The 144,179-nt window shown below is 43.0% G+C and overlaps 1 protein-coding gene across 3 annotated transcripts; it reads right to left on the bottom strand.

Moving 5' to 3' along the window:
- Positions 1 to 27,681: 27,681 nt before the first annotated feature.
- On the bottom strand, positions 27,682 to 107,259 carry BASP1 (brain abundant membrane attached signal protein 1). Of its 3 annotated transcripts, none has more exons than XM_044294566.1 (2): positions 107,107 to 107,259; positions 27,682 to 29,272 (listed from the first exon to the last, which is right to left on the bottom strand). In XM_044294566.1, the coding sequence occupies exon 2, from the start codon at positions 29,260 to 29,262 to the stop codon at positions 28,549 to 28,551; it is 714 nt and encodes a 237-aa protein (XP_044150501.1). In that variant the 5' UTR covers positions 29,263 to 29,272; positions 107,107 to 107,259; the 3' UTR covers positions 27,682 to 28,548. The 3 variants fall into 3 exon arrangements, with proteins under 3 accessions (XP_044150501.1, XP_044150502.1, XP_044150503.1); XM_044294567.1 differs by lacking the exon at positions 107,107 to 107,259 and adding an exon at positions 75,739 to 75,860; XM_044294568.1 differs by lacking the exon at positions 107,107 to 107,259 and adding an exon at positions 39,270 to 39,408.
- Positions 107,260 to 144,179: the final 36,920 nt, after the last annotated feature.

Genomic DNA, 144,179 nt, shown 5'->3' with positions numbered 1-144,179 from the left:
ACCTGTTTGGCGTGAAAACAGGTTGGTGCTGCTATCAGCAAGGGCTCTTTGAGGCAGAATTGACGCATGGTGTGAATTACCACCAACACCACAAGGTGACTTTTTGTTTGAATATGACTACTTGTTTTGTCACTTGCTAAAGTGTGAATAAAACACTGAATTCTTTGATCCAAAGAACTTGTTGTTGCCTCTATAATGCGTCCGCTAATCCTGTCTACCAAAGCGAGTCCCCACAATTGGTGGAGGATGCGGGCAAGAGCAGTGAGACTGGCGTGAACGCCGATATTTTTTGGTTTCTGCATTTTTCAGGCACGGTTGTATTAGAACCGGTGCCCCACGACAAAATAGTGGCTGTTGTGAATGCCCTCATGGAGGCTAATCTGCAGCAGCAAGAGACAAACCTGCAGCAACGCGAGGTTAATAAGCAGCACCAGAAGACTAACCAGTTGCTTCTACAACACGTGATGGCTTTGCAGACAGCAGGAGCAACCCCAAGCATCCACAATGCTCGGAAAGAATCCTACCTGGCGATGTACGAGAGAGTGGCCATCAGGGAAAATCTACCCCGTGACCAGTGGGCTGAGGTCGTCGTTCCATTCCTGGCATCCGATTCCCAGCGTGTGTATTTCAACTTGCGGGACGATCAAGTGGCCGACTACCAAAAAGTAAAGGGTGAGATTTTGGAAAGACTGGAGGTGAATGTGTTGGTCCAGGCTCAGCAGGTACATCAGTGGGGGTTTAAGCCGGCTGAGTCTGTGAGGACCCAGTATTTTGACTTATTCCTCCTCTTGCAAAAGTGACTACATCCTGATGTGCTGTGTCCCCCTGCTATGCTGGATAGACTATTAGCCAATATGTTCTGAAGGGCTTTGCCATACCCTCTCCAGCACTGGATCGGTCAGGTGTCTCCTGGCAATGCCCTTGAGATGGTGGACCTGGTGGAACGCTATGAAGTTACCAAGAATCTGAAGGAGGGTTCTGTTGGGAGGGGGTCGGCAAACCCCAGAAATCTCCACCCCAGGCCCGGAGATTTGAGCTGATAAAACCTGCTTGGGATGTACCCATGGCGGACCTAGCTCCGATACTCTGTTGGCGGTGTCAGGAGCCTGGCCATGTAAGGGCTGGCTGCCCTTATCGGGTTGAGCCCATAGACACTAACTATGGCTACCGTCAGATGCTATATGCCAGGAGGCTGTGTGCAACAGGTACCCCAGAGTCTCTAGATCACTTGTGCCAGGTGGAAGTGGGAGACACTTCGGCGGAGGCTCTGCTGGACTCAGGGAGTCTGGTGACCCTAGTAAGGGCTACCCTGCTGCAGTCCACTGAGTATACTGGCTGGAAAGTGATGTGATGGTGATGTGCATCCTTGGAGACTTAAAAGACTACCCCACCTCGCTGGTGTCTCTAACCACAGTGGCCGGTAGATGGACCCACAAGGTGGCTGTCACCACAAATCTACATTATGAACTCATAATAGGGAGAGACTTCCTGGGCATCCCGGCACTGTGGCATACAATGAGAGTGACTGATACCCATGAGACAGGGGTAACCCTAGCAGAGTGGCCCGGCTCAGTGGTGAGACCAGAACCCTGGGAACCTGAGACCAAAGAGCCAGTGGTAGGTGTGACCGCCACTTCAGTGGAAGAGGGGGAGATAACCCCGCTAAGTGTGATGGCGGGAGACGTGGAGGACTTGCCGCCCGATCCTGAATTGGCAGACCTCAATGTCTCAGGGGATAATTTTGGTACCGCCCAACGTCGGGACCCAACCTATTCTGCGCCTGGGAAAATGTATTAATAGTTGATGGTGAACCACAACAACCTGGGGCAGAGTCACTGTTTCCCCGTTTTGTTAATCAGGATATGTTGTAAAACCAACTATGGGGAGAGCGTACAGTTGATGGTCCCCAAGGCCTAACACAAGCTTGTGTTAGATCTAGCCCATAAACACGTTCTCGGCGGTCACCTGGGGCTGCAAAAAACTCAGGATCGTATTCTACAGCAGTTTTAGGCTACTTTCACACTTGCGTTCAGAGCGGATCCGTCTGAGACGGATCCGCTCATATAATGCAGGCGGTGGATCCGTTCAGAACGGATCCGTCTGCATTATATTGTAAAAAAAATTCTAAGTGTCAAAGTAGCCTCAGACGGATCCGTCCAGACTTTACATTGAAAGTCAATGGGGGACGGATCCGTTTGAAAATTGAGCCATAGTGTGTCATATTCAAACGGATCCGTCCCCATTGACTTACATTGTAAGTCTGGACGGATCCGCTTGCCTCCGCACGGCCAGACGGGCACCCGAACGCTGCCAGACTGGCTGAACGCTGCCAGACTGATGCATTCTGAGCGGATCCGCGTCCACTCAGAATGCATTAGGGCTGGACGGATGCGTTCGGGGCCGCTTGTGAGCCCCTTCAAACGGAGCTCACAAGCGGACACCCAAACGCTAGTGTGAAAGTAGCCTTACTGGCCCAGTATATTCAAAGAAGTGGAAGAGATTTGTAAGTCTTGCCCGACCTGCCAGATAACTAGCCCCTAGCCACATTTCCGTAGTCCCCTAGTATCTCTCCTGATTATCGAACTACCGTTTGACCGAATAGATTTGGACCTCATAGGCCCAGTACCGAAGTCCACCAGAGGGCATCAACACATCTTAGTCATTCTAGACTACACCGCTCGGTACCCGGAAGCGGTGCCACTGCGACATACCTTGGCCAAACTCATAGCTAAGGAGTTAATGGAGATGTTTTCCCGAGTAGGACTATCTACAGAGGTTCTGACCGACCAAGAGACTCCTTTTATGTCCAAGGTGATGAGGGAACTCTGTAAGTTGCTGCACATAAAACAACTACGGACGTCCGTTTACCATCCGCAAATAGACGGTCTGGTAGAACGGTTTAACCAAACATAAAAAAATATGTTGAAAAAGGTAGTGTCTAAAGATGGGAAGGACTGGGACCTCCTTCTGTCCTATCTCATGTTCACAGTGCGAGAGGTACCCCAGGCCTCTACTGGGTTCTCGCCCTTTGAACTGCTATATGGCAGACACCCTCGTGGTCTCTTGGATGTGGCCAAAGAGGCATGTGAACAACAACCCACTCCACATAAAAGTGTCATTGAGTACGTTACCCAGATGCAAGATCGGATAGAGACAGTGTTGCCTCTTGTTAGGGAGCATATGGAGGCAGCACCGCGAGCCCAGAGTCCGGTCTATAATTGTCAGGCTCGGGACCGGATCTTTATCCCGGGTGATCGGGTTTTGGTTCTGGTGCCGACCGTGGACAGTAAGTTCCTGGCTAGGTGGCAGGGGCCCTACGATGCACTCGAGAAAATTGGATCTGTAAACTACAAGGTACACCAGCCAGGGCGGCGAAAGCCGGAGCAGGTTTACCATGTGAATTTACTCAAACCATGGAAAGATAGGGAAACCTGTACAGAAGACAACCCGTGACCGGATTTTCTAGAAGAGGTACCATCCCCTCTGTCTGATGCAAGAGACGTGGCTGTCACAGTAAAAATAGCTGACACCCTCTCCTCTAAACAGACTGAGGAGTCAAAAAGTGAGTGGGCCAGTCCTATAGCATTGATACCAAAGCCGGACAGGATGTTGCGGTTTTGTAACGACTTTTGAAAACTTAACGAGGTTTCCAAATTCGATGCGTATCCTATGCCCCGGGTGGATGAGCTCAGTATTTTTCTGTTTTGGACCTCATGAAAGGGTACTGGCAGGTGCTCTTAATGGAGGCTGCCAAATAGAAAACTGCCTGCATCACGCCTAAGGGACTGTATCAATATAAGATCTTACCCTTTAGTCTGCATGGCGCCCCCGCAACTTTTTAGCGACTAATGGACATTGTGCTTCATCCACATCGTCGGTATGCTTCAGCTTACCTGGACGATATTGTCATCCACAGTACCGACTTGGAAAGTTACCTACCGAAAGTGCAGGCTGTAGTGGACTCCCTTCTGGAAAGCTGGCCTAACCGCTAACCAAAAAAATGTGCGATAGGGTTAGAAGAGACTAAGTACCTGGAGTTTGTCATTGGGCGCAGAGTCATCAAACCCCAAGTGAACAAAATAGAGGTGATACGGAATTTGGCCCTGACCTGTCACCACTAGGCAAATAAAGTCATTCCTGGGAATGGTGGGCTATTACATGAGGTTTGTTCCCAACTTTGCTACTCTAGCTGCACCCTTCACAGGACTCTTGAAGGGACACAAGTCAATGATGGTTCGCTGGGATGATTGGGCGGAAGAGGCTTTCTCTGCTTTGAAGTCGGCCCTGTGCGGGTCCCCGGTTTTGGTGACGCCCAACATCAAGGGAGTTTATAGTACAGACCGATGCCTCCGAAGTAGGCCTCAGTGCTGTACTGTCTCAGGAAGTCAACAGAGAGGAGCATCCCGTTGTCTTCCTCAGCCATAAGCTCACCCCAGACCTGGTATAGTATAGTAGAGAGAGAGTGCCTGGCTATCAAGTGGGCACTAGAATCTCTCCGCTATTATTTATTGGAGAGAAAATTCTGCCTGGTGACTGACCACTCCCCTCTAAAGTGGATGAGCCAGGCCAAGGACATAAATGCCCGGGTCACCCGATGGATTCTCTTCCTACAAATCTTTAAGTTTTCGGTGGAACATAGGGCAGGCCGGTTACATGGAAATGTGGATGCCCTGTCCGGGTACACTGTCTGGCGTGTGTTTACCTCCTCAGGGTTGAACAGGGGGGGAGGGATATGTGACACAGTGAGAGGTTTGGTCTGGGAAAACAGGTATTTTCCTCCCAGCATTTGCTGCTGGGCTGATTTACAGCCAGATGAGGTAAAAAACCGGACAGGATTTTAAATGCCGGTCCGGGTTTTGGCAGCACCTGGCTGTCCTTAAATAGGCAGCTGGGCTCAGAAGCCATGTCTCTGTTTTGGGATCTGGAAGCTTTGTGTCTGAATTAAGGCTTTCTACCTGTTTGGCATGAAAACAGGTTGGCGCTGCTATCAGTAAGGACTCTTTGAGGCAGAATTGCTGCATGGTGTGAATTACCACAACACTACAAGGTGACTATTTGTTTGAATATGACTGCTTGTTTTGTCACTTGCCTAAAGTGTGAATACAACACTGAATTCTTTGATCGAAAGAACTTGTTGTTGCCTCTATACTGCATCCACTAATCCTATACATCCACAGTATATATAGTGGTGCTGCAGGCCCAGCAGCTAGTACATATATACAGTACATCTATAGATATGGATCCAAAAAGTGAGCATGGCAACAGTCTGGCGATAATCCTAAACAAAGGATAGGTAATACACAATCCGCTGTAAGGCAGATAATCAGTACAAGGGATACACTTTGCGAATATCAATATTGTGTTGACTGCCACACTATAGTTCTATTGTCTCTGAAAGGACGCTCTTCAGTGCGTCCTTTTAGAGACGATAGAACTATATTCCACTTTACTCCTAAACACATCTCAGCTGAGCCTGCTTGTTTCTGAATAAGAGAGGGTAGAAAGCAACTAGCAGACACTCTTGCTAGCAGATTATCTCCCCTGTGAACAAAAGGATCAAGAATGTTGAAATTCAACAGCCTAATCTTTCTCTTCCTCAACATCTAGGTGGAGATTTGGGTCAGCCATTCCTACCGAAAATGGCAGGTTGGACTGAAATTCATCTGATGTGTTCTGCCAGCTTTCATCAAAAATTGCCTTGCTTAGCTGACTTGCCTTGGGGAGTATGCTTTGTTGTGCTATTTATCATTAGGGAGACCAAAAATATTCATGATGAGTATTGTATGCCATACAATTCAAAGAATGGGGGCACATCCAACAATAAAAAAGGAAGAGTGCCGGCTCACGGTATGCAAGGCATAATGAAACAAAAAAAAGGGGAAAAGAATACCGAAACAGGAGCCGCACATCTAAAATATAATAAATTTATTCGAGAAAACAGACACAAAACAAGAGTTAAAATCGTTGTATACAACAAATCAAGGCCATGTGAACTATGTATCAGCACATGCCATCCTGACTCACCACAAATACATAGACAAACCCCCACATCCATAAGCATATAACATTATAAAGTGCATGTAATCCATCAACAATGAATAAGGCTCAAATACTTATCATAAAAATGGCATGATGGGGGGCAAGCGTGGTGGTCAGGAAAAAAGCCCAACGCGTATCCCCAGACTTGCTGGCTTCCTCAGGAGTGCTCATAAGCATCGGCAAACATATCTTTTTTACTGCAGAGGAGAAATCTCGTCTTGCAGCGCCGCATACACCGACTTTTATGTAATGTGACAGCAGCACAATGCTTCTGTCAGAATGCACATCAGTGCTGCAGCTGGTCGATCGGTTGGTCCACCTAGAAGGTAATAAAAACAAAACAAAAAAGAAAAAACCAGGCCGCAACGCAATAAATTTATTAACATGAACTTTATAATAACTTTTGATCAGAACATTAAATTTTATGAACTTTGGAAACAGAACATTAACTTTTTTGCTTACCGGTGATTTCTTTTTTTTTTTTTTATAGGGCAAACCTCTCCTTCCCCATGGGACAATGTGCAAAGCGCAAATCGCCCAGGGATGTGGCGAAGTACATTATGCACTTTGTCCCAGGTGAAAGGAGAGGTTTGCAGCAGCTCTGTGTGAATGGGCCCTAATAGCCCTGTGTGCCTGTCCTGTGAGATGCAATCCCTATGCTAAGTGTACCTGTGTGTGGTACTTCCGGAAACAATCCCCTAAGCATAGGGCAGGGTGGTCAGGGCAGTCAGGACAGAAATAGCGGGTGTCACGCCTTATTCCACTCATGCTACAGACACAACATTTTTTTCGGGGTGGCAGTTGGTTTGAGGTACCAGCAACGACACTGGGGAAATGTCGCTCGTGTAGACGGCTCACTACACTGGTGGTTGGGGCCACGGAACCTCCTGGATACAGGAGGTTTTCGATGATCTCTTCCTGAAATTTGAGGAAGGATCTTGTTCTCCCAGCCTTACTGTAGAGAACAAAATTATTATACACAGCCAATTGAATCAAATATGCAGACACCTTCTTATACCAGCGTCTGGTTCTGCGGGAAAGTAAATAGGGAGCCAACATCTGGTCATTGAAGTCCACCCCTCCCATGAGCGAATCATAGTCGTGGACACAGAGGGGCTCTTCAATGACACTGGTTGCTCTTCAATTTGGATTGTCGTGTCTGCGTGAATGGAGGAGAGCATGTAAACGTCACGCTTGTCTCTCCATTTCACCGCAAGCAGTTCATGGTTACACAAGGCAGCCCTCTCCCCCCCTTGCAAGACGGGTGGTAACGAGCCGTTGGGGGAAGCCTGGCGACTAGGTCGTGCGGTGCCACAGCAGACAATCTGTTCTAGGAACAAATGCCTGAAGAGGGGCACACTTGTGTAGAAATTGTCCACATAAAGATGGTACCCCTTGCCAAATAAGGGTGACACCAAGTCCCAGACTGTCTTCTCACTGCTCCACAGGTAGTCAGGGCAACCGACCGGCTCCAGGGTCTTTATAGATACGAAAATTTGATAGGGTATAGCCTCATAGATACGAAATTTGTGGGTATAGCCTGTGGCCCTTTCACAGAGCTTATACAATTTGACCCCATACCGGGCGCACTTGCTTGGGATGTATTGTTTGAAGCCAAGGCGCCCGGTAAAATGTATAAGGGACTCTTCTACGCAGATGTTTTGCTCAGGGGTATACAAATCTTCAAATTTGGTGAATTCCGAACCAGTACAATTAATTTGCTCATTCTTAGTATATGGTTTTAATATTTTCCTTTTATTATCCAGGCCCGTTTTGAGCTTCAGAAATTGCATTTAAAAAAGAACGCGTGGCTGTACCCTCATGACTAACCTTCCACAATACTTTATATTTGAAAGGTCCTACCTGTCAAATAGGATGGAATTTGAGTGGTCGACAATGCCTACAGATTTGTTTTGATACGGCCACTGGTACAGAACAGTAAATTCTGATAAGCAGCAATACTGTCTCCTGAAGAACAGTTATTTGTTACAGTCTTGTTCCTACAATATGTAGGTCAGTAAGCAGCATCTGTTTAACCAGTGAACTTCGATAAAATATTGTCTTTCTGAAATATCCACTGAGTATTGTTGACCGAGCATGTTCGGCCGAACGCCAGTTCGGCTCGAGCATCTCGATGCTGGGCACATGGCGGTATTCAGCCGAATGCAATGCTCGAGTCTTCTCCCCCACATTTGTTGGCTGCTACACAGCCAATCAACGTGCACGTGAGTACAGCCCTTCACAGTAATGCCATAGCCATGTCGGTTACTGGCATTACAGTGATTGGCTGGACGGAACGCGTCATCGGGTGCTATATAGAACGGGATGACACATGTTTGGCTCAGTGTTAGTCAGGAAGAGCTGTGCTAAAGAAGGGAAAGATGGGCCTCTTTCACACGGGCGTTGTGGGAAAAGGTGTGGGTGCATTGCGGGAACATGCGCGAGTGCAAAACATTGTAATGCGTTTTGCACGCGCGTGAGAAAAATCGGCATGTTTGGTACCCAAAGCCGAACTTCTTCACAGAAGTTCAGGTTTGGGATCCGTGTTCTGTAGATTGTATTATTTCCCCTTATAACATGGTAATAAGAGAAAATAATAGCATTCTGAATGCAGAATGAATAGTACAATAGCGCTGGAAGGGTTAAAAAAAAAAAAAAAAATTTAACTCACCTTAATCCACTTGCTCACGCAGCCGGCATCTCTTCTGTCTCCTTCTTTGCTGATTGCAGTCAAAGGGCCTGTGGTGACGTCACTCCGGTCATCATATGGTCCGTCACATGAACTTTTACCATTGTGATGGATCATGTGATGACCGGAGTGACGTCAACACAGGTCCTTTGACTGCAATCAGCAAAGAAAGAGACAGAAAAGATGCCGGCTGCGCGAGCAAGTGGATTAAGGTGAGTTAAATTTTTTTTATATTTTTTTTAACCCCTCCAGCGCTATTGTACTATGCATTCTGTATTCAGAATGCTATTATTTTGCCTTATAACCATGTTATAAGGGAAAATAATAAAATGATCGGGTCTCCATTCCGATCGTCTCCTAGCAACAGTGCGTGAAAATCGCACCTCATCCGCACTTGCTTGCGGATGCTTGCGATTTACACGCAGCCCCATTCACTTCTATGGGGCCTGCGTTGCGTGGAAAACGCACAATATAGAACATGCTGCGATTTTCACGCAATGCACAAGGCCGCTGCAGACAGCGACATTATCTGAGCTACATCTCCTGTGTAACGTGTACGCATCTCAAAAATAACTGTGACATCCATTGTACTTTTTCCGTAGATGGTGTCCGCTGCGAACAGTGACATTGCCTGGGGTACATCTCCTGTGTAACGTTTCCACATCCCAAATACCTGTGACATTCCCTGTAAGTTTATATTAGCTGCTGCTGACATCAGTGACATTATCTGCGGTATTTCTCCTGTGTAATGTTTCCACATACCAAATACCTGTGACATTCCCGGAAATTTTTTTAGCTGCTGTTGACATCAGCGACATTATCTGCGGTATATCTCCTGTGTGACGTTTCCACATCCCAAATACCTTTTTTAACTTTTTTGCTCATACACTTATAAATCCAATGCTACTGTACGTGTAACATACTATCAAGCATATATAACATTTAATATGAAGAAGGCGAGCAGTAAGGGACAGGGAAGTGGCAGTGATGCTGATGGTGCATGCAGAGGCCGTGACCCTGGGCGCGTTGAAACTGTGCCTGCTGACAGAGCACAAGAAAAACAATCATGCACGTTACCTAGCTTTATGTCCCAGTTTGCAGGGTGGCGCAGGACAATGCTCTCGAAGTCAGACCAGTGCGACCAGGTGGTTTGTTGGATTGCAGCAGATAATGCTTCCAGTCGGTTAAGCACCACCCTGTCTTCCACGAAGTCCAGTCTCAGTAGCCAAGAGTCTAGTCAACACAATGCTCACCCTGATCCTCCTTCCTCCCACCATGGAGAGTCTTGCCAAACAAGTGATCGTACACTCGGCTATTCCGAGAAGCTCTTTTCAGCGCCATTCCTTCATTTGGGCCTCTCGAAAAAAAAACTTGAAGAGAGACATGAGATCTTGTGCCCTGATTCCCAAACTCTTGAGCTTCCACAGTCACAAGAAGATGACAGTGGGGAACAGCAATTAGTGTTTCACGAGGTGGATGATGATGATGAGACACAGTTGCCAATAAGTCAACGGCAATTAATATCTCAAGAGGTTGATGATGAGGATGAGACACAGTTGTCAATAACTAAAGTTGTTGTTAGGTCAACAAGTCAGGTGAATGAGCAGAGTGAGGAAGTGGAAGAGGAGGTGGTGGACGATAAAGTCATTGACCCAACCTGGGAAGGTGGCAAGCTGAGCTATGACAGCAGTACCCCTGCTACAATGAGAACTTCTCATCTCTCATTCCTGTGGTGGAGAGGACAAGCAAAATGGTGCAATACCAGAAGGTACTTGTGGAAAAATTGCTACAAAAATTTCCAGCTGACAACGCTGGCGGCAGAGTACTTAGTTCCTTGGGCAACCGAGGAGGGGAGATGAGGGGAACACACAGCAGTTCCAACAGAGGCAGGGCAACACTCTCCAAAACCTGGTACAGTTTCATGACACCCCACCAGCACCCTCACCCTGATGCGCGGCCTAGTGTCACAAGGGAAACATTTTGGAAGATGGTGAAGGAGTACGTAGCAGACCGTGACAGCATCCTCAATGAGCCCTATGTGCCTTACAACTACTGGGTGTCCAAGCTGGACACGTGGCATGAACTGGCACTTTATGCCTTGGAGGTGCTGGCCTGCCCTGCCACCAGCGTTTGATCAGAGCGGGTATTTAGTGCTGCTGGGGGCATAATAACTGATAAGCGCATCCGTCTGTCAACTGAAAATTCTGACAGGTTGACGCTTATAAAAATGAACAAGGCCTGGATTGCCCTTAACTTCTCTACTCCACCAGAGGAAAGCAGCTGAACATAAAGGCACCTTAAATATGTTTTTTATAATGTACTGAATACACTGTATTCCCATGCACTCCTTCCACCACATAAAAGGGTATATGGTTCAATCTTCCTTTTCTCAGCCTCCTCCTCTGCCCTCGCTCCTAATGTTGTCATGTTGTTGTGCTCACCAGCAGGCCCTTGTATATAATGTTTTTGAGGGTCAGCTCACCAGCAGGCTCTCACCCATAATTTTTTCAATGGTTAGCTAAGCAGCAGGCACGCACCCATAATTTTTTCAATGGTTAGCTAAGCAGCAGGCACTCGCCAATAATTTTTTCGATACTCAGATCAGCAGCAGGCACTCGCCCATAATGTTTTAGAGAGTCAGCTCTGCAGCAGACGCTCACCCCTAATGTTTTAGATGGTCAGCTCAGCAGCAGGCCATCGTCCGTAATGTTTTAGAGGGTCACCAGCAAGCCCTTGCTGCTAATGTTTTTGAGGGTCACCAACAGGCCATCAATCATAATTTTTCAAGGGTGTATGATGCCCTCCTTTATGTGTAATAAAGGGTGTATTGGAGTGCCGGTTCCTTGTAATTTTTGGCAGCCCTTTCACTTAGTGCATAGGCTTTATGAGTGGCATAGGCTTTATGAGTGTAGGAATCCCACTACCTGAACAATTGTACCACATTGTGAATGAGGCCCTCCTTTATGTGATATACAGGTTGTATCGGAGTGCCTCTTCCTTGTAATTTTTGGCAGCACTTGCACTTTATTTACAAGTAAATATACAGGAAAGGACGTTTCCTAACAATTTTTCCTCTAAAATCGATTTTAGCTTTGGGTTTGTGCGTATTATTGTCAGTCTGAAAAAGTGGCGTACTACTCGGACAACATCGTTCCCAGCAGCGACCTCGGATTCCAAGATGCATCCAGACATCATCCCCATGCTGTTCCTGAACCATTTCGGTGGTGTTTCTATTAATTTCTGACCTTTTCCTATGAACCAGACACCCTCCCCTCTTCAGAGCAGGGGGTACCAGGTTTAATGCTTGGGTTCTCCCATTGACTTCCATTGTGCTTGGGTGCTCGGCAGATGAGCATTGCGAGGTGTTCGAACTGAACACCCAAGTACTTTGGTGCTCGATCAACACTTTTGCTGAGCACTCCCAGTGACCTCAGAACAATCACATTGTATATAGCCAGAATTTAAGTAAATAATAGAGCAATGATATGATGGATTCCACATACCTACCCACCAGAATGAAGAATAAACATTTGATAACTCGATGGGATTGTTAAACATGTCTCGTGGTGAGTCAGTGGGGTATGAGGTGTGCCAATGCAAGTATTTGGACTTTCATTTAGATTTTATGTTGACTGTTTCTCCAGCTTCACATTCTGGAAACAAACAATCCCCTGATGGCAGCCACTTCTAGGGGATTACCAGTGAGTCATGCTGTGTGATGTGATAACGCTGCATAAATTTCTTTTACACTGCAAATAAGCAAAAGAGCTCTATGATAACATGGATGAAATTGTGGATTTAACCCTTTTGTCATGACCAGCAATGCAAGGGTGCTACAAGAATTTTCTGTCTAAGTTGCATTTCTCTTTTATGTTGGCCAAATGTAAAATAATATTTAAAAGAATGTTTCTCTTTACTGGTAAAACCAGTTTCTCTCTTCTCATGCAGATTTATTATATGTTGTAGATTTTCTACATCATAAGAAGCACAAGAGAAAACTAAGCAGTTGTCCACAAAACCTATAAGATTAAAGTACTTTTAAAGCCCTTTCTAAAATGCATAATCAGGTTGCTGTCAACTCTTTTACATTTAAAGGAAATGTGTCACCAAAAATTGTATCTGCCATTTAATACCAGATAGCAACGCATATCCTTTTTTTTAAATCTGATTTTATTTTCTGATTACAGATTTTCTTATTTGTTTTTTTTTAACATGATTATGGGGGCAGTCTTCTTGCCTGAGCTGTTCTTAACAACAGCATTTAAAAATCATTTTAGAAAATTGCTTTACGGCAGCCCATGGTCCATAGACACAATGGTCTGGAGCTGACCTCCTTGAATTCTATGGGAGAGTTTTCTAGGTATGTTCTGTGACCTGTACAGAGGTCATTGCACAAGGAAAGAATAGATGTGGCGACCGAGCCACAGGGTTGTAGTGGTTGAGTGAGTAAGTGTACTAGTGATCAGATGCCTAGGATAGTAGTAGTACTCACACACAGTTCAGTTGTCTTCTTGGGCGGCGTGCAGTAGATGGGAAGACAGCACGAAATCCTCCGGGGCACTCTCTATGGCAGGGAACACCAACCAGATGGTGGTTGAGGTGTCCTTGATGGTAATGGGTGTTTAAGGTGCTTTGGTAGCTGGGCCCCTGTGCTTGTGATGCCAGCACCGTAAGGTGCAATCAAGAGATGGGGCAGAAGAATGAGGAATGAGTAGTTAAACCAAACAGGAACTTTACTTGTCAGATGTAGTAAGGCATCTAATATCATCACTTTGCATACAGATGGCATAAAGTGCAAAGCTGCAAATCCAAATTAGCAAGCTCCTTATGGTGAATTGTAGAGGTTAACTCCAGCTCACTTTAATAAAGGTAATGTTCTTCCTTGTATTTGGTTCCTGATCTTGCTTTTATCTCTCAACCTATCAGTAGTAGATCAGATCCTCTGTAAAGAAGTATTCTGACCGATCGCCTTTCTGTCCTTGGTTAAGGTGGGGCAGCTTGAAGCTTAGAATCTCTCCACCTGATGCAAAGGTGACTAAATCCTGATAAACTGCAATTATCTTCCTTTGCCTATATTCTTTAGTTCAATGATCCAATAACCCCAGGGCGATCTCCCTCACGGCAGACAAACACTCTGCTTCATTATTTGAACAGGTTGTGGTGTTCAGAGTAATAATCCACTTGATACCCTAGAAGATTAATCTACAGTGTAGCATCATACAGTCCCAATCTTGGACTCAATGGTTGAGGCAAATTTGTTCCCCTGGGCTAGGCCCAGGAGGACAGAGACAAGCCTGTCTCTTCTCCTTCCTCCTAACTCCTCCACTCAACTCAACTCTTCATCTCTATCTCGCTTCCTGTGTCTGCACTATATAAGTGGTGTGATAGAGACCTCTAGTGGTGAAAGTATGTAGTACATGTTACCAGCCTGTAATATGGATTCAGCAGCATAGACAAAGAAATAGTTCAAAATAACATCATAATACACAACAATTTGGAGTGGACCATACACACATATGTGGGACACTACATACATATGCTTTGACATTCACCTGTTGTGAATGGGGGATCCTGTCTTATCTGTACACAAAGGTGTTATCTCCTTATCATTACATCATTACAGGCAGGTTTAGAATAATATATATCTGCAGTAAAGTGATCTGTACAGACCAAGAAGTGGCACCAATTATTAGGCCTAGTGGCCAGTGCAAAAACTGCAAGAATTATGTTTTTTGTTTAAATATAGATATTTCAATGTCAAAATAAAAATAGCATTACCAAAAATTCTTAAAAAATATGTTAAACATAAAAATCCGATTTAAACAAAAGGTCCTTTTCGGATAACACATTCCCTTTAAGTTGCATCAGATTTGATTTTTTTATTTTTTTTCATGATATTTGGGGTTTGGCTGCTTTTGGTGACATGCTTTTTGGGTGCTGTTTTATAGCTAACTCCAGGTGTTATCTGGAAGTCTATGGGAACTTTGAAAAGCAGTAGTTAGTAGAAAAAGGACGAGCATTTGATCATGCAGACATATGCACTTTTTCCATCGTGGTGTTTTTACAAATGTGGTGCATTTTCTTGTGTTCATGGTGTTTTCTTTTTTAAGATTTGAAATACTGCAGCTTGTCGTAGCAGTGGTGTTATTAGGTGTTTTCCAATGCCTTTGCTGTGGGGAAAAAAGTTAAATTTTACATTTCGGCCACACACATTTGACCCAGAAAATTTTAAACAGTGTATTGTATAATCAGTTTGTTTTTGGGGCCTTTTTTTTTTTTTTCATTTGTGCTGCTCTTTTTGCTCCAAAACAGTATGCTCTTGGTATGGCGCTTCTTCCAGCATTTTCCATAAGACTTTTCTATAGAAGGAAAAAAAAGCCTGTAAAATGTGCATGTCAAAAATTTATGAGAAATAAAAGACAAAAAATGTCTAGCCATTTTTATAGGCCACACGATAGAAGCTTTACAAGACAGCACACAAGACACCAAGGTCTAGATTTACTAATGTATCTGTACCAAATATATGTCTAATAAAAGTGGTGCAAAATGGCATAAATTGGCACAATTTGGTACATCTAGGTTCTAGATTCTACACATTTCCAACATGGTCAAGAAGAAAGCAGGCAGACTTTCATGGGAAATGAGGAGTGGAAATTCTGGCAATAAAAATTTGACTCAAAGTAAGCCAACCAATAGTTGGTACAGAGTCAGAGAAAAGTGTCTATCCTTGCACCACATTGATCATCCAGCCTGAGCCCCTGGTGCATGTCTAGGCATCCTGTCTACGCTTATGCTATCTTTACAGTTAGTAAATCTTTGGTAAAAGTCAGTGGGGGAAGGGTTTGATGTTCATGATCCAATTGGATATCTGCTCTATCAACCTTCGATGTTCTTTTCTGGCCTACCATGATAATCGCGGTTAGTGGCAAATCTGGGTTCCACCCCGGAGAGGGGGCGCGAGAAAGAGAGACCACATCCAAGGGAGATCAATGGATGAAATTTAATTGTGATCGAGCTGAAATGTGGGAGAAGCTATTAAAACGGAAGAATTGAAGGAAAGGAAGGGGCGCGTTGCAATTACCTACTCCCGACGATAAATAACAATACAGGACTCTTAAGATGCCCTGTTATTGGAATGATTAATAAAAAAATTATAGGGAATGTCACTGGGGTATTTTGGATTTGGAAACATTAGCCAAGAGAGGCCCTGCTGCCGCTTTGTTGACTCTAGATAACTTCTGCCTGATCACACGTCCCTGTGACGTCCACCATCCATTTGGATATCTTCTCTATCAACTTTCGATGTTCTTTTCTGAGCCTACCATGTTGATCACGGTTATCAGCGAATCAGGATTCTACGCCGGAGAGGGAGCGTGAAAAAGGGAGACCTCATTCAAGGGAGGTCAATGGCTGCAATGGGATGAAGTGGAAATGTGGGACAAGTTATTAAAGCAGAAGGATCTAATGAAAGGGTCAATTAAAGACTAATTTTAGAAATTTAAGTCCCTGTCACCTATGCAGAGCAGGGGTGTTTCATCGCCAGAAATGGATTAATGTCACCTGACAATGGAACAGATTATTTTTTTTTAATTTCAGTCCCTGTCACCTATGCAGAGCAGGGGTTTATTCATGGCAAAAATTTTCAAATGTCACCCAAGAATGCAACAGAAATATTTGTGAAATTTATTAACCTGTCTACTAGGTAGAGCAGGGGTCTATCACAGCCAAAAATTGTTGAATGTCATACAAAAATATAACAGACAAATTAATGAAATTTATTAAGCTGTCAACTAGGTAGAGCAGGGGTATATCACAGCCAAAAATTGGTGAATTTTACTCGAAAATGTACCAGACAAATTAGTGATTTTCTTTTTTACCTGTCTACTAGGTATAACATGGGTATATCACACCAAAAAATTGGTGAATTTCACCCGAAAATGTAACAGACAAATTAGTGAAATGACATAAAATAAAATACGTACAAATAAAAAATATAAAAACTTGATTTATGAGGTGGAGGTCCATATGGAGTAGGAGTTTGAGGAGGCAATGGGCGTAGCAGTGTAGGTGGAAGCAGCGGTGGAGGAGGACGAGGTAACCAACACTGTTTTTTGGTTTAATTTTTTAATTTTTTTTAAATTAGGGTACACTCCAAAAGAGTGTGAAATATCTAAAATACAAGAATGAGCAATTGCGCTGTAGTATAACAATGGCTGGTTAAGGCAAGTATACATGTCTATTCTGCACAAGTTACAGACAAGTCCTGTGGGATCCATGCCTGGTTTATTATAATCCATGTTGGTGAAATGCTTCCTCCTTCTAAGACATTCCATATCAGCTGTTGGTGCTGGTTGTTGTGACTTGCTGATAAAGCTTTTCCACATTTCGGCCATACTAACCCTGCCTTCTGAGGTGCTGGCGGTGCCCCAGCTGCGTTGGCGACCTCTTCCTCCTCTGCCTTCGCCTTGTGCTTCCACTGTGCCCCCGCTGTCAGGTGGGAATGCCACCAGCAGCGTGTCTACCAGCGTGCGTTTGTACTTGCACATCTTACAAACACACTCCAGTGAGGGAATTAAGGACGGTATGTTGTCCTTGTAATGGGGATCCAGCAGCGTGGCCACCCAGTAATCAGCACAAGTTAGAATGTGGGCAACTCGGCGGTCGTTGCGGAGATACTGCAGCATGTAATCGCTCATGTGTGCCAGGCTGCCCAGAGGCGACAAAATACTGTCCTCTGTGGGAGGTGTATCATCTGTGCCCTCTGTATCCCCCCAGCCACGCACCAGTGATGGCCATGAGCTGGTCTGGGTGCCACCCTGCTGTGAACATGGTTCCTCCTCCTCCATCTGCTCCACCTCATCATCTTCCAGAACTGTGCCCTGGCTGGACAATTGTGTACCTGGCGTTTGTAGGTGCAGGAACCCACCCTCGGAGCCACTTGTGAATGACTGTCTGGAAACCCTATGAAATGATCCCTCTTCCTCCTCCTCCTGTGCCACATCCTCTTCCATCATCGCCAGCAGCGTTTTTTCAAGGAGGCATAGAAGTAGGATAATAACGCTAAGAACGGCATTATCGGCACTGGCCATGTTGGTGGAGTACTTGAAACAAGGAACACAGGTCTCGCATGGAGGCCCAGTCATTGGTGGTGAAGTGGTGCTGTTCAGCAGAGTGATTCACCCGTGCATGCTGCAGCTGAAACTCCACTATCACCTGCTGCTGCTCGCACAGTCTTGCCAGCATGTGCAAGGTGGAGTTCCACCTTGTGGGCACATCACATATGAGGCGATGAGCGGGAAGGCCGTAGGTACGCTGCAGCTCTGACAGCAGCAGCAGGGTGAGGACGCCGAAAGTGCCCACAGACGGCCCGCACTTTATGCATATTAGGGTAATTTTTAAGGAATCTCTGCACCACCAAATTCAGCACAAGCGCCCGGCAAGGGATGTGCGTCAAACCAGCTAGTCCCAGAGCTGCTACGAGATTTTGCCCATTATCACACAACACCAGACCGAGCTTGAGGCTCACTGGCACCAACCACTCATTGGTCTGTTGTTCAAGGCCCATCCACAGCTCCTGCGGGGTGTGGGGTTTGTCCTCAAAACAGATAAATTTTAAAACCGCCTGCTGTCATTTTTCCCCTGGCTGTGCTGAAGTTGGTGGTGAAGATGTGACGCTGACCAGATGCAGAGCTGTTGGAGGAAGCGGAGTAGCAGGAGGATGCAACAGGAGGCAAACTGAAGCCCTGCAATCCTAGGTGGTGGAAGGACATGCGCCAAACTGCTATCCACCTCAGGCCCAGCCGCCACTGCATTTACCCAGTGTTCTGTTAGGGAGATATAACGTCCCTGACCGTGCTTACTGGTCCACATATCCATAGTGAGGTGCACCTTGCCACAGATGGCGTGGCGCAGTGCACACCAGATTTTGTCCCCCACTTTGTTTTGCAGGGAAGGGATGGCACGCCTGGAAAAGTAGTGGCGGTTAGGCATGACGTACTGTGGGACAGCCACCGCCTTAAGGCTTTTAAAGCTCTCCCTCTCCACCAGACGGAATGACAGCATTTCAAAGGCCAATAATTTTGAAATGCTGGCATTCAGGGCCAGGGATCGTGGGTGGGTAGGGGGGTACTTCCTCTTCAGCTCCAGTGTTTGGGAGATGGAGAGCTGAACCCTTCCGTGGGATATTGTGGAGATGCTTGGTGACCCAGGTGGTGGTGTTGCTGGCAGATCCTCTGTTTGCGGGGTGGCAGATGGCACTGTCACTCCAGAGGTGGATGAAGAGGTCGAGACTGCAACAGAAGAGGAAGCAGGAGGAGCCAGAGACCCTTCTTGGTTTTTGAGGGGTCTACTCCACTGCAGCTCGTGCTTTGCACTTAGATGCTAGGTCATGCAGGTTGTGCTCAGGTTGAGAACGTTTATGCCTTGCTTCAGGCTCTGATTGCACAGCATGCAATCCACTCGTGTCTTGTCATCAGCACATTGTCTGAAGAACTGCCACACCAGGGAACTTCTTGGAGCTGGCTTTGGTGTGCTCGGTCCCTTGCTGCAGTGGGCAGTAGCAGGTGTACTGTCTAGGGAACGGCTGCTCCACTTTTGCACCCTGCTCCCTCTTCTGCTGTGCTGGTGGCTCTGTGCGACCACCGGCTCTTCCTCCGAACTACACAGGTCACTCGCATGACCTTGATTCCATGTGGGGTCGAGGACCTCATCGTCCTCCACATCATCTTCCACCCAGTCTTTACCCCTTGCCCTCCTTGTCGGTCTGCACACTTACAAAAGCCCTATCAGTTGGCACCTGTGTTTCGTCATCATCCGCGACATGCTGCGATAGTCCTCCCATGTACTCACCTTGAAATATAAGTGGTTCGGCTCCTGTGCACTCAATCTCTTCCACTTCTGGGGCAGGGCTAGGTGGATAGCCCTGGGAAATCCTGCTAACAGAGTCATCAAAAACAAAAAGCAGAAGAGACTGCTGCATGACATGGGGCTCAGCCTGCTTGGCTGATTTGCAAGAAGGTGAGGTGAAAGACTGATGGACATCGGCTGCAGGTGCCAACTCTGATCTTTCAGCAGGGGACTGAGTGGGAGATAATGTGAAGGAACTGGAGGAACTGTCAGCAACCCAATCTACTATTGCCTGTACTTGTTCTGGCCTCACCATTCGTGGAGCCGCATTAGGCCCGACCAAATACCGCTGAAGGTTCTATCGCCTACTCGCACCTGAGGAAGGTGTTTCACTTGTGCGTGTAGCTGGCACAGATTGACCATGTCCTCTCCCTGCAACAGGAGCTCTACCAGCAGCACCACGACTGGGGCCACGTCCCTTATTTGACGCTCTTATATTTCTAAAATTTAGGATCTTGCCCAAAATGGGTGTTTTTTTAATAGCAGAATAGAACAACAGTATGTAAAGGGTGTATCTCACAATGACATATGCAGCAAAAATTTGCCCTAAATGGGTGTTTTTCTAATAGCAGAATAGACCAACAGTATCTAAAGGGTGTATCTCACAAGTAAAGAGGCAGACTAGGCCGCAATTAAAGATTTTTGCCCAAAAAGGGTGTTTTTTAAAACCCAGAAAATTATAGCTGTATTTCTAGCTTAAATTGCACACTGACTAATGCGGCAGAGGCCTAAGATGAAGGTTATTGCCAAAAATTGGTGTTTTTTCAAAGCCAGAAATTTATTGAAGTATTCAAAGCTTGTTTTTAACAATCACAGATGCAGCAAAGGCTGCAATATTACCGTATTTTTCGCCCTATAAGATGCACCGGCCCATAAGACGCACCTAGGTTTTTAAGGAGGAAAAAAATAAAATAAAATTTGAACCAAAAGGTGTGCCTAATGGTGTTATGTGGGATCTGGGGATGGCACTGTTATGGGGGGGTCGGTGGATGGCATTGTTATGGGGGTCTGTGGATGGCACGGTTATGGGGATCTGTGGATGGCACTGTTATGGGGATCTGTGGATGGCACTGTTATGGGGGGGTCGGTGGATGGCATTGTTATGGGGATCTGTGGATGGCACTGTTATGGGGATCTGTGGATGGCACTGTTATGGGGATCTGTGGATGGCACTGTTATGGGGATCTGTGGATGGCACTGTTATGGGGATCTGTGGATGGCACTGTTATGGGGATCTGTGGATGGCACTGTTATGGGGATCTGTGGATGGCACTGTTATGGGGGACTGTGGATGGCACTGTTATGGGGATCTGTGGATGGCACTGTTATGGGGATCTGTGGATGGCACGGTTATGGGGATCTGTGGATGGCACGGTTATGGGGGGCACTGTGGATGGCACTGTTATTGGGGACTGTGGATGGCACTGTTATTGGGGACTGTGGATGGCACTGTTATGGGGGGCACTGTGGATGGCACTGTTATGGGGGGCACTGTGGATGGCACTGTTATGGGGGGCACTGTGGATGGCACTGTTATGGGGGGCACTGTGGATGGCACTGTTATGGGGGATCTGTTGATGACACATAAATAGCATTTTACGCTATGTGTCATCCACAGACCCCCATAACAGTGCCATCCACAAATCCCCATAACAGTGCTATCCATAGAATGACCCCCAATAGGGAGGAGGGGCCGGCGTCTAGCTCTGTAATTACAGCGGGCCCGGTGCAGTCACTGTATTCTGCTACACCGGGCCCGCTCACTGTAGGAATCCTAACAGCAGACAATGCTGTATGCTGATTAAGGTACCGTAACAGTAGTCTTTTATGCAGCCTGTACTTACGATACTAACTTTCAGGCAGGCAGCAGGCAGGAGGCTGAGCTGGCGGGCGGGCGCTGAAAACGTAACTCACTATGTCACGCGCCGGCTCTCCCTTCTTCATTCATAAAGTGGGCGGAGCCGGCGCGTGACATAGTGAGTTACGTTGTCAGCGCCCTCCCGCCAGCTCAGCCTCCTGCCTGCTGGCTGCCGGAAAGTTAGTATCGTAAGTACAGGCTGCATAAAAGACTACTGTTAGCATTGCCTGCAGTTAGGATTCCTACAGTGAGCGGGCCCAGTGTAGCAGAATACAGTGACTGCACCGGGCCCGCTGTAGTTACAGAGCTGGATGCCGGCCCCTCCTCCCTCATCCATGCCTACTAATACACCCGCCACCGCGCTGCGCAGCATGCGGTCGGCGGTATACAAACTGAAGTATTCGCCACATAAGACTCACTGCCTCCCCCCCCCCCCCCAATTTTGGGGGGGAAAAAGTGCGTCTTATAGGGCGAAAAATACGGTAAGTATTTTGCCCCAAAAGGGTGTTTTTTTTACTAACAGAATATGGCAGCAGTATATAACGCTTGAATTTCACACGTGCTGATGCAGCAAGGGCTGTAAAATCGCATATTTTGCCCAAAATGTATAGCTGTATTTCTAGCTTAAATTGCACACTGACTAATGCTGCAAAGGCACCAGATGTAGGATATTGCCAAAAAAAAGGGTGTTTTTTTAAAACCAGATTATTATTGCAGTATTTCAAGCTTGGATTTGAATGTCTCAAAAGCACATATGCAGTACTGGTGCACTGAGCTTGCATAAAATGTCCGCAGCCGCCCACCTAACTAACAGACGGATTTAAGTTTTTTTCTCTATCACTGGGCTCAGGGCAGGGTAAAAAGATTGTGCACTGCACCCACACAACAAAATCTATGTAGATCGCTGAGTTCAATTGGAGTTCTGATTAAAGATTCTGTCCTATTCTCTCCTTCACAGCAGCAGCATCATCCTCTCACTACACTAAGCACAGCAGAGTGACGTGCAGCGCTACGTGACTCCAGCTTATGTAGAGGCTGGGTCATATGCTGCACTGGAGCTCCGTACAGTATTAGAATGTATTGGCTCCGATGAGCCAAAGTTATTGCTTCGCGAAGTCTCAAGACTTTGGGTAATAACTTCATAAATAAATATATTTATTGCAAGTGAGCCAGAAGCTCCTGCTCCGTACAGTATTGGAATAAAGTTTTTGGCGAATCGACTTCGGATGTTCTCATCCAAAGTAGATTTGCTCATCCCTAGTTATGACCACCCTGCAATCCATCAGTGGTGGTCGTTCTTGTACACTATCGAAAAAAGTGCCGGCCTCTCTGGTTGCCAGGACCAGGGAACACACATACTGTAGGCTAGTGCTTTTTCCTATAGTATACAGGGTTGCTATTTGTGGAAATGACACAACCCCTTTAAAGGGAATCGGTCACCTGCTTTTACCATTTTAAGCTGTCACCATCGCTATATTATGATATTAGCATATCATAAAAAGCGCTTTTATATCAAAAGGACAAAACGAAATAAAGTAAAAAGATTTTACTGGAAACAAGGTACTTTAGTGAACATAGCGATGGTGACTGCTTAAAATGGTAAAACCAGATGACAGATTCCCTTTAAGCCACTTTCACATGGTCATTATTTGTAAGTCAAAACCACAGAAGAGGTACACATCGTCCCATTATGCTATATATCCGTAGGTTCCAATCCTGGTTTTAGACTCCAAATGCTGACTGAGTGAAAGTAGCCATAATGTAATTTGCTATTTGCTAACTGCACACGGGTGCAGGCTGTGATGACAAAATTTCCATGTGGATTTCTGGCAATTCTGCACCAAAAACCAGGTGTTACTTGTACTTTTTGGTGTGCATTTGATTCAATTTTACTACAGATTTAACCCTTGCATTGAAAAGGGTGAAATCATTTACAAATGTTGCAGATTTCAAAATTCGCACGGCAGATCAATTTCTGCAAGGAAAAAAACAAAAAAAAACAAATGTACATGAGAATTTGTGAAATTTCCTACACTTTGCTGCTACCATATTAAACTGCAGCTTTTTCGCACAAAAGTTTGCGCAGAAAAACTGTGTAATCCTCATTGTGTGCAAGTAGCCTTAAGGTGGCCATACACATTAGTTGGTTGATGGCCAGTGAACGATTGTTGCGCAGACACAGCCATACACATTTTAGTCTTTATTGATCATTACAGTTGTTCACACTGCCCATACATGTTAAATAAAACGGAGTGAGGGTCAAAAGACCTTTCTGGGGATGTTCTTTCAATGAAAGTTATTTCGTCCACGATCAGTTTTCTTTTGACCAAAGGATATTTCGTCGAATTAAATCAGACAAAAATTTAAATTTCAAACACAGCTGACTTAGAAGATGGGCTTTCATTGATCGGCTAGAACGATCGTTCATAGTTAAATATCACAGACAAAGGATTATTTTGGTTTAAATAGTTTTTCTGATCAACTTCTACATACAATTGAAATGTGAATGGGCACAGTGTACATACAAGCCACAACCTCTGCCTGGTAACAAAATGTAGTGCTTTTCCAGTTTGTTTCTGGTTAACACATACTGTAGGTTGTTATGTACCATCCCAATAAATTTGAATATCATCAAAAAGTGATTTTATTTCAGTAAATCAGTTTAAAAAGTGAAACTCATTTTAGATAGATTCATTACACACAGAGTGAACTATTTCAAGCATTTATTTCTTTATGTTGATGATTTAATGAAAACCCCAAAAGGTAGTATCTCAGAAAATTAGAATATTGGGAAAATGTTGTAGACTCGTGTCACACTCTAATCAGCTAATAAACTATAAAGGTTTCCTCAGCCTTTAAATGGTCCCTCAGTCTGGTTCAGTAGGCTACCCTATCATGGGAAGACTGCTGACTTGACAGTTGTCAAGTCAGAGTACGGTATCCAATCATATTAATGGAATGTTGAGTATAAGAAAAAAGTGTGGTAGAAAACAAGCAACGGAGATAACTGCAGCCTTGAAAGGATTTTCAAGAAAAGGCCATTTAAGAATTCGGGGAGATTCAAAAGTCTGTGAGATTCGGGGGAGATTCAATTTGGCTGGAGTCAGTGCTTCAAGAGCCACCACATACAGGTTTATGCCTTGTGTCAAGCCTCTCATGAGCCAAACACATCAGAAGCAATTTATCTGGGCTAAGGAGAAAAAGCACTGGACTGTTGCTCAGTGGTGGTCCAAAGTCCTGTTTTCAGATGAAAGGGAAATCAAGGTCCCAGAGTCTGGAGTAAGCATGGAGAAGCACACAATCCCAGTTGCTTGAGGTCCAGTTTTAAAGTTTCCAGTCAGTGATGGTTTGGAGAGCCATGTCATCTGCTGGTGTTGGCTCACTGTGTTATATAAAGTCCAAAGTCAGCACAGCCATCTACCAGGTAATTTTAGAGCACTTCATGCTTCCTTCTGCTGACAAGCTTTATGGCAATGCTGATTTTCCAGCAAGACTTGGCATCTGCCCAAACCGCCAAAAGTACCGATACTTGGTTTAATAATACCTGATGCTTGTTTGGCCTGCAAACTTGCCTGATCTAAACCCCATAAAGAATCTATTGTCAAGGGTAAGATGAGAAACACCAGACCCAAAAATGCAGACGAGCTGAAGGCAACTATCAAAGCAACCTGGGCTTCGAGAATACCTCAGCAGTTCCACAGGCTGATCACTTCCATGCCACACCACACCACCTTTGCAGTAATTCATGCAAAAAGAGCCCCAACCAAGTATTGAGTACATATACTTTTCAGTAGGCAGTTTCTGTATTAAAAACATTTTTAAAAAATTGGTCTTATACATATTCTAATTTTCTGAGATATTGACTTTTGGGCTTTTATTAGCTGTAAGCCATAATTATCAACATTAAAAGAAACACTTGTGGGCAACGAATCTATAGAATATACGAGTCTCACTTTTTGGATAGAATAACTGAAATTAAACTTTTGATAATTTATTGAAATGCACTTTGTAGTATTAGTGATTGTTGCTTCACTATAGGTTTGTACATGTAATGAGTGGGCTCCACATATAAGCTTCTTTATAAAATTATGGTGCTCCAGATTTGACTATCCAGCTGTACAGAAGGGCTGGAGAGCTCGGTCCTATTGTCTAAGGAGATTTTCAATTGTATTTCTGCATTGGCCCCACTTACCACCAATGTGACTAGCCCTGATTGTTTTAGATTTCTTTGCTGGGGCCGTTTTAAGCTCCCAATCTGACCCTGTACATCACATATGCTTCACAAAGTTTGCAGCATTTTTTTCTACTGTTCTCTTGGTGTGCATCAGAGAACAAAATCACAAAGAACCATGGGGCACATTTATTAAGACCGGCGTCTTAATAAGCCCCTGCACTGGCAGTGGATCGCCAAAGTTATGTAGAGGCACTGGCCTCCTAGCTGTCTTACATTTAGACCATTTCTACGCTTATACCAAGAGTAGAAAATGGTGAATGAGAGGGGCCTGCCAACCCACCCCCTTTCCCCACCCACATGACGGACACTTTTTTTAGACCTGGTGTGAGCAGGGAAGATGTCACAGATTCTACCACAACATGGCGTGCGACAGAATCTGTGCCAGATATACGGCACAAAAGTGGCGTATATCTGTTCATAAATGACCACCCATATGTATTCAAACTGTTACTCGTAACCGGATTACTCCTTACTGGTTGTAGTGATCAGACTAGAGCATATCAAAGGAAATTACATTTTCTGTTTGGGTATTTATAGGCAATAACATGCACACTTAAGGCCACTATACATTAGGCTATTGTCAGCCACACCCACCATTTTAGGCAGGATTGGCCAGCAATCTGATGTGTATGAAAAGCTGTCAGGATTTTAACTCCTAATCCTTTTATGCTCCCAGGAGTTAGGCCACCAGAGTGATCTGGCAGCAGCTTTCTCCAATCCCCCCTTTAAAAAGCACGCTTGTCCAAGCCAAGTGTGCACTTCTATGGTGGAGTCATGAGAAATAGCTCTCAGTCAATTAAGCATTTGGCCAACAGCAATTGAAGGTGTAGCTTTAGGGTGCATTCACACAACCTTATTTTCAGTCTGCGTCTGTTCCACGTTTGCGGATCCCACGTGGACCTATTCATTTCTGTGGGGCCTCAAAATGTGGACAGCACACAGATTTATTTCTGTATCCATCCAGCTGAGCTGTAAATTACAGAACATGTCCTATTCTTTTCCGTTTTGAGGGTACGCATAGGCCTTTTTTTTCTATAGAGCCAGTGAAAAGTGCGGGATGCATGTGGACCACATTCGGATTTTGCAGATCCGCAGTTTACGGACCGCAAAACAGGTTGTGTGAATGCACCATTAGTCTACATTACTGTTAATGCTTTGTTATTGCTGTTGTATCTGTGACCTCATCAAGAATGTAAAAGAGTTATGGTACCAACTGTCAAGCACCAAGACTACCAGATTAGACACCTGGGCACATGCACTTAATGCCTGAATCTAGAGGTGTCAGTAGTGCATCAATTCTTGGAAGCATCGCGCAGATCTGGCAGGCTGTTCCGGCATAGAGCAACCTGACGGATTTCGCCGATATCGGCATTGCCAGACTCTATAGTTCACCACCAGATCCCCATTGACTGTAATGAGTTCTGGAAAGAGGACGGTTCACCGTTAGAATAAATGCCAGGTTTGGGCCAGACAAAAACTGTTGAACACAACGGTTTGTGGACAAGCCAACATTTGTGCCGGATCAGCTTGCCAGAGGTGTAAACACAGCCTAAGAATAATAAAGGGGGTTCATTTATTATGAGATATACACCAATTTTTGGCGTATATCTGTCGTAGATTCGGTCTCAAAAGGGGGTTTGCGGACAAATCTGCGACTTTTCCCCACTCACGCCAGGTCTAAAAAATTACTTTAAAAAAAATATATAAAAAAGGGTGTGTGGGCGGGCAATCTAATTTATTATTTTCTACGTCTGTTTTAGGCATAGAGAATTATCTAAATGTATGCCAGCAAGGGAGCTGTAGCGGACGGCACTTATACATTACTTCAACACATCAACAGCCAGCACACGGGGTTAAGACCAGAGTCTAAAACACTGGTCTTAATAAATGACCCCATAAGTCTCTTAATTTTAATAAGGAAACAAAAAAGGTGAAAAAAAATAACTACTAAACTTGTGTTTCTTAATTGTTTTACTTTTATTACTGTTGCACCATTTATACAATTACATATATTTTCAATGCATCCATTTTACATCTTCCGTTGCTTTTATTTTTTTTATTTTTTTTTCATAATTTTGCAATTTTTTTTTTTACATTTTCTTTAGTTACGGTACTTCGCTTTCCAATGAGTGTTGTGTTGGTGTCTGTGACATAGAATGGAAGAAAAACTGGAACTGCAAATCAACGCAGACTTTTTTTTATTATTCCACTGACCAATAAACAGAACTACAGGTGCACCCAACCACAGACATGCATTAATTCATCATGAAAAATCTAGGTAGACTAAGTAGAATGAGGATGTTGTTACTTCCAAAATATCTGGAGAGGAATAAGAGACAGCTAGAGTAGGTTCTGTTGGAAACGTTTGGCCGTTATTCACTGCATTAAAAAAATTTACTGAAAATGAACGCTAAATCCTAAAAAGATTTGATTGCCTTGGCACAAGCCCTACGGGCAAATTCAAAAAACATTTCTCCTGCAATCTTATTGCAGAAGGGAAAATAAAAAGTCATAACTGAATGTGGACTTTCCTTTTTGTAGCTGCTGCTCAGATGTAAAAAATAAAGTGTTCACAAACATCTATATCTAAATCTTACTTAATTTACTTATTGATTGACAGAGTTGGTGGAATGTGCATTTGTACATTTTCTCCCTCACAAAAATACTATTTGGATTTTTATATCATTTTTGGGCATTACATGTACGGTACTTATTTGAAATCTAAACCAAGTTTGTTAGTATAGCTGAAAAAAATATAATCAAAAACAAACAAAACATCATCGCAGGTTGTTTTAAGTGGTTATTTCAAACAGGCTGTCCATCTTACTCTTGAACTGCTACGGTTTGATCAGAATTAGCTGCTGGGGTTTCAGTAGCTTTAACTTCATCAGCTGGTCCTGCAGGCTCAGAGGCCTTAGTAGAAGAACTAGTTGCTTCAGGTTCTGGAGACTTCACGGAAGATGGAGCAGGCTCACTGCTAGGTTTTGAGTCTGAAGCTGGAGCGGTCTCAGTTTTGGCCTCTGGTGCGGAGGGAGCCTCAGTCTTTTTGGCTTCCCCATCCTCTTTGCTCTTGTCATCTACTTTACTTGGTGCTGGTGTTTCTGAAGGCTGGGAAGCTTTTGCTTCAGCGGTAGGTTCAGAGGCTTTAGTGCCTTCACTATTGGCAGCTGGAGCAGGAGATGCAACAGTTGGTTCCTCTTGCTTGGATACAGGTCGTTCAGCATTCTGAGGTTCCACCTTGGCATCAGAGCAAGCCTCTGTCTTCTCAGATTCTGTTTTTTGTACTGCATCCTTATTTGTTTTTTCCGTCTCTGCTTCTTTGTCCTCAGTTTTGTTTTCAGCATCCTGCGGTTCCTTGTCATTTTTCTCTTCTTTAATTTCTTTTGCATCAGCATTTTCTACAGGTTGAGTCTCCTCGTTAGTTTTAGTTGCCCCTTCTTCCTCTGTGTTTGCTCCATCTGCCTTTTTGTCCTTATCTTTTGATTTGTCGTCATTTACATTGTATCCCTTCTTCTTCTTGCTCAACTTTCCTCCCATGATTTAAGCCCTGGAATCAAAGAAAACAAATAGGTTACTGATGTATTCAGGAGAGGCATAATATTATTATTATTATTATTATTATTATTAATAACTATTTGGGGGTGGGGGGACACAAAAACAAGAATAATCAATGCATAATATACATTCTTTGTGTTTTCACACTAGAATCAATGAGTTGGTGTTATGTAGTGTGTTGTATAGTGTAATGTTTATCTAATTGACACAATGTCCTAAATCTAGAGAAAAGAATGCTTAAACTGTGCAAAAAGTACTAGACATATGAGGTTAGATCAATAAAAGTCACTAAGCTGCTGGTAATTCATGTTTTATATTTATCTACTGTAGTAATAACAGGAGGATGGATTTTGCAATGTAAGCTGGTGTTTACAAAAAGGCAAATCATTACATAAAGTGCATTTGCCTTGATATCAAGCTGAAAATTTAACCCTGATCAAACAATAAAGACTAAATATAGGGCTCCAAATGGAATATTTATGCAGTCAATTACAAGGCATAGTAAACTGGCTGATTTTGGCCTTCACACTTCAACTCTCCCAATGCGAGTGTTGATTATTGGGCCCAGAAGAAAATTAAAGTCAAGGTTATGCAATGTTAGCTTTACCCAAGTTCATCATTTATCTCCAAAACTAAATACTGCAAACTCAAACATATCATAGATATAAAAAGGAAAAAACATCAAAAGTCATCTCACTAAATATGTAAAAGTGTCCTCATTCTGCCACACAAAAACACTAAAGCAATCTTCGACAAAATCCAGGGCTGACTAACTGTCACATTAAATACGCAACTAAAGACAATTTTTTAATGTCGAGTGACAGGTAGGTTCAAGCATTATAAACCTGATTCGCTACGTCAAGGGTTATTCTTGCATAATAACAGAATCCAACAAAATGAAGTAACATGTTCTCCAGTATTTAATAGCCTGCATACTCAGGAAGTAAAAGTATAATCTGTATATTATAAAAGGTTATGATTTATATAGTGAGCAAAATCAATTTATTGTAGTGGAAACTTTTAAGAGAGATGCCATGTTTTAGTGCAAAGTCTGGTTTAAAGGAGTAGTCCGATTGTTTGAAGTTATCCCCTGTGGATAGAGGATAACCATTAAATCGGTGGGGGTCCTACCAATGGAAACCCCACCAATCACGAGAAAGGGAACCCCATACTCTCTGTAGCCCCCTGAAATGAACAGAGCGGCCGTTCACACATACACGTGGCCACTTCATTCATTTCAATGGGCGTTCCGGAGATAACCAAGCTCTGTACTCAGCTATCTCTAGAATTCCCATAGAAATGAATAGAGGCCGGACGCATGCATGTGGATAGGGGATAACTTCAAACAACCGGAATACCCCTTTACGTTTTATAGAGGGGTTGTATAAAATTAGGAAAATGTATGTTTTCTTTTACAAACATCCAGTATAAAAATTGTTTTTCTATTCTCTTAAAACCCCTTTAAGGAACACTGAGTGGAATTCAAAGCTTTAATACTGTTCTATTAGAGGAAAACATTTTCAAAGCTAACAGAAGGTTTCTTTAGCCTGTCACCTGCGTAATTTGGCTGTATTCTTATTATACAGAATGGGTACCAAGCCAAGTCTATACAGCTATTCATACATCTGTATTTCTATACAGTTACTGCATACATCTACATTCTGTATTTTTGTTATTTTATTACATTGCATGCCCCAGCAATCAATCAATTCTTTTTTTTTCAGAAACTGGCAGTAAATGTTCAATATCCTTGCAGTTACAGTGCCTATTCAAATCAATGGGTTGTCTGCATAAGGCAGGATAGGACAGATCCCCCGAGCGAGAAAACCTTTATGTATCTACTCCCTATTCTGGCCAAAATGTGTGGGCCCTTAACAGGATACTTTTTCTCTATTAAGGGCTCATGCACACGAACGTACAGGGAGTGCAGAATTATTAGGCAAATTAGTATTTTGACCACATCATCCTCTTTATGCATGTTGTCTTACTCCAAGCTGTATAGGCTCGAAAGCCTACTACCAATTAAGCATATTAGGTGATGTGCATCTCTGTAATGAGAAGGGGTGTGGTCTAATGACATCAACACCCTATATCAGGTGTGCATAATTATTAGGCAACTTCCTTTCCTTTGGCAAACTGGGTCAAAAGAAGGACTTGACAGGCTCAGAAAAGTCAAAAATAGTGAGATATCTTGCAGAGGGATGCAGCACTCTTAAAATTGCAAAGCTTCTGAAGCGTGATCATTGAACAATCAAGCGTTTCATTCAAAATAGTCAACAGGGTCGCAAGAAGCGTGTGGAAAAACCAAGGCGCAAAATAACTGCCCATGAACTGAGAAAAGTCAAGCGTGCAGCTGCCAAGATGCCACTTGCCACCAGTTTGGCCATATTTCAGAGCTGCAACATCACTGGAGTGCCCAAAAGCACAAGGTGTGCAATACTCAGAGACATGGCCAAGGTAAGAAAGGCTGAAAGACGACCACCACTGAACAAGACACACAAGCTGAAATGTCAAGACTGGGCCAAGAAATATCTCAAGACTGATTTTTCTAAGGTTTTATGGACTGATGAAATGAGAGTGAGTCTTGATGGGCCAGATGGATGGGCCCGTGGCTGGATTGGTAAAGGGCAGAGAGCTCCAGTCCGACTCAGACGCCAGCAAGGTGGAGGTGGAGTACTGGTTTGGGCTGGTATCATCAAAGATGAGCTTGTGGGGCCTTTTCGGGTTGAGGATGGAGTCAAGCTCAACTCCCAGTCCTACTGCCAGTTTCTGGAAGACACCTTCTTCAAGCAGTGGCACAGGAAGAAGTCTGCATCCTTCAAGAAAAACATGATTTTCATGCAGGACAATGCTCCATCACACGCGTCCAAGTACTCCACAGCATGGCTGGCAAGAAAGGGTATAAAAGAAGAAAATCTAATGACATGGCCTCCTTGTTCACCTGATCTGAACCCCATTGAGAACCTGTGGTCCATCATCAAATGTGAGATTTACAAGGAAGGAAAACAGTACACCTCTCTGAACAGTGTCTGGGAGGCTGTGGTTGCTGCTGCACGCAATGTTGATGGTGAACAGATCAAAACACTGACAGAATCCATGGATGGCAGACTTTTGAGTGTCCTTGCAAAGAAAGGTGGCTATATTGGTCACTGATTTGTTTTTGCTTTGTTTTTGAATGTCAGAAATGTATATTTGTGAATGTTGAGATGTTATATTGGTTTCACTGGTAAAAATAAATAATTGAAATGGGTATATATTTGTTTTTTGTTAAGTTGCCTAATAATTATGCACAGTAATAGTCACCTGCACACACAGATATCCCCCTAAAATAGCTAAAACTAAAAACTACTTCCAAAAATATTCAGCTTTGATATTAATGAGTTTTTTGGGTTCATTGAGAACATGGTTGTTGTTCAATAATAAAATTAATCCTCAAAAATACAACTTGCCTAATAATTCTGCACTCCCTGTATTTTCTTTCTGTGTCCGTTCCGTTATTTTGCGGACCGTATACGGAACCATTCATTTCAATGGGTCCAAAAACTGAAGTTACTCCGTGTGCATTTCGTTTCCGTATTTCCATTCTGCACAATAGACCATGTCCTATTATTGTCCGCATTATGGACAAAGATAGTACTGTTCTATGAAGGGCCAGCTGCTCTGTTCCGCAAAATACGGAATGCACACGGATGTCATCCGTGTTTTTTGCGGATAAGTATTTTTGTAGACCACAAAATACATACAGTCGTGTGCATGAGGCCCAACTCTGAATTCCCTAATAGGGTATATAAAAATCCTATATGAAAAAAAATCTGTATTCACTTCCTAGAAGTCAAACCTAGAATATGAATATTATATAATATGGATCCATGTCTTGCAACTGCACAACATTATTACAGATCAATACTTGGAATAAAATACACATGACAAAATAGATAAAAATATGGCTGAAAATTTTTTATAAATGATATATGCCGATTTTATATGTCAATAATATATAACACAGGCTCGGCTCTCTGCAAATGCTGTTACCTCTGCTCTTTGACTAACAGGGTAAGGCGCGATGACGTTTTCAATACCTGGTCCTGTTAAAGGGCATGGCTGTTGCACAGTGAACAGAGCCTCTAGGTGTAAAGGCAATGCCCCCGTTGCTTCTAGAGGCTCACTTGCATATAAAATTTCATTTTGTCTCAGCAATGCGAACACATCTGAACATAGGACAACACAGATGCCTTCAGCTGCCAAGCGCACATGCAACAGGTCCGCCAGTGTCATCGGTACAAATCTGCTGACAGATGTCTTTTAATCTATTACAGTATTTCAACCGGTAAATGCTCATCCTGCAGGACCGGACAAGTCCTCCAGGGTGAGACATTCCCTCCCTTCTAACCAGTCTCCATTGAGAGTTTAGAATCCTAAACAGGAGTTCAGTTTATGAAAACATTTTTTTTTTTTTTTTTTAAGTGGACAATTTAAAAAAATAAATAAAAAAAAAATTATAGTTCCAGAGTCATCTGGGTTCCAACTGTAAATTGTGCATGGGCCTCCTACCTAACTTGTGCTAATAGTACTACTTATCATAATTACCAGTTGCCAACAGTCCTGATTTTGCCAGGAAAGACCCAGATTCTTAGAAAAGGAGAATATTCCACTGCACTTCAAAGGACTTTTCAATGCATTTAAGGCTTAACTGTCGAGCTTCCAGGTCCATGGGCTGGATGGAAGGAGATACCCAATAAAAAAAAAAAAAAAAAAAAAAACACCTGACATTTCAGTCTGAATGACCTTCGGTATACTGTATCTGAGCCCATGATCTGTATATAAGTGAGCCTAATGTAGCATGCCCTAGGATAGCAAGCATCTGTGCCTTGAGGTCTCTTCCATGGATTTTAGTACAATTTTTTATAAGACGGACCTTACAATGCATCATTAAATGTATATAAACTGTGTTCAGAATAGTCTTCAATTATACAAAAATTATAAAAAAAAAAAAAAAAAGTTTAAAAAAGGTACCCTGTCAAGAAATGCAATCTGCAGGTAGCATGTTTAGAGCTGGAGAAGCTGAGCAGTATATATACATATATACATACACACACACACACACACACACACAGTATAGAGATTATATATAATCTCGTCAGTCACTGACAGCTGTACACAAGGATGTGTCATCAGTGATTGTATACATACTTACACAGGGAAAGCTATCAAAGATAGTTGTCAATCACTGATAAGACTGGCCACTTGGATACTGAGTAGTGATGAGCGAAGCGAGCTTTAATGCTGTGCGAAGATCAGTCTCCATACAGCATTAAAATGTATGGTCTCCGGCGAGGCGAAGTCAGTTATAACTTGGTGTTTGATTTTTAAACTGAAAAACCATTTTAAAACTTGGATCTGAACTCTGCTTCGGTTCCGACTGGTACCTCAAAACCAAAGAAGAGTTTGGATCCAAGTTTAAGAATTTCGCCTTGTTGGAGGCCAATCATGTTCATGCTGTATAGAGACATCTCTGTACATCATTAAACCGAAGTTTTGAGCGAATCGACTTCGGATCTAGAAACCGGAGCTCGCTTCGCTCATCCCTAATGCGGAGCTCAGAAAGAGCAGAGATTTAAGCGTATAAATTACAAGTTATACTGAATCTTTTCCCACAAAACTACTGTACATATCAGTCTGCTCTGCTCCTCCTGCAGATTGGACGACATTGTCATCGTAACTGGTTCACAACTATCTGTCAACATGTCCATTGTCAAGTCATTTTACTGTATCCCTTGTTTTAATTATTAGGATGTTATACAGGGTGTACATCTTGAATATGTGAAAGCATTTACAACATGTGCGTTTGGAAAGTGGTGATTGGATGTAATCAACATTGCAACAAATTTAACTCTAGCAGTACCTTAGATTTCCTACAAAAAAAAAAAGATTCTACTAGTTATACACTTATCCCATTTATGCTGTGGAGGAATGTAGTTAATGCAACACTATTTAGTGTAGAAAGATTATTAAATTAAGACTGGACAAAGTCGGTTATAGTATTGACACAAGCATATGACCCGAGTGCATGGTCTTTCCATGTGATTCTGACCTTATGACCACCACTGCATGTTAATGATTATCTACCTCTGAAGTGACTATATTGTGTGATGCCAAAAAAATATATAAAAAGTTGACAACACGCTTGTTACAAATAATGACTAATAATAGGAGGCACGGTGAAACATGTGATTCATGTGATGGATTAGGCCAGGGCAAAGCCATGGCTACTAACTGGCAGCATGATGGCACAATCAGCATTTGTACAAGTAACTGAGAGGCTTGGGTTGTAGGAAGGATCATAATCCCCTATGACACATGACTGAATAATCTCCTCTGGTAGTTCACGGATTTAAAATTAAAAACAAGAATAGTTTTGTTATAGCTTTGACCAGTTAGGCCTCTTTCACATGAGCGAGAATTCCGCATTGGTGCAATGAGTGATGCGGGTGCAATTTAAATGCGTCTGTGTACATGAGCATACACTTTTGCGTTGCGTGAAAATCGTAGCATGTTCTATATTCTGCGATTTTCACGCAACGCTCGCCCTATAGAAGTGAATGGGGCTGTGGATGACGATTTTCACGGATGGTTGCTAAGAGATGTTGCTTGTAAACATTCAGTTTTTTTATCACGCGTGTGCAAAACACAGCAAAAATCGCATTGAACCTGTGTGATAAAAACTGAACTGAATGCGATTGCAAACAAAACTGAATGGCTTTGTTTGCAAAATTGCGCAGTTCTCACTGAACGCATCCGGATACGCTTGTCTGCAAGGGGCCTTACTAGAGATTCCAGTCAAGCCCACACAATAAATATAAGAATACGTTTTAAAGGGGTTCTACACCTTTTTTATTACTGATGATTTATCCTTTGGATCAGCTGAAGGCAGTATACATGAATGATGCAGGGTTGTGCCCAGGCCACATACATAGTCGTGATGTCACTGGCCTGCAGGAAACTGCGAGCGCCGCTGCCTTCCCAAACAGCTGATTGGTGATGGTCCCAGGAGTCGGACCCCTGCCGATCAGATGCTGATTATCCACCCAAAGGATAGGTTATGCTTTGGTAACCAGTGACCATACTGCGTCTTGTGACGCCAAGCAGGCACGAGGAGTGGTATTCGTCACACTGACCTTGAAAGCATAGAACTAGCAGAAATTTAGATCAATAAATGACAAGTTAAAGTGAACCTTTTCCCAACTTAAAACAAAACAAAAGAAACTGTATATGAAACTGCTCAACTTCCTCTGCATGACAGTATGCAAAGTGCAGAATAGAATGAATTGTCAATGTGACAGGTTGTGCCACAAAAAATATTCTACGTTTTTCAACCCAACACCTGACTGGATCTGAATACTTTTCTAATTTCATATAATAAAAAAATTTGTATAGCCACTCAGCTATTCAACAAAATGTATCTGTATAGCGCCACCTGCTGTTTCTTTTTTTTTTTTGCTTACTTCTTGCTCAGGTGGTCGCATGCGCTCAGTTTAAATCTTTCTTCCACCAGCCATATCTTCTGAAGCTGTAGCAGTTACAGGAAAAGTACTACAGCAGAAATGACACGCCCACTGAAAAGGACACGCCCCCTGAGCAGTCAGCCTGAAATAAATCTAGTAGAACAATTGGAGCAATGAATGAGGAGATCTCTGGATCCATGTGACATACAAGGCTGGTTCTCGCTTTGTTATGATGGTATTGTCATGTCCGATATGGTTTTCCGATTTTCATTTTTTTAAATCTATCATGGCATAACCCCTTTAATACATGGCAAATAAACACCATTTAACAATTCGCGCCCATAAACGTACAAAGCAAATGAATGAGATTCTACAAAGCCACACTCACACATGGCAAAACATAAAAAAAAATCTGCAGGAATTTTAGGAAATGCCAAAAACGGAAGCAGAAAAAACACTTAGGGCATGCTTCAGGGTTAAGATTTATAATAAATTCCTTATTTACACAGATGTTTGCTATGGATTTTACCCTTCACAATTTACAGCAACTGCTAACGTATCTATCTGATAGTACTTGTACGAAGGCAGTTGTCACCGTGAACAGGCTTTTCTACTTTGGTTTGCGTGGGTTTGTAAGAAATACATGCAATGGACTCTGCTGATATTTTTAGTAACTATATGGACATTTTAAAAGTTCCAAGTTCAATGAGATGCCCTAGGAAGAGTCTAATTTATGAAGAGGGATGTGCTGAATTTGTCTGTCTTGATAAATCTCCCCTTAAGGCCTCTTGCACACGATCGTTGTGTGCCCGTATTGCGGCCCGCATACGGCGGATCCGCAATACACGGGCACTGGCCCGTGTGCACTCCGCATCATGGATGTGGACCCATACACTTGAATGGGTCCGCAATCATGGAGATGCGGAATGGCAGCATGGATCGGAACTCCACGAAAGCACTACAGAGGGCATCAGTGGTGTTTCTATCCGTGCCTCCGCACCGCAAAAAAATAGAACTTGTTAAAAAAAATTGCGGTGTGGACGGATCACGGACCCATTCAAGTTTAATGGGTCTCGATCCGTTCGGACTGTCGCATGGACATTGCCCGTGCATTGGTGACTGCAGATTGCGGTTCCCAATGCATGGAACGGATGCCCAACGTTAGCATTTCTGGCTATAAACAGTGGTGATGACAATTCAAGCCTAATCAATATTTACTAACAATTTAAGCAAGCCTGTAGATTTTTCAAACCAGCACCTGGATCTGAATAATGTATGCATTAAAAAATATATGGGGACATTTATGAAGACCAGTGTCTTAATCCCTCTGCGCTGCCGGTGTATGCGCTACAGTTATCTAGAGGTGCAGGCCTCTACATAACTTTGGCTCTTGCTGCCGCTGGGCAAACCAGGCCCTTTCACCGACAAGCGGGCTAAAGTCTCAGATTTTGTCGCAAAACCTCTTTGGAACAAAATCTGATACCCAATTACTCCAAAAACTGTCGTAAATCAGATAATAAATGACCGCCATAGTATAGTCACTGAGGTATTCAATACCAAGGTGGATCCACATGCTCAGTTCCTCAGATCTGTCCTTCAACTTCACCAGGCCTATCTACTTTTAGAAGCCGAGACAGTTACAGGGAGAGAGCTGCAGCAGAAAGGACCCCCCCCCCCCCCACCCCCATCACCCACAGATAAAAGATATGCCCCCTGAGCTGTGAGCAGGGCAATTAGAACAATGAATGGGGAGAGCTCTGACCACAGGACTCCTCTCTGCTCCTCCGAGCAGTCCTGACCGTTTACTTCAGCGTAGCTCTTAGAGGTGACAGCGGGGGAACAGAGAACAGACATCAAAAATGGCACTCTGGGCTCATGTAGTACTGCAGATAACAGTCCGGAATAGTCATTCCCTTTAAAGGGCACCTCTACCTTTGGATATATTTTAATGCAATTTCTTTGTATATATTATTTAAACAAAAGTATGGTTACCAACAGAATCCGGTTACAAGTGGGAGAGAACCAGGGCAGTTTGCTATACATGTTGTGTAACTATATTCAGATACAGACAGATAAAGGACGTGAAATGTTAGCTATTGCTCAGACGCGAGGTGCCAGCCCGTCACATGGTTATAGTAACCTCGCTCTGCATGGCTGGTGCTTTACTTCCATAGGTAAAACAATGTGCACTCTAGGCGCATTCAATACCTGTACAGAATGGCGCAGAACAGTGGCCTTATTCATAGCGAAAGTCAGTGAAAATATTTACCAACTCACAAGATTAAGAAGTCAAACATTTCCACCATCTCTATGAATGCAACTTGTCCTAACGCAGCTTAAACAACAAACCAAGTCATGCAAATCCTCATACAAAGGATAATCTCAATGCTGCACAATGATGAAGTCTACGGTATGTAGTGGTATTTGGCAATCTAGTAAAGCTCTGTAACATACATAAGAGGGCAATACGATTTGCCAGCAACTCACCAGATAGTAACAGTTCTGTACTTCAGTTTGTACTAAAACATACATGGACTATCAAGTTCAGTCAGTTGCTTTCGCTCTCTTGCCAAACTCTGTTTATAGATCAACAAACATGTGCTGAAGTGAGCGAGCAATGATTCAGATCATAAGGCAGCGGTGAAAATAATGAAAAACCTCCCAGGGGACATATCACATGGAATGTAAAAACTCTCAGTCTTAAGAGACTAGTAAATAAATACATTTTTAAAAGGGAACCTGCTAGAAAGTCTTCTACCCTATTAGGTTTGCTTTGTACTCTTCTCCCAGAGACAATCTAGACTTTTTAAGCCCTTTAAGCTGGCGGAGGATCTGCCGAACTTATGTAGAGGTGAAGGCTTCTACGTAACTTCGGCGTATCCATCACTGGTCTAAATGCAAAACATCTTTCGAGCTGGTTTACAATTAGACTATTTTATATGCCCAAAATGGACATAGAAAATGAGGAATGAGACGGGCCTACAGAGCCTATCCCCTCCCACGCCACACCCTTTTAGACCTGGCGTGAGTGAGGAAAAGTTGTAGTTTGCGATGCAAATAACCTTTGTGTCACAATCTGTGCCAGAAAAACGCCTAATATAGGTGAATTTCTGGTTAATAAATGAACCCCATAATTTTGTTTTAGCAAAAAAATTAAAAAAAATTAAAAGCCTACTGTCTCACCCACTTTATTATCTGACTTATGTTGGAAAAAGTGGAACAGGTGCTTCATAAATATGCCACTCATTCTCCATGCCATATTTCACAATGTACATACACTAGGCAACTGGCATAAATACACTGATGCATCTCCTGCTTTCCTTTAGGCCGAATGCACACGGTCGTTTTTCACGGCAGTGAGCGGTCCGTGGAACCGCGACCTGGATTCCTGCTGAGAGCAGGAGCGCACGGCGTCATGGGTTGCTATGACGCCGTGCGCTCCCTGCTGCCGCCACAGTACAGTAATACACTGGTATGATCTATTTATTTTAGAACTGGCTGCCTGGAGCCACCACAAGGGGGAGCCCAATGCATGGGAATTATACAGTTAACATTTAATTCAATGGTACCTATAAATAATTTCTTTGCCTGCACTCCCTCTAGTGGTGGCTGCCTGTAAATGCAGTGAATCTATGTCAGGAAAAAGTGAATCAATTTAGTTCAGGGGCCCCATAGCAGTGGAGTGGTCTACCTCCATGGTAAGTATGCCACTATGTATAAGTAAATAATATGTGAACAGCTTTAGACTATTAATTTATTATGAAGAGATTTGCTGTATTTTGAAAAATTGTATGTTGAGGGTTGAGCCAAATTACAAATTCTGCTTTGTTACATCTGGTTAGAAATGGGTTATATAATGGTAACTTGATAAGTCAACGTTATAATATGAAATTCACTATCCTCACTGAGAAAAATTATCACTTCTAGGAATTAGCTTGTGTGGGGATTCGCTAGCGGATGCAGTATAGAGGCAAAGTACACAGTTCTTGAATCAAACAGCGGTGTTTATTCACACATTGGTGTATAACAAAATGCAGATAAGGTGTATCACAAAACGCAGGTGGCTTGGTGTTTGTACACAAACAAGGAAAGTCCATAAACAATAAAAGCCACCTTTTCCCCTGGGTGTTAATTCACACCCTGTTAGCAGTTCAGCCTCATCAAGTCCATAGGCGGCCTGTTCGCCTTTAGAGGGGCCCGAGTCCTCCAGCCCGGCTCAAACCTCAAATCCCAGCACAGCCCTCAGTTCACAGCACACAGATTCTGAGCGCCACTGTCAGAGGGAGGTAAATCCACACACCTGGCAGTACTGGCTGGTTATTATGCCTTTCAAAACCCGGTCTGGAACATGAGGAGTAGTCACCAACCCAGCACTTTGACTACTCCCAGCAACAGCCGTCCCGGATCAACTGTTATAGCCATGCTAAATCTTTGTGTCAATTAGCAATAGCTGCTGCTGACACATAAAATACTGGCTCTTACTTCACCGAGGACAGGGACCTCGGTGACACATACCTTCCATCGAGTGGCGCACCGACAGGGGTGGTCCAGCGGCTCTGGACCCCCTATAGAACAACCAGTAAATATTTTTTTTAAATCCCTCAGAGCGGCACCACCGATCACCACAGGCGGCGTGGCCCTGGTTCTAGTTGCCTGGCGGCGGTGAGGGGCAGTAGGAGATGAGCGCTTCCATTGTGGAAGCACTCATCTCCATATTAATTTGTATCGCCATCCTCAGGACAGCGATACAGATGGCTGTGCTACGGCTGGGCAGGGGAGGGAGAGGCGTCTCCTCTCCCTGTTCTTCTGATAGGCCGCAGGCACTAATGCCTGTGACGTATCAGTGGCCGGCTCAGGCGGCGCGATGACGTCATTATCGTGCGGTCATTATCGTGCATTATCGGGAAGCACACAGCAGGGACACAGGCCGGAAGAGGCCTGCATCGTATCACTGCTGATGAAGGCAAGTGTTTTTTTTTGGGGGGGAGGGCGGGGTTTAGGGGGGGGGAGCTGGCACTATGGGGGCATCTGGCATTTCTTACAGCCCCATTTTTGGGGGGCACTATGGGACCATTTCTTACTGGCACATTATGGGGGGGCACCATGGGTGCATCTGAGGGCTTTTTTTTCTAATTAGCACATTATGGGGGGCACTATAGGGGCATTATTTGGGGGCACTATGGGCAAGTGGGGGCTCTAAAGGGGCATTTTTATTGGCACATCATGAGGGGCACTATGGCATCTGGTGGAACTAAGGGGGCATTTTTTACTGGCACATTATGGGAGAGCGACACTATGGGGCATTATTTGGGGGAACTATGGGGAAGTGGAGTACCATTGGGGCATCTGGTGGCAATAAGAAGAGGCAATTTTTTTATGGCATATTATGGGGGACACTATGGGGAAGGGGGAGAGGAGCAATATGAGGGCATTTACTGGGGCACTATATAGGGTTATTTTATACTGGCGCATTATAAGGAGTATTATTACTACTAGGGGGTATTATGGGGAGTTTTACTACTACTGGAGGGCTATGAGGAAAATGATTACTAGTATGGGTAGTATGGGCACTATAGGGCATTTGCAGAAGGAGGATTCAGAGCTGGGAGAGGACAGCCAAGGGGGGCAGCAGGCCACGGGCGGGTGGCAGTTTGATAAATGATCCCACAAGTTCCTGAAAGGAAACTCAACGGACTCTATTGTAGCCAATGGAATCTGTTCAGTTCTGCTTGCCTCACTTAAGTGATGAATCCAACACTTCCGTTATTTTCGTTGTTCTGCTCCTTTTATGGAGAAGAACAATGGAAATATATAGCAGCAGTGTGAACTCATAAAAGAAAAATGTGTATTCTATGAAAAAATAGTTGCATACAAACCAGTGATCCATAAGCTGTTCTGTGGAAATCAGGACATGGTGGGAGTTGTAGTTTCCCTAAGGTTAGTACACTTACATAAATGTTAATTGTACACTTTTACACAATGCTTAGAATAATAATCGGATAACAAGTCAGATCTTTAAAGAACTAGAAGATATAATCCACGTCTTAGTCAGCTGTTACATTAGTTCACCTACGTTTGCCAGGAAAAAAATAAAATAAAGTTAACCCCTTCCAGACTGCCCAACATACATATATGTTGGGGGGTTGTGGGTCGGGTATTTAAAGATAGTGCCCACTCACAAGCACAGTGGGCGCCATAGCTGCTGGGTGCCTGCTGTATTAAACAGCAGACACCCAGGGGTTAATTTATGTGATCGACGACAACATTGATCACACACATTTAACCCCTCAGATGCCATGTGGAGCTGGATGGTGTGTGCGGCAGCCTCGGTCTTCCTGAATGATCCAAGGCTGCCGCAGCTATGTTCCTATGGAGACCCCGCCTGTGGCATAGCTCCATAGGAACACAGTGAAGTTATCAGAAACTCCAATGCTAATGCGAACTATAAACTACAGGTCGTCCTGCAAGAAATGAGCTCTCACACAACTCCCTAGACATAAAAATAAAAAAAAAGTTATTGAGGTCCTAATATGGCAAAATTCTTTTTTCCAAAGTTTATTTTTTTCACTATAAAAAGCAAGAAAAACTACACAAATCTGGTATCATTGTAGTTGTACTGACCTAAAGAATGAAAGTAAAGATTTTTTTTTTTTTTATAATTGCACCCAATTTGAATTTTTTCCCACTACATTGTATGTAACAGTAAAAGCGTCCATTAGGCCGAATGCACACGGCCGTGAGCGGTCCGTGGAACCGCAGCCTGGATTCCTGCTGAGAGCAGAAGTGCACGGCGTCATTCCCTGCTGCCGCCACAGTACAGTAATACACTGGTATAGATCATACCAGTGTGTTACCGTATTGCGGCGGCAGCAGGGAGCGCGCGGCGTCATAGCAACCAATGACGCCGCGCGCTCATGCTCTCAGGAGTCCAGGCCGCGGTTCCACGTGTGCATTCGGCCTTAGAAAGTACAACTTTTCTGGCAAAAAAACAAGCTCTCATATGGCTTTGTGAATGGGGAAAAAATAAATAAAAATGTATATATATATATATATATATATATATATATATATATATATATATATATATATATATTTATTATATTATATATATATTTATTATGGCTCTGGGAAGGCTGGGGATAAAAAAAACTAAACAAGGGGAAAAGGTCCCGGTCCAGAAGGGGTTAACAGTAGAAGTGATCATTTAAATACGTTGCATTGCCAAGTCTTTCTCTGTTTCTTTGTACGGTATGCTTTATCTTTCAGTCTAGAGATTTTTAGTTCTTCCGTACCATGCCCTGGTTTGGTGTAAAACAATGGGTCATTTTGTTATATATAATAAGCAAGTGAAAGAAAAAAAAACACAAAAAGGTTTGTATGAAACTTGTTAGGCGGCAAGAGAAAAACCAGCAACAAAGCAAAACAAACCTCCAGCATATTAGGGTTGTTGCGATACCAACATTTTGATTCAATTTCAATACTATAAAAAAGTATTGTGATACTCAATACCACGTGAAAAAAAATAAAACACCAAAAAAGCCACGTGCATTCCAAATTTTAAAAAATGACGAATTGCGCAGTTTTTCTATATTTTTTTCTGTTCCAGTGTTCACTGCATAGGAGATTTTTTTAAATATTTTAATAGTTTGGACTTTTCGGATGTGGCGATATGTAATATGTTTATTTTATTTATATATTTTATATGTAAAATTGGGAAGGGGGGTGATTTATACTTAATATTTTGGGGCCCCTTGGGGGCTAGAACCTGGATCTTTTCATCCCTTGTCCTATTCACCCTAATTGAGCTCTATTAGGGTGACTACGACTTCACACTCTCCCTGCTGCCCTGTGCATAGTGCCCTTCAGTAGCGTCCTGGCTGCCATGGTAACCGATCGGAGCCCCAGGATTACACTGCTGGGGCTCCAATCAGAAGCTGCCTCTGCCACCAATGAAGAGGAGGGGAGGGCACTCTGTGGCCACTGCCACAAATAATTTTAATATTGTGGGGGGTGGGCGCACTGCGCCACCAATGATAATTAACCTTTAATACAGTAGGCAGGTGCCAGCAGCAGATCAGCAGCAGTTAACCCCTCAGGTGCTGCGCTGTCAGAGGCAGGGTGCCGACTATGTGATTCTGCTGCCGGCACAACCTCCTGTATTAAAGGTTAAAAAGGACCTTTCATGGGTTCAAACATTGTAAACTATCAGGATATGTAGAGCGGCGCCCAGGAATCTCATTGCACTTATTATTCCTGGGCGCCGCTCCATTCGCCCGCTGTGGGCCCAGGTATATTCTCCCTCTCTGTATGCTAATTGCTAGCATTGGAGCAATAGGGAGGAGACTGCCCTTTTTCTCAATGGACGTTCCTTCTCCCTGGCTGTAGCGCTGTCCAATCAAAGCGCAGAGCGTCACAGCCATGGAAAGGGTGAGTTTTTTTCCCTACATATCCTGATAGTTAGTTTACAATGTTTGGACCCATGGAAGGTCCTCTACTATCATTGGTGGCGCAGTTCGCCCGCCCCTCTCTCTTCTTATTCACAGCAGCGGCGGCGGCACAGGGGGGGTGGAGAGAGTGACTCCTTCTCCCTTGTGCTGCTGAGGAAACATGATGACGCTGACAGCAGTGCACTCCATGTTCTCTGATGCTAGGTACTCTATGTACAGTATATATCTACAATGCCTACCTACCCACCTCTGTGGTGCAAAAAAAATAAAAAAAAAATAAAAAAAAAATATTGGAGACATTGATGGCCTACTGCCTGGAAATGGCGTTAATGAGCAATCAATAGTGGTCACAAGGCTGGATTCCAGAATATTGGACCCAATCCCATCCCACCTCATCCCTAACCTCACCACATTGTTTATCCCAGACCTAACTTATCTCTTCAACCTATCACTAACCTCTGGTGTCTTCCCCTCTGCTTTTAAACATGCTACCATTACGCCCATCCTCAAAAAGCCTTCACTTGACCCATCTGCTTTGTCCAGTTAATCGCCCCATATCACTTCTTCCATTTGCCTCAAAGCTACTTGAGCAACATGTCCATTCTGTCCTCTCACCACTCCTCCTGCTCTTTGACCGCCTACAATCTAGCTTCCGACCCCACCACTCAACTGAGACTGCCCTTACCAAGGTCACCAATGACCTAACAGCCAAAACCAGAAAACATTAATCTGTCCTCCTTCTCCTTGACCTGTCCTCTGCCTTTGACACTGTTGACTACTCCCTTCTGTTACACATTCGCTTATCTCTTGGCATCACTGACCTGACCCTCTCCTGGATCACATCATACCTCACAGAACGGACATTTAGCGCCTCCCACTCTCACACCACCTCCTTGTCTCATTCCCTCTATGTTGGTGTCCCACAAGGCTCTGTCCTAGGAACCCTGCTCTTCTCCATCTACACTTTTGGCCTGGGACAGCTCAGTATTATGTATGTATACCCCTTTTCATATGTACAGCGCTATGGAATGAATGGCGCTTAAATAATACCAACAACATTGATGGCATATTTTAATAGGCCATGAATGTCCCCTATGGTGGAGAAATTCCACCATGTTGGATTTCAGCACGCTCAGTCCTTTGTTTCCACAGAAGCTGCATCTTGCACCTCTCATCACTTAAATAAACATGTTTACGGTGAAGTCAGATGAGTTTGCTGTCAGCTGAATGGTCATATTGTGTGTATGGTCAGCATAAAGTAACTAAATCATAACACATATTAAAAGAGAACCAATCTACAACAATACCTGTGTTAACCCTTAGAGGACCTTGCAATTTTGTATTTTTGTTTCTAACTGCCTTCCCAGAGCCATAACTTTAGCATTTTTCCATTCCCTGTTTTTTTGCAGGGCAAGTTGTACTTTCAAATGACACTATCAAATATTGCATATGATATATTAGGGAGATGGAAAAAAAAAAAGTTTGGGGAAAGCGTTTTAATAGTGAAAACAAAATTACTTTTTTTCTTTTCATCGTCATATTCTGACGCCTATAACTTTTTTGTAGTTATGTGTACGGAGCTGTATGAGGGCTTATTTTTCGTGGGTCGATCTGAACTTTTCTATGATACCATTTTGAATTTTGTGACTTTTTGATCACTTTTTATTATTTTTTGGGGGGGAGAAGTGAGAATTTTTTTTTTTTTAATTGGCCGTATGGATAAATATTGTTAGTATGGGTGTTTTCGGACGCGGTGGTTTGAACTTCTCTATTTTTTGGGGGTCACCCCCCCTAGGTGATTATAACTGGCAATCATTAGCCAATTGTGTTCTGTGATGGGTATATATCCATCACAGAACACACCATTCACTGTATTCCAATACAATGCTGCCACCTGCTGGCCTGTATTGGAATACTCCAATGATCGATATCGGAGCCTACTTGAGGCTCCAAGCCATCATCAGGGTACTAAAGTTTCTCCGATCTCAGCCAGGGAACCACTGCACCTTTGACCACAGTATCTGAGGGGTTAAATGCATGCGATCAGCCTACATTTCTCCCTGGCCTCTGCTGTTTCAACCGGCAGAAAACTGGCAGCGGGTAGCTGGCGCCATCTTTAAAGTGCCAAGGGGTTAAGTGCCCAGTGCAAAATCTTATACCAAAAACCATGGAAGAAGGTGAGCTTTTACATTAGCTATTGTGGATGCTGTGTCATCCATATATAGGTGTTACATGTCAATGTAATCTTGCAAATTATTATAATGAGAACTTAAAAATTATCAGAAGAGTTCCTTAAAATATAGTGAAAATAGGAGAAAAAAATTTAAAAATATATTTAAGATCAAAAAGGGATTTAAAAAGGTGTTGGCCACTTTCTGGCTTCTGGTGATCAACGTGTATGTAAGATAATTATATTGCACTTACTAATATAGCCTTTGTTGATACTTTTCTATATTTCATAAGGTATGCCCCTTGTTGGTGATACCTTGTGACAAAAGCCATTAAAAGCAATTGAAAAAGTCAATTAACATTTTGCCATTGTTTACTTAACGACCCAGGATGAGAATGCTTGTCCTAAATGGCCGGTACTTTGCGCCCCAGGACAAGCATTCTGGTACTGCGGTTGATGGCATCAGCATGTTCTAAATACAACTTTCCACATATTTCAGCAGTATTCCACAGGGTTTATTCTAGCGGTGGCCAAAAACAGCCAAGAAAAGAGATTTCAGACCTAAATTTAGCTATTTAGCCCTGGTCTTACTGTATATGTCTAGTGAAATCATTAAAAAATGCAAACCTTTACAAAAACAGTCATTTCCTGGTGTAGTTAATCATGAGCAAGTCCTTCAAACCCCAGAATGATTCATCTTTTCTCTTTCTTGGGTTATTGGCAAGGCCTAAATAAGGTTGTGCTGTAACCTATGAACAAGTCTAGAAGGATGCAGAGGGAGCGCCAGAGCGCTTCACGTGCATGAAACTGGCCTGTCTGTAGAACTACTGAGAGCATGTACCATACTGATGAAGAGTCAAATGGCAAATTATACATTTTTAAACTGTGTACCAAAGGAATATGGCAAGAGCCATTTTTTTCTATAGGCAAGTTACCATTTAAAAGCAATAAGGCAAACAGCGGGAGATTTATTAAAACTGGGGTAAAGGAAAACTGGCTCAGTTGCCCATAGCAACCAATCAGATTCCACCTTTCATTTTTCAGAAGTCCTTTGGAAAATGAAAGGTAGAATCTGATTGGTTGCGACAGGCAACTAAGCCAGTTCTACTTTACACAAGTTTTGATAAATCTCCCCCAATGCATTGTTAAAATGTTCTAACCAAACGTGACATTCATCCACTAAGCTGATAAGGAGTGCGATATTGTTAGCAGACTAATAAGAACTAGTTATGTGAAATTTAATCTGTAACAGGATGTGAACTTATATAAGTATAGGCCTTTGTCAATGAACGCTCTTCAGTGAGCCAACACATTCAAAGGAGGGCAGAAAACATGTTCTATTGTAAATCATTACTAACACAATGGAGCGATTCATATAGTCTCAAGGCATTAGCAATCAGACATTCCTGGCCAGTCTTCTACTGGACAAGCAAATTTAATTAGTACTTTGGACACATGAAAAGGCCATGGCACAAACAGCAGTGTCCTGGCCTTGGCAACTTCAGAGAGCTTCAGAGGACTGGTCAGGAACGGTTGAGTAGTTCACAACAGAAGTTCAATGGCCAAAATGTTATCATACCATATGGAAAGACAGGAAACGGCACAGCTGAGCTACAGACATAACCCACTTTGTATCATCATGTAACAGACCAAACTAAATGCACAAAACCAAATTATAAAGGTCTGCTCACAAAGGAAAGCAGCCTAAATTATCAAACTGGAGTTGTTCAGGCTTAAAGGGCATTTATGAGCAGATTTGTACCTGCGAAATTGTCTGACCGGTTGCATGTCCACTTGGCAGCTGAAGGCATCTGTGTTGGTCCTATGTTAACAAGTGTCCGCATTGCTGAGAAAAATTATGTTTTAATATATGCAAATGAGCCTCTAGGAGAAATGGGGGAGTCGCCGTTACACCTAGAGGCTCTGCCCTCTTCACTGACAGTGCCAGGAGTGATCCTGTTTACACCGTCTGGACCTGTTAATCAAACTGCAGAGGGCACAGGAGTTACAGAGAAAGCGGAGCCTCATTTCCTTACATTAAAACTTCATTTTTCTCAGTAATGCGGGCACATTGCAAAAAATATTTCTTCTCCCTAATTAACTAGATAATCTAGAGAGAGAGAGAGAGAAGAGAGAGAGAGAGAGAGAGAGAGAGAGAGAGAGAGAGAGAGAGAGAGAGAGAGAGAGAGAGAGAGAGAGAGAGAGAGAGAGAGAGAGAGAGAGAGAGAGAGAGAGAGAGAGAGAGAGAGAGAGAGAGAGAGAGAGAGAGACACATTTGGCACTACCAGTACCCATCTCTATATTATTTGGCTATATAATTGAATATATCACGAAAGACTATATGGCATCTTGACAGAACAAGTATATAACACTGTGTTGAACGGCTTATAGAATATTTTTTATATTGTATTTTTATATAGTTGTGTATTTTTTATCATTTTTGAATTCATTTTAAATATAAATGTCAAATAAAACATCCTGTATTTCCATATAAGAGTGACCAATCCTCCTTTTCTTTACATTGCAAAAATACCTGTGTTAAACAACAGTGGCAGATCAGAAGGTAATCTGCCTTTAACAAATCCACTTTCAGGCCTCATGCACAGGACCGTGGTGTGTTTTGGATGGAGTCTGTGCGCGTTCTGCAATTTGCAGAACGACACGGACAGCCTTTAATATAAATACCTATTCTTGTCCGCAAAAGCACGGGCAAGAATAGGACATGTTATATTTTTTTAGCGGGGCCACAAAACGGAGCAACATTTCTAAAATGTTATCATTTTAAACAATTGTAGGCCTTGTCAAAGATTTTTCATTATCTTGATAACCCCCTTGTTGCAGCTGATGCTGTGGAACAAGAAGCAACTAAAAGACTCAGGGCCCATGGATTATTTTTCAAAGGTTGTCAAAGCAAGAACATCTTTAGGGCTCGTTCACACAAACGTATTTTGCGTTCCATAAACGGGCTGTTTTCTGCGTTCCACATACGGTCTGTATACGGAACCATTCATTTCAATGGCTCCGCAAAAGATGCAGACAGCACTATGTGCTGTCCGCATCCGTTGCTCTGTTCCGTGGCCCCGCAAAAATTATGATTACTGCACTATTCTTGTCCGATTTGTGGACAGGAATAGGTATTTCTATAATAGGCTTCCTGTTCTGAAAATTGTGGAAGGCACACAGACGCCATCCATGTTTTGCGTATCCGCAATTTGCGGACTGCAAAAAAGGCACGGTCCTGTGAATGAGCCCTTAATCTGGCCACATATAACATTTTCTGATTATAACTGGCCAATATTAGGCACCACGCAAGGCTTTAATTCCCTCACAGAAGACACCAGATGATGGCTGCAGGTCAGTATGGAAATATAAAACATCATACAAACAGTGCAGTTTTTCTGTCGCATTTTATTAACTTTTGCTGCAATTTTGGATCAGTGTTGTTTTGGTTCAATACGCAGAATGATTTAGGCCAATTTCACATCTGCGGCCGGCTGTTCCAGCGGAGAATGCTGGGAATTCTCAGCATATTTGCCAGGTAACAGCCAGATCTCATTATAGTCAAGCAGCAATATCCGGCAATACCAGATTCTGAGAACTCTGCCACAGATGTGACACTAGCCTTAGCGAAAATGGGCTTTTCGTGCATTTTCCTATGCATGTAAAGCATATAAAGAAGATGCTTTCCCAAAAAAAGGCTTTAAGGCCCCTTTCACACGGGCGAGTATTCCGCGCGGGTGCGATGCGCGAGTTGAACGCATTGCACCCGCACTGAATACCGACCCATTCATTTCTATGGGGCTGTGCACATGAGCGGTGATTTTCACGCATCACTTATGCGTTACGTGAAAATCGCAGCATGCTCTATTTTGTGCATGAAAATTGCAAGCATCCGCAAGCAAGTGCGGATGCGGTGCGATTTTCACTCATAGTTTCTAGGTGACAGTCTATTCACTGTATTATTTTCCCTTATAACATTGTTATAAGAGAAAATAAATAGCATTCTGAATACAGAATGCATAGTAAAATAGCGCTGGAGGGGTTAAAAAAATAAAATTAACTCACCTTCTCCTCTTGATCACGTTGTTCCCGGTCTCTTCTTTACTTAATGATGAGCTGTGGGCTAAAGGACCTGTGGTGACGTCAGATCACATGCTCCATCACCACGGTGATGGACCATCTGATGGATCATGTGATCTGACGTCACCACAGATCATTTAGCCCACAGCTCATCATTAAGTAAAGAAGAGACCGGGAACTACGCGATCAAGAGGAGAAGGTGAGTTAATTTTTTTTATTATTTTTTTAACCCCTCCAGCACTATTATACTATGCATTCTGTATTCAGAATGCTATTATTTTCCCTTATAACCATGTTATAAGGGAAAATAATACAATCTTCAGAACATCAATCCCAAGCGGGTTTGGGTATCAAACATACGCGACTTTTCTCACACGAGTGCAAAACGCATTACAATGTTTTGCACTCGCGCGTGTTCCCGCAACGCACCCGCCTCTTATCCGGGCCAAAAATATTACACCAGTGTGAAAGAGGCCTAACCCTTTCAGCCCCAGGCGATTTTCTGTTTTTTTGCATTTTCATTTTTCACTCCATGCTTTCCCGAAGCCATAATTTTTGTATTTTTCTGTTTACATAGCTGTATGAGGGCTTGTTTTTGCAGGACAAGTTATATTTTCCAATGGCACCATGTACTATTGCCTACAATGTAGTGGAAAGCTGTAAAAAAAAATAAAAAATTCCATTAAAGGGTCAAATTGGAAAAATAAAATAAAATGCAATTCCGCCATAGTTTTATAAGTTTAGTTTTTAATGTGACATGTTGCCTTCATTCTTTCACTCAGTACGATTACAGCGATACCACATTTATATTATTTTTCTTGTGCTTTAATACTGAAAAGAAAAAAAATGAAAAAAAATAGGAAAAAAAAAATAAAGAAAAAAGAAAGAATTTTTTCTTTGCATTGCCAGATTCTGATCCCCATAACTTTTTTTTATAGTGATGCATATGGACCTGTGTGAGGGCTCATTTTTTTTGCAGGGAAATCTGTTTTATTGATAACATTCTGGAGTGTTACTTTTTTGCTCACTTTTTTTTTTTGAGAGAGGTGAAGTGGCGAAAATATGGTGAATAGGCCAGTTTGATTTTTATTTCCAGTATAACGTTCACCATAGAAAATAAATACATCTATATTTTAATAGTACAGACATTTTAGGACATGGTGATGCTTATTGTTTTTATTATGGGAAAAGGTGGCGATTTTAATTTTTATAGATTATTATTATTTTTTTCCTCTTTTTTTTTAAACATTTTTTAAGCCGCTCTAAGGCCTCTTTCACACAGGCAAGATTTCTGCGCAGGTGCAATGCGTGAGGTGAACGCATTGCACCTGCACTTAATCCGGATCCATTAATTTCTATGGGGCTGTGCACATGAGCAGTGATTTTCACGCTTCATTTGTGCATCGCATGAAAATCGCAGCATGCTCTATATTGTGTGTTTTTCACGGAACACAGGCCCCTTAGAAGTGAAGTTGGCTGTGTGAAAATCGCAAGCATCCGCAAGCAAGTGCGGATGCGGTGCGATTTTCACGCATGGTTGCTAGGAGATGATCGGGACGGGGACCCGATCATTATTATTTTCCCTTATAACATGGTTATAAAGGGAAAATAATAGCATTCTTAATACAGGATGCTTAGTAAAATAGGGATGGAGGGGTTGAAAAAAATATAAATAATAACTTAACTCACCTTATCCACTTGTTCGCGCAGCTCGGCTTCTCTTCTGTCTTCTTCTTTGATGACCAGGAGGAAAAGGACCTGTGGTGACGTCACTGCGCTCATCACATGATCCCGTGATGGACCATGTGATGAGCACAGCGACGTCACCACAGGTCCTTTTCCTCCAGGTCATCAAAGAAGAAAACAGAAGAGAAGCCGGTCTGCGCGAACAAGTGGATGAGGAGAGAGTTAAATTATTATTTATTTTTTAACCCCTCCATCCCTATTTTACTAAGCATTCTGTAACCATTCTTATAACCATGTTATAAAGGAAAATAATAAAATCTACACAACACTTAACCCAAACCCGAACTTCTGTGAAGAAGTCCGGGTTTGGGATTGGGTACCAAACATGCCGATTTTTCTCATGCGCGTGCAAAACGCATTAAAACGCTTTGCACTCGCGCAGAAAAATCACGCATTTTCCCGTGACGCATCCGCATCTTATCTAGTCCTCACACGCGATGCCCGTGTGAAAGAGGCCTAAGGGACCTGCTTGATTGCTTCTGCCTGTCCACTACAATGAAGTATTGCAATGTCAGCAGATTTGCTATGGTTTTTTGGAGCCCTGCCACTTGCAGGCCTCGATAAGAACTACAGCTGTAACAGGCTGGGTTTCTTCTGAGAGACCCAGACTATTACCACAAACAAATGGCTTCCCCAGTCTCAGTTAGGGGAAGCCGTTAGGGCACCATTGAGGCCAGTGCTCCCGGGAAAAGCCGCCTCAGATACCATGGTCACAATTGACCACGGCATCTGAGGGGTTAAACGTCTGTGATCTGTGTCATCGGCGTGCTTAAAACAACAGAAATACAGTGGCTTTAATGGGCGCCTTCTTTAAAGTCAGTACTTTCACCCTACATGTACACTTCTGGTTGGGAGTTAAACTATGAAAAAAAATCCTTAGATTTTTAAAAAAAAATTTTTTTTTAATTCTGGCATTTCTGAAGTCCAAGTCAGAAGCTCATGAAATATTGTTTTTACCTAAAAATGCAATTAAATCAACAAAATTGCCACAAAACGATGTGTGTGAATCCAGCCCAAAAGGGTTTTTCCAGAAATAAAAATTGATGGCCAAGAAATAACAGGGTAAAGAGCAAATGAGGCCTACATTAGGAAAAAAATTAAAAATAAAAAGAAGAGGGAAGGAAAACCAGATGAGCGTTGTGGAGGTAAATGTGCACATAAATCTGTATAGACATACCATTTTTCACTGTTGCTAATAAGACACTATTGTAGTATTAATAAAATTATGGGTTCCACACTTAAAACAAACCTGTCACATTGAACATGATGTCTGAGCTGAAGACAGCAAGTTATAGAGCAGGAGGAGCGGAGCAGATTGATATATAGTTTTATGGGAAAAGATTCAGTAAAATGTGTAATTTATTTAGATCTGTGCTCATTCTGCACATTGAAATCAAGATTGCGGTGTATACAGAGAGAGCCGTCAATCACTGATAGGACCGCCTCCTTGACTTCAGAGCCCAGAATAATCAGGAATTTAAATGACAAGTTTTACTGAATCTTTTCCCACGAAATAATACATCAATCGGCTCAGCTCATCTTGCTCTATAACATGCTTCCGGCAGACTGCACTACTTCTTCATGGCGACAGGCTCCCTTTAAGATATGTACCAATGTTTACTAAGCTTGTCCTCAGATAATATCTCCTAAGCTGCTCTTTATGATCATTGTGTATATTGGTATCATAGAAGCGGCACTGCAAAACAGAAAATCACAAGAGTACTGCTATTCTCCTTGGGAGATGGTTTTGTATAGTGACTTGTTTTAATACACTTGGAGATAAATTGCGGATACAAAAACACAAAACACAATAGAGCAGAAATATATAGAAGCAGTTTGCCTGGTTCTGCAATATTCTCTCTACGTTTTTCTTTTTAGTGGAACCTGAATTATTGCGGAGCCAACCTTTAATACTGAATCAAATGAGAAATGCAGCAGCAGCCTTAAAGGGGTTGTCCGGGTTCAGAGCTGAACCCGGACATACCCTTATTTTCACCCCGGCAGCCCTCCTGAGCCTGGCATCGGAGCATCTCATGCTCCGATGCGCTCCCGTGCCCTGCGCTAGATCGCGCAGGGCACAGGCTCTTGTGTTTACAATAACACACTGCCGGGCGGTAACTTCCGCCCAGCAGTGTGTTCGGTGACGTCACCGGCTCTGAGGGGCGGGCTTTAGCTCTGCCCTAGCCGTTTTACTGGCTAGGGCAGAGCCAAATCCCGCCCATCAGTGCCGGTGACGTCACCGGGGTTCCTGTCAGCCCCATAGAGAGCCCCGGTACGTCACCGGAACTCAGAAAATGCCTTTGCCCTGCGCGATTTAGCGCAGGGCAAAGGAGAGCATCGGAGCATGAACTGCTCCGATGCTCATGTCAGGGGGGCTGCCAGGGGGAAAATGGAGGGCTGTCCAGGTTCAGCTCTGAACCTGGACAACCCCTTTAAAGCTGGCTGTAGACAGAGGTTGGCCAAAATAATCATCACCACAATTCTGGACTATTATCTGGGTAGTAAATAGCACATAAGGAGTCCAGATCACTAGTTTTAAATTTGATCTGGACTCCTTATTAGCAGTACTATTCACGTATTACTGCAGTTAAAGCCTCATTCACACGCCCGTGCTCAAATCCGTGAGCAGGTGGTCAGTGATGCATCCATGAAGCTGTCCGTGAAGGATCCACGTGTCAGTTTTCATGTTTCCGTAACACTGAACAGCTGAAGAATAATTTGGAAATTGCGGAACGGGTGCGGACCAATTCATTCTCTATGGGGCAGGAATGGATGCGGACAGCACAAGAATAGGCAGTTCTATAGGGGTGGATCCGCAATACACTACGGACGTGTGAATGGACCCTAATGTTTAAACAGTAAGTACATTAAAAAATTGGGCTGCACATAACATTTTCAATAGATGGTTCCGCAAAAATGGAACGGATACCAAAAACATACGGATGCCCAGGGCAGGGAGAAGGAACGCCCACTAGAGAAGCTGATGTCTCCTCCCCATTGCTCCGATAGTAATTAGCATATGGAGCAGGAGAGGAGACAGTTACCCTAAGTTCACACCTGAGCGTTTTACAGCGCGTTCCTACGCGCTGTAAAACGTTCAACAAGGAGAAACCAATGATTCTCTATGGGAATGGTTCTCACCTGGGCGTTTTACAGCGCATACGATCGCGCTGTAAAACACCCGACGCTCAAACAAGTTCTTGAGCTTTTTTGGGGCGTTTTGTCGCGCGTTCCCGTACATAGATATTCGGGAACGCGCAACAATATGTGTTCGCCTGTCTCTGTATGCGCGATTGTAAACGCTGGTACAATCGCGCATACAGAGCGCTCCTTTCAGAACGCTCAGGTGTGAACCCAGGGTAATAGGACACTGCGGGAGAACGGAGAGGCGCCCAGGAATAATAGTAAGTGCTGGGACATCGCTGGGTGCCGCTCTGTGTAGGAAAAGTCCCATCATTGGTGGCGCAGTGCGCCCGCCCCTCCTCCACCCCTCTCACTGTTCATTGGGGGCAGTGGCAGCAGCAGCACAGGGGGAGGGAGAGACTGCTTCCTTCTCCCCTGTGCTGCTGAGGGAATATGAGCGGGCTAACAGCAGCGCGCTCATGTTTAGAGATACTAGACTGTGCAGCAGCGCAGCCCAGTATTGAAAAAATGGAAATCCCGATATCGTATCGATACCGGGACAAAAGTATCGATTGGGTGTCGAAATTTCGATACCCGCAACAACCCTAATGTCTATGGTCTCAACTTAAAGGGCTTTTCTTATTTTACAGGATAGGCGATAAACGCATGACTGCTGGAGTCCCACCAATTCCTTGTGATAACGGAGCAGTAGTGTGCATGCAAGATCACCACTCCATTCACTTTCCACGGGACAAAAGGAGAGGAGTGCAACACTTAGTGCCAAAGAAGGCAAGGAACAGTATAACATCTCTAAAAAGAGCTACCAGGTGACAAAACTGATAATGTAAATGTAACTGTATTTTAAGATTAGTAAGGAAGTTTATATGAGGTTTTAAATATTATAAACCATAAAAGGCTAAAAGAGGAGAACAAGCAGTTAAATGAAAAGCGAAGCAATAGACCCAGAGAGCTCAAGTCTAAATCAGCACTTTATAAGCAACCTGAATACACACACAAGGACAAACAAATCAAGGCAAACAATAAAACTTATGTGAGAACTGGGAGGAAGCATAGAACAGAACCTCAAACTAAATAACAGGGACAAGTGTGGGAAAGGCAAGAGAGCAAGCATTGTGGGCATTACAGGAGAGAATGCTGTCTTTACAGCAAACAATATTAATAATAATTTATAAGCCTCCAGGAGATCCTCACTATAAATAATTGACAGTTGCATTGGTCTTCAAGTTTAGACTGGTCAACTTGTCACATAGTGCTAACTGCCGTATAAATTCTGTGTGTGAAAGGCTGCATTTTAATAGCATTGCTTTAGTTCAGACATTTTTAGTTCCAAAAGAAACAGTTAATACATTCTCCATGAATGTCCTCTGATAAAATGCTCTCAGTCTAAGGGCAAGTTTAGATGGGTGTCCAAAAGCAATGCCACACTCCTCCAGAGGTTATCTGTGGTACTGCAGCTTGATACCACTCAGTTCAATGAGCTGAGCAACAATACTAGACACAAATTATAGACCAACGTGGCACTGTTTCTTGAAGAAAGATCATTTTTTTTTCTAATCCCATACAACCACTATAAAAGTCCTTATTTTGGGAGAGACACCTATGCTTCTACTGAACAGAAGTTACAAACCAGTGCTGTATTGACCAGATTCATTAGAGTTACATGGTATCCAGATGTTCTACCTTGGACTATCAAAAATGGATAAAGTATGGCCATCTGAAAGCTTAAAGGGCTAACTAATTAAAGAGGACCTTTCACCGATTATGACATTGTGAACTAAGTATACAGACACGGAGAGCGGCGCCGGGGGATCTCACTGCACTTACTATTATCCCTGGGCGCCGCTCCGTTCTCCCGCTATGCCCTCCGGTATCTCCGGTCCCAAAGTTATAGTAGGCGGAGATTTCAGTCACTAAGTTATGGTAGGCAGAGTCTGCCCTTGTTCTGCTGTAGCGCTGGACAATCGCAGCGCAGAGCTCACAGCCTGGGAGTTTATTTTCTCCCAGGCTGTGAGCTCTGCAATGCGATTGGCCAGTGCTACAGCAGAACAAGTGCAGACTCCTCCTACTATAACTTTGTGACCGGAGAGCATAGCGGGAGAACGGAGCGGCGCCCAGGGATAATAGTAAGTGCAGTGAGATCCCCAGGCGCCGCTCTCCATGTCTGTATATTTAGCTCACAATGTCATAATCGGTGAAAGGTACTCTTGAAGCCATGTGGGTCTGAATGCTGGGACCTCCACCAATCCAAGTAGGGTGGTCCTATGTTCCCATCCGGGTGGAGCAGCAGGTCAAGCATGCACCCTGTTCCTCCATTCATTCTGTCTGAGACTGCCGGAAATAACAGAGTGCAAACTCTTCAAGCTTCCCCTAATGACTAGTTTTACAGTATATCACAGTAGGCTGAAAAAGATGTTACCTAAAATAAACAGTGTAATATAAAAATAAAAGTGAGATAGATCATAGAGTGATGAGAAGGTATAAGAAGACAATGACATAATGACATATGAGGGGGTGCTAAAAGAAACGGGAATCGTCTCCTTGAGGGGGGAGGGTAGTACAGGCTGCTGCTTCTAGGTGAATGTCCAAAGAACCTTGAACCCATGTCAGTATGTCAGCCAACGTTGTTGGGGGAAGGTTGTTTTTGTCGCCGGTTCCTTTTTTTCTTAGTAAGTTGTCCAAGTCCAAAGGAAGCTACCATGGATAAAACACAAGTTTTGGGAAGGTGCTTCATGATTTAAGGAGAAAACATCCAGATTTCTGGAAACCAGGTGACTGGTTCTTCCGTCATTAAAACGCACACTGCTCAGTGTTGAGCCATCCTTGCCTTAGTCTCCATATTCACCCGATCTCGCGCCATACAACATTTTCTTTTTTTTTTTATTTCCTTATAGATTAAGAAAGGCCTTAAGGGAAAACGTTTAGCTGATGTTGACCAGGTGAAACAAAAAACTGCAGAAGTACTAAAAAGGTATCAACGATGAAGAGTAAAAAAAAAAATATATAGGTTTTCAGCAGTGGAAAAACATTTGGACAAATGTATTGCTTCAAATGGAGAATACTTTGAAGGAGACTGAAGTTTTAAAATGTAGAAATAGGACAACTCGAGGAGAGTCCAAAATTTAATAGACTACGCTAATAGGTCCGCTAAACTGGCGCTTCTCATTACCCTGAATGCCGAGAAGGCATTCGACTGGGTCAATTGGTCGTTTGTCTTCTCGGTGCTCGAGAAAATGGGCTTCCCCTGCCAGATGATGAGAGCCATCAGGGCACTATACAAGGATCATTCAGCACGGGTCTTAGCTAATGGGACCCTATCTGACCCTTTCACACTGTCTAACGGCACGAGACAGGGATGTCCTCTTTCCCCACTTATTTTCATTTTATCCATAGGACCTTTAGCCCAAGCTATAGGGAAGGCCCCAGAGATAATGGGCATTCAAATGGGGGGATAGACAACACCGTATCTCATTGTATGAGGATGACATCATACTCTAACTAATCCTGATACGTCATTATCGGCGGTGATGAATAGAATACGCGAGTTTGGTGCCCTGTCATACTATAAGATTAACAAGACTAAATCACAAGTCCTCCCATTGGGCTTACCTACAGACGAGCTAATTCACCTACAGAAAAAGTTTCCCCTAGACTGGAGATCAGATGACATTTTATATTTAGGGATCCGTCTCTGCACCACCCCTCACAACCTCTATAAAGCTAACTTCTCCCATTTAATACCAACACTTCAATCTGAACTTAACAATATAGCGAAAACAGAACTATCGTGGATCGGGCGAATAGCTGCGTTCCAGCAACACATCCTCCCGAAAATGTTACATCTGTTTCGGACCATCCCCATTCTTATCCCAAACTCCTTTAAGCTATCCAATAAAACGCTCGACAATTTTATATGGCAAAAGGGCCCACCAAGAATAGCTGGGGGCATAATGAATAGACACAAGAAGAAAGGTGGTCTTAGTCTACCGAACATCTTTGACTATTATATAGCCTCCAGAATCAACCAATTGCGGGCATGGTGGGCGGGTGACCCATATAGAACAGTCCCAAGCTCCCTCACACAACCTTAAGGCCTTACTATTAGCATACCTCAGTAAGAAATCACCTATCCCGACTCATTCATTTCTTGTCTCTTCTTCACTAGCCATGTGGAAATCATTTGTAGCCAGAGTGGCAAAGAATCAGGTGTCATTCTCACACTTAGCCCCATTAGATTATTTATCTCTGCTAACTCCCGACCTGCATTTGGCATCATGGAAAGAGAGGGGAATACTTTCTGTGGGTGAATTGCTGACAAACTCACTGACTAAACCTTTTGCAGACTTACAACAGTCCTACGGCATTCCGAGTGGAGAAATCTTTAAGTATTTGAGAATCAAACATATCCTGAATGACACTCCTATGTCAATTGGAAACAGGGTTTTACAACTGTTGAAGCATTGGAACCTTCCCAATTCATCCTCTTCAGGAATCAGGGCTATCTATTCCCTTCTAGGAAACAAACTTTCCTTCATCAAAACAGCCCCATTCATAGCCTGGGAGAAAGAACTAGGTCAATCCTACACTCTCATCCAATGGTCTACTGCCATTGGGGTCGCCACGTCTCACCTGCACTGTGCTACCCATTTAGAATCATACATGAAAACGGTGTTGAGATGGTACTTTACTCCTCTCAGACTTAGGCTAATTTACCCGGGGGTTTCCCATACCTGCTGGAGGGGATGTGCCGGAAAGGGGTCCTTGCTTCATATCCTTTGGGATTAAAGTACTATGGTCCCAAATCTTCCAAACAGTTTCTGGTTTGACTAAAGCCCCAATTTTGCCTGATCCTGCTCTCGCCCTGTTGTTTTTAAAGTTAAATGAGATCCCCAGAGAGGCAAGAGTGATAAGCTTACACATTTTTCTAGCTACAAAATTGCGCATAGTGACTTACTGGAAAAGTAGGAGAATACTGTCCCTTTCTGAAATATTAGAAACAGTGGCCACTACTTCGGTATACGAAAAAATGATGGCGTATAAGGAGGCTAGGATACATAAATATGAGATGGAATGGGCCAAATGGGAGATCATACAAGCTCGTTCAGGAAGTCCATTCTGATCTTTGACCCATTCCATTTCATACGGGGTACTCCTCCTGTAGGTCGAATAATTCTTATTTAGGCTCTCTGATAATGACTGGTGCAATGTAAAGTGATTATATTTGTATGCTATGTTGTGACTTACGAATATCCTCACTCTACTCAGATACCCTGTTCCCCTTTCTTCCTCCCCCCCCCCCTCTTTTCGTTCCCTACCCTCCTTTATTCCTTGTTCATGTATCATTTGATTTATGATGTAAAACAGAAATGTATGGCGAAAAATATGCTTCTGTAATGCTTTTTCCTGAATAATAAAAAAAAAAACATTGACAAGTAAAATGTAGAAATAAATAGACTTTTTATTAATGAATGCCTGTGTTTTTTTTGGGTACATACACATGTGCTACATAAAAATCTTATTTTAGGCTTGTAAAGGAAAGCTGAACAAAACTGCTAACAAATTGTGAAACTGACATTAGAGCTTTATTATATAGACGAACCTTGGTTGATCTCCAAAACCGTATTGATATTATTGATTGTGCAACCTTGAGGTGCCATTGAACAAATCGGTCTCCACCCAGGGCATACAGAAACCATCTTTTTTCTCTCAGTACCGAAACATTCATTCACTTTTCTAGAAATATTTTAATTTTATTGAATATACTTTAGCAAATATATAATGACATACTGAGTCCCTACAGGGCCTGTACCAACATTAGAAATTAGTACCTATCCACAGTGTTAGCTCGGTGGGAATTCAACCACTGGCACCCACACCATTAATGAGAATGAGGATCCTGTATCCACTGTACAATGCTACTCCATTCATCTATGAGGGACTGCCACTGTAGGTGGCCATCTCCACAGTCCCACAGAGAATGAAGAAAGTGGTAGAGGTCATGCTCAGACTGACACTCAATTCATATGGGGACACTGGATTCCCATTCCTATAATCAGTGGGGTCCAAGAAGCTCCACCGTTCATACATGCATCCCTTATACTGTGGATAGGGGATACATTTTAAAATTGGCTCTCCCCCTTAAACGCCTCATTCACAATTCAGTGTTTCACGGATGTGTGCTGTACATGTTCTCCACGGACAGCACACACCCCCCCCCCCCCCCCATTAATTTTAATGTGTGTATTCAGACATCAGTGTTTTAGCACGGTCCGTGGGTCAGTGTTTTTAGCATGGATGCATGCTCTATTTTGTCCGTACACGTCCATTATAGTATATGGGTCTGTGAAAACCACGGATGCTATCCGTGTTGCACGGATCCTTAGAAAATTATTTTTCAGCTGTTCAGAGTCAGTGAAACACGGATGCAACACAGACCGCAAAATACAGACACACGGACCCCAACACTGATCCTTCACGGATGCATCACTGACCACGTGCTCACGGATTTGAGCACGAACATGGACGTGTGAATGAGGCTTAAGTCAAAAATAGTGAGTCTATGCTGGATGGTCAAGAAATGTCAAAAAGTAGAAGCTAAGGAATTTTGTTTTGACCTCTATAACTTAAAGGGAACCTGTCACCTGTCACAGAGCTATGGGGACTGGATATTGCGGATGTTGCCATCTAGCAACCCATGGCCTCAGCTCTATACACAAAATCCCGGTGACAGGTTCCCTTTAACTTTTATTCTGCTCATAAAATATACAAGAGACGAGCAGACCTCTTCATCTACAGATGATTAAACTGGGTCAGTACGGTGCCAAAGATACAATATCATATGGGTAGTCAGATAGTGTATGTATATGAAACACTAGGGACCGCCAAGGTGAGTAAGTGGGGAGGGTATACAAGGGGAAAGATACTAGGGAATAACCATCCCTGTCGTTTCCCTTACTAAAGCCTCCGCCTGGGGATGAACCCTAAAGGTGGAATCTCCCTGTACTCATACCTCCCCTGGCTAGCCCTATTGAACCCTCAAAAAAGCTGGGTTTTCCCTCATATCCTAGAGGCGGAGTTTCCCCTCATACTCCAACACGTTTCTCCCTCCTGGGTTCAACAGGGGGTTGTTAAGGGAGGAAGTTGTCCTGGGCCCTTAAAGTAAACCATGTAACACAGAATAAAATCAGTGGTCAACGTTACGGGCCTGTAGTAGCAATGTATCGAGGAGGCATCACATGTGAATCCTACAGTGAGGGAATGGTAAAGTCATATGGTGCCAAATGCGATAAAGGGCAAGCTGCAGGCCCCCGGGGAGGTGCGTATCACTTGGCATGCAGTCCTATGAGCTCCGCAATTTACAGGCAAGTTTGGATGACATGAACTCGCGAATAACAGAGGAAGGGATATATACAGGTCTTTAACATTTTAATCTCTGCACTGTTGATAAATGGATTGCCTGTCCTTTGAGCCCACAGTTCTAGTGGTGGTTAGTCTACTTTCACACTCTCGTTTTGGCTTTCCATTTGCGAGATCCATTCAGGGCTCTCACAAGCGGTCCAAAACGGATCAGTTTGCATTCTAATGCATTCTGAATCGAAAAGGATCCGTTCAGAATGCATCAGTTTGCCTCCGTTCAGTCTCCAATCCGCTTTGGAGACGGACACCAAAACGCTGCTTGCAGCGTTTTGATGTCCGTCTGATGAAACTTAGCCAAACGGATCAGTCGTGGCACACCATGTAAGTCAATGACACAATCTGGCACAATAAAAAAAATGGATCTGTCCTCCATTTACTTTTAATGGTGTTCAAAACGGATCCGTCGTTGCTATGCTAAATATAATACAAACTGATCCGTTGTGAACGGATGCAGACGATTGTATTGTCGAAACACGAGTGTGAAAGTAGCCTAATAGCATTCTTCTCCCTTATAACCATGTTATAAGGGAAAATAATAAAATCTACAGAACACCTAACCCAAACTTCAGTGAAGCATTCCGGGTTCGGGTCTCGGTACCACTTTCAGTTTTTTATCACGCACGTGCAAAACGCATTGCTCCTGCGCTATCAAAACTGACTAAAATTGTGTGCGTACTCGTGCGGGTTTCCCGCAATGCACACGCAACGCATCCGGAGCAAATCCGGGACGCCCGTGTGATAGAGACCTTAGTCCTCACAGGACAAGAGACGTCAAGAATAGGATAGGTGTATGACCCGCTGAACTACAGACAGCTTTTAAAGTTACCACCATTAGGACTGCCAGCGTCTAGGGCAGACAACCCCTTTAAGTTAAAGAGTGGCAACATGAGACATGAGGTCTGTAAGCCCTGGCAGCATTGTGAAATTAAAAGTCCTAACATGTCAGTGCATGTAGCATTTCAGCTCAGAACTATTTACTTCAATGGCACCGAGCTACAACACCAGGCACAAGCCAAGAACAGTGCGATACCGTTTCTGGAAAAAAGTAGATATGTTTTTCTAATGCTGAAGAAAAGCTAGAAGGCAATGGTGGGAGATGTGGAGACACTAACCAACGAGCTTGTGAATGGCTGCAGCTCAGAATCAGTGTTACATAAGTAAAGCAAAGTACGGTATTTGCTAAGTTACTCAACCTATTAAGCAGATCACATCTAGATGTGAACTGTGAAATAGTGTCCAAAGGTGAACCTACGCTTTTAGATTGCCAACAGTCTAAATATTCCATTCACAAAAAGAACCTTCTGTTTTCAGGGATGCAAATGTATTGCACAAAGCTTTTCCCCATTGCTTTGCAGAGTGGGCTCAGAGAAACTGAAGCCTCCTGCTATAATGGATGCATGAATAATGGCAACAAGACATGAACGTCTCTAATCATTTAGTGAAGAAACGTTTGCTTCAATGCCTGGAAAAGAGCCTAAATGTAGCTGTACTCTAACCAGATAGCCATTTCATATAGTGGTACCTGCGGCATTGCAGGCGGTGCACTACCCGCGGTATTGCACTACCCGTGGCATTGCAGGCGGTGGACTACCCGCGGCATTGTAGGCAATGCACTACCCGCTGCATTTTAGGCAATGCACTACCCACGGCATTTTAGGCAATGCACTACCCACGGCTTCGGGGAAGATAATAAACGAGCAGTGGAAAATAAACAATAGCTTGCTGGGGAAAGATTAATAAAGTTTGTATGGTTTTGGAAGTAGAAAAGTTAACGATCTGGCGAAGGTGTTGAAACATCTTTATGTGTTTTCAGCTCAATATACAACACGTACAGATGATACATTCTGAATTACAGATCAAGGATAGTTGCTCCCCAAACACACATCTTGCGCAGATCAGCAGCCTAGCTGGCACGTCCTGCTCCATTTCAGAGCACTCCGACCACGGCACTTACCAGAAAGCATTTTCAACTCATTAAAATGACTTGAACTGTGTCTGAAAATATATGCACCCAACCGAATTGGCAGCCAATGAAATTAAACATGCCAACCTTTTTCATCTCTTCTAGTGGCAAACAACCATCGGCTGACTGCATTTCTACAATGCATTATCAGTAGTATTTGGCATTGTTACATTGTACAAGGCCAAATGTACTATTTGTACGCCTCAAACAGACTGCAGCTGTGAAGACTATATGCTGGGTTTACAGGTTCAGGTTTTTTTTATGCAGAATTTCATGTGAAAACCAAGTGTGGATCATAAAGGACAGATACCATCTCACCTCATTTTAGGATCCACTCCTGGTTTTGGCTTCAAAAACAGCACAGGAAAACCAGGCTTACACGGATCAATTATCAGGCAAATAATGGGGATCAGTGTTTGTATGAACACTCTTTCTCGATAATGTGCCTGTGTGAAAGGCGTCAGCAATCACCCGATGCTTGTTGATCTGGCGATTGTGTCATTCTCCAGGCACCGAAAATCATCTTGCACTGTCTAGACAACGATCCGCCGCGCTGCAACAATGATCTTCTACGAGAACAAGCAATCACTATAGCGATCACTTGTACACCGGAAGGGATTGCTGGATGTAAAAGCAGTCTTCTCCGATGATCTGACATATCGGGAGCGTCTGCTTAATTCCCGATAATCTGCCAGATGATCTGTATGTATAAGGACCCTTAGGCCACTTTCACACAGTATTTCAGTAGGCAGAACTAGGAGTGGAACTTAGAGAAAAAGTATAATGGAAATATCTGTGCCTCCTATGTGTTTTGGCCCCGCTCCTGGTTTTGACTTACAAATACTGACTAAATACTGACTCTTATTCCTACAATGCACTTTAAATAGCCTAGATTAAATGATCCTTTTGTTGTATGCCGACACTCCTATGCAGACTGTGTACAGACAGCAGAAAAGCAAGAATACTGAGAAGAAGATGTACAGGATTACCTGAGATCCCGCGCCAGCAACCTCAGTCAGTCAGCCGGCGCATGTGCACTGCGATGCCCATTCCTTGTATGACATCACAGTAATTAATACGCATGTGCTGGCTAACGGTGCGAAAACACAACAAAGGAGGCGGTCCATCGGTGCATGCGCCGGCCGACGGACTGAGTGCGCAGGAGAAGTTAGTAGATGGGCGGGCAGAGGGAAGGAAGGGGCGGGGGGAAGCGTCGATAAGGCTGAGCTAGCTGGGCACCTACGAGGGTAACGCAGCCCCTGGGCACTTGCGAGCCCTCATTTGCATATGCTACAAAGATGTTTTTTGCCGGTTTTATAAGTCCAGGATTGCTCATAAAGGTAACTGTAAGGCTGCTAGAAAGCTATGGGAAGAGTTACAAAGGTGAAATGTTGACTCATGATCACCACCAGACACTGAGTTTACCCTTTTTAATGGAGGCCTTTACTGCAGCAGTTCTCAGTTGCTGTTTGTGGGTCTGTCTGTCTGACGTTTAGTCTTTTAGTCTTTAACAAGTGAAATGCTCTATTGGGTTCAGATCCGGGGACTGACTTGGCTATTCAATAATAATCCACTTCTTTGCTTTAATAAGCAACCTTGGTTGCTTTGGCTTTATGTTTTGGGCTATTGTCCATCTGTATTATGAAACGCCGACCAATCAGTTTGGCTGGATTTGAGCACATAGTAGGTCTCTAAAAAAAACCAGAATTCATCCGGCTGCTTCTGTCCTGTGTCACATCATCAATAAACACCCGGGACCCAGTGCCACTGGCAGCCATGCATGCCCAAGCCATCACACTGCCTCCGCCGTGTTTTACAGATGATGTGGTATGCTTTGGATCATGAGCTGTACCATGCCTTCGCCATACTTTTTTTTATTTCCAGCATTCGGGTAGAGGTTGATCTTGGTTTCATCTGTCCAAAGAATGTTCTTCCAGAAGTGTGCTGTTTTTTTTTAAGATATTTTTTTTTAGCAAGTCCAATCTAGCCGCCTTATTCTTGAGGCTTATGAGTGACTTGCACCGTGCAGTGAACCCTCTGTATTTACTTTCATGCAGTCTTCTCTTTATGGTAGATTTGGATATTGATACGCCTATATCCTGGAGAGTGTTGTTCACTTGGTGGGCTGTTGTGAAGGGGTTTCTCTTCATCATGGTAATTATTCCGCGATCATCCACCACTGTTGTCTTCCATGGGCGTCCAGGTCTTTTTGCATTGTTGAGCTCACCAGTGCTTTCTTTCTCTCTCAGGATGTACCAAACTGTCGAATTTTGCCACTCCTAATAGTGTAGCAATTTCTCGGATAGTTTTTTTTCTGTTTTTGCAGATGAAGGATGGCTTGTTTCACATGAGAGCTCTTTTGACCGCATGTTTACTTCTCAGCAAAATCTTCAAAATGCGAGCACCACACCTCAAATCAACTCCAGACCTTTTATGTGCTTATTTGAGATTGAAATAATGAAGGAATTGCCCACACCTGCCCATGAAATAGCCTTTGAGCCAATTGTCCAATTACTTTTGGTCTCTTTAAAAACAGTGTGCCACATGTAAAAGGAGCTGAAACTTAAATCCTTCATCCAATTTTTTATGTGGATACCCTCAAATTAAAGCTATATAAACCAACTTGAATATGTTTTAGTAAACAAGATTTGTGTCATTGTCCAAATATATATACACACACACACACGAGAAACTCGAAAAATTTAAATAGCTTGCAAAAGCCCATTTATTTCAGTAATGCAAATTAAAAGGAGTTGCATTAATGCAGCTTAAAATTAGAATTTTCTGAAAAGGTTCAATATTCTAGGCTCAAAGTGTCACACTCTAGCCAGCTAATTAATCCATACCCCCTGAGCAAAGGGTACCTCAAAATTGTGACTGGGGTTTCATAAGCTATAAACCATAATCATCCAAATTATACCAAATAAAGGCTTGAAATATCTCGCTCTGCATGTAATGAGTCTATCTCATATGTTAGTTTCACCTTTTAAGTTGCATTACTGAAATAAATGAACTTTGCACAATATTCAAATTTTTCGAGTTTCACCTGCATATATGGACCTAACTGTAGGATTCCCCTGCATAACAGAAACTGGATGGATCAGTTATGCAGGCCATAGATGGAATGCCTCTAAAGACATTCCGTTCTGCATTCAGTCATAGAATTGTGTTATGGTCCATGGTAACAGAACCCATAACGCAATTCACCTTTTAGGACCAAACGAAGTACAAGCGAATTTAAAATATGAAATACGCTCATCTCTAGTCATAACCCCTGGATACGAGCAGTGTATCATGAAATAAAAAAATGAATTCGGCCAGCAAAGGAGGCACTATAGATAATGACAATACATTAGTAAGTGCCTTGTATTAACTCTCTCTACAAAATGCTATTTGCTGAAGTGAGAATTCCTTTAATTTCTTAAAATCTGCCATACACTGATCAGTAGCGACGTGTCCCCCATGTATCATGTCAAACTAAGTCAGAGCACTACAAATGGCAGTAGGGGACAGTGCTCCAGACTAAAAAAAAATAAAAAATACCTTGTAGCCATTGGCTCCTGAACTGAAAAATTTAGGAGCCAAATTACATTTTTAGTTGCCAAATGGCAATAGTCGATCAAATCGGCGTAGAGTTGTTTCGATACCAAAATTTTGATTCACTTTTGTCACCAAAAAAAAGTATTGCGATACTCAATACCACGCAAAAAAAAAAAAAAGCTGCGTGCATTTCGCATTTTATCAAACGTTCGGCCTATAATGGAACAGTCCTATGCTATTTTTTGGGGTGACAAGGTGACAAAAATGGCGAATCGCATGGTTTTTATTTATTTCTGTTACGGCGCTCACCGCATAGGACATATTTTTAAATAATGTATTAGTTTGGACTTTTCGGACGCAGCGCTATGTAATATGTTTATTTATTTATTTATTGTTTATATATTTTATATGTAAAATTGGGAAGGGGGGGTTTAAACTTAATATTTTAGGGTACTTTCACACTAGCGTTTTTCTTTTCCGGCACTGAGTTCCGGTCACAGGGGCTCTATACCGGAAAAGAACAGATCCGTTTTATCCCTATGCATTCTGAATGGAGAGCAATCCGTTCAGGATGCATCAGGATGTCTTCAGTTCAGTCATTTTGAGTGATCAGGCAAAAGATAAAACCGTAGCATGCTACAGTTTTATCTCCGGCGAAAAAAACTGAAGACTTGCCTGAATGCCGGATCCGGCATTTTTCCCCATTGGAATGTATTAGTGCCAGATCCGGCATTTAAAATACCGGAATGCCGGATCCTTCCGTCCGGGCAGACCAGTAAAAATGTGCAAAAAGATACAAGACGAATCCGTCTGTCCACATGACAAGCGGAGAGATGGATTTGTTCTTGCAATGCATTTGTCTCACAAATGCTTTCAGTCACATCCAGATCGGCGGATCCAGCAGGCAGTTCCAACGACTGAACTGCTTGCCGGATCACACTGCCACAAGTGTGAAAGTAGCCTTAGGGCTGTTTCACAAGAGCGGATGCATTGCGCGGCATCCGCTCCGTGAAAGAGTGCCAAGACCCGATGCAGACTGCAGAGGCACGGAGCACTAACATGATTGATAATGCTCCGTGCCTCTCTGTGACCTCTTTACTACGAAATCACAGTGACAACTGTATCTCACTGTGATTTCATAGTAAAGAGGTTACAGAGAGGCACGGAGCATTATCAGCCATGTTAGTGCTCCGTGCCTCTGCAGTCTGCATCGGGTCTTGGCTGTCATTCACGGAGCGGATGTCACGCACGGCATCCGCTCGTGTGAAACAGCCCTTAGAGTTTGTGTTTTTTTGTTGTTCTTTTTTAACTTACTATTAGCCCCCTTAGGGGCTGGAACCCTTGTCCTAGTCACCCTTAGGCCCCTTTCACATGGGCGAGATTTGTGCTTTTTTCACACAATGCAGGCCCCATAGAGGTCAATGGGGCTGCGTGAAAAATCGCAAGCAAGTGTGGATGCGGTGCGATTTTCATGCATGGTTGCTAGGATGAAAGTCTATTCACTGTGTTGTTTAATGGCGACAAAACTAAAAAGTCTTGTCACCATTTGTAAATTCTAAGTCGCATTGGCGACCATTTTGGTCGCCATCTGGAGCCCTCAGGGAGTGACGGAGCTGAATCCAGCACCAGGGAGCAGGTAAGTACGCTTCCCTTCGCAGGTCCTGCAAGGTTGGGCCTCGTAGAAAGGCCCCAACAACCCCATTTAGTAACCATTTCTTAACGTTACTAAATGCGCCAAAGAATTGTAATCTAATTCTCATGAAATATTATTTTTATCTCTAGGCGTGTCCAAACAAACTGCATGTACACATTCTATCTCCAGGTAGACTTGATTGTATTCTGTAACAACTATACAAGCAAGTAGTGACACAGTAAAATCATATTTGCAAATACTTATCCTGGCATATTCAAAACTGCACTGGGCAATGCAAACACAGGTGAACAGTGCCTGCCTCCCCCCTGCCACCATCGGCTGGAATAAAGCTGAATTTCACTGCCTAAACAGGATTTGAAACGTACGGTATCAACCTTTCAAATACCTTACTGTGAATTTCCACACATGTTGCCAAGGTAGATGTTAAAGGCTGGAAGATGCAAATACAATTACCTTCTGTTCTAGTCAAGCGTTTGTTCTAGGAACATTTCTCAAAAGGAAGACAGAAAATTAAAATATTGTATTCCAAAATGTACCAATCAATTTTCTGCAGTAGAAGTCCAAAAAGATACAAAATGATTTCCAGCATCCAAAGAGCAAATGCTAATAATTAGTGCTCGCATGCTCGCTAGAATACCAGTTCGGCTCGAGCATCGCTATGCTCGGCACATGGCGGTATTTGGTCGAGTACCACATGTGCTTGATCGCAATGCTCGAGTCTCTTTCCCGCACGTTTCGCAGCTGCTAAGCAGCCAATAAACGTGCAGGTAAGTACCGCCATCACTGTAATGCCAGTAGCCATGTTGGCTATATAGCACCCGATGACGTGTGTTCGGCTCATTCTAAGTCAATTTTCTACAAAAATGTTTCATAGACCCAAAAGTCCTTGTAAGAACTATTGTGTGTGACAGCAGCAATATATGTTTGCAGCGCAACCTGCGCAAAATACTGTGTAATAGGCCGCTGCGGACAGTTAAATGAATCGCCCCACATCTCCTGTGTAAATTGTGCGCACCCCTAAAATATCAGCGACATCCAGTGTGCTTTTTTTGTAGACACTGCAAACTGTGACATTACCTGTGGTACCTGTCCTGTACTAAGTTTCCTCATCACAACATTGAAAGTTGATAGGGCAGACATCCGAATGGATCGTCGCCGTCACGTGCGATTGTCCCCAGGTTATCTAGAGTCACCAAAGTGGCAGCAGGCCCTCGCCCAAAATTTTTAGATGGTCAGATCAGCAGGCCCTTGCTCCCAATGTTTTTGAGGGTCACCAACAGGCCATCAATCATACATTTTTCAAGGCCGTGTATGATGCCCTCCTTTATGTGTAACAAAGGGTGTATGGGAGTGTCAGTTCCTTTCACTTTATATACAAAGTAAATATACAGGAAAGAATGTTTCAATTTTTCCTCAAAAATAAATTTTTTCTTAGGTTTTGTGCGAATTTTTGTCAGTTTGTAAAATTGGCGTGACAACATAGTTCCCAGCAGTAACCTGCAAGTACAAAATGCATCTATACATCCTTGCTGTTCCAAAACCATTTTGGTGACGTTTCCTTAAAGGGCTTCTGTCACCCCACTAAAGTGATATTTTTTTTTTGGGCTAGTCAAATTAGTTATATTGCGATATATGACAATATAATTGTGTTACTTACTTTGATCCAGCAGTTTCTGCAAAAAACGAAGTTTTAATATATGTAAATTCGGTCTCTACCAGCAAGTAGGGCGGCTACTTGCTGGTAGCTGCTGCAGAAATCCGCCCCCTCGTCGTGTTGATTGACAGGGCCAGCCGGGATCTCCTCCTCCGGCCAGCCCTGTCGGCATTTCAAAAATCGCGCGCCTGTGTGGATTCGGCGCAGGCGCTCTGAGATGAGGAGGCTCGTCTCCTCAGAACTCCCTCAGTGCGCCTGCGCCGATGACATCACCGAAATAGAAGACGTCATCGGCGCAGGCGCACTGAGGGAGTGCTGAGGAGACGAGCCTCCTCATCTCAGAGCGCCTGCGCCGAATCCACACAGGCGTGCGATTTTTGAAATACTGACAGGGCTGGCCGGAGGAGGAGATCCCAGCTGGCCCTGTCAATCAACACGACGAGGGGGCGGATTTCTGCAGCAGCTACCAGCAAGTAGCCGCCCTACTTGCTGGAAGAGACCGAATTTACATATATTAAAACTTCGTTTTTTGCAGAAACTGCTGGATCAAAGTAAGTAACACAATTATATTGTCATATATCGCAATATAACTAATTTGACTAGCCCAAAAAAAAAAAAAAAAACACTTTAGTGGGGTGACAGAAGCCCTTTAAGTTTATGACATTTTCCCATGAACCAGGCACCCCCCCCCCCCCCTCTTCAGAGCAGGGGGTACCTGGTTTAATGCTCGGGTTCTCCCATTGACTTCCATTATACTCGGGTGTACCCTGGAAAGGTAAAAAGGTGGATTGAAGATCTCTTCAAAATTGCTGTAGTTAAGCTAGCAATTTTTAAAAAATATGTTTCGATTTCAGGGCAATTTCTCTCAAATCCTGCAGTTTTATAACTAAATCGGTGCATTCCTAAACAATGATTTACCCTCCAGCAAAGTCAAGTTATAACCATAGACAAAGTAACAGCTACTCTTTTCTTTATAGAGTAACACGTGACATGTAAGGGTACTTTCACACTAGCGTTTTTCTTTTCCGGCACGAAGTTCAGTAATAGGGGCTCAATAACGGAAACGGGCTGATCAGTTTCAGCCCCATGTATTCTGAAGGAAGACAAATCCGTTCAGGGTGCATCAGGATGTCTTCAGTTCAGTCACTGAACAGCGTTTTGGACTGAGGAAATACCACAACATGCTGCGGTATTGCGGTATTATCTCCGTCCAGAATTCCGGATCACTTGCCGGCATAAATTTACATTGAAATGTATTAGTGCCGGATCCGGCATTAAAAATACTGCAATGCCGGATCTGTCCTTCCAGTCTGCGCATGCGCAGACCGGTAAAGATATGAAACAAATATATATCACTGATCTGTTTCTCCGGATGACATCCGGAGAGACGGATCCGTTCTTGCAATCCATTTGTAAGATGGATCCGCACCCAAATCCCTCTACAAATGCAGTCAGTTTGCATGTAGATTGCCGGATCCAGCAGGCAGTCCCGGCGACGGAACTGCTTGCCGGATCACTCTGCCACAAGTGTGAAAGTAGCCTAACTTGCTTTGAAATCTATTCCAACTTAGCAGCAATTTAGCCAGCCAAATTGGAGCCAAAAATAAGAGTGGATCATAAAAGAATTAAAGGGGTTGTCTGGGTTCAGAGCTGAACCCGGACATAATCCCTTCTTTACCCAGTCAGCCCATATGAGTTGAGCATCTAAGCATTTAATGTTTCCGGTAATGTCACCGGCACGAATGGGTGGTCTTTAGTGCTACCCTAGCCTGTAAAAAAGGCTAAGGCAGCGCTAAACACCAGCCATCAGTGCCAGTGACATCACCGGGATCACTGCTAGGTGGAAGCCTATGCCTTGCAGTGTAATAATGTAAACAAAAAGCCCTTGTCCAGTGCAATGCAGCTCAGGGCAAGGGGGAGCACAGGGGCGTAGTTAAAAGCTCATGGGCCCTGGTGCAAGAGTTCAGATTGGGCCCCTGTCCCTCGGTGCTTGTTGGCAAGGGGCAGAGAAGCACATAGCCTTCCTGCTGCCTGAGGCAAACATTGAAAGGGCACCCCTCGTGCCAAATTCTTAACCTAACCCCTTCCCTCCAGCCAGAGGTGTAAATTGACCAGCATGCACTTTCTATAATGCCAGTGTCTTATGTGGCACAAGGGTCTTTGGGCCCCCTCAGGCTCCTGGGCCGGTAGCGACTGCTACCTCTGCACCCGCTATAGCTACGCCCCTGGGGGAGCATCAGAGCATGAAATGCTCCAATGCTCCACCCAGAGGGGTCAAGAACGGGTTATGTCTGGGTTCAGCTGGACAACCCTTTTAAAGTATAAAGGACAGATGTGACTTTTTTAATTCAAAACCTGCATCAGAAAACCTGAATGTGTGGCCGTACCCTTAAGGGTTGTGTGGCTAACCAATGAAGTGCCCACTGAATTCAATGAACATAGGAATAGGACACTGAACCAATAACAGTGCATTCCTGCGAACACTTGTTCATGATACTCTGGCCAACTAAATATGCCGCCGATCACCCGACAACAAGCAGAATGCTGGTTCATCGGGTGATCCTGTTGTTCATGCAGGCACCACCAATCATTGCTTATGGGCAGCAGATCCTGCAGACCGGAAACAATGATTCTGTATGGGGAATAGGGATCGCTACAACGATCTTCTATTCACCACAGTCCCCTGCGGTCTTGTGATCAGTGAGAGTCCCAGCAGTGGGGCCTTCAACCGTCAAATACAGTTAACCTATTCTGTAGAAGGGTGATACATTTCAGTTATGGGACAATGACTATAAACGGAGTCTCTCACCTTGATTAAGGACTATCATATATGCCGGATAGTGCCCAGATCCCTAACGGATCCCATTAGAGTGATTAGAGATCTGGCGGTGCACAATACAGTGGACGCTGGAACAGATAGTAGTCCTTAATCGAGGTGACATCTGCAACACAGCAATGATTTATCATCAAGTTCTATTTCCATAACTGAAGTGTATCTACTCCGTCACCTGATCAGTACCTGAAAACAAACCAACGCCTGACAGTCATATGGTTCATCTGTGTACAAGAAGATCATCTCCACTAACAATGCAAAGTACATTAGAAAGGTCTTTACGGCTTACCTACAGTACATAATGTTACTTACCGTGATACAAATGCCAAACAGCACTGGTGTAAAGAGGTGTCAATTTTCATGTCTTGAGATTACATTGTTTAGCAGGACTATATAAGCAAGGTTGACTGCCTTCAGGCATGACCAGTCATCATCATCATCATCATCATCATGTGCACCTCTGCTGAGGTGTCAGGTGTATCAGTTACTAACATTCCTAGTGGGAAATATTTTCATATAGCCATGTTGTGCCTCCTATTCCTCCTAGAAATGTATGAATTAACTGCCAGCTGTCTGCAATAAAAGGTCCAAATGGGTGTTACCAGTTGAGAGGGGTGTCCCTGTACATTGTAACAATGGCAGCACTGATAATGTCACCCCCAATGTATACTATTTTAAAGGGGTTGTGTCATCTGAGACATTGGTGGCATATCGCTGGGAATATGCCCCAAAGTCTGATAGGGTGGGTCTCAGAGGTTGGACCTGCACTTATCTCCAGGACAGGGCCCCCCCACCCCAGAAAGTGAAGGAGAGTGCACCATAAACTCCCAGGGAGTTCCGAAAAAAGCTGAGAGCCTGTTTAGCCATTTTCATTAGTCCCATCGAAATGAATAGAGGATGGCCAAGCATGAATGGCTGCTTTACACTCACTTTGGGGGTCCCGTTCTGGAGATAATTGTGGGTCCCACACATGGCGCTGACGGCATACCCTAATGATCAGTACACAAGGATGCTAGTATATTAATATATGGGCAGCTATACTTTCCATGCAGTGAAAACTGATTAGGCAGCTAGATTCTACAGAATGATTTTTCTAACAAGACTGCTGATGGGACTCTTTGTAATACCGCCATTTTCTGTCTGCTGGGCTTTTTTCAGCCCTAGCAGTGTATAGATCAGGCTTTTGCTGTGTTTACTTGCGGGTAATCGCACTCATGGGACATTCCTATAGCTGCTATTTGGAATTCAATATCCCACAGGCATTTAAACAGTTGTGAAGCAAAGGGCATTGGTCTATCTACTCTATATATTAACAGCAAGAAGTGAAGCCCAACAAAAGTGACAGACTCTTCAGAGAAAATTTAAACTTAGTGACCAGTATGACCATTACCCAGCCAGGAACCACTGGTCAGTAATGTATAGGAAGGCTGTCAGGTTCATAGGCTGCGTTGTGCAGGTGGCACAAGGAGTCCAGTCACAGTGCTCCTGGAGAGTCCCATTATTTTTAGATAAAATGCATTGGAAGGTATCACAGGGAATACTTATTCCAAACAAGGTGTTCTGATTGAGCAATATACTATTACATGTAACACTTTTTCTATACAGGATCTTATATACTGTCAGAATTATTTTTATAAAAAGGTATAAATATATTTTTCTTTCACATTTCATTACTGTAATCAAGGTAAGTGGGAGATCATAAAACTATAAAACAGTCTGAATAGCAAATCCAATGCTACCACAAACAAATGCATAACAAATCCCTGCTGATATGACTTCCCTGTACCCAACAAATATAGATCTATGATAACCAAATTGTGCCACAGCAGCTACCTGATAAGGTTTTGTTTGAGTTAAGAATTATATCCAGATATAAGTGCATGGCTGTCTAGACACTACTTCTATTATCTTACCATCATAAATGGTTATAACAGCTCAACCTATACGCTCAACATTGAAACTACAACACCAAGACAGACAAGCCATAAGGTTATGCAAATCAAGGAAGTAGCAGGTGCCACCAAGATCAGCAGATTATCACATTTTCAACCACCTAGCTCCAATCTGTGGCACGTGAAAGGGGCATAAAAGCCAGACTGAAAGCAGTAGATTTTTAGCCACATGAAACCTAAAAAAATAAATAAAAATTGATCAAATCTGTGTGGGATGATTGTGTAATGCCTACTGATTGTTGACGGGCTCGTTCTCACCACTTGCCACAAACTGAGAGGGACAGAATCCTTGAACTGAGAGGCCTTGGTTTATCACTCGAGCAGATCACTACACATCTAAGCCCAGAGCTGTTCAACGCAACATGTCCCAGTGGCTGGAAGAACAACAACAAACTGGAATGACAGCAGGAGGTGTATGGACAGATCATCTGATTAGAAGAATGACGCGTAGTGATCCATCCTGTAATGCAAGAGATACTGGAAGTCACATCCCAATTTGCGTACCAAGATGTGCAAGTTATGATCCATATAGCAATATGTTCTTCAGATTTAGCCTTCAAAAGCTTTTCTGGGAGTGCAAGATCGAAAACCAATCCTCAGAAAGGTCATCCACATCTATCATTAGGTGGGAGTACGGCTCCTGGCACCCTTGCCAATCAGCTGTGAGGTTTTCCTTGGTCACATAGCTATGTGCACCTCAGTCCCATTCAAATGGAACAGACATGGGCTTCAATGCCAAGTACAACCACTATACGGAACTGTGCTTTGAGGATGCCGACACAGATTGGTCATCAATACGGCACGCCTTAAAAGTAGAATACTCCTGCGGTACCTAACCACCGTGTCATCTTACTCCAACATTACAAAATATACCTGACTGAATAAGACCTATACACTTCTATTAATATTCTAATAATAATCACAGCTGGACATACACAACCAAGAACCCTATTTTATATGGCGAGTCCCTAGAGCAGCTGTACAAAATATTACCCTTTTCTTCTGTAGATTATTTTCTTTTTAATGACTTACATTTCTCAGATGTTACAAGTTAACGTTTAATAAAAAAATATTTTATACTGAAAATTTTGTAATGATTTAATATGATGGAAAATGTAGTGGTGTGTGGTCAAGCTGGATGCAAACATTCAACAGCAGAACATCTTTAGAAATTGTTGTGAAATATTAAGAACATGACAGCATCATTAAGGAACTGCCCTGAAATCACTATGCATTCTGCATTCTTATGTTCATATATTAGCATGTGACATGGCAGGGACAAACACAAACAGAACACCCCTGCGCAAGAAAGGCGCATGGAGACCCTCATTTTGTCTCCAACATTCCAATAGTAATTGAGAGCCCAGTACTTACATACAGTTTAACATGGTAGTTAGAAGCTGCTCACTTCTTTTAAGGTGGCAGTGGACTCTACTGAACCTCTGAAGGGATCCAGATCCAAATTACTCCTACAACTCCCACCGCCGTCAATTGTATTTTGTAGCAGATGTCTGAAGCATCTTCTGGCAAACAATTGCAGTCAACCAAATGATCTCCATCCATTTTCCTGCAACACTTTGATTTCAACTTCTTCTACATAAAGCCTTTATATCAGCTTTGTATGATACTCAATATCAACATAGAAGAAGCAGAGGACCAAGCAGAACCAGACCCTGCAATTTATGCTTCTGCTCAGACTAAATAAACCACACACAAGTAATTACACTACATAGATTTGCTATTCTTCCCGACCCCCCCCCCCCCCCCCATATACATGCAAACATGGTTTGGTACATGAGTTGTCAATGGGGAGAAGAAGGTAAGCTGCTGTGCTAACAAATGATTATGTTGAAATCCAATATGGTTTCCTATGACATGGGAGAGTTGGCACACCCCTGTAGACATTAATTGGCCGGCATTAAATATGTATGTGCAACTTAAAAAGGGGTTGTCTGGGAATATATACTTTTCCCGATGCCCAGAGCTTTCCTTTGCTAGGAAAAGTATCATGCTTACCTACTCCACCACTCTGGTCCTACATGCCAGCTCCCACATGTCCATCTTTCAGTCCACAGCTTGTTTCCTTCCTCCCTAGCATGGTCACCTGATCTGCTGAAGCCAACCACTATCTTCAGAGGTGGTGTGTACACAACAGATACATCACTGCTGAAGCCAGTGGTTGGCTGCATCAGAGTAGGTGAACACGCCCATACTGGGCAAGACGTAAACAAGCCGCAGACCAGAAGATGGATACACGATAGCAAGCATGTAGGACCAGAGTTGCAGGGAACCGGTAAGTATGATTCTTTCCCTAGCAGAGGCAGGCTACAAGAATCAGGAAAAGAGTATCTATTCCAGGACATTTTTCATTAAATATTAATGATAGTCCTATGAATGTAGTGTTAACACACACACACACACTTGGTAAGTTATCACATTTAGCCAACGCGTTGTGATTGTGACTTAACTATACTACATCTGTAGCTGGGAGCCAGCATTTACTCTTACTTGTACACAGAATATCTCCATTAAGGTCCATTCACACATCCGCACTTTGGTTCCGGATCCGATCCGTATAATTGTGCGGACCCATTCATTTTCAATGGGGACGGAAAAGATGCAGACAGCACACAGTGTGGTGTCCGCATCCACATTTCCGATCCGCGGCCCCGCAAAAAAAAAAAAAAAAAAATTAGAACATGTCCTATTCTTGTCCGCAGCTGGGGTGGCGGTCCGGTGTTTTCTTGATCGGCAAAACACTGTGGTCGTGTGAATGGACCCTAATCCAAAGAATCAAAGTGTTCACTCTCATGTCAGGCTAAAGCAGTGATGGAGAACCTTTTACAGACCGAGTGCCCAAACTGCAACCCAAAGCCTACTTATTTATCGCAAAATGCCAACACGGCAATTTACCCTGAATACTACAGTCCAGTATAGTGTATCTTCCATGTAATTTACCATTTAGCTATAATAGCCTGTCTACATTCAATGTGCTGCATGTGCTGTTCAGAGTGCGCCCTGCGCTGATGAATGGCAGCAAAAGTCTAAGGCATCTTGGCACGCCTTAGACAATTTCCAGGGTGCGGGTGTCCACAGAGAGCTCTGGGTGCCACCTCTGGGCTAGAGCGACGATAAAGTATTATTTTCAGGAAGCTAAACAGGAGATTTTGCATTACCTGAAATGTTTGAATTTTTTGTGCTCATATTTTACAGTCACAAGCTATTTAAGATTTAACAAGGCTAATCGAATATATATAAAAATATTGAAACAAGGAAGAGATTGCTGTGTAAATTACAGTTGCACCAAAATGTGCAGTCACGGAATGTAGCCACATTTACGAGGTTTGCAAACCATTTCTGGTAAGATAATCAGGTATGCATATCACATCATTACTGTTGCTTAGGCTACCACACTGGAGTTTGAGATAGAGCCAATGAATTGCAAGGCTGAAGAGATTTGTCTTTTCTCCATTTTAGTTCTGAGAATCCCATGACCTTTCATTTAGGACATAATATAACATCATTGTTCCTCTTGGAAATGAACGACAAATTATAACTTGCTTTCGTGCTACTCAAAAGGGATACTTTGCCAAGTACCCACTAACATGTTGGATTTACCGTGGAATGCTGTACAGTGCAGCATTCCACAGTAAAGACAAAACAGCAGTCTGGCGTCAGCAACCATGAAGTCTGCACTGTACCAGGAAATTCTTATAGAGTATGTCCAGTCATTTGTATGTAAATCTGCAGCACAGAAACAATGATTTTGGTGCTGGCTAGTGTTGATCGAGCAAAGTGCTCGAGTAGAACACTTTGGGATGTTCGGATGCTTTACAGAGCACCCGAGCACAATACAAGTCAATGGGAGAACCAAAGCATTAAACCAGGCACCCCCTGCTCTGAAGAGGGGAGGGTGCCGAGTCCCACTGAGGTCTATGAAGAAAATAGCTGTACAGTGGGGGAATCCCCCAGTGCAAGTCCGCACTTAGGAGTTCCTGCTCTGACGCCATATATAGCTATGTCCATATATGGAGTCAGTGCTTGGGGGACACCCAGTGTATTTTAATCTAATTTAGCCTCTATTTCTGAAAAGTTTCTTCTGGGATTTAAACTCACAACCTTCTACATTAGAGGCAAGAACCTTAACCACTCAGCTATAAAGCTGAATGATAACCTGTGTCAGAAAAACCTCATAGTAGTTTGTCATGTAGTAAGTATTCCTATACAGCAGAAGTATCATATTATATTTAACTGCAGGTTAACATGCAGCGCTATAGCGTAGTGGTTAAGGTTCTTGGCTCTAATGTAGAAGATTGCGAGTTCAAATCCTGGCAGAAACATTTCAGAAATAGAGGCTAAATTTAATAATAATAATAATAAATATTTAGTAATTATATATTATAATATATGTAAATATATTATGGCTAAACAGTAGTAGTTTCCCACATATTATGCATTCATATATATCAGGGGGAAAAAAAGCCGGTTTGAGATCTGCATTTATATAAGCAGGCAAATAACACGAGTTTGTGAGCGTTCAAGTTTTTGATTTTTAAGTGTGTGTTTGTTTTAAGTGTGTGACTTCAGATTCAGGGACTTTAGGAGAGGACATCCTTATCACTGCACTATATTGTATTTTTCTCTTCTTCTGTAATCCCCATTTAGCATGTGTTCCATTATTGACAGCGCAGTCCAGTGTACATCTTGTCTAATGTATGCAGTCCTGGAACAGCCGTTTGAGGGTGCACATCTGTTAAAAATGTGAGCAAATTGCCCGTTTGGAATTGCACATAGAGTATCTAACCGGGCGAATTTCAACACTGAGAAGAGTTGACAATTTGGAAAAGAGTTTGCTGCTCACTGAGCAAGCACTCTATGGGGTAGATATGGGGGAGGGTGGTAGCGAGGAGGCTCAGGAAAGTGAGGTAGCTAGCTGGGTAACAGTTAGAAATCAGGGTAGAGGGAAGAGTGCCAAGCAGGCTAGCCCGCATCTGACACACCCCAACACGTTTGCACGGTTGGCAGATGAGGAGGATGTCAGTTCAGGGAGAGCACCGCTGCAGCTGGACACTTCCCCTGCCAGTCAGGGGAATGTCCGCTCCAGTAAGCAGGGGACCAGGAGAGCAGGGCAGGCCAGACAGGTATTAATAGTGGAAGACTCAATTATTAGGGGTACAGATAGGGCAATCTGTCATAAAGACCAGGATTGTCGAACGGTGTGTTGTCTTCCTGGCGCTCGAGTTCGACACATCGTGGATCGGGTTGACAAATTATTGGGAGGGGCTGTTGAAGATCCAGCAGTCATGGTCCATATTGGAACGAATGACGAAGTTAGAGGCCGGTGGAGCATCCTAAATTTAGGTCAAAAGCTTAGGGCAATGTCCTCAAAAGGTAGTATTTTCCCAAATACTACCGGTACCATGAGCCACACAAGAAAGGCAGCAGGAGATTAGAGAGGTTAACAAGTTGCTCAAGAACTGGTGTAGGAAGGAGGGGTTTGGGTTCCTGGAGAACTGGGCTGACTTCTCTGTTGGCTACAGGCTCTATCATAGGGATGGGCTGCACCTCAATGGGGAAGGGGCAGCTGTGTTGGGGGAGAAGATGGCTAGAAGGTTGGAGGAGTGTTTAAACTAGGGGATGGGGGGAGGGTATAGGATGGGAAGATAGTGCAGATAGAGACCGAGGGCAAGGTAATGGGACTGGGGGAGGAATGGATGGAGGTACTAGAAAAGTTTAGAAGGAAAAGTGAGGGTAAAAAAAAATATACATAAACCTCTTAAATGTATGTATACTAATGCCAGAAGCCTGACTAATAAAACTGCAGAACTGGAATTAGTGATGTGCGAGGACGACTATGACCTAGTGGGAATAACTGAGACATGGCTGGAAGATAGCTATGACTGGGTTATAGTCTGTTTAGAAAGGATTGCCAAAACCGGAGAGGAGTCGGGGTCTGCCTTTATGTAAGTCCTGTCTAAAGCCCACAGTCCGAGAAGATATAAATGAGGGACATGAACATGTGGAGTCACTGTGGGTAGAAATACATGGAGTCAAAAAATTACTAATAGGAGTTTACTATAAACCACCTAATATACCAGAATCCATAGAAAATCTAATACTAAACTAGATAGACGAGGTGGCAAATCATAATGAGGTGGTTATTATGGGGGATTTCAACTACCCAGATATAGACTGGGAAACTGAATCTTGTATATCTCATAAAGGAAACAGGTTCTTGGCAATAAGGACCCGACTAGGGGGATGGCCATACTGGACTTAGTATAAACCAATAGACCTGACAGAACAACAGATGTGCAGGTTGGGGGACACCTGGGAAATAGTGACCATAAAGTAATAACCTTCCAATTATCATTCAAAAGAGTGTTTCGTCGGGGAGGAACAAAAATACCAAAACTTCAAAAAAGCTACATTTAAACATATAAACTGTCGGATGAAATGCAGAATGTAAAAAGTAAATTCCCCATTAAAAGTGCCCTGTCTGACCGAGGAAGAAGTACAACAGCAACTTAAAAATATTAAGCTAGACAAATTGCCAGGACCAGATGGCATACACCCCCCGTATCCTAAGAGAGTCTATACTGACAGGGAGTGTTCCACAGGATTGGCGCATAGCAAATGTGGTGCCAATATTCAAAAAGGGTCCAAAAATAGAGCCCGGAAACTACAGGCTGGTAAGGTTAACATCTGTCGTGGGAAAGCTGTTTGAAGGTTTTCTAAGAGATGCTATCTTGGAGCAGTCAATGAAAATAAGCAAATAACGCCATATCAGCATGGCTTTATGAGGGATCAGTCATGTCAAACTAATTTAATCAGTTTCTATGAGGAGGTAAGTTCTAGACTTGACAGAGGTGAATAAATGGATGTCGTGTATCTGGACTTCTCCAAAGCATTTGACATTGTACCACATAAAAGGTTAGTATATGAAATGATAATGCTCGGACTGGGAAAAAATGTCAGTATGTGGGTAAGCAACTGGCTCAATGATAGAAAACAGAGGGTGGTTATTAATGGTACACACTCAGATTGGGTCACTGTCACTAGTGGGTACCTCAGGGGTCAGTATTGGGCCCTATTCTCTTCAATATATTTATTAATGATCTTGTAGAAGTCTTGCACAGTAAAATATACATTTTTGCAGATGACACTAAACTGGGTAAAGTAATTAACATGGAGGAGGACAGTATACTACTACAGATGGATCTGGATAGATTGGAGGCTTGGGCAGAGAAGTGGCAGATGAGGTTTAACAATGACAAATGTAAGGTTATGCAAAAAAGGAAGGAATAATGCAAGTTACCCGTACATACTAAATCGTAAAACACTGGGTAACACTGACATGGAAAAGGACCTTGGAATTTCAGTGAACAGCAAACTAAGCTGTAGAAACCAGTATCAGGCAGCTGCTGCCAAGGCCAATAAGATAATGGGTTGCATCAAAAGGGCATAGATGGCCGTGATGAGAACATAGTCCTACCACTTTACAAATCACTAGTCAGACCACACATGGAGTACTGTGTACAGTTCTGGGATCCTGTGAATAAAGCAGACATAGCAGAGCTGTAACGTAATAACTGGAATGGGGGTACTACAGTACCCTGAAAGATTATAAACATTACGGTTATTTACTTTAGATAAAAGATGACTTAGAGGAGATCTAAAAACTTTGAATAAATATATCAGGGGTCAGTACAGAGATCTCTCCCATCATCTATTTATCCCCAGGACTGTGACAAGGTGACATCCTCTGAGTCTGGAGGAAAGAAGGTTTGTACACAAACATAGAAGAGGATTCTTTACGGTAAGAGCAGTGAGACTATGGAACTATTTGCCTGAGGAGGTGGTGATGGGGAGTTCACTAAAAGAGTTCAAGAAGGGCCTGGATGTATTTAAAAAGTGCAATAATATTACAGGCTATAGCCACTAGAGATGGGTCGTTGATCCAGGGAGTTATACTGATTGCCTGATTGAAGTCGGGAAGGAATTTTTTTCCCCTAAAGTGGGGAAAATTGGCTTCTACCTCCCAGGGAGTATTTTGCCTTTCCCTGGATAAACTTGCAGGATAACAGGCCAAACTGGATGGACAAATGTCTTTTTTCAGCCTTATATACTATGTTACACTCCAAGTATGAAAATATATTTAATTTATAATTTTTTTGTACCGCATATACTCGAGTATAAGCCGACCCGAGTATAAGCCGAGGCCCCTAATTTTACCCCCCAAAAAATGGGAAAAATTATTGACTCGAGTATAAGACTAGGGTGGGAAATGCAGCAGCTACTGGTAAATTTCAAAAATAAAAATAGATACCGTACCAATAAAATTCTATTTTTGGGAAAATACCAGTCCATGCAAATTTTTATGTGAAAATTTGAATGCGATTTTTTTGCGAATTTTCGCAATCAAGAAAGTACCCCTCCCTACTTCATACTTGGCCATGGAGGGGGGGCTGTCCAGGGGCCGTTACTGCCGGTGTAAATCTCGCGGTCCACGTGTCTTGCGAGATTTACACTGGGAGCTTAACAGAGGTGCCGCGCGGACGTGCTGGGAGCTGACCGGAGCAGCTGTAAAAAAGGCAAGTAACAGCTTCTCCGGCTCCCAACACGTCATGGTCTGTATTATGGCAATGTAAGTTGCCATAATACAGACCTAGACTCGAGTATAAGACGAGGGGGCCTTTTGAGCACAAAAATATGTGCCAAAAAACTCGTCTTATACTCAAGTATATACGGTAATTACACATTTATTCATTTTGTGCCATACATTTTTTACAATTACAAAAATTATATAATATATTTAATTTAGCCTCTTTCTGTAATTTTTCTGCCAGGATTTGAACTCTCAACCTTCTACATTAGAGCCAAGAACCTTAACCACTACACTATAGACCTGCATGTTAACCTGCATGCAGTTAAATATAAAATTATACTTCTGCTGTAAATGAATACTTACTATATGACAAACTACTATGAGGTTTTTCTGACACAGTTTATCATTCAGATTAATAGCTGAGTGGTTAAGGTTCTTGACTCAAATGAAGAAGGTTGTGAGTTCAAATCCTGGCAGAAACATTTCAGAAAGAGGCTAAATTTGATTTAAATATACTGACTCAAGCATCTCCCTTGAGCACATGAGGTGTTCGGCTGAGCATTGCGATGCTAGAGTCTAAATGGTGTTCGGCAGAGTATGCTTGATCAACACTAGTGCTGGCCGAAACACACCATCACTCGATGAAGGAACATTTGCTCATTAATTAAATAATTGCTGGCACCTTAACATAGGTCCAAATATCGTGAACAAGCGTTAATACAAATGTTCATCCCCAATAAATGGCCTGATTGTCAGTCTTTAAAGTTTTTTTGTTTTTTTAAGGTCCTTTTACAAGGAATAATGATTTTTTTCAGCGAGTGCCTGCAGCCTGCCCTCTGAAACAGAGGATTTATACATACCATTCCTATCCTCTGCGTTGCCTCGGCTGTCTCCATCTCCCGGTCCCTGTACTCTTTTATTCCGGCAGTGCATGAGCACGGTCGGTCATACACCTCTCCAGCCAGACTGGCTTCAGCAGTCATGTGCTGCTTTTGGCCACATCACTGCTGAAGCCAGTCATTGGCTGGAGCAATGCATGTAACCATGCCCATCAGGGGTGGACAGGGAACTTATAGTGGCCCTGTGAAAAAAAACTAAAAGTAGCCCCCAATATTGTAGCTGGGTCCAAAGTGACAGAAGGTGAAGCACAACAAGTCGGCGCGATCAGTAATATCATAGTGCAAAACACAATACCATTCCACAGAGTCAAATACCACAATGCAGCACAAAATACCTCCCCAGAAGCAGTCCCTCTGCAGAGGCTATCAATAGCTGCCACATTTGGATCTCCTCCAATTGTCTCTAATATACATATGGAGCAGGGGGCTTAGGGTCCACAACGCCAAGCCAGCCCCATCTTCAGCATGCTGTCGGACATCCTCTAATAATGACCCCCATAGTTCCTCCAGTGTCAGTGAAGAGGGCTTGGGTGACACTTTGGGCATCGGTCCACCTAGAAAATTCCCTGTAGGGTCTATGGCCAGTCCGCCCCTGATGTCTATGCACCACTGGAAGAAAACATTTTGTGGACCGGAAGATTGAGACAGCGAGGTTAGTGGAGCAGGCAAGCATGAATCTTCTGTTTCAGTGGAAGGCTGTGGGCACTTGCTGAAAATAAAAATTTTCTTCGAAAAAAACCCTTTAAGATAGAGCCTGAAACTCAAGCATGGAAACCTACCAAGGTGTCTGAATGAAAACAGTTGTTAGAACACGGGAGTTACAATTCTTTGGAGGGAAAAAAAATAAAAAATAAAAGTGGGACCTGTGTAATCCACACTTCAGCTTCTAGCTTATGGGTCTATAAACCCTTAGCACAAAAAGCTGGGGATCACCCAGGTTTTTTTATATTTGTGAAATTAGCATTTATTCAACATCACTACCCAAACTGTCTGTGCTTTTACTGAACCCTGGCTTTAGCGGAGGTGAGAGATCTATAGTTTTTATGTTTTTAGATGTTTTGAGACTTCCTGCATGGGTTCACAGTAGGCTTTCTAGCTATGTTCCAGAAGTTAAATCTGTCTGACTCTGTAAGGCTAGGTGGGGCCTTTCTTTTATAAATGTGCTAGAAACCGCACTTTGCGCACCTAGGCTGTATGGGCACTGTTAATTAATTACAACTTTAAAGGTAATGGGTAATGCCTCTGTTAACCCATATATCATGTCGGAGTATCGGGTGGTCTAATAATGCACTTATTACACCAGAAAACCATATTTTATCATTGTAACAAAACTCCCAATAGTATGAAGATTACGTTTTCTACACATCTATAGTCAATACCTTATTCCAAGCATGTGTCCCACTAAACTTAGCCCAGTAGATGGAGCTGTCTTCTATAGCTGCTTCTGCCCTTCTGTATGGATTCTCCCTCCACTGGTCATTACAAGTAGAGATTAGCAAATTTCACGTTATGAAATTCGTTTACGCTTCATTTGGTGGTAAAAGCAGAATTGCGTTATGGATTCCGTTACCACGGACCATAATGCAATTCTATGACGGAATGCCTTTAGAGGCAGTTATTCATTCCATCATAATAGAAGTCTATGGGCTGCAAAACTGATCCGTTCCGTTTCCGTGATGCAGGGGAGTCCTCTCCTGCATAACGAAAACGGGACAGATCCATTATGCAGCCCATAGACTTCTATTATGACGGAATGAATAACGGAATGCCTCTTCTAAAGGCATTCTGTTATGCATTCCGTCATAGAATTGCGTTATGGTCCGTGGCAACGGAATCCATAGCGCAATTCTTCTTTTACCACCAAACGAAGTGTGAACAAATTTAAAAATATGAAATTCGCTCATCTCTAATTACAAAGCCCCAATTTAAAGAAAATGTGTTACCAAAAATGTTATCTGCTGGTTAAAACTAGATAGTGACACATCTCCTTTTTTCCTAATCTGATTTTAATTTCTGATTACAGATTTTTTTTATTCTGTTTTCTGAATATTATGGGGGCTGCCATCTTGCCATCAGCTCGTTCATAATAGCATTTACAAAGCATAGAAAAAACCGGCTTTAAAATCTGCATTAATATTCTTCTTTACTACGACCCCAATAACAGAGCATCTTAGAAAAACATCTATACCATAGATTTTATTACATTATGACCAGGGCCGTCTTTAATATTGATTGGACCCTGGGCAAAATTTAGTTGGGCCCCCTGGATCCCGCCTTCCCATACCCTAGCATGCAATCACGCCCTCCACCACAACACACACACAAAAAATCCACACATCTGGTAGAGTACAGTGAATGACTGTGAATATTTCCAGTTCTGAAGACTCCAGCGGCTCAGGATCAGTGCTCTGGGCTCAGGCTGGAAGTGGGCACCGCTCTGCAGGAAGGAGACCAGGGCTCGGCTCACCCTAGTATTACAATGCACCCAGCAGCCCACAGTATGCAGTATAGCACCCCACACTATACAGTACCCCACAGTATATAGTAGAGCAGTATAGCAGCCCACAGTATACAGCACCTCACGGTATACAACACCTCACTGTATACAGCACCCCACACTATACACGATACAGCCCCCTACACTATACAGTACAGCAGTATAGCACTCCCCCCCCCCCCCCCCACTATACAGGCCCCCCCCCACACTATACAGGCCCCCCACAGTATACAGCCCACCACACAGTATACAGCCACCACACAGTATACAGCCCACCACACAGTATACAGGCCCCCCCACACCGTATACAGGCCACCCCCCCCCCCCCACAGTATACAGCCCATTACACAATATATAGCCCACCACACAATATACAGCCCACCACACAGTATACAGCCCACCACACAGTATACAGCCCACCACACAGTATACAGCCCACCACTATACAGGATATTAACATAACAGCCCCTGTCACCTTTTTCTGATGTAATCTTTGCACAAAAAAGCTCCACAGTTAACTTCTGCAACACTCAGCAGGACCTGTGATGACCTCATAGCCATGTGACCAGTAATTGCTAGGTTACTGGTCACATGGTAATGATGTCATTAAGGTCCTAGAGCAAAACTCATTAAGGTCCTAGAATTAAGATCATTAACACAGTACGATCATGATGCCTATGTAGCCGACAGCCTGACACCAGGGGCAGTAGCTAGCAGGGCTCAAGAGGCAGCTACCTTGGGCCCCCCAGGAGCAACTGGGCCCAGGGCAGCTGCCCCTTTTGCCCCTTGGTAAAGACGGCCCTGATTATGACTGGGAAAATACAACAGAGAAGGTTACAGGGGTTCTCTGTGCCATTTATAAAAACAGTTCTTTCTAATGCTCCGTGGAAGGAAGATTGTTGGGTTAATACTTAACAGTCTCTCGCCCAGTTGAAACCACCATCCCCACTGCACTTCCACAGACTGCAGGGTCTTCCTTCTGGGTCTTAACTGGATGTGTGCACTTCTTTTCATGTTCAGCTGTATAGTAGTAAATGCATCCGAATGAGAAAAGTAGTGCATGCAACTGGGTGGAAGACCCTGCGCAGAAAGGAATCGGTAAATATTAATCTAATGATTTGATATATAGATAATAAACCGTGCAGATTTCGGAGTGGTTTTTGTGCAGATTTAATTTGAACTTTCTGCATACAAATATAAAAACGTGTGCAGGTAGCCTAATGCTCCTGTAATAACGAATTTGGTGTTTTTAGATGAATTAAGTAAAGGTTACCGTTTTATAAAGGCGACAAGTGCTGGATACAACAATGTTTTCTACAAGGGCTAGAAAAGCAATATCCTCATGTCCAAGCTATTAATGGGATCAAGACAAGTTGTCCCTAGCATCCTTCCATAAGGCAGTAGATGAAAATGTTGACAGGTTAAGAAAATGTCAACTGATGGGAATTACCTTTGAAAGGTGTTGGCCACTTTTTTTCTTATAATTTACAAAAATGCTACAAACAGTAGTAAAGGTGACCATACACCTTCAAAATCCATCTCACTTGAATCCTCCATACACATACAGACAGTTCAGCCGAGCATGTATGCAATTTCAGTGAAGAGACGTAATAAAGCTGCTGACACCTTTGGTGACTGCTTATCTCTTGGGAGAACAAAAGTATTGGGCGTTAAAATTCCAAGCACTTGATCCTTCTCTCCACAATAGATGAGGTCAGGAGCACCCATACACAGAGTGTCAGGTGGTCCTGTTGAAAATTGTTGGGTCGCCAGGACCAGCAATAGTGTAATGTGTAGGAGGGAGTTACTAATGTAGTTTAATAAGCTCATCAGTGCCACTGTCCCTCACGGAGCATTGCTACACTGTTTTGCGCAGTATGCCGGCATCCCCATTTACCAGACCCAGGCACGTGACCAGACCCATTGATCAGTGTGCTTCACTGAATAACACTCTGCACATGTGCTATAAAACCCATACCATGTGCAATGTTTTTCATTGGAGTCAGTGGATGGATAGGTCTGCTCACTAGCCCCTTAAGCTGCCATGTTGGAACTGGAGTGCTGTGTAAAGAGAGATACCAAGATACCTGGCATAAAAGGTGCGGTGTGAGTGGCCAAGTGCTCTCCAGCTGAGATCATGTTGGGAATCAGATGGTCGAGTAAATAGGAAAGCCAACATAGACAAGGGGTGGTGCATCTCAGTGGGGGACAATGCCACTGATTAACTCATGTACATTAGTAAGTTGACCAGCACTTTAGGATGAAGTGCCCAACCCCTTTAAAAGGGTTTTGCCACTTCAGAAAATAGCATTTATTAAGCAGAGAAAGTTTCCATGATTACGACCATCCTGCAGTCCAGGAGCATGGCTGTGCTTGTACACTATAGAAAAAATTACCAGTCCCGGCCACCAGACAGGTTGACATTTTTCCTGTAGTGTGCAAGCACGACCACCACTGATGGATTACAGGGTGGTTGTAACCATGGATACTGTGGATGATGATTAATAACAAACATACATATCTAAATGGCGGGGGGTCATCGACTGGTCAGTGATCATCAGAGCATTAGAGCTGCAGGAATAAATAACATCTAAATGTCTGGTGGGGTAGATGGAGGAGGTTAGATGATCTAACCCAGCCCCCCTTCCCCCATCAGCCCTTGTCCTACCACCCCATCTACCCGTACCCCTGCAAAACTTGCTAGTTTTTATTCTGTCTTGTTGACAGCATTATGTTTATTTATATTAAGATTATGTGGTTATTGTCTTATATGACTTGTTTTTGCAGAGGTTGTGTATTTGTTTACAGCTATAGTTAATCGGTACATTAAACTGTGCATATTTATGTGTGATTACAACAGTAAGTATTTAGTAAAGACTCCACAAGTTGGGGGGGGGGGGGAGGGTGGGGCGCACTTGGGCAGCTCAGCCTCTGTTGGTGGTGGACCTTGTCCCAGCCCTGCACGAATTTTATATGTGTGCTGTCCGCATCCATTCATGATGTAGAGAAAGTTAATACAAAGCACTTACTAATGTATTGCGATTGTCCAGATTGCTTCTTTTGCTGGCTGGATTCATTTTACCACATTATACACTGCTTGTTTCCATGGTTACGACCTGCAATCCATCAGTGGTGGCCGTGCTTGCACTGTACAGGAAAAAATGACAGCCTTTCTGGTGGCTGGGACCATGGGAGTGCTCACATAGGCTAGTGCTTTTTTGTATAGTGTGTAAGCACGACCACCAAGGCTGGACTGCAGGGTGGTCATAACCATGGAAACTTTCTCTGCATAATAAATGCCATTTGCTAAAATGGCAAAACCCCTTTTAGGGGCCATTCAAAACAGATCTATTTCTACTAAATCCAACATACGTACTGATCAATGCAAAATGTTGATTTGTGTAAACTCTTCAGGAAGATTTCTATCTAAACAGAAACAGCTATAGTATAGCACTGATTGGCTCATGTTAAAAAGACTAAAAATAATAATTTCTTTCACAAACCAGACACAATCAAGATTATTTAATGTCAAGTCAGAATTTATTAGACTTGTCTGAAATCTGGAGAACTGCAATGCCTCCAGAACGCCGGATGATGTTAATCACATTGTACTGGTGCTTTGTAATTGGAACAGAATGCAGATTCATTGGAAACGACATGTTCCACACATGGCCTTCTACAGCATTTACCATTCTTGTGGTGAGCCAGGAAGAAAGCCTCACATTTAGCTTATCTTGTTGGCTGACAGTGTCTGCCGCTGAGAAATGTGTGACCTCTACTTTATTATACAATATTGAAATTTAAGAGCACAATTTCATCTAGACAAAAATAACATGTGGGACAAATTCCAAAGTATTTCAAATACATTCCTGGAGTGACTTTATTTAGTCTAAATATTAATCTCAACTGTGCCGTTATTCAGCCAACGGAGAAACGCTAGCCTCTGGACTTTTAGAATTAAAGGGGCAAATTCATCATTCCTCTTACACCTCTTTTTGGAGAAGAAAAGCCAAAAGACCTCCAGATTGTACGCTGCCTTTGACAAGTCTACGAAAAAGGGGACGTGGGGAGGATGGGGCCATCAGCCCGGAAATACTGAATCACATCAACTGTAGCTCCTAGCTGCCATATATTTCATTCCAGAGCTGGAGGAGGCAGGAAATTTATGACGAGGCCTGTGCCTCCTCTGGAAGGACAGCCCTCATCAAGGCCAACATAGCACACGCCGGCCTTGATAAATCAGGGCCAAAGTTTCTTTTACTGGCTACAGCAGGCTTCCTCGGAGTAATGATTTGCATTAATTAATTCAGATCTACTTTTGGGGACTCGTTTAGTCTTCAGGGGACCAAACACCTACGTTTGTACCTTTGCATGATATTTTGTTGATGGCAAAGATACAGTATAAGGGTACTATCACATTTGTAGCAGAGGATTCCGGCAGGCAGTTCTGTCGCATGCATGCAAACTGATGGCATTTGTCAGATGGATCAGGATCCTGATCAGTCTGACAAATGCATTGAAATGCCGCATCTGTCTTTCCGGTGTCATCCGGAAAAAAGAATCCGGAATTAATTTTTTTCACATTTTTTTGCGGTGCGAGTATACGCAGACCGCAATGCCGGATCCATTTTGCCAAAACACTCGGGGCCGGATCCGGCATTAATGCATGTCAATGGGAAAAAAAAATGCCGGATCCGGCATGCCGGCAAGTGTTCCAGAATTTTGGACAGAGATAGAATCCAAAAAGACTGAACTGAAGACATCCTGAACGGATTTCTCTCCATTCAGAATGCATGGGGATAGAAACTGATCAGTTCTTTTCCGGTATTGAGCCCCTATGACGGAACTCCATGCCGGAAAAGAATAATGCTAGTGTGAAAGTACCCTAAATACATATTTCCCTTACCTGCAAATTCTACATTAAATGAGGGGTGTAACCAAGGGGAAGTAGAACCTGTGGGCCCCAAGGTCCTCCTGTCCATATGAGGAGACCAGTACTGTGAATGATGTGTAGTAGTTGGTGGACTAAGTTACAGATTTTGCATTGGGGCCCATGTACTTCAAGTCTCCTAGGTTTCAACACTTCTAGACTAATCAACACTGTAGCATTTCTATTATTTTATAGTTCACTAGGAGCAACCTTCCTTGTTGCCAACAGCCATATAGCAAAAGAAAAAAGTTATGAGACCACATTACAAACATTTTAGATTTTACATTATACAATATTTTGTGCAAATAAGATGGCTAAAGATCATAAAGTACATATCAGCAAGAAGGGAAAAGCAGTAGAAATGAAAGGCCAAGAAGCAGGATTTGGCAGCATAAGAGTTCATTCAGACGGCCATATCAGTTTGTGATCTGCAAATTGCAGGTCCGCAAAACACGGATACAAGCCACGTGCATTCCACATTTTGTAGATCGCAACCTCCTTCTCCTGTGTAGAAATGCCTATTCCTGTCCGGACAAGAATCGGACAAGTTCTATCTTTTTTGCGGGGCCACAGAACGGAAGTACGGATGTGGAGAGCACACAGTGTGTGAATTGCGGAACATATGCGGACAGAAATATACGGTCGTGTGAATGGACCCTAAGGGAGAGAGCAACACATTGGAATTTGCAAATGTATACAGCAAATACCACTGCAGGTCCACACCCCAAATCTTGCAATTTTTATACCCATTAGCATTGCTCTCTGGGCAACATGAATCTTAGGCATAGTAGTCTGCAATGTACTCTCTAATCATACCTACTGGCTGCTCTCTATCCCTCCTTCATGCTTTACCCTGAAGTCATGCCTCTTCACATTGAATGCTGCGTAGTAGCAGAAGCCAAGCACTCACTAGGGGCCGGTGCAGGAAGAGCAAATTTCAGTTTGAATCAAATGCGTAGGAACTAAAAGTAAACTAGCAGTAAAACAACAAAAAGGTGTATTAATTGTCTAATAGCAGTTCATTTGCACACATATACAGAGAGCCATATAGGTCTTGATAAAACGGATCCTAGAATCTTGACAAAACTGCAAAATAATAGAAGCACAACCTGTCAGACTAGAACGCACATAACGTGCAGCCTAAGGGCACCATAAGGGCAGTTTGAGTTGTGAAAAACGTGCCGTGTGGGAGCGTAAATTCCCAATGTGAACTCTGCTCCATTGACCGGAAAACACACAGAGTTATAATGCTGTGTGTCTCTGCCCAACCTCAACTGTAATGTATTGTTCTGATGGCAATGTGTCAGTACTGAAAGACTGAAAAGTGCTAGACGGCTTGAAAAAGAAAATAACTAAATTATTATTATAATATCAACATTAAAATATATTTATAATTTGTTAGGGGATAATTCTAACAAGGGCTGGTTTGGGTGGGTGGCTGATGTGCAGCAGGACGGATGCTCAATAGTGTTCGTGACCTACGCTGGGCACCACCACGTCCATACGGCAGAACGGCACACTCACAAACCAAAGTGAGAAGTTAGGTTGGGATTCTTGTATATATGGGATCCCAGTACCTTGACCACATCAATACACATACGGGGTGTCCCTGTAGGTAATAGAAGGGATCTGCACAAATTAAATCCCCCACAAACCCCCCTCTGCTGAGCTGCAATTATGACCCTGCCTAGTAACACTATTCTAGAGCAAACTTCTCATCAGGAGCACGGAGGGCATTATATGCAGAGGCGCCCAACTAGCAGAGAGGATCGGCGTTCCCTGCTGCCGTATGGACGTGGTGGTGCCCAGCGTAGGTCACAAAAACTATTGAGCATCCGTCCTGCAACACATCAGCCACCCAAACCGGCCCTTGTGTTAGGGGATAATTCTATTTTAATGTTGATATTATTAGTATTATTATTAGAATAATAGTTTTGTCATTTTCTTTTTAAGCCATTCACTTTTGATTAGTGACGGCAAACACCTTTATCAATGACGTATCAGTGAACGAGGTGTCAGTACAAATCATTACATATGATGTTGGGCAGAGACACACAGCATTATAAAGCATTATTAGGGCTCATGCACACAACCGTTGTTTTGCGGTCCGTTTTCACGTATCCGCTGTTCCGTATCAGTTTTTTTTCTCTGATTTAAGTCATCTTCCGTTTCGTTATTCCACAAAACATACGTATGGTTTCCATACGCAATCAGTTTTTTGCGGATCCGAAATGGAAGCAGTAACTTATTAATCACCAAACACATGAGCAATATGGGCCGGGCATAACCTTTAAGAGGCATGTCTAGAATTGTTTCTGCCCTCTCCTGTTTCTATAACTCTTTCTACGCTTGCTGAGTGGGTGGGCTTTTTCTGGTGCGAAGTCAAATCATGCTGTTTACCCTAAGGCCTCTTTCACACTACAGTATTTTGCGTTCCGTATACGGTCCGTTTTTTGCGTTCCGCATACGGTCCGTATACGGAACCATTCATTTCAATGGTTCCGCAAAAAAACGGAATGTGTTCCGTATGCATTCCGTTTCCGTATTTCCGTTTTTCCGTTCCGTTGAAAAGATAGAACATGTCCTATATTTGGCCGAGAATCACAGTCCGTGGCTCCATTCAAGTCAATGGGGCCGCAAAAAAAACGGAACACATACGGAAATGCATCCGTATGTCTTCCGTATCCGTTCCGTTTTTTGCGGAACCATCAATTGAAAATGTTATGCCCAGCCCAATTTTTAATATGAAATTACTGTATACTGTATTTGCCATACGGAAAAACGGAACGGAACAACGGAACGGAAACGGAACCACAACGGAAGCAAAAAACGGAACAACGGATCCGTGAAAAACGGAACGCAAAACACTGAATGCAACATACTGTAGTGTGAAAGAGGCCTAAAACTGAGGGACAGACTGCAGCTGCATACCCCTTATACCCCTCAACCTCTGCAGAGAGATTTCTTGTCGACTAAAGAAAGTTTACAGGGAACCTACAGGCAGGGAATGTGCGTACTACTGCAGCAATGTGAAGGGTCCACTAAATTATTACTACGCTTCATGTACTGCCGATTTATGCAAAAATAAGTGTGGATCCTGTTTAGAAGTCTTCAGTACTACTGTAGACCGACCTGGAGTATAATTGTTTTCTGCTGAATAACACCTTGGTGGAAGAAGGGTGCCTAGTATTTTATGCCTCAAAGGTTTGCCTTTTGGATTTCAATGGTTTTAGAAATGATACTGTAACAACAAATAACAGGGTATTCGATACAGTTCTTTGGCGTAGCATGCTACCTTCTAATTACTCTTACCATGACACAAAGAATTATATAGTAATTGCAAGCTTTCTAAAGAAGAGATCAGGGACCTCGTATACAAGGTCTCCCTGTTCCTGGCAGTCAAAATAAATAAATACATATAATAATTATAATGTCATACATTGATCAAATAAAGGATTTTTTCACAGCATTTGTCCCCATGACTGTATGAAGAAATGTGTCCCATGATATCATGATGTAAATACGTGCAAACTAGAACATTCAAGTGTGATAAATAAAGGACAAATCCCACCACGCCGCTACACCCGCATGTAAAGCTTAGCATGTTCACACGACGGATTCTTACTGCATCAAAATCCAATGCATATCTCGCAGGTTTTCATTTTGAACGGTGCGATCCCATGCTCGGTTTGGCTCCTCTGAACGAAGGTAAACCGTGCGCAGGATTCTGCTGTGGCTTTCCAAGAAGTCAGTGTAGTAACTGCACCAAGGATGGACTTGTCTGGAAAACCGCGCAGAAAAAAAATCCTTGGCCGCATGAACTGCAGTGCGGCCTCCCCTTGAAAACAATGCGAGACAGTTTCAGCGCAGATTTAGTATGGTTTTCTACAGAAACCGTGTGTTTAAAAAAAAAAATAATAATCTAAATAAAAAAAGCTATTTGAACATACTCCAAGAGTGCCTGCACATGTTGAGGATTATTTGCGTGGTGAGAGTAGAGCAAATTTTCATAAGAATCTGTAGAAAGGTGCGGATTTGGGGAGGAAACAGAAAAATCTGCAAGAAAATCAGTGTGTAAAATATTGGGGTAATTTATTGAGACCGGTGTTTTAGACGCCAGTCTTAATAGCCTATGCGCTGGCACATAATGCGCCTAAGTTATGTAGAGGCACGGCCTTTGCGACTAAATCTGCAACAGATATACCGTAAAGTTTGGCGTCTAATAAATGATCTCCTATGTATGTAAAGCCACACCCGTGTGCAGCGAGCCTTACTGACAAAATACATGACATATGTAATACTGCAGTGGCTTTTTCTTGCTTATTTCCAGCGACGGTCTTTTTATTTCTATGGCAACAGTTCTTTCTACAGTAGGTTCTCAATGTTATATATGTATGTGGGTCATAAAGAAAAGCAAGCGTTGCAAAGTTGAAGGCTTCACCATATTTAATACAGCTCTAAAACGTCCATTTGATGGTTGATGAAGACGTGCATACCGGAGCACATTTTCATACAAGGTCTACTGAAGCACTGGCAGCCATTTTGTCTATGAATAAATCATTCATACAGACATTTGTGTCTCTTTTGCATGTTAATGTCAGCACAAGATGTTTTCTTTAGGATACACTACATGACAGCTGGAATTTCTGAAGGCTACGTTTGACATTCTTGTAGAATTGTAGATGTAGGCCAGTGTGAAGTGTGATGACTTGGTGTATACATTAATGTTCAAGAATTAAAAAGGAGCAAAGAACTCTTTAGATATGTAATAAATGAAGGTAGAGAATTTAAGAGCCTGGAACATCATTTAGGGGAGGTACTGGCTTTGTATACAGACTTTGGGGCAATGCTCATCTCCTTAAAAGGGGTTGTCCCATAATTTGTTTTAAAAAAATTCTACTTTTTTCAAACCAGCACCAGGATCTGAATAGCTTTGTAATTGCATATAGTTAAGAATTTTGTATAGAGAGTTATTCACTAGTATCCATCTGTATATCGCCACCTGCTGTCTGCTCTTTTTCTAATTGCCATGTCCTGCTCACTGAGATGGAAGCACATGCCGAGTTTCATCCTTCAGTAAGGCTGGGTTCAGACCTGAGCGTTCGGAAACGAGCGCTCTGTATGCGCGATTGTACGGGCGTTTACAATCGCGCATACAGAGATTGCCGTTCACACATTGTCGCGCGTTCCCGAATTTCTATGTGCGGGAACGCGCGACAAACGCCCAAAAAAAAGCTCAAGCACTTGTTTGAGCGTCGGGCGTTTTACAGCGCGATCGTACGCGCTGTAAAACGCCCAGGTGAGAACCATTCCCATAGGGAATCATTGGTTCTTGCCTGTTGTGCGTTTTACAGCGCGTAGGAACGCGCTGTAAAACGCTCAGGTCTGAACCCAGCCTAAAAAGGACACACCCCTGAGAAAGATCCCACACAGATAAATCTAAAATTGAAATAAATCTAGCAGCACAATTGGACCAATAAATGGGAAGATCTCTGGATACATGTGAGGTATATGGCTGGTTCTAAGTTCGTCATGTACTATATGCTATCCAATTTTTACTTTTACATTAATCCTGAGATAAGGAGAGTCTGTGTCCATGTCAGACAGAATCCTAACACTAACTGTCCGAGTATGGATATCCGCAACCCCTGCTGGCCATCTTTCTGGTCCAACTTCTCCTGCATTCAGAAGTGGACCAACATGCTCCTTATCTTCCCCGATTCCTCAGAGAAGAAGGTGAAGTGGCTCAGACACCATTCATTCCTACTTCTAAATCCATAGAGATATATAGCTATATTTCTCTAAACAGTGGAGATGTATTTATAGAGTTATTACATACCATATGTATCTCTGGGGCTACATGTGAGGAGCTATTTTCTATGCAGGGAAAGAAGGGGTTAACAAGAGCCAATTGTAATGCATCATGTGAGATGCAGGTGCTTGAAGGTCTCATGTGACAAACTGCTGCCTGTCCACAGAAAGGGAAGAAAGTCCTCCAGATATGTAAATAAGAGTTTTTAATTCATGGAATAATCCCCTTTAAAAAAAAAAAAAAAAAAAAAAAAGTCAAATATTGACTCTGTATAAAACAAATGGTCGCTCAAGGCAATATTGATTAGCTCCGGGATGGCCATTGTATGTTGAAACCATTGTAACTTGAGTCTCTATGGAAAACTAATAATTGGTTCCAAAGATCCTAATGCCATCCCATGATAAGATAAAGTGAAAATTGATCAAATTAGTCAGTGATAAAGGAAGTAATTTTTAACCAAAGAGAAGAAACGTATCCAAACAAAGAAAGGATTGAAAAATGTTCCACAGTATTCAATCCAAAGTATTTTCTTCTTCTTGGATTACAGAAAAGTGTGAGCTGCATAACGTGCACATTACTTGTGTAACAAAAGCTGAACATTGTCAGCAACCCTTCTGGGGACCCCACTGTCTTCTTCTAGGCCACAACTGAAGCCAGTGTCAAACGACTGGGCCTTTAATACACAGGAAAGTCTATACCCTACATGGGCTTTAGGCACACCATAAAATGGTCGCTCAGTAACACAGCAAGCCACACTTTATGGAGACGTAGAGTGCCAGGGCTTAAGGCAAAGCTGTTGTTTCCCCCCCCCCCCCCCCAATTTTACACTGACAAAAAGAGAGTAGCAGGGATATTTAGACCAGGATAGTAAAATATTTCATCTTCACTCTGAAATTTAAATATATATTTTTGCTTTACTAGCAACATAGGCAAGAGCCTGTGGTTTAAAAGCCTTAAGATCTGGAAGAAAATTCATGACTAATGTGGTTCATTGAGGTATTTTCACCACAGGATAAGCTGCAAGTAAGATGGTCAGCTGAAATACACAAAAAAAGCAGCCAGAAATCCACTAGGCAAAATGCTGAGAAGTTACATAAATGCTGAGCAATGCGTGCATGCCAAAATGAAGCAGCGGACATACTTTTCTTACAAGTATGCAAATTGTAAATGGCATCTTTTAAACTTTTATAAACATTTCACGTCATGGTCCATGCACATTTTAGCTCATAGAAGGGAAGTATGCAATAGTGTAGCAATCCAATACACTTGGGGAGGTGCCGGTTTTTCTGTACAGGCGACACTTGGGGAGGTGCCAGTTTTTCTGTACAGGCGACACTTGGGGAGGTGCCGATTTTTCTGTACAGGCGACACTTGGGGAGGTGCCGGTTTTTTCTGTACAGGCGACACTTGGGGAGGTGCCGGTTTTTTCTGTACAGGCGACACTTGGGGAGGTGCCGGTTTTTTCTGTACAGGCGACACTTGGGGAGGTGCTGTTTTTTTCTGTTCAGGCGACACTTGGGGAGGTGCTGTTTTTTTCTGTTCAGGCGACACTTGGGGAGGTGCTGTTTTTTTCTGTTCAGGTGACACTTGGGGAGGTGCTGTTTTTTTCTGTTCAGGTGACAATTGGGGAGGTGCTGTTTTTTTCTGTTCAGGTGACATCTGTAGAGAACAACAGGCTTCTGCAGACTGGGTCTGCATAGTCACCTGAAGAAGCAACCCCTGTTAGTAGCTAATCTATAGATTAAAGGAAACCTTATAACTAAGTTGTAGCACTTTTAAACATCTTTCCAAATTGATGGCTTTTGATTCTCAGCAGTGTTGCATACCTGAGAAAATTAAGTAGCAAAAATTCCTGTGCAACCCCATTTATTGGTGATTGGCGTGGATGATGCCTCACACGTTGTCCTCTCTAAACCTAGTTAATGGTTCATTGAATTATTTCCAGAAAAAGCGTCACCCTCATCCAAGTGCAATGGCTGGTATTGCAAGTTTATCCCTATTCAACTAAATGACTACCAACTTATAGTTGGACCAGGAGGCCACATTTTCTAGAAGCATAATGTTCCATAATCCTAATTAAAAGATGCAAAATATCCAAGAGTAATCTTAATAACTTGAGTATGAGGATTCACACGCATGGACATTAGCCCCTTCATGTGCTTGTAAAGTTGCTTCAGCTTAACCCTGCTGAGCAGATCTGGAATGCGTTTTACAATGGCATAGTTTTCTCCTGAATTCCAGCTTCCTCTACGCTACCCGTCATTCAAACTGGAAAAACCTGATCGTCGTAAAGAATACTGAGGTCAGAGAGTACAGACATACATCTTTATCCACCATGTTGGATGTCAGGGATAAATGAAGACTATTGCTCAATGGAGTGATCAAACATGGGCGATTTTCAGAAATGTTCCTAGAATCCTGAACAATTTTGACAAATTGTTCTTCCTAATCTATAGGGGTCTATAGAGGACCATGGGCGTCAATTAATGAGGTTGCACAATGCTGGCTTTCAATTGATGTAAATATTCATGGCACAAGTGGTGTTATAAATGGTGGATTTGCATAGGATTACACGCATGTACAAGTGCTCTGTCATTCCTGTACTATACAGTTGAATGTGAGCATCATGTCCCTTTATGGAAAATAATAAATACATTGTAAAATTAGTAGACAAAACTTGGGGGCAACTGCAATCATAACTGGCAATAAGTTTGTTACATCTCTGTGGAGGAATTTTGGCCAACTCTTCTTTTTAGAACTGTTCAGCCACATTGGAGGGTTTTTGAGCCTGAACGGCTTGCTAAGGTCATACCACAGCATTTCAATAGGATTTAAGTCAAGACTTAGAGACCAGGCCACTCCAAAATCTTCATTTTGTTTTTTTTTAGCAATTCAGAGGTGGACTTGCTAGTGTGCTTCGGATCATTGTCCTGCTGCAGAACCCAAGTACGCTTGATCTTAAACGGGTTCTCCAGGAATTAATGAAAATACTTAAATATCACTGTATTAGAAATATATTCCCTTTAGTACCTTTCATTAGTTAGAATGGTTGGTTTTGTCTAGGGATCAATCATTAGGAGAAATAAAATAGCCGCCGCACTATTAGTGCACACAAAACCTGTCCTAATCACACAGACAAATCTCATTTCTAACTAATGAAAGGTAATTTTGGGAATATATTTATAATAAAGTAATATTTAAGTATTTTCATAACCCCTGGAGGACCCCTTTAAGGTCACAAACTGATGGCTGGACATTCTACTTGAGCATTCTCTGGTAGAAAGCAGAATTTATGATTCCATCAATTACAGCAAGTAGTTACGGTTCTAAAGCAGCCCAAGACCATCAAACTACCAGCATGATATCTGTACAATGTTTTCTGAAATAGTTTTATGCCAGGTTTAACGGGAGGCACACCTTCCAAGAAGTTCCACTATTGCCTTGTCAGTCCACAGCATATTTTCCCAAAAGGTTTGGGGATTAAGTTGTTTTTGGCACATGTGAGCCTGGCCTTTGTGTTCTTTTTGGTCAGTAGTGGTTTTCGCCTTGGAACTCTCCCATGGATACCATTTTTGCCCAGTCTCTTTCTTATTGTTGAGTCATGAACACTGACCTTAACTGAGGCCTGCAGTTCTTTAGATGTTTTTCTGGGTTCTTTTTGTGACCTGTCAATGCACTCTTGGAGTAATTTTCGCAGGCCAGCCACTCCTGGGAAGGTTCACCACTGTTCCATGTTTTCTCCATTTGTGGATAATAGCTCTCACTGCGGTTAGCTGGAGTCCCAAAGCCTTAGAAATGTCTTTTTAACCTTTTCCAGACTGATGGATGTCAATGACTTTCTTTCTCATCTGTTCTTGAATTTCTTCGGATCGGGCATGATGTGTTGCTTTTTGAGATTTTAGCCTGCTTTATGTCAGATAGGTTCTCTTCAAAGGGATTTTCTGAGTTTTTGATACTGATGACCTACCCTCAGGCTAGGTCAGCAGTATCTGATCAGTGGGGGTCCGGCACCTGGGACCTCTGCTGATCACCTGTTTGAGAAGGCAGCGGCACTCACGCAGCGCCATGGCCTTCTCACAGCTTTTCCTAGACCAGTGATGACACATTAATCTGTCACATGGCCGAGGAGTAGCTCAGCCCTGTTCAAGTGAATGGTGCTGAGCGCGATACAAAGCACAGCCACTATACAATGTACAACGCTGTGCTTGGTAAGCTGCGAGAGCACCGCTGCCTTCTCAAAACAGCTGATTGGCAGGGATCAGGGGTGTTGAACCCCCACCGATCAGATACCAATAACCTACCCAGAGGATAGATCATCAGCATAGAAATCCTGGAAAACACATTTAGGGTTCATTCACACGTCCATAGAATGGGTCCACATCCGTTACGCAATTCTGCGGAACGGGTTCAGACCAATTCATTCTCAATGGGGACGGAAAGGATGCAGAAAGCACACATTGTACTGTCCGCATCTGCATTTCCGGTCCGCGGCTCCCGAAAAAAATAGAACATGTCCAATTCTTGTCCGCAATAGCATTTCTATTTAGGTGCAGGCCCGGTGTATTGCGGATCCGCAATACGCAACGGACGTCTGAATAAACCCTTAAGCTAGAAAAGCAATACATTTATAATGCTGCGCGATTTCACGTTATGATCCTGACCAGAAATTTTTCAGAGAAAAGGCAACATGAAACAATAGGCTCTGATTGGTGGCTACAATACAGAATAGCATGGTGCGAATGCTGCCAAAGTTCAGATACCCCTTGCTGTCAGCACAGTGCCAGTCAGCCTTGAGCAATGCGAGACAATCTGGTTACTATGGATATAGCTTTACGAGTTCTTCATTCAGCCATATTACGGCTGGATATTAATCACCAGACACCATCATGGACAGTCCTGACTCTGCCACTAAATATACACTTTACCACAACCATGTCAAGGGTTGTTGGGCGCTATGTTCAGAGCAACCAGTTTGTCTCAGGTCAAACTCCTGGCCAAAAAAAGCATTTACAGAGTGTTTGGGAAAAATGAAATCATATTTGTTTTATACTGGCATATTAAAGGGGTTCTCCGGGATTTACATATTGGTAACCTATCCCAAGGAAGGGGTGCCAGCCGATCAGCTGTCTGATAAAGTCACAGAGCAGCTGACCAAGCACAGCGCCGCACATTGTACAGTGGCTGTGCTTGGTACTGCACCTCAGCCCCATTCTCTTCTATGAGGCTGAGCTGCGCTCAGGCCAAGTGACTGATGAACGTGAAAGCCTAGGAAGAGGCCTAAGTGCTGCCGTAGTGCCACTGATGCATCCATGACATGCCTGTATACTGCATGTGACCACTGCAGCCAATCAGTGGCCTCAGTGGTATATGGCATAAGACTGCAGAGGCCCGCGATTGGCTGCAGTGCTCACCTGCAGTCATGAAGGGGTAAGGATTGGAGTGGCAGAGCTGAAATAGTACATTCACTGGTCCACATCCCCTCTATTTCTATTATTTTAACATTGTCAATGCCGTTTAAAAAAAAATATATACTTTAACAATTCCTTTAAGAAGATTTTGTAAAAATTAAAAGGAGGATAGAGAAGCCTTTTAAGTTGACTACAGAAAAGAAGCTAACTGACAAGTCAGCCAGCACCAGTACGGTCATGTCCAGCGGAGATGGTCACGGATAGAGATGCATGACTGTGTGCAACTATTGTCACGCAAGGTGTTCCACGTCCTCATTCTGATGAAGGAGCCTTATCACTTGTGGCAACCCCATCAACACTTCATGTCCTCTAAGTAGCCGACTGTCAGCCCTCGCCAATTGTCTGTACACATTTCACATACATGACAAGTATGAAAACAAATTCATGTACTGGAACATATATAAAACATCTAAGACAGACAATTATATGTCTAGAAGTTTATAAAACACATCTAAGACAGAGAATTATATGTCTAGTAGTTTATATACACTATGGGGGTTATCTATCAAACTGGTGTCACGTAAAACTGGCTTAGTTGCCCATAGCAACCAATCAGATTCCACCTTTTTTTTTTTTTTGACAGCTCCTTTGGAAAAAGAAAGGAGGAGTCTGATTGGTTGCTATGGGCAACTAAGCCAGTTCTATCAAACACCAGTTTGATAAATGACCCCCATATTACTTGGTGATGCCAGCCTCTAATACACCTGCCTGCTTACTCCAGTGCAGGCAGTGGAATGGTTGTTAGGGAGAGGGATGCAGGGTACCAAGGAGAGCTACTCATGGAAGCTAAGGCAGCTCTCCACGCCCCGCACCTCTGCGCATGCGTGAGTCAAAGACAAAGGAATTGGTAATTACTGTAAAGTCTCATTCATTTGCACTGCAGTATTCGGACCGTCTCCCGGGCGCACAGCTGTCAGTCCCTGCCATTCTCTCTCTCTGATCACTCATTAGATATAGACATTATGAGATATATATATATATATATATATATATACACATTATGAGATAGATATATATATATATATATATATATATATATATCTAATTTATTCATATCATATCATAGGACATGAGCAGGCTATATAGATAGGTATTCAGGGTGTGCTCGCTAGCGCAGGACGAGACATCAGTGGGCTCAGCAATGGCTGCAGCAGCAGACCCGGACAGATGTCATCCAGCTGTTGCATATGCATCCAGCCAAGCGCCCCTCTAACAGGGGTCCAGCCCTCGTCACGTCTCCCATCAGGAGCTCCAAAGCTGGGGTGCAGGATGGCAGGGCACCATTAACCCATCCCTGCCCTGGGCTTGTCACAAGCTAGAAACGCCCAGTTCGGATACCGGAGAAGCCACATAATCCGAGACAAAGAAGACCTGAAAAGAACGGTATTTAGGTCATCCCTCCCTCCAGATGCCCTCACCAGCGAGCCCTGTGGCATCCTCACACGTGCGGTCCTCTCTGGACCGGGCACATCACTGGTTAATAAGACCCATGAGCGGGATGGTGTGCGGCTTACCTTGCTGTATAGCCTGTGCACGTCCTGGGTGACAGAGGGTCGTGCCCTGGGTGCCTGTGTCTCCCTGGCTCGGTGGCTGGCACTGGAGTGATTAGCAGGCGCTGGAGCAATGTCTGTGCTGCCGCTGCCGCTGCCTCTGCATTTCTCCCTCTCCCTCCTCCCCTCCTGCTTCTCCTCCCCCGTCTCCCCCCTTCCCTCCCCCACTCCCTCTCCATAAACCATTGTGGGGCTTCTTCTTTTTTTTTTTTCTTCTAATAAATATTAAAGTGTGTGTGCTGATCATGCTTGCACTCAAATTTAGGAAAGCACCCTACCTCTCCTGAGCTGTATCTGGAGATGGCAGCCTTCCTGCCCAGCACTGGATGTGGGGGTGCCCCCCTGGATGGGACCTCTAGGTATCACTGACTGTATGGGCTCCATATCAGATGGCTGGGGAGCTCCTAATTGCTGGGGTAATTACAGGCAGGTGAGCAGCGGCCACCATGGAGATTGCACCCCTTGGACCAGACTTTTTAGTGGAAGGAATCTTTGGCTGCCATTCCTCCCAGGACATGAACAGGTTCTACAGCTTCATTTTGCACATGGTGGGAGTGCTTGAAGTAATTGTCCCAGTTTATATGGAGGCTGACAATCAGCTCAGTTTGGAGAAGTCTCTGCAGATCTGACTTTTTATTTGTATGTATTTGTTCAAATATTTTTTAAGAAAAATTGAAAATGTTCGGTCAATGAAAATGTTCGGCAGTTTGTCTCCCCCTGCAGGGCATGTTGTGCATCGGTCAGTGAGATAACTGACAGATATCTACTACTTGTGTGATATTTCTTCGGTTTTAGGACCAGCCTGTGGTCATCTAATGTAGTCAGCCTAGGACTGGTGAGTGGCGGTGCCTATGGACCTTTTCAAATGGTTGTTAAAGGTGTGTTCACATGTGGTAGACATTTCTGCACGTTAAGTCTGGTGGACCTGCATGGGGTTGTTTCTGCTGCATGTGTTGATTTTCACCAACCAGATTGTGTGGCACAGAGCTGCTCCGTGTGAACGTACCCTTCTAGCTGTAGAACATGAATACTGCTGAATACCGGGTTTACAGTAGCATGGTCCTAGGAAGTATTGATAAGTGGTAAAGCCTCATTCACACGTCCATGCTCAAATCTGTGAGAAGGTGGTCAGTGATGCAGGCGTCAGTCAGGAGAAATCTGCGCTTGGCATCGATATGATGAAGAACCTACCAGGCCGGGTTTACATGATGCAGTTTCGTCATCTTTGCCTTGGTGTTCAGCAATTATTATGGTCTGCTGCGATTAACACTGCATCATGTGAACCAGTCAAATGCTTTTTGTGAGGCCTCTTGCACACGACCGTATGTATTTTGCGGTCAGCAAAAATTACGGATGACAGCTGGCCCTTCATAGAACAGTACTATCGTTGTCCATTATGCGGACAAGAATAGGACAAGTTCTATCCCTTAGCGGAATGGATACGTTGACGGAATGCACACAGAGTTTTTTTTTTTTGCGGATCCGTTAAAATGAATGGTTCCGTATATGGTCCGTAAAAAAATTAAAAAAAATAACGGAATGAAAATATGTTCGTGTGCAAGAGGCCTGAGGGTAAAGGTTAGTGATGCGTTAGGCCCCTTTCACACAGGTGAGTTTTCCGCGCGGGTTGAACGCATTGCACCTGCACTGAATCCTGACCCATTCATTTCTATGGGGCTGTGCACATGAGCTGTGATTTTCACGCATCACTTGTGCGTTGCGTGAAAATCGCAGCAAGCTCTATATTCTGCGTTTTTCACGTAACGCAGGCCCCATAGAAGTGAATGGAGCCGTGTGAAAATCGCAAGCATCCGCAAGCAAGTGCTGGGGACCCAATCTGTATTATTATTCTGAATACAGAATGCAAAGTAAAATAGGGATGGAGGGGTTCAAAAAAATAAATAAATAACTCCCCGAGTCCACTTGATCGCGTAGTTGCAGATCTGTCTTCTTCTGTAATGTTGAGCTGCCGGCTAAGTACCTGTGGTGACGTCACATCACATGATCCAATCACATGGTCCCTCACCATGGTGACGAGCCATGTGATTGGACCATCTGATGAGCACAGTGACGTCATCAAAGGTCCTATTCCTGTGCACAGCAAAGAAGAAGACAGAAGAGATGCCGGCTGCGCAATCAAGTGGATTAAGGTGAGTTAAATTGTTTTTTATTTTATTTTTAACCCCTCCAGCCCTATTTTACTATGCATTCTGTATCTAGAATGCTATTATTTTCCCTTATAACCATGTTATAAGGGGAAATAATACAATCTACAGAACACTTAACCCAAACCCGAACTTCTTCACAGAAGTTCGGGTTTGGGTTAAGTGTTCTGTAGATTGTATTATTTTCCCTTATAACATGCCGATTTTTCTCACGCGCGTGCGAAACGCATTACAATGTTTTGCTCTCGCGTGGAAAAATCGTGCATGTTCCCGCAACGCACCCGCACCTTTTCCCACAACGCCCGTGTGAAAGAGACCTTAGGCCCCTTGCAGACGAGTGTGTGTCACTCTGCGAGTCCGCTGTGCAGCTCCCGGCCTGAGCTGCCAGGGTCACATGGCATTATATTGATTTATGATGCTATGTAACCCTTACAATTCTGGAATGTATTATATGGCACAATGCTGTTAGTGTCATCTAATACATTCCAGAACTTTGAGGCCCCTTTTGACACAAGTGAGTTTTCCACGGGGGTGCAATGCGTGACGTGAACGCATGGCACCCGCACTGGATCCTCACCCATATATTTCAATGGGTCTGTGTACATGATATCAGTTCTGCGTTGCATGAAAAACGGAGCATGTTTTATATTCTGCGTTTTTCAGGCAGCCCTGGCCCCATAGAAGTGAATGGGTCTTCAGTGAAAAACGCATTGCATCCAGAAGCAGGTGCGGATGCAATGCTTTTTATGCTTTTTTTACTGATGGTTGCTAAGAGATGTTGTTTGTAAACCTTCAGGTTTTTTTATCACGCTCGTGAAAAATGCATCAAAATGCATTGCACCCGCGTGGAAAAAAACTGAACGCGATTGCAGACAAAACTGACTGAACTTGCTTGCAAAATTGTGCGAGTTTGGTGGGTGGGTAGCTGGGTATTTGCACTTTCGTTGAAAGGACTGGGGTACAGACATCTGTACGCTGCACTGGGACATGCATTAAAATGTTTTGCACTTGTGAGGAAAACCATGACGCCCGTGTGAAAGGCCTTATTGCCATTCCCCACCGTTATCTTCTGACTGTGGATGCTCTAGAGTTTGGGAATCGGGGCACAAGATCTTCTCATGTACCTCTTCAAGCGGGCTTGGCGGAATATCCAAGTGTGGAATCACTTGTTTGCCAAGACTCGGTATCATGGATGAGTGTGCTTCTTGTGCTCTGGCAGCAGGCACAGTTTCACCGCGCCCAGGGCCAAGGCCTCTGCGTGCACCATTAGCAGCACGGCCACTTCCCCGTCCCTTACTGCTCGCCTTCTGCATATTAAATGGTATATATGCTTGCAAGTATGTCACACGTACACTAGCGCAGGTTTTGTAAGTGTATGTGCAAATAAAGTACTAAATTCAGATATTTCACAAAGTAATAAAGTCACAGATATTTTTAGGATGCACACACGTTAAATGGGTATAGCGCAAGTAAAGTCGCAGTCACCACCGCCTATTATATTGCCGCCACACACAACAATAGTCCTTAAAATAATTTTTGGGTCTATAACAGTGAGACACAGTGTAGGCCATGCTCAGTCTGGGAAACATGGCCGTGTGTCATCTGCATCTCCCGGGCCAACCACGGCTCCCTTGGCCCGAACTGACTGCACCATAATGATTTATGATGCAGTAAGTTCCTATCTGATGGCTGGTCTATGGTACTGTACTTGCATCATCTTGACATACCCTCAGATAAGCATTGACTGTATGTCACTATGATGGAGTCAGGTCAGGGGGGCCATGGTCAGTCTGGGAGATGCGGATGACACACAGGCCGGGTAAAATAGTATTTCGGTTACCTTCTCACCTGGCAGAAAAATCCTCCAGAAAATACAAAACTGCAGATGTATTGTGTGAATTTTGTTGCAGATTGTTATGCGGATTAAGATGCTTTTTTCTATCCGGATTACGTCAAATCAGTAACACATCATTATTAACACAGAAGAATTATATTCCGCAGCGGACCACAGGGCTTTTTGGGTGTATTTTTACGCCACGTGTAATGGTGTTTTGTTTTTTTGTTTCTTTTGCATTCTCGACACTTTTCTGGCAAAAACATTGTGAGGTCACGTGTTTGCTGAAAACCAATAGCGAATTATAAAACACACTACCAAGTGGGTTGTTGTGTTTGTTTGTTTTTTCTACACTCTTGGTAAATTTTTCTAAATCAGCATTCTCTGTATGGCATTTTTTTTTCAGGTGTTTTTTACCGTTGACATAGAAAAACACCTGCAAAAATGCACTTCATATGTTGCCAAAATAAAACAGTTGAAATTCATAGTGTGTTGTGCTTTTTTTTTTTTTAGTATACATCCAGTTCTTTAGTGTCAGTATTTCACAGATGCTTGTGTAAGAAACCAGCCTGTAATTACACCCACAAATATAAAGATATTGATTGTGGGTTAATGAACATTAATTGTAACATTTTACTCCCACCCCCATTATTTTGCACAGTCTCTTGATCTGTTACTACATTTCCTGTAATGTTATGAAAGGCGATGTTCTCGAAATCTCAGTGTTGGTGAAATCAGCTTGGCTGTTAATGGATAAATGTACAGCTGGGGGGGGGGGTGTCCTTGCAGAATTTGCCACTGGCGGTACTGTTTGGAAAGTGTCAGAGTGTGCAAGGACACATGCCCCCACCGACTAGTAACACCCACCTACCTTTAGCCATAAACTTCTAGTAGAAATAATAGAAGAATGGCACAAGAATGTCCCAAAACTGGCATTTCATGTCGAATACAATTATTTGGTAAAACATACAGGAGTGGTGACGGGTCTTCTTTGATGGCATATGTTTAGTTAACTTACATGTATTAGAATAGCTGCTACATTTCTTCCATTTGTATTGAGGAAGAAGAGACACATCTTGAGCTACTCGTGGATCTTCGTTATATTAATGGTCTAGGAGTCCCAAAGTAGGGGAGATGCTAAGGTTAAAGGGGTTGCATACCCCCCAACTTTTTGGACCGACAAAGAGGGACACTTATGGTTAATAGTGTGAAAGATCCATTTTCCTGCATATCTATACACTAACATGATTTTCATTTACACTAGAGCACAAATTATTTAACTAGAAATTTCAAAAACCCAGATCGCATGCAATAAAGAAATATGATACAAGGCTCTAATATACAGAGATGAGCTAAACCCTTTCTGGATCAATATTGTAGATGTATACATGCACGTCAATACATCAGATTAAAGAGGGACATTTATGGAGCAAAGAGGGACACTTGGGAGCTCTGGGGTTGTGCCACTAATAAAAATATGCCGCCCCAACAGATAGCGCTGTGATATCACTTTTCACAAATACCACCATTTATCAGAACTGCCGCATTCTGAAGTTATTAGCCTATCTTTGCCCCTGTGGAAAATCTGTTTTGATATTCAGTTGCCATAAGTTACAGATCTAGTAGGGTTAACACACAAACTCTTAACTTAAATTTCTCATTTCACCACCATGACGGCATAATGTAGGAGATTGACCCCTGTAGGGGCATGAAAACAGAGAAAGATTAAATTGCCCCGCCCACCACCCACCTCAGTGTTTTCCTGCCCACCACCCACCTCAGTGTTTTCCTGCCCCTAGAGTGGCCAGGACAGAGAAAGGCCTCTCTGCTTGTCAGGAGGTGAAGATGTATCTACATATGATTTTATTTATTCCCTGCAGGATAACTCATTGGGGGCTGCGGGCCTTCCTTGGGTTTATAAATCCCCTGTATCGGTTCCCCTGCTCGCAGGTGGTTGTCTACCAAAGCTGAGCAGGGGGAGTGTGCAGGCCTCGCATATGTAGAGTGGATGCCTGTCCTGGTGCTGCACGAATAATGCGCACCTTCCTTTCCCCTGTTGGGATAAGCAGGTGTAGGCAGGAGATTCCACGTGTTGCGTGCGGGCATCTGACATCACTTTGGGTGGCGTGGTAACGCGGTGGCGTTTTCCCAGAAGTACGATTTCACTGGGGTGATGTCTGCCAGTATAAAGCAGCATGGAAGCCAGGGAGGGTCCTGATCCGAGGTCTGAACATCCTAGAAAGCTTGATGCTCTGGCGCTAGTAAACGTAAGTCCCCCACATGGGGAACCCTCTTCTGAGCAGCACTCAGTTACAAATAGCCTTTTGGGGGTATTATAGACAAATTACTACATATAGGGGTGTGTGTATATAATATATATATTCCTCCAGCTGGGTATATACATTGATTTTTCCTCTCTTGCCAATAGTTATCTAAAGAGCCTCAGAAAAGGCCAAAAAAGAGTTTCAAATGTATCTCATGTCTTAAGAAACTCCCTGAGCAATATACAAAAACATTATGCAAAGAATGCATTTCAAGTATTGTGAGAGAGGAACAACTGTCTATGATGGAGGAATTAAGGGCCCTAATACATGACAAAGTTAAATCCTCTCCGGCTTCATTAAAATAAACCAGCCCAGGTCCTCTTCCCCTTAAAAGGCAAAAAATGGTGGCCCTTTCCTCTTCTGATTCTGAAGAGGTAGTTGATGAGGCAGCGCCTTCTCAGCAATGGGGAGACGATGATCCCCTTTCGGAAGGAGAGATTATTGAGGATGCAAAAAAATTCTATTTTTCCACTTAAGAAATGGGGAATCTCTTAAAAGCGGTTAGAGCCACTATGGGCATTGAGGAGGTACAGAAACCACACTCTATGGCCTCATGCTCATGACAGTTGTTTTTATCGGTCCGCAAAATGTGGTTCCATTGTTCCGTGTCCGTTTTTGTTTCCGTGTGTCTTCCTTTATTTTTGGAGGATCACCAGACATGAAGGAAAGTAAAAAAAAGTCAAGTCAAGTTTGCCATGCAAATGATAGGAAAAAAACTGAAGCAGATGACAATCTTGTGTGCCTCCGCATTTTTTCACGGACCCATTGACTTGAATGGGTACGCAAACCGTTTTCTGTGAAAAAAATAGGACATGTTATTTTTTTTGACAGACTGAAACCACGGACGCGGATGACAAACTGTGCATTAGCCGAGTTTTCAACGGACCCATTGAAAGTCAATGGGTCCGCAGAAAATCACGAACAACGGACACGGAATGAAACAACGATCGTGTGCATGAGGCCTATACAGGAGGAAATGTTTGGAGCTTTAAGAACCAAGTGTTCCAAAGTGTTTCCTATAAATGAAAATATGAGTGGTCTGATCCAGAAAAACATCTTGGTACATCAAGAGAGTTTAAAAATCGACTTTTGTTTGATCCCTCTGAATCTGAAATGTTTGACAATATACATAAAATTGATGTACAGGTGGCTAAGGTAAATAATAAAAAAAACTCCCTTCCATTTGAAGACTTTTCCCAGTTGTAAGAGCCAAAAGAAGGCAGTCTCCTGCGCAAATCTTTGGAAGCTGCCATGTATAGTGTAAAAACTAACATAGCTGCAATATCTGTGGCAAGATCAATGTAATTGTGGCTCAATGAACTTGAAAGCCATAAAAATAAACACCAAGGGAAGAGAAAATTGATTTGTTACCCCCTTCTCAGATCAGCCACCGCTTTCCTGGCTAATGCTTCAGCAGAAACTGTAACATTCTCAGCCAAGGATGCAGCCCTCTCCAATACTGCTAGAAGGCCTTTATGAATGAAGTCATGATCGGGTTATAAAGCCTCAAAAATGAAACTATGTTACATTGCTTTTTCAGGGGAGTATGTCTTTGGTCCGGTTTTGGACAAAATTCAGGAAAAAGCGATGGATAAGAAAAAATAGTTTTTCCTTTCATCCCTATGGGGGTCGGGATAGATCCTATAGAGGCAAAGGAAAAAACAGGGTGGTGGAGCTACCCAAAGGGCGGTCAAGGTAGGGGGTTCCTACGTAATCCCTAAAACAAAACTAGTGATATGCAATGATGCCAGGATTGGGGGAAGACTGAGAGGTTTCTCCTCTCAGTGGAAGGGAATTATATCAAATCCCTGGGCGCTAAACATAATGGAGAAAGGATACAAAATAGAGTTCTCCTCTCTTCCCCCAAACAAATACGTTGTCACATCCCCCTAGTAAAATGTTTGCGAGACAGACTCTGGAAGGGTGTTCTAGAAACTAGGTGCAATTATGCAGGTTTCCCCAGCTCAAGAAAAGGAGGGGTTCTACTCGACTCTTTTTTTTATTTTATTTTTTATGACCAAACCGGACAGATTATTCCGAACGATAATAAATCTAAAGCAACTAAACAAAAATATCCTATACAGGAAATTCAAGATGGAGTCACTGTTATCTACAATCCCTCTAATAAAATAGTGTGCACATTAGCGCACTATCAATTTGAAGGATGCATATTGCCACAATTCGTTTTAATAGCAGACTCAGAAGTTCCTGAGATTTGTTCTAAAAGATCAAAAAGGGAAAATTTGTCACTTCCAGTTTACAGCCCTCCCTTTGGGCATTTCTTCAGCCCCCAGAGTTTTTTCCAAGATCGTAGTAGAAATGGTAGCTCATCTAAGAAAACAAGGTCTAATAATAATACCTTATTTAGACGATTGTTTTTAATTTTGGCAGATTCCAAAAAGCGGATGGAAAACTAACTATACTCCTTTCCAGTCTTCCTAGAATAATTAGGATAGATAGTAAACTTTAAAAAATCCTGTCTTCTTCCTCAGACAAGAATAAGGTTTTTGGGAATAATCCTATACTCGGAGGTACAGTCTTCGTTCCTTCCAGAGGGAAAAGTAACCGGCCTACGAGAAAGGGTGCAGAAATTCCAAAAAACAAGTTCCTGTCCTAACATCGGTCCCCTGGTCCCAGATCCACTTCAGAACGTTTCAATTATGGATACTGAGGAGTTGGGACAGAAGACAGGTGTCCTTGGACCGGAAAGTTCTGATTCCAGAGCATGTAATGTCATCGCTCACATGGTGGACCCTGTCCTCAAATCTCGACAAGAGTGTGGTTTGGCAGAAGACTCAGTTTATCCAAATTCAGACCAACGCGAGCAAATCAGGCTGGGGAGCAAACATAAACAGAATTTTTTCCAGGGTCTTTGGCCAAAAGCCATATCAGAACAATCATCAAATTACAGAGAAGTAAGAGCTATATTGGAGACGATAAAAGTTGCATCAGATTTTATAGAAGGTCATCATATAAAAATACTATCCAATAACGTAACAACAGTATTTGATCTGAGACACCAAGGTGGAACGAGATAGCGGGAGCTGTTAAAGCTGGCAGAGAGGATATTCTCATGGGCCGAAAAAAAACTGTGAAATGCATATCTGCAGTTTACCCAAAAGGCTCCTAGAATCAAGTAGCTGATTTTCTGATCAGGAAAAGCCTGGACCCAGGCGAATGGTCTCTAAAATCAAGAAACATTCAGCCTGATAGAAAAGAGATGGGGCTCTCCAGCTTGAGATCTGTTTGACGCAAAAGTTCAAAGATTCTGCTCCCTAAATCCAAGAGACAACCCTTGGGCAATAGATGCTTTCTCTCAAACTTGGAATTGGACCTTGGCTTACGCGTTCCTTCCATTTCAATCATTCAGGAAAGGCCAAATCTCATCTTAATAACTCCAAAAAGAAGCTGGTTTTCGATTCTCAAAAAACTGTCTATACTGGATCCTTGGCTCCTATCAGAAAGGACATCCTAACACAGGGTCCGTTGATACCCCTGCATCCAGAGTTCCTCAGGCTAACAGCCTGGATCCTGACTCGGAAATGCTAAGACGACAAGGTGATCTCCACACTTAAATCTTGTAGGAAGAAGGTTACATCCGCAATCTACTTAAAAATCTGGAAGAAATTCTGCTCCTGGTGGGGAGAAACAGATCTCAATCAGTCAGTTCCAAATATACAGAAAATCTTGGATTTCCTCCAACAGGGGTTAGACATGGGTCTCCGTTCCTCGACACTGAAAGTGCTTATTGCAGCCCTAAGCGTCTTTTTTTACTCAAATTTGGCCAAACACAGATAGATCAAAAGATTCTGCAGGACAGCTTACCGTTTGAAACCCTTTATTAGACCTAGAATCCCGACCTGGGACTTAAACATAGTCCTACAAGGTCTAACAGGGAGCCCCTTTGAGCCTCTGGGGGAGGCCTCAGTTAAAAATTTTATAGCAATTTCTTCTGCTAGGATACTAGGGGAAATTAAAGCCTTATCTATCAGACATCCCTATTTCACTATTTTTGACAACAGAATTATTTTTAAACCGGATCCGGGTTTCCTTCCAAAAGTTTCCGACTTCCATAGAAACCAGGAGATAGTGCTTCCTTCTCTCTGTAATAGCCCGAAAAATCCAAAAGAAGAGGAATTCCATGCCTAAGATGTCAGGCGTGTGGTACTAAGGTACCTTGAAGTTTCCAAAGGTTTCAGGAAGGTTGACAATCTTCTAGTCCAGTTTGGGGGAAAAATAGAGGCAAAGCTGCCTCTAAGGCCTCCATTGCTAGGTGGATAAAACAGACAATCTGTTATTTTTTTCCGTGTTCAGAATCTTCCATGCCCTGTTAAGATTAAGGCGCATTCCACCAGGGCAGTCTCCTCATCTTATGCAGAAAAAGTGAGTGCATCTTTGGAGCAGATCTGCAAAGCTGCGACCTGGTCCACTGTTCATACCTTCATTAAGCATTGTAGGCTCAACTTGTCAGGATAGTCCGATCTATCCTTTAGTAGGAAGGTCCTCCAAGCCATAGCCCACCCTTAATAGGTAATCTGGTAGGTCTCCTATATTATGCCGTCATGGTGGTGAAATGGGAAAATCAGAATTAGGCTTACTGGTAATTCCTTTTCCATGAATCCACCATGAAGGCACGGATTTCTCACCCTAAAAAAAAAAAAAGAACAATTGTTTCACGGGCACTATAATAATCTGATAAACACTGTGGCGGGTGGGGGCAATTTAATCTTTCTCAGTCTTCCTTCCCCTACAGAGGTCAGGGGTCAATCTCCTATATTATGCCATCATGGTAGATTCATGGAAAATGAATTACTGGTAAGGGTACTTTCACACTAGCAAACTGTATGCAAATGGGAATCAGTTTTTTCCAGATCCTTTAGATGAAATACCTGATCCATCTTATCCAGTATCATCCGGAATAACGTATTTATATTTTTTTTTTAGGTCAAAAGGGAAGGGAAAATAGCTCCTCCTATGTCCAGGCGCATGCGCAGACCAGAAAACCGTATCCAGCAACGCAACAATTTCCAGAACACTTGGTACCAGATCCGGCATTAATACATCTCTATGGAAATTAATTCCGGAGCCAGCAAGTGCGGTAGTGTTCCGGGATTTTAGCCAGAAAAAATACAGCCGCAAGCGATTGTATTTTGTCCGGTCAAATACCGTACAAGGGAGACATCCTGATGCATACTGAATGGAATGCTTTCCATTAAGAATGCATTAGGACAAAACTGATGCGTTTCTTTTTTTTCCGGTATTCAGACCATTTACCGGATTTTAAAACCGGAAAAGAATAACGTTAGTGTGAAAGTACCCTAAGCCTAATTCAGATTTTAAGTCATGGTGTTATCTTGAGACAAAAGCCATTAAAAAGCAATTGAAGGCGTTTGCTTGAGGCCTCTTGCACATGAACGTGCTGTGTTTTGCGGTCCGTAACAGGCGGACAGTTACGGACGAAAAACGGACAAGAATAGGACATGATCTATAATTTTTGCAGGGCCACGGAACGGGCCCCGCTCACTGTACTAATGATATCTACTGTAACTGCAGGCAGGCAATGTTTAACTATAAATATGTTCGATCCAGCAGCCTTTACTTGCGATAATAGCAGGCTGGAGGCAGGGTGGGCGGGCGGGCACTGGCAGTGTAACTTCCTACGTCATGTGCCTGCTCCGCCCACTTTATGAATGAAGCAGGCGCGCATGCACGTGACGTAGGAAGTTAACAGTGCCCACCCGGCCAGCCTCCTGCCTGCTATGATCTAAGTACAGGCTGCACAGTGCAATAGAATACAATGACTGCACTGTGCTGACATTTAAAAACTAGTGTACATGCCAGCCCCCACCCCCTGTATTGGGGGTCATTTACAGTGGCTGACACTGTTATGGGGGGATCTCCGGATGTCAAATAGCATAAGATGATATTTATCTGTCATCCACAGATTCCCCCCCCCCCCCATAGCAGTGCCATGCCATCCACAGACGCCCCATAACAGTGCCATCCGCAGACGCACCCATGACAGTGCCATCCGCAGACGCCCCCATGACAGTGCCATCCGCAGACGCCCCCATGACAGTGCCATCCGCAGACGCCCCCATGACAGTGCCATCCGCAGACGCCCCCATGACAGTGCCATCCGCAGACGCCCCCATGACAGTGCCATCCACAGACGCCCCCATGACAGTGCCATCCACAGACGCCCCCATGACAGTGCCATCCACAGACGCCCCCATGACAGTGCCATCCACAGACGCCCCCATGACAGTGCCATCCACAGACTACCATTAGTTCAAAGCCCACCAAAAGCAGACCTTTTGGTTCAAAATATTTATTTTCTTATTTTCCTCCTCAAAAACCTAGGTGCATCTTATGGGCCGGTGCATCTTATAGGGCGAAAAATACGGTAGTTTAAATAACACGTCTCAGAAAGCATGTCTGTTAACTCTACTACATCTGTATATCCTGCTTTGGAGCCTTGTAATGTGGTGGTGGTGTGGTTAGTGTCACATGTCCTGCTGATGTCAGGACACCTCTCCCTGCCCTAAAGCATGATGGCACAGCAGACACATAACAAGCCAGAAAGTAAGATTCAAGCATGGGGGATAAGAGAAAACTGCAAGTGAGGTAAAATTGGGGGGGGGGGGGGGGGGGGAATATCCAAGGAGGAATGGGAGCTAGTGGTAGCTCTTCAGGTTTTCTAGGCAGTTTGCCAGCAACTTTCTCTATACAAAAAAATGTCATGAAGAAAAAGCTAATAAGTAGAGATGAGCGAATTTTAAAAAAAATTGGAATCGCTGGTTCGACAAATGTTTTTTGAAAAATTTGTTTTGATCCGAATAAGTTCATGGAGAATTACGTTAAAAAAAAACGTCTATTTCCTGGCTGCAGAGAGCCTTTATAGTGGTTAAAACACTGTGCCTTGCAGTAACGCACATAGGGATTGCGCTGGGGTAGTGAAATAATACAACAGTTAGTATGACATGCAGATGACAGGTGTCGCTCTTAGAATCACTGCACAATTCACTTATTTGGGCAGTCACAGGGCCAAAACTGACCAAATAACTCAAGAAGAAGAAGAAGGGAAAAGAAAACCACAAGATTTAAAAGACAAACTAGAAAAAAAAAGTTCTTCATGGATTGACGACCAGTGTCGGGGTGACCACGATGGTAATGCATATGGATCAAGAAATATATGGGGTTATGGCTGGTAACTGGAGGACAGTCCAGCAAACAAGCCAAATCCAGCTCATTCCTACAGTGCAGGTTACACAATTACAGCTGGAAGGTAACTGGTCGGTACTGGCAACACCCGAAAATCTTCATAAATAAGCCTTAGTATGTTCAGGTCTCACAGCCGCTGTAACAGAACGGTAAGAAGCGGTATAACAGTAAGCACTGCAGTCTAAGAACATGGGGGGTCCTGAACATTGTGGACAAGGTCCGAGATGAGTCATCCATGTGTTCAATACTGGATGTTATTGATGGCCAGCTCCGTGATGAATCACAGCACTCGAATTAGGTAGTCCTTACTGAGGAACTTCACAATTTTTCCTTAACAATGCGCTGATGCCACAGATGCCGTCACCTTGATGAGCTGGGTTGCTGATAAGTGGATTCTAAAGTGTCTGAAGAACTGTGAGTAAAGACATTGGAATAAATTGTCCACTTCCTCCAATGTGACCTCGTCCTTTGATTTATGAATATCATTCCATAAAGTCTTGAAGTCCTCTATGTGGATGGCATTACAAATTTCCATGTAAGGTTCGACGGGCACAGAGAAAACAAGCTCTGTGGCCGACACTGATCCAGACACGTCATACCCAGTCCACATCGCTGCTAGCGAAGTAAGGTCCTGAGAACTGATCACCAGCTTACCCAAACAGTCAAAGTTTCTTTGGAACCACATCCCTATGATAGCCGTGTGATCCTTTGAGCCGTTATGCAGGAAGTGTGGGAGGCAAGAAAATGTCTTTGGTAACACCTCCAATGGATCATCCTCTGTGTACGTCCTACAGAACCAACTTGTCCACACAATCCGGTTCTCTGTGCTGGCCTTGGTGAGTGGAGGCTTTGATGAAATCTGTATGAGCACACCCAGTGGATCTCTGTCCTTTTCATTTGAGTCTAGGTAAACAGGAAAATTAGCTTTTAGGTTGAGCTCTGAGCCCACTTCAATGGCAAAGACCCTTCTGCTTCTCGGCAGCTATGTGGGTAGACAAGGGCTTGGAATACTCTTTCAGTCTGGTGTATGAGAAATTATACATCAGTGTCACGCTGTACGGAGTCTATTGTTTTTGAAGGAGCAAAGCAGCCTGTGCGGATCAAGAGTTTCTTCCAAGTGGGTACACTGCAGGATTTTTCTTTTAGACAAGCTTCGCAATGCAGACCGTTGACGTGCAGAGGTCAAGCTTCCGGGAGGATACCTCGGGCTCTGAAAATGATTGCTCCTTCGTGCCAATGACCTACTTCTGGGGGTTAACACCCCATCGGTTGGTGTTTGCATACCCTTGCAATAAATAATGTTCCTGTTCACTGACTGTAAACAGAGATCTTGACAGACAAATGTATTAAACTCTGCCGCCCTCTTTCTAGGCGCTACGTCTCCAGTCCCCTGACCAGCCAGATTTACCAGCATCTGTTCCAGGACATGAAGCAGTGGAGGGACATCGTTCATCCCATAGTCCTGGTGATTGACAAATAACATGGCCTCCTCTAAGGGCCTGAGCAAACGGCAGGTGTCACGCATGAGCTGCCACTGGCTAACAACGAAGTTACATAGGGGACTACTCCTGTCCGCTTAGATCATCAAGAAATCAATTGCCTTTCTCTGTTTATACAGTCGGTCCAACATGTGGAGTGTGGAATTCCAATGGTTGGAAACGTTGCATATCAGCCTAAGTTGGAGGATGCCGTTCTGCCGCTGCGCTGCAGCTCAAGGAAAGTGCTTTGTGGTGTACGAGTGGCTGAAGTGCATGCAAAGTTTCCTGGCCATTTTTAGGATGTCTTACAGATGGGTGGAAGATTCCAAGACCCGCTTGACTACCAGGTTGAACACGTGTGCCATGCAGGGTGCATGGCTCAGCCCTCCCTGACACAGCGCCGACACCATGTTCTTCCCGTTGTCGGTGATCATAGTTCCAATTTTCAGTTGTGGCGGAGAAAGCCAGGATTTGATATCTTGCTGAAGGACATGGAGTAGTTCCTCTCCTGTGTGACTCCGTTCACCCAGGCAAACCAGGTGCAGAACAGCATGAGAGTGATGAGAGGGGTCACAAATGGCTTACATATACTACATGCCTCCAACATAATTCTTGGATCTCTACATGAAAATAATGTATTTTGTGTAAATCACAAGAGGGGCATATTTGGAGACATTGACTTTGCAAGAGATACAGAGCAGCGGAGTTTACTTAGAAATTTAAAATTGTAACACTGCATAATTCAGCCCATACAGGAAAAGAAGGTGTACAGTCACCCATTAATTTTCCCCCAAAAAGTCAATTTCACATAACACATTTCACCACTTTGTAATTCGGCCCATACCACAAAAGGAGGTGTACATTCACCCATACATTTTCCCAAAGAAAGCCTGTATTACATAAAGATTTTCACCACTAAGTAGTTCAGTCCATACTGCACCACTGAATGGCAAGTTGGCCCTTAATTCAGAGGGGTCGCACATGGCTTGCATTCACTACATGCCTTCAACATAATTCTTGGATCTATAAATGAAAATGTACAGTATTTGCTGTAAATCGCGAGAGGGGCATTGCTGGAGACATTGACTTCACAAAAGATACTGAGCAGCAGAGTTCAGCCACCTCTATTTGCTTCCTGCTGTATACTGCTTCTGAATTAAAATTGGGGCAACCAGCTTCAGCTTCCTCTGATGTGTATTCCTACGGAGTCCTTTTGTTATGCCTTTGCACAGGAAGCTTGTTACGCATAATTCTGATGGAACTCCTGATCTTAAGAAACCGGACTTGGACTCCAAAGCAGAGGCTGTCATGTCTTGTGTGCTGAGGAGATCGAATGCAGATGTAGCAGATAAAAACACAGGAATGTTTACAACTTGGTGAAGCTGCTTGATTTAATTGTGAATCGATGTTAATGGCAAAGTCTGCTGGTGTGTTGTCATCAGCGTCTTCATTATGTTTACTGCAGGACCCACAACGACATAATTCAGTCCATACCACAAAAGGAGGTGTACAATCACCCATCAATTTTACCAAAGAAAATATGGTTGAAATAAAAAATGTCACCAATGATAATGGAATTCGGTTCAAACAGAAGAAAGTCTACTATTGGCCATAAATTTTCCCAAAAAAAGGCTGTTTCACATAAACAATTTCACCAATGCGTAATTCAGTCCATACCGCGAAAAGTGCTTCACCACATATAACTGCACTGCTGAACGGCAATTAGTCACCCCAATAAGAATGGTTTGCAGGAATTACAGAGCTATATAATGGCAATTTGGATCCCCAGTCAGTGCAGCAAGGTGTAATCGGATTGTTCCTATTACCCAGGCTGTAATCTCCCCTACTGAACCCTGTTCAACAGAAATGCTGTGGAATGATTCCTCCCTATCCTTTCCCTACACCTTGAATAATCTTTCCCTGCACTTGTAAATCGTTGTTGTTTTTTCAGCACAATAACGTTCCTAGCGCCTGCAGACACCTCTCTCCCTGCATTAAGTACGCTGGTGAATAGCAGAATCTAAGATGGATGCCGTGACATGCTGTGACATGCTGTGACATCACCTGGCTGAATGCTGATTGGCTGCATACATGTCAGTCTGGGTGATCCCGCCTTCCCAGAGTTCCTTTCTCCATGTCCTCACACGTGCAGCAGCCATTTTAGCACGAAGCGCAAAGAAATTTGCATTCGGTGCAAATCGATTTTTTTCCTGAAATTCTGATCGAATTCCACTTTGTCAACTTCGATTCGCTCATCTCTAATAGTAAGACACGTTTGCGGAGATTTATCAAATCTGCTACAAAGGAAAAATGTCTAACAACTGATGAGATTGATCCCTTTATTTTCCAAAGGACTGCTGAAAAATGAAAAAAGGAATCTGTTTGGTTGCTAGTGGCAACGAAGCCAGTTTCAGTTTACCCCAGTTTTGATAATTCTCCTCAACTGTGAAAAAAGGCAGAAAAAAAGTCACATAAAATGCAGCATGCTGTAGCAACTTGTATTTTTGTCAGGCATTTTGCCAACACCTTCTCTATAGTGGAAAAATGCTATGAAGAAAGCACTGGTGGTAAGTGCACTGGGGCAGATTTATGACAACTGTGTAAAACGGTAAAACAAAAACTATTTTGCTGCCTATAGAACCAGTCACAATGCAGTTTTCATTTCTCAAGAGTAGAATATAAAATGAAAATGGTGCTGTAAGTGGTTGCTATGGTTTTTTTGTGTGTAGATTTTCTGTATATGCTAACAGCTATAAATGGTGTGGAATCACACAAACAGTTGATATGCTGCAGATATTAAAGGGGCTTTCTGGGATTTTAATATCGATGACCTAAAAAACCCATGGCGTTTTCTGCCATGGGATAAGAGGAGGATTTTGTCACAGAGCATACCCTAAGGCCCAGGGGCGGGTTGGGACAGGGGGTGGAGGGGGGCAGGGAGGCAATTGCCCCCAGGCCGCCCTAAAGCATGTTTAAAAACGGCCGCTGGGCCGTCTTTAACAAATAATTTTTATTTTTTTATTCCTCAGAGCCGCACCGGTGGTTGAGGGGGGGGGGGCAGTAGGAGATGAGCGCTTCCATTGTGGAGGTGCTATGTAGGAGAGGAGATGTTCCGGCTCCCCCCCCCTGCCATTTGCAGAAGGAGGATTCGGAACTGGGTGAAGACAGTCAAAGGGGGCAGCAGGCCACGGGCGGGTGGCAGATGATGGGGGGAACCACAGGCCTTGAGCAGGATCTGGGGAGGGAGGAGAGCGGAGGAGCTTCCTGGCACACTATGCACGCCGCATTTTTCCATTCCTACAGGGCTTTTAGAAATTGCCAGGCAAAAGAATTGGCGCAGCACGCTACGTGTGCTGAATTTTCAAATATGAAGGGGGCTTTGAAAAATGGGCGGGCAAAAGAATTAGCGCAGCGTGCTACACGTGCCACATTGGGGGGCAGTAAATGCAATGTTCCTGTATAAAAGAAAAGTCTGCAAAATAAAAATGGGCCACTTGACTGGATTTGCCCCCCAGGACTAAGGCTGCCAGCCCTTCCCTGCTAAGGCCTCTTTCACACAGTCAGTATTTGGTCAGTATTTGTAAGCCAAAACCAGGAGTGGGTCCAAAACACAGAAGAAGCACAAATATGTATATTATACCTTTTCTTATACTGACCGTGTGAAAGAGGCCTAAGTGTCTCTCCTGTGGTTAGGATTGATTCCCGGTTTTGGCTTAGAAATACTGACGAAAGTGGCCTAACTCGCATATAGCTTCTGAGCAGTCCGCTGAAAGATTTGGTTCAAAGCAGTTATTGATTTTCTCTAGCAACTGTGATTTCAATTCTCAAAAGAACCTACAAGTTTCACTTAGAAATTGTGTGGCATGAGGAGTCTTTATTCTTTATACCCTTGCAATGACATTCGCCAAAGCAATTCCCTCGACCTTTACCTATTTTCTTTGCTATGTAGCTATTTAACATCAATTCTGTACGTTCTGTAAAATTCTTTTATACGTAATTTCTACTTGTACAATACCGTGTCTATCTCAAAATGCAGCATCTGACCACACAGCTTGGGCCTCTGGTAAGTGACACATGTCATACAGCCGCTCATGCACACAAACGTAGTTTATTTCTGTCCGTTCCGTTTTTTTGTTTTTTTTCGCAGACCGTATGTGGAACCATTCATTTAAAAAAAAAAAATTAAATTACTCAGTTTGCATTACATTTCTACAAAAAAATAGAACATTATCCGCATTACGGACAAGGATAGGACTGTTCTATTAGGGGCCAGCTGTTCCGTTCCGCAAAATACGCAATGCACATGGACGTCATCTGTGTTTTTTGCGGATCCGTGTTTTGTGGACCGCAAAATACATACGGTCTTGTGCATGAGCCCAAAGTGCTCAGCCTGATGCTAGTAAATGTAGCCAAGTTGCCACTGTGTTACACATTTGTCTAACTTTACAACTTTTTCTGCACATTGTTGCATCTTGAACCGCACCTCTTTCTATTAACCCATATATGCTTTTTCGCTAAGCCATTCCCCTCCCTCCCCCTGTAATGAGGTCTTAGCATTTTGATTAGTAAATCCACCCCAAACATTTTTATAATTGCAAAATGTGAAAAAATCATGATATATATTCTTTTGGCCTGAATTGATTAGTTTGGCAAGTAAGAAACAATTAGAGTTTTTGCCTTGAGGTACCCTGTAACTGATGATGTGTATAGTGCATGAGTTGGAAATCAAGCACATATGGAGACCGCTGCATTTACAGTCTGCGATCACCTTCACACTATGAGAACGAGGGATCATTATTGTGATCATTCATCCTCATACAGTTGCATTGGTTCTGGGCAGCAGAATGTTGTTTAGACGGCACGGTCTGATTCCCGAAAACGATCACTGGTGGTGCCTGCATGAATGACAGGATAACCTGATGACTAGGTGATCAGCGGCACATTTAGACGGTAATGAGTGTTCACAGGAATGTTTGTTCCTTATAATCTGCCTGAATATTGAACCGTGTAAATCTACCTTTACTCATGTTAGCTTAACGTGTCTTTGCTTCATATGATAACATCACAATAGAAATCCACGTACTCTTGAAGCCCTAGAATCCATGAGATAAGGCAGCTTTGAGCCAGAATCTATGCCTTGTCAAATATGTTCCACATTCCTCAAAATTGGCATTACGCCTAATCATTCATGTGATTGTATTAAAGGGGTTGTCTGAATATTTAATACTGATAACCTGTCCTCAGGATAGATCATCAGTATGGGATCGATGAGGGTCCAACTCCCGACAGCCCTGACGATCAGCTGTTTAAAGAGGCAGCGACGCTCCGGTATGTACCACAGCCTCCTCACTGCTTGCAGAACACAATGCCATCCATTGGATAGCAGCTGGGCTAGGTATTACAACTCAGCCCCATTCACTCGAATGGGACTAGGTATCACCTGGGCCATATGACTAATTATTGTGACATCAGTGGCCTAGAAAGAGGCCGAGGGTTTCATGGAGTGCCGCAGTCTCCCCCACCAGTCCGATACCAATGACCTATCCTGAGGATAAAGCATCAATCTTGAACACTCGGACAACCCCTTTAAAGTGCAGAATGTTTTATCTTAATTTGTCTCCATAAATATCTATATCGTGATGAAATTCCTATTTGATACAGCAGGCAGGATATAAATCCGGATTCTAGAGGTGGCATCAACACTTAGCAGAAATTTAAATATCCTGTAGATATCCTATAAATGTTTGAGATGGCTTCCAGTTTGTCCCTGTTTTTTCACTATTATTTCAGTTGTATTTTCTTTCATTGTACAGCCATAAATTTGGATAACAGACATAAACTATTGTGTGAATGACCCTGAGGATAAGAGCCAGCATATTTATTCTGGCTCCGTTTCATCAGGACATGCTATACTTTATAATCAAAGTAGGGACAGAAAAACTATAGCTGTATATTAAGACCTTCCTGCTAGGAGTTATTGGGCTAATTCTGAAAACTGGCCATAAGCGTCTAAACCCCACTGGGAGCCATACAGAGCATTCAGACACCAGTGAGAAGCAAGTTATAGTGTAACTTTGGGCAAAAACTGAAAATTCAGCTTCGGCCCTGGATGTGCTCCCATGGGCTTATCATTATGTTGTATGGAAAGCTAATGGCATAACTGAAGTGCTTTGTGCATGTGTTAGGCAAGTTACTAAAACCGTTAAAGGGGTTGTCTCACTTCAGCAAAAGGCATTTATCAATCATGTAGGCAAAGTTACTAAAAGGCATTTACTAATGTATTGTTATTGTCCATATTGCTTCCTTTGCTGGCTGGATTCATTTTTCCATCACATTATACACTGCTCGCCTCCAGGGGTTACGCCCACCTCAGAAGTGCAGATACAAGGTGGTCGAGACAGGAGCCTAACATGTATATCTGTGTGCACTCTCACTGGTCGGGCCACCAGAGAGGCCACTGCTTTTTCCTACAGTGTGTAAGCACGACCACCGCTGGGATGGTCCGAACCATGGAAACGAGCGGTGTATAATGCAATGGAAAAATGAATCAAGTCAGGAAAAGAAGCAATATGGACAATCATAATACATTAGTAAGTGCCTTGTACTAACTTTCTCCACATGATGAAGAGAGACTACCCATTTTAATCCTAAAAGTTGTGTTATTCGTGGCAGGACTTGAGCAGCATATTAAGCAGTCTTCTCATTCTGAATCATTGATATCTCTATACATATAATATGACATATGTATAAGTTAAGAATTGGGGAAATTTATTACAATTGGTGCATAGAATTTATTTAAAAGCATTGTCCAAAGCAATAAGTCAGGGCATTGCTGTAAACCAGAACATAAGATCCGGAATGTGATTTCCTCCTGGGCAGCATTTCCAGTTATCCTTTTGATAATCCCACCATTCACTTACTTACAGCACTTGTGTTCCTATATTTTACGCCCACATCAAACTAAACTGTGTTATTAATTTCAAGCAGTTCCTGAAATGGTTATTATACAGTGTACCCACACACCATGAATGAGGCTCTTGTGCTGAATTACTGCGGATTGTGTTAGACTAATAAATGTGTGTATATTGTCTTCTACCACATTTTCTGCATTGTCCTTCAGTGGAAAGCTAAGAAATCACAGTAAGACTTGCCCTCGTCATACCTAACAATAGTTGCATGGTAAAGCTCAGGTCAAAATGCCCTTGCAGTTTAATGTACTGTGTAAATAGGAAGATATTCTAATAATGCCAGATTCTTGTGTTTATTCTGCCTCCTCCAGTAACCCAATCCTTTATGCATGTCTACTGTTTGTACTTGTTGTGTAGGGACCACCCTCCAGTGAGCGCATAATGGAGTATCATATTAACTGTTGGCATCCCTCTTAGAGCTTCACATATTAAAACAATAATTTTGGACACTCAGTCCAACTGAACCATCTTGCTCGTCCTCTGTAGATCTCACACGCTGTAGGATGGTGCACGTCATCCAAACTGCTCGACTGCGGAACTCTGTACTCCACAAGTAAGTATATCAGCAATACATCCTTAAAACTTGAAGGGGGCATTTATCAAGACTGGTGTATTGTACGCCGATCTTGATTCCACCTGTGCTGCTGGAGGATGTGCCAAATTTATTTGAAGGGAAAGCGGTGCTTGTACGAACCCTGCCTTCTCTTCATTGCTTGCTTCCCGTCACAACCGCAGCGGAGAGCAGATATAATAGCAACTCTTCACTCCAATGGGACGGCTCTGTAGTATTCACTTGAATATCTAGGAGCCGTCACATTGAAGTTAATGGGACAGCATAGTTCTAATTACATCTGCTCACTGCTGCTGTTGCAACGGCAAGCGGGTAAAACGGTGAAGAGCAGGCAGTGATCGTAGGCGTGCTGCTTTCTCTTCAAACAGCTGATTGGGAGGGGTCCCAGGAGCTGGACCCCGCCGATCTAAGGATAGGTCATCAATATCAAAAAGTAGACAACCCCTTTAAGCAGCAGATCAGGACCTAAAGATGCATGTAAAATATTGTCTGTCTCTTCTTCTCCCTCATATAATTTCTGCAGCTGGTTATTAGCTGCACTGTGATCTGTGTGCAAAGTTATGGAAAATTTGATTCCCTCCGTGCTAGATTTTACATGATCTCTTTAATCAAGATGGCTGTGGCAGCCTCTTTGCGTGCAAATGGTGAGGTGAGTACCGGTGTATGTGTATGTGTGTGTGTGTGTATATATATATATATATATATATATATATATATTATTTCTTTTTTTCTTTTTTTTTTTCTTACTGCCAATTCAAGGAAAATTGATTTAGTTACCATGAAGTGCGAGGAAAAGCTTCATCAGCTTCGTGGTGAATCAAGTTTTTCCTGAAATGCAGATCAAAGTCTACTTTCGATACTTTGATTAGCTCAACACTACTCCTGATCACTCCCATGGCTATCCTGACAGTTCAATAGAGGAGACTGCCTGCTTGACAGATCATGAACATGGAAAAGTTAGTGCTGTATGAGTGTGTAGAAGTGCATTAGTGGGTATACTTTACGGTTTTTGTCTATTCACGTGACCATATTTTTTCTGTCCACATCTGTTTCACAAGGATTTCTATCATGGAGAAGAATGTTCTGCAAAATGCGGAATGCACATGGCCTGTATCCGTGTTTTGTGGAAACGCAGTTTGCAGACCTCAAAAATGGATGCGCATATGAATGAGCCCAAAGTGGATGTGTATATTTGTGTATAAATGTATGTTTTTATATATTGTGTATGTGAATATAAGTGTATATATTTGTATTTTGTATATCTATGGTACTTAATTTTTAATAAGTAAGAGACTATGTATTATGGTTTATTTACATAGGATGGGAGCGGACCTTAAAGGTTCTGTTCATATCATGTTTATGACCTCTATTTAACCTATATATGCTATGATGTATGAATTAACATATGTCACCGGATGCCATAGAGAGATATCTGTCCCCATTGAATCACAATGTAAAACAAAATATATATTTTGCTTGATAGTTGTAAGAAAAATATTGTTGTCTACTTCGTTAATGCTCAAAGGAGCAAATATCAAAAGTTTGCTCTAGGGCCCACCCTTTTTTAGTTAAGTCCCTGATACATCTATACACTACTGCAGATTTCAGGGCAGCAAACAATATTGCTACAAGTGTAGATGGGCTGAACTTTTTGGGTCCTGCCTCATCAATGAAGCACTCTGGAAGCCAGGAAATACGGCAGGTTCATTATATGGAGATTATTTAGCTTTTAGGAAGTAAGAAATAATATAAACTGCCTTAAAATGGATTACTTACTTTTTGCCTGTGAATATAGTCAAGAAATTTGTTACTAGTTTATATCATTTATTTTGTGTTTTATGTAACACTTTACCACTTTTCAGGCTGCTTTCACATATGCGTCAGAAGCTCCGCTCAGGGCTACATTACAGAATTCATAAAAAATAGCGGAGAGAAAAGTGCTGCATGCCGGACTTTTTATTTTTTTCTCCTTACGGATGCCATTATAGTCAGTGGGACCTGTTAGGCTCCGTTCCTGTCAGTTATTAGCTTAATTTAGAACTTCCTTTATTTTTGTTCTTCTGCTCCTATAATGGAGCAGAGGGATAGAAATAATAGCGGTGATGTGAAAGCAGCCTAATCATTATACTGGATATTAGCAATATGCTATTCATGACTCCTAAAATACCATATAACAGCAAATAGAATTTCATCACTGTCACAGTTCTCAGAGAAGCAGCTAATTCATTCATTGTGTTTGTAGGCAGTGCTGTATCATGAACATTTCAGTGTGTTCATTCTGCTTGAAAAATGAGTCATAGGATGTTTAGTGAGAACTTGTTACTACTGCAGTATTTTTTAATATTTTTTTTTTTTTGCTGCTCTAGCTTTTACACCTCTCTTTATTTGACTTTGTGATAATGTTTAAATGGCCGCTGACCTTTCAACAAACTTTGCATAAATCAATAGTTTAGGTGAATATAAGAAACTTTGTAATTTATAAGAGAAAATGCCTCTTTTTCCACTTATCAGGCACTTCTATAGGAGACTATTATGGACATGCTCCATGACATCCAGAGGTCATATTGCAGGGACAGGGAGTTGATCTGGCCCTACCAACTATTGTACAGAAAATGGTTTGATCTTATGTTCACATAGAGAAGTCATTCAACGTGCAAGTTTTGTGCTTTGAAGGAAAAATTATAAGAACTAGAGAACTATCATGCCTTCAGTAAGTTATCTGTACAAGTACATATTTACTGTGATATTATTCATGTTTTAGCTTTATCTAGTGGCCATTTGTACAAACAGTTTCTTGCTAGCTAGCATTTATTACCTTGTATGTCCCATGCGAGCCACTATATCCCCTGGTGACATCATCAAGTCATCTTTTTGCAAGAACTGAAGAACATTCAGTATCTCTAATCATCCTCCACACCCAGACTTAACGTGGCATCATTGGTATGTTGAGGTTATTAGCATTGCAGGATGTATATGTATGTATATTGATATGCATTACTGAATGTAACCTTAATTTCATGCACATGTTTGTTTGCATAGCTTTGTACTGTAATGTGTTATAGCCTTTTGTCACACGCTGATCAACAGTAGTAAACACATTTTTGTTCCTCAGTTTCACCCTATTCTTGCAATAAAAATTTAACTGGATGTTACTCCAGAGTCAGTGAGTTGCTAGGAGGAAGTTTAGCTGCCTCACACATAAGAAGAACAGAGCAAGAACATATAGATGCAGTTTTCTTACTTTTAATAATCAGAGCAAATAAATGTTTATCCATATTAGGCCATATATATGTAATCGACCAATCAGGTCATATATTGTAGTACAGGAAATGAAAACCATATACTGCTCACCTTTTTTCTGAAATATTAAGGGGGTTGTGAAGAGAGTTTATATTAAAGACCTATCCAAAGAATAGTGAAGAAAATAATGTAGAGCAGCACCCACGGGCCTTCTCGTGCTTGATAAAGGCTACCATGTAGCCGAAACGTTGAATTTTGTTCCTTTGTGTACACATTTGTTGAAGAATGTCCAATAAAGAAATATCTGGAGATGCTGCCGTTACCGTTTTATTGAACGCTATCCAAAGAATAGGTCATCAATATCGGATCAGGGGTCTGACTCCCTACACTCCAGCTGATTAGCAGTTTGAAGTGGCGCCGCTTCCTCGTCAAGATTACACTGCACTTTCAGCGGGCGTGCAGTGTAATTACAAGTGCTGATCCCATTCACTTGAATGGGACCCAGCTGCTCTTCTCCCTTCCCTGTGACCACAGAACTGACACCACAAAGACCATATGCCAGAGCTGTTCCCATAAGGACACAGACTGAGCGAAGGACGTGCATTATAAAGGTGGTCTCATCTCTCATCATGTCATTGTGCAGCCTAATAGGTTTCCCTCTCCCTGTGCATTTCTGTATGTCTCCTGTGCCGGTCAATTGAAAGGGACCAGCACTTGTAATTACACTGTGTGTGATCTTGCTTGTAACAGCGGCGCAGTGTAATCTTGGAATTAAAGTGGCACGAGCACTGCCTCCTCTTCAAACAGCTGATCGGAAGGGGTGCCGGGAGTAGGATCCTCGCCAATCTGTTATTGATGACCTATTCTGAGGATAAGTTACCAATATAATCCCTGCAGAACTGCTGTAAGGTTTTACTGTAATACGGTCTACTGAACAATAGGTTATTAATCACATGAAAATTCACTAGCTAAAATTTTATTACCATTCTTAACTTTACTCCTTAGGCTACTTTCACACTCTCGTTTTGGGCGGATCCGTCATGGATCTGCAAAAACTGATCCGTTACAATAATACAACCGCATGCATCCATCATGAACCGATCAGTTTGTATTATCTGTAACCTAGCCAAAACAGATCCGTCATGAACTCCATTGAAAGTCAATTGGAAACAGATCCGTTTTCTATTGTGCAAGGTTTGGCTCAGTTTCATCAAGCGGACAGCAAAACGCTGCAGGCAGTGTTTTGGTGTCCGCTTCCAGAGTGGAATGGAGACTGATCGGAGGCAAACTGATGCATTCTGAGCGGATCCTTTTCCATTCAGAATGCATTAGGGCAAAACTGATTCATTTTGGACCGTTTGTGAGAGCCCTAGATGGATCTCACAAACAGAAAGCCAAAAAGTGAGTGTGAAAGTAGACTTAGTCAATTAGCCAAACATACATTTGACAGAATGCAGTTCAGAATCATTCCTTCTCTCCTCTGATGTAGAAAAATGCATAACATACCTGTAACGGATCTCCTAGCACCCCGACCGGGTACCTCCGTTGATGGATGCTCTCAGTGCTTCCCGAGGACTCCAAGCACTTCGCTCTATACCAAAACCACCCTAGGAGCCAGAAACAGCTCTTACAAGAGCTAGGTAGTTATAGCCAGGAGAGTATAGCAAATCTTCAGCGTACAGCAATCCCCACACACATGAGATGAGGCTCTATGTTGAATGTAAAACAGGCCCTCTTTAATGGGTTATTTTTCAGCCTTTTATGCAGGTCTCCTAGCATGGGGCCCTTGTAAAAGACTGTGACAGTTTATATTTTAGCCAATCACATGCATTTACAGTATTGAAACCTTCCCAGCAATTGTACACAAATCCCCCTTCCCTCTGTCTGTAACGCAATCAACAAACTACAATGAGCATTGTCTTTGACGCAATTAACTAACACACTGGCATTGTCTGAGTCGTAATTAACTAACACACTGGCATTGTCTGAGACGCAATCAACAAAATACAATTACCAAACGTAATGGGCTAACTAAATCACTCAGACAGAAAATACACATTTTCCCCCAACACACAGAAAACACCTCAAAACCCCACACATCCCCATAATGTATATATCCATGGATAGCTCTGATCTGGGTGAACAACATATTCAAAAATCACCGAGATCCGAGCAGGGGTTCCCGAATTCCATGGAAGTCACATTTGGCCGGCCGCAAGCATGGCTTTCCTGCCCAAAACAGTTCCACAGACAGTTCGGGTCTGTCTTCTCCTTCAAAGTTAGTATGGGCTATAATCCTGGGGCAAGAGACTGGCAACCAGGTCCCTCCAAAACCCAGTGGCGAGGTTGGTTTTGCCACAGTACCTGTAGTTATTGGAGTTTTCCTATAATGTAGCTTGTGGGCTCCCTTTTTTTTTTTTTGCTGTTCTTGCTTCTGCCAAAATGTAGTATACCAATACAAACTAAAATAGAGAAAGGTTTGTAGTACCAATGCAGACAACTGGTAATTTCACAGGAGTAGTTTACTGTAGCTGCTTTACCTAATGGTAATCTGTATTTCCCCTCATGCTTTACTCAGCAGCTTTGACTTTTCAGAGTAGCTGTTCTGTAAAGTCACAAAGCCACCAAAACTAGACCTATAATAAAGCTGGCCATAGATTAGGGATCTTAGATGACCATTTTGTGGTGTCAGAAGGCTGTCATTTTGCATTTCAATAAAATAAATAAAAAATACAAATTGACAGACATATTAAAGGGTTTGTCTGGGATTCTGATATTAATGACCTATCCATAGGATAGGTTATTAATATCTGATTGGCAAGGGGATTGAGTCCCGCCACTACTGCCGATTAGCTGTTTGAAGGGATTGTGGCACTTCCTAGGCCAGTGACGTCACGTTCATCGATCACATGCCTAGGCCTGTGATGGCTAACCTCCGGCACTCTAGCTGTGGTAAAACTACGACTCCCAAGATGCACAATTGCTTGGCTGTTCTCAGAACGCCATAGAAATTAAGGAAGCATGCTGGGAGTCGTAGTTTCACCACAGCTGGAGTGCTGGAGGTTAGCCCTCACTGGCCTAGGCGCAGCTCAGTCTCATGGCAGCACACTCCCATTCGAAACATGTAAACAACCATTAAATACATTAACCCCTTCTACCCCAGGCCAGTTTTCGCCCTACTGCCCAGGCTATCTTTTGCAAATCTGACATGTCACTTTATATAGTACAGACCAAAAGTTTGGACACACCTCATTCAAAGAGTTTTCTTTATTTTCATGACTAGACTCACACTGAAGGCATCAAAACTATGAATTAACACATGTGGAATTATATACATAACAAAAAAGTGTGAAACAACTGAAAATATGTCATATTCTAGGTTCTTCAAAGTAGCCACCTTTTGCTTTGATTACTGCTTTGCACACTCTTGGCATTCTCTTTAAGAGCTTCAAGAGGTAGTCACCTGAAATGGTCTTCCAACAGTCTTGAAGGAGTTCCCAGAGATGCTTAGCACTTGTTGGCCCTTTTGCCTTCACTCTGCGGTCCAGCTCACCCCAAACCATCTCGATTGGGTTCAGGTCCGGTGACTGTGGAGGCCAGGTCATCAGGCGCAGCACCCCATTACTCTCCTTCATGGTCAAATATCCCTTACACAGCCTGGAAGTGTGTTTGGGGTCATTGTCCTGTTGAAAAATAAATGATGGTCCAACTAAACGCAAACCGGATGGAATAGCATGCAGCTGCAAGATGCTGTGGTAGCCATGCTGGTTCCGTATGCCTTCAATTTTGAATAAATGCCCAACAGTGTCACCAGCAAAGCACCCCCACACCATCACACCTCCTCCTCCATGCTTCACGGTGGGAACCAGGCATGTAGAGTCCATTCTTTCACCTTTTCTGCGTCGCACAAAGACACGGTGGTTGGAACCAAAGATCTCAAATTTGGACTCATCAGACCAAAGCACAGATTTACACTGGTCTAATGTCCATTCCTTGTGTTCTTTAGCCCAAACAAGTCTCTTCTGCTTGTTGCCTGTCCTTAGCAGTGGTTTCCTAGCAGATATTCTACCATGAAGGCCTGATTCACACAGTCTCCTCTTAACAGTTGTTCTAGAGATGTGTCTGCTGCTAGAACTCTGTGTGGCATTGACCTGGTCTCTAATCTGAGCTGCTGTTAACCTGCGATTTCTGAGGCTGGTGACTCGGATGAACTAATCCTCCGCAACAGAGGTGACTCTTGGTCTTCCTTTCCTGGGGCGGTCCGCATGTGAGCCAGTTTCTTTGTAGCGCTTGATGGTTTTTGTGACTGCACTTGGGGACACTTTCAAAGTTTCACCAATTTTTTGGACTGACTGACCTTCATTTCTTAAAGTAATGATGGCCACTCAATTTTCTTTTCTTAGCTGCATTTTTCTTGCCATAATACAAATTCTAACAGTCTATTCAGTAGGACTATCAGCTGTGTATCCACCTGACTTCTCCACAATGCAACTGATGGTCCCAACCCCATTTATAAGGCAAGAAATCCCACTTATTAAACCTGACAGGGCACACCTGTGAAGTGCAGACCATTGCAGGTGACTACCTCTTGAAGCTCATCAAGAGAATGCCAAGAGTATGCAAAGCAAAAGCAAAAGCAATCAAAGCAAAAGGTGGCTACTTTGAAGAACCTAGAATATGACATATTTTCAGTTGTTTCACACTTTTTTGTTATGTATATAATTCCACATGTGTTAATTGATAGTTTTGATGCCTTCAGTGTGAATCTACTATTTTCATAGTCATGAAAATAAAGAAAACTCTTTGAATGAGAAGCTGTGTCCAAACGTTTGGTCTGTACTGTATATCACCTTTATTATGAAAAAATCCCAAATTTACCCAAAATTTTGAAAAATTTGCAATTTTAAAAATTTATATTTCTCCGCTTATAAAACAGAAAGTGATACCTCATAAAATATTTATTACTTAACATTCCCCATATGTCTACTTTATGTTGGCATCATTTTGGAAATTTCATTTTATTTTTGGACGTTAGAAGGCTTAGAATGTTAGAAGCAATTCTTAAAATTTTTAAGAAAGTTGCCAAAACCCACTTTTTAAAGGACCAGTTCAGGTCTGAAGTCACTTTGTGGGGCTTACATAGTGAATTACCCCCACAAATGACCACATTGTAGAAACTACATCCCTCAAGATACTTAAAACTGATTTTACTAGGAAAATAGAGATAAAAATTAAAAATTTCACTTTCTTGGCAGATTTTCCATTTTAATCAATTTTTTTCTTTAACACATTGGGGGTTAACAGTCAAACAAAACTCAATATTTATTACCCTGATTCTGTGGTTTACAGAAGCACCCCACATGTGGTCGTAAGCTGATGTAAGGGCACACGGCAGGGCGCTGAAGAAAATGAGCGCCATATGGTTTTTGGAAGGCAGATTTTGCTGGACTGGTTTTTAAATGCTATGTCCCATTTAATGCCCCATTGATGCACCCTTACAGTAGAAACACCCCAAAAGTGACACCATTTTGGAAACTAGGGGATAAGGTGCCAGTTTTATTGGTACTATTTTGGAGCACATATGATTTTTAATTGCTCTATATTACATTTTTTGTGAGTCAAGGTAACAAAAAAAGGCATTGTTTTTATTTTTTACAAGATTCATCTGACAGGGTAGATCATGTGCTATTTTTATAGAGCAGATGGTTACAAACGCAATAAATGATATTAAATATGTCTACTTTGTTTGTTTCAGTTTTACATAAAAATGATTTTTTTTAAAAAAATTATATTTTTGTGTTCATTTTCTGAACGCCTTTTGTGCTGGTCTTGCAATCTCTTGTTTATTATATCAGACACTGTTTACTCAATGATATTTAGGAATCTCTATTCACTGTTTGAAGGTAAAAAAATGTTGCTCCTGTGGCATCCCACATGGTAGCTACAGCGCTCCCCCTCAGATACAGTGTCTCTTGCTGTCTCCAGCACGGGTAGTCATACTGTACCTGTAAAGCAATACAGTTATGACTACCCGTGCTAGAGACAGCGACAACATCCCTACGAATAAACATTGCAACTATAGAGAGGGAGCAAGAGCAGGGCATGATATTATAGCTCTTCCACACGCAGACTGACACGTAACTCCACGGAACATTATTCAAGACCACAGGTGAATTTCAGCCGTTATCCGAACTGTGGATCACAGATCTCAGTTCTACCCACTATTCTCTCAAACAGCCAGTTATAGGTGTATGTCAGGCACAGATGGCAGCGCAGCGGTTAGTTGCGCCGTATTCTGCGACTTCATCCCGCTCACGCTAGGTATAAAATTGAGGGTGTGACGTGGGCAGGGAAAGGGACTGGGCTGGCAGGCCCGTCTCATTCATCATTTTCTAAGCCTGATTTAGGCTAGGAAAATTGTATAAATTGAGACTGCTCGGAAGTAGAGATGAGCGAACGTCTGTTTTGTAGTTCGGCATACAAGGTTTGGGTTATCTAAGAATTTTGTTGTTATGGATTCTGCTACAACTTATGGCCCGTGGTAGAGAAAACCAAAACGGAATTTTTAGATAACCGGAACGTTGTACGCTGAACTTGAAAACACAAATGCTCAACACTGCTCGGAAGCTGTCTTACTTTTAGAACTGTTGCTCAATGCGCCCTGAAGTTATGGAGAGGCCTGCACCTCTTCATAACTTTGGCGGATCCATTGCCAGCACAGGGCCTTTAAGACGGCATCTAAAACACTGGTCTTAATAAATGTGCCCCTAAGTGTACAGCTGACCTAAAGATGACATAGCTATGGCTTCATATATTTGTGGGGGAAAAAAATGACAGATATAGAAAGAAGAGAAGGAACAGGGAAAAAGGAGATGAGAAAAGCCAAAAACGACAAACATAACTAATAAATTAACCCTTAAAATGGCAAGGCTCCAAGGGAGTGGACGGCCATGTGTCCCCCTGATCAAAAGCTCTGGGAGGACCCTAACATTTAAATGAAAGACCTGAGCTGCAATCCAAGAAAAGCCACTATCTAATGTACAGTGCTGAGCATAGTAAGCTGTGAAGAGGTTGCAGTGCTCACCAGAGTGCTGCGGGCTCTGCGGTCTGCGGACAACTAATCGCGTCGCGTGTCAGAACCCTAAGAACAGATATTGATGATGTATCCTGGGCATTTGCCATCAATATCAAAATCTCACATAACCTTTTAAATCTCTGCTGTGGCCTGGCATAGTCTTACATTGATGGGTGAAAATTGATTGGTGCAGCCAAGCTCTGCTCTTTTCTGTGGCCAGCCCCACCCAGGTTGCTTTGATTGAAATGGTCAGGCATAGGCAAAGCGGTGAGGGAGGCGCTGGTCATAGAAATGAGTGGAGCTTGGGTGCAACAAAAGCATCATTGCACTAAAAGCCTAATTAACATATTAACAAATATCATCATAACTTGGGAATGGAGCCTCGGATGATGTGCACAGATGGTGGTTCTAACATAAGGAAATTGTTCTGATTATCCTTAGGGTGACAGGAAGTGTTTCATAGGTCCATTTAGCTTAAATATATATTTTTTTCTTTGTCACAATTTTTATTGCCCACCCCACCAGCCTATTAAAGGGTACCTATTGCACAACTGTTGCATCTCAGTGAGTGCATATGTGCTGGGTACTAGCTGTGCGCCTCCTGTCTGATTAAGAGGAATGCCAAGCTCCGAGGATAGTGTGATTGGAATAATGATCTTTTCGTTGCTATGGAAACTGGAGCGATTTCAGGAGCAAAAGTACAGGGGGCCCTGAAGACGTGTCTTCCGAGCATGTTGCTTTATTTATCTACATTGCAGTTCTCACACAGTATGGCGATGAAGTACTGAACAGGAAAAAAGCAGCACTGATCAATGAAATCGCTATGCGTTTTCTCCTCAAAAGTACAGGATTGCATACAGTATGATGGAAAAATCATACTGCATGTAGTAGATAGGCCTGATCCTAGAACACGATGGCTCCGATCTATCCACAGATGAATTTACTGTAAAAAGCTGCTTTCCCTGGAAATGGTATAACTAGCACAGCAAATCTAAAAGGGAAGTATAAAAGGGGAAGCTACTATTTGCAGATTAACTATAAAAAGCAGAAATATTGTGAAAAAGGGGAATTCAACTCATTTTGCTTGGTATAGTTTGCATGGAAGCGCATGGCTACATTTCATTGCTTGAAGAAGTGGCTAGACAAGAGCTTCTTAGTCTATAGCAATTAAAGGAGTTTTCCAAGATCAGCTAAAATTTGTCCAAGGGAAGAAAAGGGCATAAAATAATAAGACCCATTATTTACCTGATAATTCCCCACTGTTCCAGTGGCGCCCACCAGTTTATTAATTTGACTGTTGTGGAAACAAGGGCAAATGGGCATATGATTGCAGCAGCACCGTAAACCAATACAAGTAGGGACCACTAGAGTGGCAAGTCAGGGATTTATCATGTATTTTTTTGTTCTCAAAAAATCTCTTTGACATCCAAGTTGTTGATAAATGGACAGATATCATTTAAAGGAGCAGTGTCATGTGCAATTGAAGATCAGATTTTACTCAAGAGGTGGTGATTCACTACTGTGAAAGTATAACTATCATTACATTTTCTTTTTTTTTGTAATGTGTAGGGGGATTGACAAGAAAAGTTTTTCTAATATACTTCAAGTGAATATGTACATTTGTGTGAAAAAAGTGCCAAATGAAAGGAAAACCAGTCTTCACAGCAGAACTGCAAGAAAAAGGAGGTTAGTCAGCACATCCCAGTGCGTATGTGCACGCCGCCATGGCTAGAAACACGAAGAAAAAACACAATGCAACAGCACTCTGCAAACACAAATAAAGTACAATAATGCCATGGTTATAGGAAATATCAGGGTGCTAATGCTACGCTTATTTTGTAAATTTGAGATTATTGGCAAATACATTTTGTACAAAATTATTTGGACCTGTCTGCCGGCTTCAAGGCAAATCTCTATTAGACGATAACCTAACACTAAATACTATCTGTTATGTGCTACACTGGCCACCATAAAATTTAGGGAATGCAGGTTCTACAGGGCAGAGTGGATCCAGCATGCATGTGGAACCTGCATTCCCTGAATTTTACGGTGGCCAGTATAGCACATAACAGGTAGGAGTTAGTGTTAGGTTCCCGTCTAATAGAGATTCCCCTGACTCTGGCAGACGGGCACAAATAATTTTGTAAAAAATGTATTTGCCAAGTAAATGACCCCAAAGATTTTACCTGATCCAACTCTGGAGCAGGCAACATACTATTGTCCATGCAGAGTCCAGATTTATGCCAGCCACCTGCAATGATTGGCCTTAGGCCTTAGTTATCGTCATTGCAAATGATGGCTTCACTGGAAACTCTAATGTCAAAGGATCCCACTCAAGTCAGGAAGACCAACTGTCAGATGGCAAGAATTATGGCTGAAAACTGTAACATGTGCCCAAAAACTATAATGCCTCGTTCACATGTCAGTGATTTCCATCAGTGATTTTGAGCCAAAACCAGGTGCGGGTCTAAACACAGAACAGGTCTCTCCATTATACCTTATCTCTGTGGAGGCACCGATCCTGGCTTTGGCTCACAATCACTGATGGAAATAAGAGGCATAAGATGTAATGGGGAGGATGTAGCTAAACTTGTGTAAAAGAAAAATGAGGCAGTTGCCCATAGCAACCAATCAGATTACTACTTTCATTTTGTCCCATTGGAATGGAAAGTAGTAATCTGATTGGTTGCTATGGGCGTCCTCTCCACTATACCCTCCAATCTAGGATTATCAAGTAAAGTGCACTACTTGCTACTGCAAGATAAAAACATAAAACGAAAAACTGTCAAATTATTAGATTTAGATAATGGAGAGCGGTGCAATCTCCATTATCTAAAGCTTTGATTATTACAATAGTTAATTTCATTCAACCACCGGTCAGTTTATAATAAATGAATGTGAAACTGGCATAATGGAGCAAAAGAAAAGGTCCCCACTAAAGTCAGGAAGATCAACTGGCAGATACTTTCCCTCTTAAACAGTTATGACTGAAAACTTTAAGATGTGCCCGAAAAACATAAGATGCTATGGAAATGATTTAGCTAAAATGATGTAAGAAAAATATACAGTTGCCCATAGCAACCAATCAGATTTCAGCTCTCATCATTCGAAGGTCCCTTTGAAAATCAAACTAGTAGTCTGGTTACTATGGGCAACCTCTCTACCGTACCTTCCCATTCAGGATTATCTAGTGTGCACTACATGCTACAGTTATAAAAACATACAAAATAAAAACTGTCAAATTAGAAGCTTTAGATAATAGAGACTGCACCAAAGGCCCGCAGGCCTGCCTCATTCATCATTTTCTACGCCTGTTTTGAGCGTTGAAAAAAGTCTAAATGTTAGACATCTTAGAAGCTGTCTTACATTTAGAACTGGCACTGGATCATCATTTTCTATGCCTCTTTATAACTTTGGTGGATCCACCGCCAGATATAGGGGTTATTACTGTATACAGTTGCAAGAAAAAGTATTTGAACCCTTTGGAATGATATGGATTTCTACACAAATTGGTCATAAAATGTGATCTGATCTTCTTCTAAGTCACAACAATAGACAATCACAGTCTGCTTAAACTAATAACACACTGCTTAAACTAATAACACACCAACAAGGGACGGCGTGATGACGTGAATTGGACGCGTCTCGCTTTCCCCCTCCTGGCCTCCTCCCTCCATGCTCCGTGCTCCTGGCCTTGTCTGAATAGCGGAGGTTCCGTGTGCTGGGTGCCGCTGAGCGCTGTGGGGCTGTGGTTTGTCCTTCTTGGGCTGCCTCGGAGTGGAGTGCTCGGGTCCCTGCGGCTTCCTGCCGGTCTGGCTGCTGGCTGTTCTGCCTGCTGGTTCTGTTCTGCTCGCTGGTTCCCGGTTGATGTTGCGTGTGTCTCCTCCATTTCGGCTGGACTTGCTTGGATTCCCTGTCTTCTTTCCCCGCTGGCTCCTGCTCTCCTATCCTGATCTGCGGCGCGCTCGTGGACTCAGCTGCTCCACTGTCTAGCCTCTGATGGCTGTATGCTCCCTCTGCTGGTGATTGCGGCCACCTGGATTATCATCTAGATTATTTGTCATCTGGACTGTTGCTATCCTGGTATCCTGGTGAGGATCCTGCCTCCCCTCTCTGTGCGTTTGGTACACGTGAGAACACAGTTGTTTGCTACTATAC

The sequence above is a fragment of the Bufo gargarizans genome, chromosome 5, assembly GCF_014858855.1.
Source record: "Bufo gargarizans isolate SCDJY-AF-19 chromosome 5, ASM1485885v1, whole genome shotgun sequence".
In the NCBI taxonomy this organism is placed as follows: Eukaryota; Metazoa; Chordata; class Amphibia; order Anura; family Bufonidae; genus Bufo; species Bufo gargarizans.
The sequence above is the reverse complement of the archived record's forward strand: the minus strand, read 5'-3'. Positions and strand labels throughout refer to the sequence as shown.

Coding starts and splice junctions, on each gene's coding strand:
- BASP1 (XM_044294566.1), bottom strand. CDS start 29,262: ATGGGAGGAAAGTTGAGCAAGAAGAAGAAGGGATACAATGTAAATGAC.